The sequence below is a fragment of the Eubalaena glacialis genome, chromosome 16 (assembly GCF_028564815.1).
Source record: "Eubalaena glacialis isolate mEubGla1 chromosome 16, mEubGla1.1.hap2.+ XY, whole genome shotgun sequence".
Classification (NCBI taxonomy): Eukaryota; Metazoa; Chordata; class Mammalia; order Artiodactyla; family Balaenidae; genus Eubalaena; species Eubalaena glacialis.
In genome coordinates this window covers 73420571-73527076 of record NC_083731.1, presented here as the reverse complement: position 1 = coordinate 73527076, position 106506 = coordinate 73420571, and the positions used below count along the sequence as shown (strand labels likewise).

General features: G+C 40.6%; 1 protein-coding gene across 7 annotated transcripts; it reads right to left on the bottom strand.

The window, feature by feature from the left end:
- Positions 1-18339: 18339 nt before the first annotated feature.
- Positions 18340-101717, bottom strand: RNASEH2B (ribonuclease H2 subunit B). Of its 7 annotated transcripts, XM_061170661.1 has the most exons (13): positions 101529-101617; positions 98649-98775; positions 88147-88194; positions 76876-76947; positions 74522-74629; positions 72160-72236; positions 68298-68412; positions 57709-57773; positions 55986-56091; positions 53493-53574; positions 52101-52143; positions 33013-33093; positions 30175-30568 (listed from the first exon to the last, which is right to left on the bottom strand). In XM_061170661.1, exons 4-13 carry the CDS (start codon positions 76919-76921, stop codon positions 30452-30454), a joined length of 840 nt encoding a protein of 279 aa, XP_061026644.1. In that variant the 5' UTR covers positions 76922-76947; positions 88147-88194; positions 98649-98775; positions 101529-101617; the 3' UTR covers positions 30175-30451. The 7 variants fall into 7 exon arrangements, with proteins under 7 accessions (XP_061026647.1, XP_061026643.1, XP_061026641.1 ...); XM_061170658.1 differs by lacking the exon at positions 98649-98775 and having other exon boundaries at positions 30174-30568; positions 101529-101717; XM_061170662.1 differs by lacking the exon at positions 88147-88194.
- Between the last annotated feature and the right edge of the window lie 4789 nt (positions 101718-106506).

Below are 106506 nucleotides of genomic sequence, written 5' to 3'. Positions count from 1 at the left end.
TTTGTGCTGTGTGGAGGGCATTGTGTACTCACTTTATAGAAGGCATCTAATTTAATTATCACCATAACCCTGGGAGGAGGGTATAATCGTTATTTCCCCACTTTTCAGATGAGGACAAACGAGGCCCAGAGAGGTTAGTGATGAACCATGGCAGCACTGGGTCTGAACCCTGTGTGTACGGATGCTCAGACCTTGTAGACGGTCACAGGGCAGCAGGTATGGAGGCTCAATGCTGCTATGTGAGTTATGCACGAGTAAAGATTTGGCAAGTGACCGACAAGATGACACAGCCTTAGACAAAAGATGTAACAAGGCAGATGTCTGAATGGACCTTTGTGGCCTCAGCTGTGAAGATGTTCTCTTGCTCAGGAGGTAGCAAAGTAAGCCCATGGTGTCCACTGTGCTCCCTGGGGCTGGGCTCAGACAGAACCCCTGGCCCGGGACCAGTCTGAGGCCTGACTGTTCGGCTCACCCCTCTGTCTTGTTTCAGCTTCTGACCAGTTGGCACCCGGAGGGAGTCCAGTGGAGGGACAGGAATCCGTGGAGGCAGCTGACGGACAGTGGTCTTCAGCTCAAAGGCACATCGCTTTCCTAATGACACGCTGCCCGTCTGGTTTCTGTGCTTTGTTGTGACGGGGAAACACGAACCCCTCGGGTTAATTTCTCCCCTGCTGAGTTTAATGGCGGCAAAGAAAAGTAACTTCATTTCTCAGCTCAAGACTTCTTAAGCTGCGTCTCTTCCTCATTGTCCCTTTGAGAATAAAGGTCTAGAAATGAAACGCAATCCTGACAAGTTTGGAAGATGTGCTTTCACAGTCTCAGTTCAAAGCCAACCCCGATACTTGGAGACGTTGGGTCTTGTTTGTTCTCGTGGATGAGAAGTTGGGCTGTAGGACCTCCTTCTGTTTTCTTCTAACGGGAATGAACGGCTCTCCTGCTCTCCTCACTGTGGTTCCACTGAGTCTTTGCCTTGGAGCAGAAGCCCCAGTGGCTGACTTCAGAGGACACCCTGACCTCAGAGCTGGCCGTGGGCAATGTCTTACTCTAAATGATGATGGGAGGGAGGAGGAGGAAAGAGCCCCAGACCCCGCAGTTTATAAATCACCCCAGAACACAGCCGGGATGTGAAAGGCACTCAGCCAGGGATTGTGAAAGGAAATCATTTTCATTCCCAGCCCTGGGAATTATGTGAAGCGATAGAACAAAAGCCGCATTCCCCAGAGATTTTCTGAAAGTAAAATGGAGGAGAAAATGTGAAAATCGCCGGAAGGGCAGAGTTAGGAAAGATTGGGAAATTAGGCAGAGTGCCGCCAGCCACCAGGTCCCTTGGCCGGCTGCCTTCAGACTCAGAAGGCCCCTCTACTGCTTCTTGCTGCGGCATGGGGACATCTGGGCAGTGGCGAGTGGCGAGTGCTGGAAATGCTCTCAGAGGCCTGGGGTCAGGGGCGAGGGGCGGCAGAGAAGTGGTCTGGTGGTCTAGCATCTGCACTTGGTGATGGTGAAAAAACAAGTATTTGTTTAACCTACGTAAGAAAGAAAATCTGAAGGGCACACGTAATTTTGTGATTCATTCTTGCTGGGACCTTACTTGTCCCAAGAGGCGTTAACTGTCTTCAGCAGTTCCCAGGAGGGCAGATTTGACTGTCGGCTGCCAATCTCAGGAGCAGGAGGGGAAGGGAAGGCGGAAAGAGCTGAATTCCTTGCTCTGCTGTCCTTCCAGACAACAACTGTGTCTTGTGTCTAGAAATAGGTGGTGTGGCCCATAGTTCAGAAGGGCCAGAGCAAGCCAGGATTAGACTGAATTCAATCTCCAGAGATGTAGGTTCTTGGCCAGACTCTGCTGCTTGATGTCTTGGTGTCTCAATTTTACCACCTGTAAAATGGGGTTAGTGACAGCTGCCCCACCTACCTCACAGTGAAATACAAGAGCACAAAGATGCCCTTGATATTTACAACAATAGTAACTACTAACATTTATAGATAACCAAATTCTAGGCACTGGCCTTGCATGTATGTGACACGTTACCTCTGCTCTTGGCAACAACCCCATGATAAGACAATGTTTCCAGTCCCTAACTGACAGATGAGGAAACAAACTCAGGGAGATTTAGTAGCCCAAGATCACACCACTGGCGCTGGCAAATAGCCTAAGCAGAAGACGTGCTGTTCAACGTTACGACAACATCAAAAAAGGCAGGGTAGCCTGGACATGTGAACCCTGGAGCCAGGTAGAGCCCGGTTTGAATCCTGGCTCTACCACTTGGCAGCTGTGTGTGTTGGGGAAAGTTGCTTATCATCTCTGTGTCTGAGTGTTCCTTCTGTAAAATGGGGATAATCAGAGGACCTGCCTGGTAGGGGTGTCATGAGGATTACGTGACATATACACAAAGCACTTAGAATAGTTACGGACACTTAGTAATCCCTCTGTGAATGTGATTTTTTTTTAATGCTCCAGTTAAGTGGTCTTCCTGCTAAAGTGGGGCTAAGGAAAGATGATCCAGCTCGCGATTCCTGTTACTTTCCCTGTATGCTTTCTTTTCAAAATCCTTTAGCTCAGCGGTGAGGGAGGAAAGCCAACCCAGACAGAACTAGGAACACTGTTAGGTGGTGGCACTGTCTGAGAGATGAAGAGCAAAACGGTTGCCTGGTGGAGTAGTGGCTTTTTGTTTTGATTTTGGAAGGAGAAAAGCAGGAGCCTGTGGCCCCAGCTCCCCGCTGGCAGCTTCCTTGGCCCTGACAGAATATGCCAGCTTAATGCTCAGCTCTACCGAAGACGCCAGAAATGGCGAGGCAGGTGCCCCAGCCCTGGTTGAAAATGGAGAGGATTTTGTTCCATGTTTATTAGGATCAAAATAATCTTTTCCAGCTGTAATTGAATGACTACATCGTGCATTTGGCATCCCCCTGGAGCCTACTATTTATTCTTTGGAGTAAACACTGGTGGAGACAAACTTCAGGTGCCCAGGGAGACCTAGCCAGGCTGACGACGTGCTCCGTGAGCCCCCGGCACTCCCGAGGGAGCATTCGTTCTGGGATGCACCTCTCTGGGTGGGAGCCCTCGGGAGCCTCAGTGCCAAGCTGGGGTGTGTACACACTCACTCAGAGGGCGGATTAGCTCATGGGACTCCTGCACACTGCCGGCCTCCACGAGTGCTGTGCGCTGACACCGACATCTGGTGGTCCGCCCCAGGTGCATCAGTCCAAGGTCTGGCTGTCACTCCAGATCACCGACTTTTGTTTATGAGCAGTGAATGCTCTGCTCAGCAGGGAAGGCGGAGTGACGCCGGGATGAGCCTCCTCTCAGCCTTAGGTCCTCGGAGGTCCCCTCCCACACCTACAACCTGTTAGGTTCGTTTTACCCAGGAACTCTGTCTGGCTCCAGTGCCTTCCCCAGGGCACAGGCCAGGGGCACAGCAGACTGGGATCCAAGCAGATGGTTGGTCCGGCTTCCGACCTGGTCCAGCAGGCCAAGGACTATTACAAACACCCTGGCCTCCAGCCCACGGAGAGAGGCGGATATTTTCATTAGTAAGAATTTGAAAACACCATCCACCGTCCTTCCCCAAGGGAGCGCAGAGCTTAATCCCATGGCTTCTTAACCCCTCTCCCAGCCTCTTATACACTAAGCCTCTGTGGACAAGTTGGTGGACATGGGCGGAGGGGCTAACAACGTGCCGGGGTCCCTCCCACCTCCCGGTCCTCCCTCGGCATGGCTCTCCCCTTCGTGGGGATCTGAGCCTGGCTGTCCGATGCCTCGCCTGGCCAGGGGCTTGCATCTCACCCTCCTTTGGGCTCTGACCAGCTTAATTCTTAATGACAACCTGACTTTCCCCGCCCTTTCTTTTTCACCCCTTTTTCTTTTCCAACTTTCCTTCAGCTCAAGTTGTGTGTGAGAGAAAGAAGGAGAATCATGTGCCTGGCTGAGGCATGAGATCATTTTTCTCCCCTCTTAGCATGCTCGCTGTCTGCTGGTCGGGGTTACTGGAAGAAAGCGGGAAAGCTCCGTTTCCACAGAGAGCCATCTGGCTCCACCAGACTCACGCTGATGCTAATCTGTTGGTTTCTTTTTCTTTAGTCTTTTCTTTTTCTTTCTTTCTTTCTTTCTTTTTTTTTTTGTTCCCAAGGAACACTTCATCTGCAGCTGTAAACTCAGACCTGGTCCATCTGAAGGCAAGCATTCATCTGGTGCACATTTATTATGGCATCAGGCACCCCTCCCCCCCCATCCCCTTGTAGGTGTCAGGACATCATTGTGATCATTGGTGGGTCTATGTAGTTGTAATGTCAGGGCTGTACTTTCAAATGGAAATCAGGCAATTATGTTCCACATGGAGAAATCTGACAGATGCAGAGGTTTTACACCACTGGCTGTGTCACGGGGACAAAGGCAGCCAGCGCTCCCAGGGGATGGTTAAATAAATAGAATATGTTTCAAGAGCACAGAGAAATCCAGGAATAATTAACTGCGTGACGAGAGTTCATAGATCCTGTGGCTGTTTAACTTCAAAACGTGATAATGATATGTCAGCGAACTGCTTCACTCATCCTTGTAAAGGTGGCATCAGAAAACCTGTCACAGTGCAATTCAAACAGAGGTGGGCGCTGCTCTGCGCATCTGTTTTCTGGTTTCCAAATGCGAAGCCTCAGACTATTTTCTCTTGTTTCGCTTCCCCCGCGTGGAGGGCTCCAGTTTGCTTAAGCAGAAGAGGGGCTGGTCATAGCCTGGTGTCTACCTGATAGAGCAGTTTCCAGTCAACAGGCAGTGTTAGATACATAGGCGCTCATGTGGGAAACTATGGTGGTGATACTGTCGTGACTGCTATTGGTCCAGTACTTGTTATATGCCAGGCATCAGCCACGTGCTCTAGTCCTGCAAGTGTGAGGTAAGTGCCATGATTATCCACATTTTACAGACGGGGAAACAGGTGCAGAGGTAAGAACTGGGCCCTGCCCAACTCTGGTCTAAGCTCTTGGCCACTGGGTTGCACCCCCCTAATGTTCAACTGATACATACTAGCTCATGCACCCTTATAAAGCACCTACATCAGATGCATATAGTTGGAGTGAACTAAACAGGAGAGATGTAAAAAAACGTTAAAACTGAATTTTTCACCTAAAATATCCAGCTGTTTAAACAAATGGTTAGTTTGGAGCCTGAAACATGCAGTAAGGTTCACTCAATGTGTCCCAAACTGGATTGGAATGAACCCATATTACCAAAAAGTAAAGCGCCCCCAAATCCTGGCCATTGCTCTTTTCTGTCCTGGAGGAGAAAACTCAGAGTAGGCTTTGGTCCGTGGCTGTGGACTTTGCAGCCCCTGAATTTTCCTACGATGTCACGGCCTTGGATTAGGCTAGGCTGATGCCAGTTGGAACTGAGAAAAAGGAAAGACATCTTTTATATAAGACATTTTTTAAACTAAGCATATGATAAAATAAACAAAATAGATTTATGTAGGAACCTCTAATGTTTTCTCAGATCAACAAATGCCAATGAGGCCCCACTGTAGAGAGAATACATTAATCAAACAAAGCAGGGGGTGTCAGGAACCGTCAACTAATTTGCCAGCGACTAATAAACACCAGTCTGAACATGACTTGTTTTATCTTATTCAAGGGCGGAAAAACTTTTAAGGAGATTCAAAATCATATAGAGCATCAGCTTTGTCTTATGTTAGGAAAAAATTAAGTTTCTGCTTACGGAAAAATCAGTTTGACTTTTTTCATCTCTATTGAACACATTTGTTTGGAAATACTGTTAAAAACTTGCATTGCAGGAATGAAAAACATCATTAAAGTATCTTCTTCAATAAAGACCTGAATTAAAAAGGATTGAAAACACTAGTGACAAGCACAAAGGAGACCGAAGTCACAAATCGCTCAAGAACGGATCACTCAGGCACTCAACAAAGCAACAAGATCACCCCGTGGGCGGGACCAGCCAGACTGAATCACACCCCATCACAGCAAGGCCTTGTTCCATAGAGACTGAGCACTAACGAACTAAGAGGAAAAAATCAGAGTGAAGAAAATGGGAAAACCAACAATTAAAAATCAGGAATTTAAAAAACTTTAAATCAAGGAGAACTAAAATGGAGGTTAACAGCCTCGAAATGTATGTCATAGCTAATGTCATTCAGCTGGTTAATGCCCATGATCAGTTAAAGTTATTGGCATATAATATCTTTCCACAAAAATTTGTCTTCATTGTAAGTTCTTCACACATCAAAAAGTTTTTTTAAAATTAAACATTTGACCAAAAGAAAAATCAGTTTACAGAGAAGACTCTCACACTTTTCCCAGATTCAACAAGTGCCATTGTGAAAGTTCAAGATGCCCAAATTTGCAGGGATAATTTATTAATTGAACCTGAGCTGTCTACTAATTTGACTGTGATTAATGAGCATCAGAAATACACACTCAACGCATATAATCATTAGTCATTTTAGCTTCCCAAATATTGAAATACATTTAGAAAACCATTCAAAAATCTTTGTGGCCATCAACTTATGATAGAAAAAAAATTTTTAAACCCTCTGATTAAAAAGGAATTGGTTTTGCCTTTCTCTTCTCTTTAACACATTTGAAAGCCTCTGATCTAGATCAAAATGTTAATAGTGGTCATCTTCAGGAACTAGAATTATGGGTGACTTTATTTTTCTCCTTCATGTGTTTGAGTTTTTCAAATAATAATGTAATGGGCTTCCAGCAAGATGTTTAAATGAGTGGGCACTGGAGCCAAGCCACCAGATTTGGAGTCTGGCTCTGCTGCTTATTGGCTTGTGCAAATCACTTTCCACCTTTGGACTCTCAATTTTCTCTCTGTAGAATGGCAACCATCACAGTGCCTACCTCAAAAAGTTGTTATGATGGTTAGCAAGATAATGCTTGCAAAGCACATAGTGCCTTGCACACGTACTGTGCAATAAATGTTAACTATTTTTTTAAAAAAAAATCCTTATACAACCCATGTCTGTATGGTTTCTTACAAAAACAGAAAAAGGGTGGAAATCCTGTCTCACTGATGACATCTATTATTTTCACGTGCCACATTGCTTGATGGCCTGGTATAAGTGAGTACTCTCTCCAGTTCCTTCTGTGCAGCACCTTCCCTGTGTTTTTCATTCGTAACACTCATTGCAACCTGAAATTGATTTGTTTATATACTGAAATCAGCAGTCCTGTTGATTTTAAGCTACCAATAGTTTAACAAATGGCTTGCAAAACTCCTGAATATTTAAACAGTTGGCTTTCATGAACCAGCACACCCCTGGTTATCTTCGACTTTGACAATTTCAACATTTTAAATTGCATTTTAAATGGTAGTTTGGGTTTAACAATGAAGGACAATAAACCCCCTGTCCATACCCTCAGGCCAGCACAAATATGACAATTTGTAGGCAATATTACCAGCTGTAACTAACCATAAAACTGATGGACCATTTTTCTGGGTTGATTTTAACTATTGTGGAGGTAAAACAGAAGATTCCTTGGAAACCTATAGGATTGTAAAAATAGGACCCCTTATTCCTTCCCCAAGTAGCTCCAACGCTCTGAGAAAAGGAGCAAAGTTGAGCACCTTTGGATTTTTTTTTTTAAGATCCAAGTATTTTCTTTGTCAATTTACTTCAAAAGTCAAAATAATATAGAAAGGCATACATTAAGATATCTTTCTCGTATCTCTATACCTGTGCACCCGTTGTTCTCATTGACAAAATCGTTTGTTTTGTTTATATTTTTATTAAAATAGAAGTAAACACACATGGGTGTTTGTATTCCCCACTCCTTCCTGTGTTACTCAAAAGAAACTTTTTACAGTGTTCTCCACCTAGCTTTTTTCACTCAATAAAACCGGGAGTTTTTCTGTGTCAGTGTGGAGACCATCCTCATTCTTTTTTATAACTGCATATGCTTTCATTATGTGGCAAGTCAAAGATGGCCCCAAATTCTTTGCTTCTCTTCTCATTGAGAGATGGATTCTTGAATACGTGGTGGCCTTAGTGACTTGTTTGGCCAACAGAATATAGTGCAAGTGAGGCTGTGTTTGTAGGTCAGGCATGAAGCTGTCTGTTCCCACCTCCTGCCACTGGGGACACACCCCCTGGGGGGCCAGGTGCTTGGGGAGAAGTCTGATGCCCCTCAGACCTCCATGCTGTAAGGTAGCCCAAGCTAGCCACATGGAGACACCTTGCATAGAGAGATGCTCGGCTGGTCCCCAGCTATTTCTGCCATGCTGGCCCACACCCCAGACAGGGCAAGGAAAACAGTGGAGACCTCAGGTGATTCCAGCCCAACTACCATCTGACTGCAACTCCACGAGAATTCCTAAGTGAGAAGCACCCAGCTGAGCCCCATCAACCCACGGAACAGTGAGAGATAATAATACATTGTTGTTCTGACTTCTATTATTTTGAGGTCCTATAGCAACTGATAACCTGAACACATTATGCAGGTACACATGATTTATTTAATTAGCCCCACATAGATGAGCATTCAGGTTGTTACCAATCTTGTGTTATTTCAACCAAAGATGTAATGAATAATTTTGCCTGTATATCTTTTTTATACTGTTTCAAGTATTAGTTCCCAGAACTAAAATTAGTGAGTCAAAGGAAAAATGCATTTGCAATCTGGTTTATTTCCATTCATTTAAAGTGCCCATTTTCTCACCCATTTTTCTATTGGCTTGTCCTTTTACTTCTCAGTTTCTAGAAAATTAGTTCTTTGTGATGAGGTGCAAATATTTTTTTCCCCACTTGTCTTTGAACTTCGCTTATGTTGATTTTTGCTATAAAGAATTTTAAGTCTCCCAAATTTCTTCTATTACTTTTAGCATTTAAGTTTTGATCCACTTGGAATTTGTTCTGATGCATACATATAGTTACTAGTTACAAAATTATCTTGGTAGTATTTAAACACAGGGATATTTAATTCAGGGAGATTTGACATCTTTTTAAAATTCACTCCTTTTATTCAAGAATATTTGCATTTGTTTAAGACTGCTCTTGTGTCTTTTAGGATCAATTTAAAGTTTTTTTCACATAGATCTGGAACATTTCTTAGGTTTATTCTTGGTTACCTTGGCTTTTTTTTGTTGTTACTGTAAGTGTAAAAAGGTCTTTTTTTGCATTGCATCTTCTAACAAGTTGTTTAAATGCATGAAAGCTTTTGAAAATGTTGATTTTATATTAAGCCACCTTACTGAAATCTTTTCATAATCTTCAGATGATCCTTTTGGGTTATCCAAGTATACAGATTATGATAACTTTACTCTTCAATTTTTGTATATCTAATTTCTCTTTTCTAACTGTTTATAACATTTAAATCTTATTCCTGCCTTTAATAGGAATGCTATTGGTATTTCTCCTTTAAACATAATGTTGACTTTCAGTTTGGTTTGTTAGGGAAGTACACATCTGTTCCTAATTCACTGAATTTCTTACATCAGTAATGGACATTGAATTTTACTTTTAAGCATCTAAAGAGATAAATACATATTTTTCTTTGATCATTAATGTGGTGAATTCACATAACTAGACTTCCTAATATTGAACTGAAATGAAGCAGTACCCTATGGTCCTTCCCTATGTCCTCAGCCTGCCTTTTGTCTGTAGAAAAACTTTAGCCAAAGAATAAGCTTAATCAGAGAAGTGAGAAAATGCAGAAACAAAGAAAATCGGTCAAACAGGACAAAACAATAATAGTTCAGTCATGGAGCAAAGTCAAGGACCTTTAGTTCCTTCTCAAGGGCTATAGATAATATTCTGAGCCCTACCCTGTGAGCTGGCTTGTAGATACTGTAACCCCACCAGGTGGAAGAAGTTAACTACATGATGACCAGACTGCAGCCATGACATAAGCTGCTGCGATTCCGAGAACTGGCCTCAAGGAAATGGGAACAAACTGACCCTGGAACTGAAGACTAACTCTACTTAAAACAATCAAGAGGATGCTGATCAGATCACTGCAGGACCAATTTCAAGATGATCGTCAGAGCTGACCGTGCTGTTTCTATCACTATAGGTAGCCCCCTCCCTCCGTTCCGTCTATAAAAGCTCTTGCCCACTGGTCGTCAGTGGAGGTGGGGGGAGTCGGCCTTTGGCCCAGAATTCCCCCCCACCAGCCGCCGGCCTCTGAAATAAAGCAAACTTTCCTTTCCACGAACCTTGCCTCTTTATTGGCTTCTGAGCAGCGAGCAGCCGGACGCCCACTTTCGGTAACGGGACCACCTTTGCATTGAGTAAACCCCGCTTTGTCACATTGTATTATTCTTTTGAGTTCCTTGAGTCTATTGTAAGATTTTGTTTTCCATTTTTTGCATCAGTAGTTTTTTCAGTTGTACAATTACTACCAGGTTTTTGCATCAGTATTATGCTCACTGTGTCCTGTTTAATAAATCCTTTTTATACCCATATCCATTCAATTTTGCTTGGTTTTTCTCATTTTGATCCAAGCTCCTCACTTAAGCTTTTATTGTTGTCTCTTTTTCCTTCCAATTCATCCCTGTTTCTTTGGTTTCTTTCTTTTCCTCCTATTTGTACCCTGGACCCTGTCAGCTCACATGTCTCTTGTTGTCCTGTTATCACTGCCAAATAGATTCCTGCGTCTCTGCTTTGTGCCCAGGCTTTGTAGAGGTAACTGCTTCATTAAATATTTTACACTGGTAGTAAAAATACTTTTTCTTACTGTTTTTGTCTGCTCTCTGGCAGCATTTTATGTTTATTTTTCCTGATCTTTTTTGGTTTTGTATCTTTGAAATAACTTGGGTTTGTTCTTTTTGATGCCTCACCTTTGAGGCAGGTGAGTTTTTCTTGGACCAGATACTTGCAGGGCCACATCCCAGCCTAGCAGGAATTTTCATTATGAACCAGGCTCTGGTGCTGGTTATAGATATATTCCCCCCAACCAATAATGACAAGCAGCTGTGGGGTTTTTCAAAAAGCATCTTTTTCCCTGCTACTTGTAGGTAGGGCGTTCCCTGCAAGTGTGCGATTTTTTAAAACCCCATCACCTCTACTTTCCACAACCAAACTGGGTCCAGGAGAGTTTTTGCTGCCCTGTTTGCACATCGTCTCTGTTGTAAACATGAGGCTTAGATTCTGGTCCATCACCTGATCTCTTTTACAAATACATTTTGCTGACTCATCCTGATTTCTGAAGTCAAGTACTGGCCTCTCCTCTCCCTCCTATATGCTCCCCTGCTTTTTCCAGCCCATCCACCTGTTTAGTTTTCAGCTTTAACTCCCTTTTTGCTGAAAATGGAAATTAAATCTTCATTTCTTATTTCCCTTTTGCTTTCTACAACTTCAAAGAAGACAGACCTCCCACCTTCACCTTAAACCAGAAAGCTACGCAGACGTTAGTATTTCAAATTTCGACATGAAAAGCCTAAATGATTGAAGCAGCTAATTTTGAAAATCCTTTAAAGAAAAATAATAGGATAGGGGATTTCACTTTCCAGAGCGTATAGATATCTTGAAGACTCAGGTAGATTTGTTGCCAAATCAGACTCATTTCCCTGATGCTCAGCAAGCCAAAACGCTGAGACACCGAGGCCTGCAGCAAAGAGAAGCATCCGAGCAAAGAGGTCTCAGATTCACCTCCCCGAAGGCAAGGGGCGCAGGTATTTATAGGATAAAGCATAAAGCAGCAGGGCGGTCTGGGGCGTGGGGAGCTCGCAGATAGGTTACTGGGAAAAGGTGGGTAATTGTCATTCTGTGCAGGTGTAACTAAGCTACAGGCCTCTGCACATTCAAAAACGGAGGCACCTGGCCTGATCTGAGGATGGAGTTCTCGGCCCTCTGACATCAAAAGGTCACCTAGAGGACGCTCGCGCATGCCCGGTTGGAGGGTCAGTGGTCCTTTCCAGCCTTAACTTGCTCAGCTCCAAATAGACACAGGTGATGCCAAGTTTCTGGAAAACACCTCGGGCAAACATCTTGTTTAGGCTCCCTGCTTCTTGGATGAGGTGCAGGTCTTTTGCAGCAACAATTAAAACAACCTTGATGTGTAAAGACAGGTTACAGGTGAAATGGATTTAACTGGTGATTACCCCCGGTTATAGATTTAAAGTATTCAGGGTATTTTCTTAGTTTATCATTTGGGCAAGACGTCTTATCTTTCTGGACCTCATTTCTCCAATGAGGGGAAAGGCTCTCTAAAGCCTTAAGGCAGGGTGGACAACCCAAGGTTTAAGTCCAAGAAACGAATCACGGGTAGTGGAAGCTAGGCTCAAGGCTGCTTGGATGGGGGAGCAGCTTGGGCCTCTGAAGTGTCAAGCGAAGAACTAACTTCTAGAGAAAAATTACTAGGGCCTGGCTCTGGGCTAGGAACTTTACATATGTTAATACTCCTGGGAGCACGTATTATTACCTGCTCCATTTTAGAGGCATGGTAATAGGGGGTTCAAGGGGTTAGATAACTTATTCAGGATGGCAGAGCCAGGACTGAAATCCTGGCCTTCCTGGTTTTGGGGCCAAATGTTCTTCCCGGAGCAACTCTCGCAGGTGTGAAGGCCTGTCCTGCCTGACATGCATGGGCTGCGGTAACATCTCCAGTCTCCAGGGCCCTTGCCTCCTGCCTTCCTTCCCATCTCCATGGCAATTTTTTAAAACGCAGGCCTTTTAATACTTTTAATATGTACTGATTTAGTCTCTAATCCTGAATGCAACCGAAATAACTGGATCCCCCTCTGCTCTCAGTTCCCTGATGACCGAATTCAGGCTGTTACGTGTTACGGTAACCACGTTCTGCCTGGCCAGGCCAGTGCTCTGGAAACTACACTGTAAATGACAGGATATTTACTAACTTTAACAAAATTATTTAGACAAATCATCCATTTAAAAAACAGACCAAATAAATATCTTTGAAGACCCAAGGAATCTTTTACCCAGATCGTTTCTTAAAAACAAGACAAACAAAAAGCCATTGGTGCTTTTGTTCACATTTAAAAAAATAAGATATACTGCATTTTGACCACTTTTCATTGTTCACTAATGAAATCAATGCAAATAACCTTGGTATATGTTTTTTTTTAAAAAAAGAGGTCACAAATTCATTTCCGAAAAATTCATTTGCTTGGAAATTCATTTTACCTTATGAACTTCCTTGGCCTTATAAACCTGTCAGCAGAGCAAACTGGGAGCCAGTTTCCTGCAGCCATAAATTCCACCAGCCTTTTTACAAGTCTTTATTCTTTGGAAATGTAAATGCTTGTGTTGAAAAGTATTCACTGGGAAGATAAATGAGCCACAAAATGATTAGTGCCCATTAACTGATTTGTCACCTCTGCCCGGGCGTAAAACCGACTTGAGGGCTTTGAAAGTTGACGCCATTCTTAGCACCTGAGTAAATGAGGTCTCCTGACTTCACTCCTGCCTGGGCCTGCCCAACCCCAGGGCCCCTGGACAGGCCACGTCCAGCCAGGCCTGTTAGCCAGCCTTTGTGGACTCTCCCAGGGGCAGAGGTTCTAACCACAACCTGTCTTGGCATTTCCACTGCCACCTTTAGGCCACAGCACCAAGCAGAGGAAGAGTGTAATTATACCCTAAAGGGATTCTCCAGAGCTGAGACTGCCTCAGGAATTCTCCACTTTTCCTTCTGAGCAAAGGGCAGGTGGGCGCACAGTAGGTGCATGCACTCCCAAAGGAGCTCTTTGCTCCTTTGGGCCTGGCTTCGGGCCACACCTGCCTAAATCCAATCATTCCAGCCCAGGCCCACCTTCTCCACAGAGCCCTCCCTCTTTTCATGGCTCCTCTCTTCTGTTTGAGAACCTACACTTCCATCCACTTCAAAGTCAAACTCCTCTGCTGACTTTCAAGACCTAGATAACCCTCCTCACCCAGTTTATCACCCACTGGATTCCCTGAGCAGCCCTGCTGGGTGCTACAAAGAAGAGAGAAATCACAGCTCTGCCAGTTAACGCTGATGCATCTCAGAGTCGCTGATGCATCTCAGAGTCGGCTGTCTTCCCCAGAGAAGAGTGGAAAACTGGCAACGGATGAGTTTACGTTTCCTGGAGTAGAGTGCTTCCCAAAGGCAGTAAATGACATGTGCTCCCTCATCAAGGATAAGGAGCTCTTACCAAATATTCAAAATAAAATTAATTAACTTCATTTTATAGGTCAGTGAAGCATGCATGGGGGAGACGGGGCAGCCGAGTGGTGGTGTAGATGGCTGATCATTGTTAAAAACAACATTCTCAGGAATGACTTTGCACCATCGGGATGTTCTTAGTCGTGACCCTCTCTGAAATGGCTCTGATTTTTACGGTTTTGAGTTCCGCCTGCTTGTCCTAGCGGCTCCCCTCTGGTACTGTTGAGATAAAAGGTGTTATTTCTTCCTCTGATCAGTGTGCCTGCCTATTGGCAGAAAACAGAAATTTTAAGAAGTCTTCCAAAAAATAAGAAGAGATTGGCCTTGAGTGGGAGCCTGGATCTTGGGAAATACAATTGTCAAGGTGGAGATGGGGCGAGGGAGGAAAAGAAGGGGAGTGAGGGTATCAGGAGGGGCTGCACATGGAAGTCCTGGTGCCCAGACCACACAGCACACCAATTATATCAGAATCTCTAGGGGTGGGGTCCCAGCATGTCTTTTTTAAGGCTTCCAGACGATTCCAAATTTGCGCTGCTCCCAATCCTGAGTGTCACTCCGCTTGATCCAATTGGCTGACAGTGTACAGACGTGGAGAAAGAGGGAGGGGACAGGAAAGCTGGAAACCGCCTGGGGGGCCCGTGTGCAGGTCCTGGCCCGTGGCTCCCCAGCCCTGTCACAGATCCAGAACATTCGTCTTTGTGAGAAAGAAATTCTGACAGGCTCTGACATTGCTAACTTTCCTGAATCAATTTCATTCTGCCTTTTTAAGAAGTATGTACATTCTTCGGGTTATTAGAATGTAGTTGATAAGTTCTATTTCTTAGTTCCTTTGAGAATTTCCACAGGATAGCTTTAGCCCTAGTACTCTGAGGTCATTTTCATTTTCCTTTCAAAAAATAGGTAGTAAATCATTTACGAAATGTCAAATACTGTGCAGGGTTCTGGGGATACAATGGTGTGTTGACCATACTGCTCTCCCATTCAAATATTTGCTGTGAGGACTCACAGGAGTTGTATGCAGTTGTATTCATGGCCAAGATTTATTACAGCTGTGTGATAAGGACGCAGGCGGAGTGGGAGGAATCAGGTGCAGGCTTCCTCAGGCTCGTTCCCCCCACGCCCCGCGAGAGGGGTCACGCAGAGTGCACCCCCCAGCCAAGTGCGGCCACAGGCAGGTAGTGACTGCCTGGGAGACCATTGGAGACTTTGGCTTGAGGTCTTTATTGGGGGCTGGTCACGTGAGCACCCCCTGGCCAGCACATTCCCAAATTCCAGAGCCCCAGTAGAAAAGCAGGTGTTCAGCATACACCACATTGTTTGTGCCATCTGGGGGCACAGTGGGCCACTCGGAGGATCTCAGTGTGAGAAGCCAAGGTTCTAGACATCAACCAAGGGCCAACCCTGCAAGCAGGCAAGGATGGTGGTCTCAGCCCTGCTATGTGACCTCTTTTCTGCAGAAATGCTAAGCTGAAATGGTCTCTGCCTTCCTGAAGCTTTGTGTAGTTGGAGAGAGAAACATTTGTCTAATCATTTATGTGTACAAATATCACCACGTCTCTGTGAAAGTTGCAGGAACGAGATGTACCGGCTGCCAGGAGAGCTGCTGCAGGGAGTCTGACCTGGCCTGGAAGGCCAGCCGAGCCTCCCTAAGGCTTCCCATGGCCAACTCAGGAAGATCAGAACTTAGTTAATTCGCAAGGGCTTGCAGAACCTTCTAGGTGAGAAACAGCAGGTCTAACAGCCGTGGAGCCAGAGTAAGCATCTAAAAAGTAGTGTGTCTGTAACCGAGATGGAAGGGTTGGAGCTCTGGCAGGCAAGGCCTTGCAGGCCACGGGGAGGATGGGGGGCTTCACTCTAAAAGCAGTGAGAAAGCACCGAGAGGTCAGAAGTGAAGCAGGGGGTATGTGTATGGGGTGGTGGGATAGAGACTTCAGTTCTTACTTCGAAGTTGAGTAATTTGGTTACTATGTGCTAGGGAAGAAAACCAGAAAAGGGCGAGTAGCAACAAATGTCAGGTTATTTTCTGTGTTTTCTTTAATCAGTCATGTTTTTTTGCTTCACCTCAGTTTTGTAGACAGATACAGTAATTCTCAGTCTGGTTGTGAAATACCCCAGTGTATCTGCAATGATTTCTGGGGCTCTTAGTAAACCTTCAAAGCAAAATTAATTAATTTCACCATCCGTGTACATGTCAAATGCATATAATTTAAAGCAAAACATAGTTTTGACTGGGTAAGTGAAGCCAAGGAAGCAATAGCAGGGATCTGAAACTGTCAAAGGTTTGAGGAAAGAAGAGCAATTATGTGATTACTTATAGATTTGCTAAGAATACACTTGAATACTAAACACACAATAGTGAAACATCAATTCTTTCTCCAAGAAACTTAATTTTAAAAACTAAAAAAAATAATCTTGAAAGAAAAACTTTAAGGAACTCATGGTATAAATAAACCAAGTATTTTTAAGGTTATTATTTTTGTATTAATGTAATAGTAATACATGTTTGTCATAAAAATTTCTAACATAAGGAGACAAACAAGAAGAAAGAAAAAAAGAAGACAAAAGAGAGAGAAATTACTTATACTTTGAACACCAATTTTAAAAGCTAATTTCCCTCAGCTCTCCAATTTAGTTTTTTTCCCAATTATTCACTATTTTTACAGTCTCACAACGAATACTCTTATAGCTAATGCTTTGCACACATTCATGATTATTTCCTAAGCCTGTATTTCTAACAGTGGGTATTGCTGAAGCAAAGGCAGTGCAAACATTTAAAGCTTCTGACATTTGTTTCCAACCCGGCCTCCCCAGAAGTTGTACCTTTTTATATTCCCCTTAGCAGTGCCCGTTTCCCACAACTGCCCCAGCTCTGAGCACTCCTGACAATTTGACAGAGAAGGAGCGTCTCGTTTTATTTGTGCATCAATGACTCACGTGCTTTCGTGGAACACACGAAACACACTCAGCTCTGTGACGAGACCTGGGCCACGTGGTCTCTGCCCTCAAGACAGCTGACAATCAGGTGGGAAACCTGATGCTTGGTGGCAGCCGGCTGCAGAGGGGAGGGGGCTTATGTGAGAGTGCCGGGAAGCATTTCTGTCCTGGGGGGTATTTCTGAAGGAGGAATCAATAGGATTTGATTCTTAGATAAAACAATGAAGTTGGTTGTATGAAAAGTGACTATAGGGCTGCCAGCTAGAAGAAGGATAGAGGAAACTGGATATTGGAAATTGGGTAACTAAAAGGACCTTATTCAGGGCCAAGGAGACAGTTCCTAGAGGAGCCTCGGTGGGGGTGAGGCTGGTAACAGCTCTTGCTTTCTCTTTTTAACTTTTGGAGGAAGCATCTTTACTTGTGTAAAGAAAAAACAATAATGAATTTTCGTAATCTTAGGTGTGCTGCATTTGAAATGTTAGTAGTTCTTCAAAGTTCAGAGGCCAGTGGAATATGAGGTTGGGGCGCAGGTAAGAGAGTAGGGCTTCCAGTGACGACCTGGGTGTCCTCGGTATCCAGTGGTTTTGGCCACCAAGGGCTGGACGAAATCGGAGGCAGTGAGTACGCGTGTGCGTGTGAGCGCGTGTGTGCCGAGAGGGTGGCGGAGGGGAGGCAGAGGGCCGAGACACAGCCGAGAAGTGGAGCCAGGAGAAGACACAGAACTGTCCCACCAAGTCTTTCTCAAATCGGGGGAGCCTCACACAAGTGGGAGCACAGTGCCCACACAGATTTCCCAGGGGTGAGTCTTCCAGGAGGAGGGGAGATGAGGGCCAGCATCAAGCCAGTTGTCTCTCCCACCCTGAGATGTGGTCCTGAAAGGAGAACCGATTTGCTCAAAGACACAACACACCCCGAAGTTGCTATGGGCCAAAATATACGTCCACTGACCTCCAAGGACAGTATTTGGGATCGTGCAAGGAGAAGGCAGAAAAAGCCCAATTTTAACACCACAGTGTTATGCCCGCCTATGTGTCAGGCTCTCGATTCCTACCCACGTGGCCTGGCGATCAAACAGGTAATTTCTTCGGAGCGCTCGCTCTTGGAAGCCTGTGCTACATCCCAAATTCCACAACTGACTCCTAGAATTGAGTTTTTGGAGACGAGGATTCACTGCAACTACACCACACGATCAGCTACGGAAGCGCGGGAGTGTTAAAGGTCCTACAGATGAACGAAAATTTCCCTGTGTGAAAGGAGGTGTGTAAAAAATTACAGAGTACTTTCCAGAACCTACTTACCTGATGGAGTTAGAGACTCAGAAACAAAATTATTTCCCAAAGAGAAGGTTTGGGGTCCTGTAGGAGGCACGAAGATCACCCGAGCGGCTTCCACCCGAATCCTCTTGCGGGTCAAGCTGGTGAGTCAGCACCAACTCCTGGCCATGTCTGCACAAAACCTCGCACCGCCCCCTACACGTCTTCACTATGCATCAGAATTCCCCGCTAAATTACTTTTTGGCATCTACTTCTAACTTTCCCCCATATCTTATGCCCTCACTCTAAATAATTATAATAATGCACACATTGGACAAATCTTTTAAAAATGAAGCAATGTTTACAACTCCGGCAGACCATAAAATGCACATGTTCAGGTATTGTTATGAAGTAGAAGCTGCCAAAGTGATAAGGAGTAAAGAAAGGTCAGGCTTTCTTTTTTCTTTTTTTGGGGGGGCTGCAGCACGCAGCTTGTGGATCCTGTTTCCCTGACCAGGGATTGAACCCCTGCCACGGCAGTGAACGTGCTGAGTCCTCCCCCTGGACCTCCCGGGAATTCCCCGTTTTTCTTTTTTTTAATAAGGGTAGAAACTCGGTCTGTCAAAGCTTCTGGTGTGGAATCTAGTACTTATAGTCACCACGTGCAAACCTAAAAGTGCTGTCCTAGCCCCAGGAAAACAGCAGGCCAACAGGGTCCAGCTTAAGAAATGACCCAGTTTTCACAATGAGCCTTCTCCTCCCAATGTTTTGAAATCCGAAGCACTAGACTGTTAAAAACCCATACCTTTATGGTGGGTAGGCTGGGGCAGAGGGGTGACATGGCTTGAATTCCTCAGGGCAGAGTCACACTAGGGGTGCTTTCTAGTTCCATGCCAGTCGCCTCCAGGGGGAGTTCCTGCTGCCTGAAGGGACTAGAGGTATTGATCACAGACATAAAACATTCCTGGTTAGTCCTTTAAAATACATCTTTTGGCATTCGGGGATTTTCTAGGAAGCGCAGAAGAAAAAGTTTTAGCCCTTTGGGAGTGTCTTAAATCACATGAGAAGCAGCCAAGCCTTGCGTGGATCTGTTGTCACTTGTCCCTTTTCTGTCTTTGTGCTGCCACCTAGGGAGAGAAGGAGAATACATGTTGTATCCTGGTGAGGAGAAGCAGTCACCTGCAATCCCGAGGACCATCTGCACCTTCCAGAACAGAAAAGCAAGGCTGGTTGGGTTAGCCCTGAGATCAGCAGCTGTGCATTTGTGCTTCAAAGAAAAGCCTTTGGGGCTTCCCTGGTGGCACAGTGGTTAAGAATCCGCCTGCCAATGCAGGGGACAAGGGTTCGAGCCCTGGTCCGGGAAGATCCCACATGCTGTGGAGCAACTAACACGCCACAACTACTGAGCCCACTGAAGCCTGAAGCCTGTCCACAACAAGAGAAGCCACTGCAGTGAGAAGCCCGCACACCACATCGAAGAGTGGCCCCCGCTCGCTGCAACTACAGAAAGCCCGTGCGCAGCAACGAAGACCCAACGCAGCCAAAAATCAATAAATAAAATAAATAAATAAAATAAATAAGAGAAGCCCTCAGGCAAAGGAAGCGGTTTCCGTTGGGGCGACCTCATTCTAGGGCTAATGTTAGGCTCCTGGAGGTGGGTGAGATGCACATTTTCCTTCCAGTGTTCAAAGGGAGTGAAATACAAAATAATGTTAAGGTTGCCCAAACTCAGGGAATAGACACCCTCATTTTAGAAAAAAAATGATAATACAAGAAACAGATGAAAAAAAGTTCTAAGGTGAATAATTCTTAAACCATGTTTTCTTCTCTTTTCCTATGCAGATCCAATGTATAAAAAATAAGTATAGACTTGCTGGTGGAAGTAGTCGTCCTTAATATCCTCCTGAAAAATGCCATGGAACAAGTGTAATTATTGAAAGCTGGTTTCTTACTGAGCACAAAGTCAAACAATTTACTCTGGAGCTACTAGTTATCAAAAAAAAAGTTGATGGAAATCAGATTTCTATGCCATAAGTGGATAAGATGTGACAGAGGTTAGACCTTCCCTGACCACCTGCCTCACCAGAACTCTGTCCACTTCCCTGCTCAGCTTCTTCCACAGCCCCCGGCAATAGCTGACACCCCATCTAGCCGCCCTGCTAGAGCAGAAACTTCTCGAAGGCAGGTATTTTTGTTTGCCATGTGGACAGCTGCATTCCTAGTGCCTAGAACAGCATTTGGCACAAAGCAGGTGCTCAGTATATGCTCTTAAAAGAATAAATGAATCTAAGCTTATTCCTTGGCTACTTTTTTCTTTTGAAAGAACTTATAACTTGACTAACTTTAATTTTACACATTCTGATTAAAGCACATGTGTAAGGTAACAATTCTCTTAACATCCATGAAGAAGCTCTGATTCTTCTGTAAATCACATTCGGTGCTTCCCTCCGCCCCACCCTGTCTCAAATAGGCGTGATTAGTGTGAGACCATCAAAATAACATTTATTAACAAAAGTGCAGTAAATGCTAAAAAGCTGACAGCTGAATTAAAGACTTGGCATGCAAATGCAATAGCTCAGTAGAAGCTTTGCTTTAATTCTGGCTCAGCACTGCTGAGGATAAATTGACCTGCAGAATTCATTATGAATAGAGCAAGAAGATGAAACAGAATAAATCTGATTTTTCCTTTCTTAGGATAAAATTCACAATTAAAACAGACTACTGAAGGATAAATGGCCATAAAGCTACGTACACAATGAAAAGAACCTTGGGGAGGCAAAAAAGAGAGAGGGCTGGGCTTGAGGGTGGAAGGGCAGCCTCGGGCTTGGCCACTCATGGTCTGGGTCACCTCACTTGGACCATCTATGAAACAGGGATACGCCCCCCTTCCAGTCTACCTTAGAAAGTTGTTGTAAAGATTAATTTAACTACTGATACAGGATTGCTGTAAAAACTGTAAAGTACTATTAAACATAAGGTACTTTTCATCAGTCTAATGACCCTGAGAAGTATATAAACTGGAGGAGTGTATAAATCTGTGTATCAAAAGGTATACGAATCTAATCATTTCTTCCTTATTCAGATGAGGTCAAAGCCTGTGGACATCTTCCAAGGACACTAAAAAATAGCCTTTCACTTGCCTTCCTAGACTCAGAGCTCCTTGCCTTCCACCAAGAGGTTCAACTGTATAATGCAGCGAACTCTGGAGATCTCCAAATTTTGGATTAGTCCTGGAGAAAGGGCTGTTTGGGGAAAAAATACGTGATACAAGGCAGCTAGTTAAGTTAGATCAACTTTAAGAACAGAGAAAGTCAATCTTAACCTATGTGAAGAGGCTGTCTTTCAAATCTGGTGAAGGGGTGACTTCCCAGGATGCAATGCAAGTCGAAGTTAGGGCCTCTGGGGAAGGGAGTTAATTTGGTGTGGAGAGCCCGGCAGTCGGAAATCCTGAGTTTAGGTTCTGGCTCAGTTATTTGCTAGCTGTGTGACCTTGGGCAAATGAAATGACCTTCCCTTTCTCAACTGTAAAATGGAGGAAATAATACCAATTGTGCCACATGGTTTCTGGAAGGATTTTAAACACATAAATTCATGGGAAAAGTGCTTAAAACTTGCAAGGCACTTTGCCAGTCTTTGTTATTACTTTCTAAGAATTATGCTCTTTGCAGTTCTTTCCACTGCAAAGTAATGTAATCTATGGAAAATGAAGAAAAGAGACAAATATATAACATGAACACAATAGCCAGAGTGAACATGTTGCTGTATTTGCTCCCGGTGAAACAGATGAGATAATCCACCCAAGGAGCTCAGACGAGCGCCTGATGCGGGGTGAGCACAGGACAGATGCTAATCAAGGGCATAGCCTCACAGGGGTGGAGGAGATGAGGCTCCCCAAGCAGCAGTGACCGCAGGGCAGGACATCAAACAACCCAATGATCTAGTCTCATCTCACACGGAAGATACCACTGTGGGTCAGCCATGCTAGTGGTTTGTCCATGGGTCAGAGTTCAGGCAGGATTAGGACTCCAACCCAGTATAAATCCAGCTCCTTTAAATTAATTGGCCTTTTTAGACCAATTATTTTACTTTTTAAAAGTAAACTTTTTAGTTTAGTTTGAAACATGGTTGGTCATTTTCACTTCATTTTCATCTGTTTACTGTTATTGTCATAAGTTTGCATGCAGTATAAACACTGTACATTTAGTAAATGTAAATGGGTACATTTCAGCTTCTCACTTCCAAATTGCCTTTGTGTCTGGCTAAAGCCCCGAGTAAGAGAAATGGGAGCGTGGGAATGGACGGCGGCACACTAAAAATAGACCTGAACGGATGAGAACACAATCTCACTTGACATCCACATTAAACCTGACGGAGGGGAATCTCTTTGGGAGCCGGAACCCGAGAAGCACAAACCTGGAAGATGAAAGAGCCTGAGAGCCAGAGTACAAGGAAAATTTAAATCGAAGATAAACCAGGCACAAAAAAGGAAAGAATGTTGGTAATCTGAGATCAGTTTCAGAAATACGAATGGTTTGATGAAAATGATGGAGGCTCTTGTGTGTGTACACAAGTGGTTTTAGAGTTTGCACAAATCTTTTGAAGCTTTCCCCAAACTCAGCACATTAATCAAAAAGATAAATGATGTAAGAAAGAGAAGCAAAGTGCCAAAGGATTTGAGTAAGGTACAGTACCCCAATGTTTGGTGTAATAAAGTCTAAAAAGTCTCTAGTTTGAAATTCTTTAAATTTGAAGGATAGGATATATACGTGTATGTGTATATATACGTAGATATGTCTGTGGGTGCGTATGTGTATATGTTCATCTATTTGTATATAAGTGTGTGTGTATATACATGTGTGTCTATTTGTGTATATTGTACATGTATATATATAAAGCCCACATTGATTTGTTCCTAATAGTATTCCCCAAAATAGCACTTGGCATGTGTAACACCTTTAGTTTTTCATTCTTCAATTACTATTCAACTCCTAGTTAACACTGCACATTGCAAGTAGGATTACTATCTTCATCTTGACATCAAAGGTAAACTCAAATATGGAAGAAAACAAAATTGATGATTTCACAAATTCCCATTTAATCTATAGCAAAGTCATGATGTGAGCTCCTATTTAAACCTCCTGAAATCTAATGTACAGTATAGTGACTATAGTTAATAATACTGTATTGTATACTTGAAATTTGCTGAGAGAATAGATCTTCAGTGTTCTCATCACACACACACACACACACACACACACACACACACGGTAAACATGTGAGGTGACAAATATGTTAATGAGCTTGGTTATGGTAATCATTTCACAATCTTTGTGTATCAAAACACCACATTGTACGCTTTAAATATATACAATTTAATTTGTCAATTATACCTCTATAAAGCTGGAAAAAAATAAAAGCTTCTGTGAAGACAAGGAGTATATAGACCACATATACTCTCAAACTTCAATAATTTAGGTTATGGGCTTTATATGAATAATCTTTAAATGCCATATAAAAGCAAATTATTAACAGCACAGATGTAAACAATGTATTCTAACTTGAGACGTTCTGACACAGATAAAATGACCACAGTAAGTGAAGTTTAATCAACTGATAGAAGAAAATTCACAGCCCTTTATCCAGAGATTAAAGATTATATCTATTTATTTCTATTAAGCCTATACAAGGAGTTTATGAGTGAGTTTATGAATATGTTCTTAAACTTCAAATTTAAGAGCACCACAGAAAACCACTCAGAATGAAATTTGAATTCCAAAGTTCAGCCATAAAATGTCAAGGAACCCCATTTTGTACTGCAGAACACTTTTCTGAGGTGTCCGGTACAGACTAACTGACTGAGCGATTGATTACCTCATACCTTTATAGAAGGCCTACTCTGTGCTGCCCCATGTTAGGTGCTGTGGACATAACTGTGACCTAGTCAGGGAAGGTTCTGTGAAGAGGGTGAGGCAGGAAGATGGAGGAGGATTGGAGGCAAGTGAGGAATTAGGAATTGCATCTCTGAAAAAATGATGCTTGAGATGCTTGAAATGACATGATGGAACAAATCATGTGAAGATCTGGAGGAAGGATATAAAAGATAAACAAGTCACGCAAAGGCACTGATATGGGAACAGTGTGGCATATTCAAGGACCAACAAGAAGGTCATGTAATAGCTTAGACAATTTGAAAGACCAAGATAGATCAAGATCATGACTTTGACCCTTGGGAAAAAAAAGTCAAGTCTCAATTAGTGAGGACACTGGTTAGAATACTCAACCTATCCAACATTTTTACCCAACCTATCCAGTGTGTACCAACATCTACCAACTGCATACTCTGTGCAAGACACAAAGGTGAATAGTACAGAGTTTCTGCTGTTAAGTAGCTTACCTTCAACAGGGGTGATAATTCAAGAGTTTAAGTAGCCTTTCTCTCATCCTTTTGCCCTTTGGGTTGGGTGTCACTCTCCTGGCTCCTATGGCACCCTGCCTTACAACTACAGCTGCTGTGGGGATTAAATGAATTATTATATGTAAAGTGCTCAGAACAGTGCCAAGCACATAAATGCTAGACAGTATTTGTTGTTATTAGTATCGTTAGTTATTAGTATTATGAAATGATCACTTGAGAAACAGGATATTAGCACAATTTCAAGGTCTCTCAAAAATGGAGGGTCATTTCACAAAATAACTGACCAGTACTCTCAAAGTGTCAAGGTCACTGAAAGATAAAGAAAGACTGAGAGACACATTACAAAAAAGAGGAGATATGCTTAACTAAATGCAATGTGGAAGGATGGACTAGACCCTGGAATAGAAAAACAACATTAGTGTAAAAATAGGTGAAACTCAAACAAGGGGGTAGATTAGTTAATAATATTGTATTATTGTAAAGCCCCTGGTTTTGATAATTGTACTGGTTATATAAGGTGTTAAGGTTAGAGGAAGCTGAGTGAAGGGTATATGTATACTCTCTACTGTCTTTGCAACTTTTCTATAAGTCTAAAGTTATTTCAAAATAAAAAAGTAAAGACAAAAGAAAAGAAATTGGCACAGAAATGTCAGAGATGTTGGAACTAGCAGACAAGAACATTTAAGCAGCTATTGTTAACTACAACGAACTATTTGAAGGAAAACACAATGAGGAGAGAAATGCAAAGATATAAAAAAGAGCCAAATGGAACATCTAGAGCTGAAAATTCCAATATATGAATAAAAATTCACTAACTGAGGTTATAGAAAATGAAACACTACAAGACAAAGTAAAATTGAAAATAAAGAAGAAGAACAGAAATTAAAGGACCTGTGGGACATCAAGTACTCTAGCATACATGTAACTGGAGTCCCAGAAGCCAAGAGGGTGAAGAGAAAAGGGGGTGGGTGGGTGAAGAACAGAAAATTTATAGAAATACTGGCCAGAAATTTTCCAAATTTGATGAAAATAATCAAGAAAACAAAGAAGAGACACAAATAACCAAATCAGGTATGAAAGAAGGAATATCACTACAGATTCACAGACATAAAAAGGATAATAAAAATATAAGAAACAGGGCTTCCCTGGTGGCACAGTGGTTGAGAATCTGCCTGCTAATGCAGGGGACACGGGTTCGAGCCCTGGTCTGGGAAGATCCCACATGCCGCGGAGCAAACTGGGCCCGTGAGCCACAACTACTGAGACTGCGTGTCTGGAGCTTGTGCCCCGCAACAAAAGAGGCTGTGACAGTGAGAGGCCCGCGCACCACGATGAAGAGTGGCCCCCGCTCACCGCAACTGGAGAAAGCCCTCGCACAGAAACGAAGACCCAACACAGCCAAAAATAAATAAATAAATAAATAAATAAATAAATAAATAAATAAATTAAAAAATATATATATATAAGAAACAAGTTATACCAATAAATTTGACAACTAGATGAAATAGATACATTTCTTGAAAGACATAAATTACTAAAACTGGCACAAGAAAAAGAAGAAAATTAGAATAGCTCTACATCTATTATAGAAATTGAACTAGTAACTAAAAAATTTCCCAGAAAAAAAAAAAATTCCAGGCCCAAATGGCTTCACTAGTGAATTCTGTCCAACATAAAAAGAAAAAACAATACTAATCTCACTAAAACGCTTTCAGAAAATGGGTGATGAGAGACTATTTCCCAACTCATTTAATAAAGCCTGCTTTACTCTGATACCAGAACTAGACAAAATCACTACATATAAGGAAAACTACAGACCAATATCCTTCATGAACAGAGATTAAAAAAATCGTTAATAAAATATTAGGAAATAAAACACAATACTATATATGCAAAGACCAAGTGAGTTTATCCCAGGAATGTGAAGTTCAACATTCAAAAATCGATCATTATACTTCACATATTAAAATATATTCCTTTACTAAAGGAAAACTGCATGATCATCTCAATAGATGAAGAAAAATTATTTGACAAAATTCAATATCCATTCATGAATAAAACTCTCACTGAAAAGAAGAGAACTTCCTCAGTTCGATAAAGGAAATCTACAAAAACCACACACATAGATCGATAGTAGCAGCAAGCACACCTCTTGCCTGGATCTTGGTTTCTAAATACCATTCTCCTCTAAAAGAAACCCTGGCTCCTTGGGAAAAAGGCTGATTTCAGGGCTTGGACAGGGAAAATACATGAAGAGCCTGGAATACCCTCTTGCAGAAGTAATGAAGTATTTAAAAATTAATGAAACATAACAAAAGGATACAGTAGCCAGCCTGAAGGGACTCCTACTGGCCCTTCTCGGACAATGTGAGGAACAGGATAATGTAATTTAACTCACTGGATAAAATAACCTTCAAGTGCATGATGATATAAGCTCATAAATGAATAAATAAGTAGAGAAGGGAAAGCCCTTCCTTCTAGAAAAATGCCAAAATAAATAAATATAAATGTAAAATAAATAAATATAAAAGAAATGATGGAGTTGGGAAAAACATCAGTTTTATTTTAAAACTTGTGAGTGAATGTTGAATGAGGAATAGGATACTTAAAAGTGCCAGAGTATTTGCCCACAAATCACTTATTAATTACAAAGAGAAAAATAATAACTCTACAGTGGATAAACCTGGTGGACACCACCTTAATCAAGCAATCAAAGTTAACATCCCTAGTATTGGGTCATGTGACTCTTGACATGGTGCACTAAGAAAGACACAGCATTACTTCTGTGGGTGCCCAAAAGGTAAAACTTGGATCTAATCAAGAGGATACATTAGGCAAACTCACAGTGAGGAACATTCGACTAAACAACCAGCCTGTGCTCTTCCAAAATGTCAAGGTCAAATAAGACAAGGAATAGGTGAGAAATTTTTCCAGATTAAAGAAGACAACAAAAGAAGGCTCAGTGCTAGACAGTTTTACCACGGATGTTCTTTAAAATTTTCCAGAAATACAATGTTCTTATGCAAAATTATTCCTTCCAGAATATTGGGAAAGATTGAAAGCCAGCTGAATTCTAACACTAAGACCTAACAGCAATATTGCTTTTGAATATAGATGCAAACATTCTAAATAAAAGCCTAGAAAACCTAATTGAGAACTAGATTTGACAATGGTTAAACCAGATAGGGAGCATCCACGATGCTATCCTTTATCTACTGCCAGGTACAGTTTAGTGTAGGAACTCAAGCACAGTTTAATTGTGATAAAAACTCTACAACCAGCACAAGAGATGCCAAAAAGATATTTGATAACAACCAATACCAATTACTAATTAAAACTTTAAGGAAACTATGTATAAAAGCAAATACCAAAGATATTCTTTATCACATTAACAATAGCTAGTGTCAGAACTGATGGTAACGCACATTAATAAAATCACAAATTAGGCAAAGATAACTACTATTACATATTATTCTTCAATACTGTTCTATCTTACCCATGTAATATGATATAAAATATATAAAAGAGCTATAACAGAAAGAATTGCACGCAAATTTTTCGAAGTAAGATTATGTACCTTATTATGCGTTGAAAACCCAATATGAATAAAATAAAAAAATTTAGATTAATAGTTTAGTAAATTAGTTATTTAAAGGATAAATATATAAAAATGTAAAACTTTACCACAAAATAGTCAGTTAGGAGATATTACTGAAAAAAAAAAAAAGGTTTCATTAATAGCAACAAGAATACCTAGAGATACTCCTAAAAAGAAGTGTCTAGAACCTACATGAAGATGAAGAACAAAATGTTAGCGAAAGGTATGATTAGGATTTTAGTACATATAGACAAATACCATATTCCTGAATAAGGACACTCACTTTTGTAAAGATGTGTTTTTCTCAAAATAATTTATGGGTCTAACAAAATCTCAGTAAAACCCATTAGAATTTACTCTTAGAACCTGTAAAAATGATCCTACAAATCTAATGGAAAAAATAAATAGGTGAGAAAATAATTACAAACCAAGGGAAAAAAATTACAATGAACACAGTGGACAAAAATGAATGTCTTTAAGTTATAAAATACTTTTTAGAATCAATAAGAAAAATACTGATACTCCAATAATTTAACAAAGGGCATAAACAGATAATTCTCTATAGGATGGCAAATGATAGGTAAATGTGAAAAAATGAACAATATTATTACTGTGGACAAAAAAACGTTGCCTGACATTTCAGAAAACAACAAATGTTGCCCACCATCAAGCCATCAGCCTCTGCAGAGCTCCCCCTCACCCGCCCCCCCACCTCGGTGCGCCCTGAGGGGAATTCAGGATGGAGAAAAACAGAATACTGGCCCTAGACAGTTCAGATGCATATCAAAGGAGTAATTTCAATGAGCCCAGACTCTTGCATCTTCCCATACCCAGAAAAGCACTAAACTCATTAACTTGAGATGTCTGGGGTTTTTTTTTGTGTGTGTATGATTAGCAGTAATCTTTTGATGTTTGACTACATGTTTTTTTTTCAACAAAAATTCCTACATATCCTGGCTCCTCTCTTACCTCTTTGGAACAGTTCCTCAGAGCTATCTGAGAGGCTGCCTCCCAGGCTATAGTCCTCTGTAAGTTCCCCGAATAAAACATAACTCTCAACTTTCAGGTTGTGTGGGGTTTTTTTTCAGTCGACATTATTAATCAGGAAAATGTGAATTAAAACCACACTAACATGCCTTTTTTCCACTTATTTGCAAAGATACTATTCAAAGCTAATAAGATAAGGACTCATACCATCATTTGTTAGAGTACAAGATACTATAACCTTTCTGTGAAATATATTCCCAAAAGTATATATTTGAAAAACTTAGTTATGAATCAGTAAGCCCACATCTAAAACTCCATTCTAAGAAAACAATAAAAGATATGGACAAATATTTACATAGAATCTGATTCTTCCAATAGCAAATGTTTAAAAATAATGCAAATGTTTAAAAATAATACAAATGTCCAAAATAGGGCTATGATCATTAAACAATCAAATACTCAAATAATTAAAAATTACTGTCATTAAAAAAGTATATTTATGAAGAATAGCAGACTGGGAAAATGCTCACAAAATGATGTCAAGAAAAAAGGTTATAAAATTACTATTATAATTCCTTTAAAAATTATTATAGAAGAAAATACATCATATTATCTCCAGTTAATGAAACGTCGGGAGATTATAATTTTTGTTTTATACTTTTCTCTATTTTCTGCAAAGAACATGTATTCATAAAACAGAAAATACATTAAACAAAAGATTTACCAAAAACTAAAGGCTTTTAAAAAGTAGTAGTTTATCTGATAGTTGTGTTATATTTCTCTCAGTATATTGAAAACCATATTGCTATAGCTACCATGTGCAAAGTTGCATAAAATAACAGGCATACACTCAAATATTGTCACACATCAGTTTATTGAGGAAATTGTGATGCTAGAGGTTAATTCTATTCACTTGATTACTTTTCATGATGTCAAACAAAACTCTAAAGGCCACAAGCCATGAAGTTACACAATTACTTTCCCATATTTTGTTCAGGAAACACAAAAATCAAACACAAAGAAATGTTCAAGTGAATCTGAAAATTGCCCCCTTCCTACTTTTTTTCAAAAGGTGGTAATTAAGAGTTAGGAAGTACAGTGGAATGGAGGAAGGATGAAAATGGGACATGTAGAAGGCAAATATTTTTGCTCGATTTAATTTTTAAAGTTTCAAATCTTTCCAATTTTTTTAACATGTTTTGCACCAAAAAAGGAATCAATACTTTTCATTCCACTCTTGTCAACTTTAGCCAAAGCCTTCTGAGCTGCAGTCATTTTGCTATTTTTCTGTTAATGAAAATAAGAGAGAAAAATTGTTACGAATGTAACATTTATAAATCATACATGCAAATCAAACAAGACCATGCATGTCTCAAGGTTCGTTAAGGGAGGTAAGCATTTGCTGCTGACATGCTTCATAAGGGAGTGATTCTTTTTAAAAGTTCTGATTTCTATTCAGAATTCAGATCTAAGAGACAAAATATGTTAAAAGAGGCAGGAGACAAAACTGCCGCCTTCTAAGGAGTGGAATGTTACAACCAACGGTTTACTTTAGGGGAAATAATTCTGGAGGGTGTATTAAGTGAAATAACACAAACAATGGAACTGACACAGGCAGCAATTGTCAGAGGGAGGAATTACAGCCTTGTATTACCAAATGATGAATAATTCACAACAATCTACCATCTGATTTTATTCATAGGCTCTATGGGAAACCAAGGACAAAGCTATTATATTCAAAAGATAACCTGTATTGCAAAGCATCCAGGACCAGCAGGATAGCTGTCCCATTTTTCCTCCAACAAAAAAATACTTTCTAAAAAGCTGACTCCAAATAACTCTGTCTTTTAAAATTCTATCTCTTCCTGGTCACTGTTTTTGTTTTGTTTTGTTTTGCCACGTCCGATAACAAGCACTGGCAGAAGGGAAATAGCAGCTGATTTTACTTCAGTGTTCAGCAAAAGCATAAATGATGGGAATCAGCAAAGAAAAAATCATCTGTCTCCCTGGGAACTGTGAGACAGAGCCATTGCCAAGGTATCTTTTAAGGGCACAGTCAATATATGATCCCTAAAAACTTGCTTTTTACATTCTGTCACTTATAATTTAGTAGGCTTCTATTTTGGCTGGATGGGGAAAAGTGACAGCCTCTGAGACAAGTTATCCTCTATCCCCTGCAATTAACTGACATTCTGGTCCAACCTCTTATCTCACTGGTGCGGTGCCCAAGTGGATACAATGGGAAGCAGCACTTAGAAGGGTGGGGCAGAAATACTGCTCACAGAGAAACTCAAAAATGTCCCTGCTTACAGAAAGCACTGAGATAACCAGCTATTTTAGCCAAATCTCAAGTTGGATTATCCCCTGATAGCCCATGCCCTGATAAATTACATGTAGATTAAAGAATACAATTTTTAGAAAACACTAAATCTAAGGAGAGTAAGTGTTCTTAAAATCTAGGTGGAAGTTAATCTATCTTGGGGCAGGCAAGGTCTTTCTAAGCATAAAAATAATGAGAAAATCATAAAAAACTTCCATATTTAATCCTCAGAGAAACTTAAAATAGCTCAAAAGTCAAATGAAAAGCCTAAACAAATTGGAAAATTATCTGTACCCTATATGTCATAAAAAGTGTTAATAGCCTTAATTTAGAATGAGCTCTTACAAATCAACAAGAAAAACATTACTATCCCAATATAAAAACAGGCAAGAAACATGAACTGACAATTTGCAAAAATGCAGATAGGCAATAAGCATTTGGAAAAACAACCTTTCTACCTAAAGTAGCCTACTTAGGCAAATTTTTCAAGAATAAAAATAATACTTGATGTTGTCAAGAATGTGAGATGAACACTCATCAGCAATAACGGCTGGGAGTACAAATTTCTGCTACATTTTTGGAAGGCATTTTAGCTATATATATGTATATCAGTAATCATGGAAAGAGTTCACATTTTCTAAGCCTTTACTCAGTTTTAAATTGTGTCTAATGAAACAGTCAGAGATGCAGACTATAAATAAGAATGTTTATCACTTCATTAAAACAAAAACAAAAAAGCAGAAGTAACCTATGTGTCCAAAAATAGGAGGATGATTAAATAGACTATATTCCCTGTGGTGAAATAAAATAACACAAGACTGAATATCACGAAACCGTTAATAATTTTTCAAAGAAAGCTTAATGACATGAAAATTTTCACAATATAGAGCTAAATGAAAAAGGCAGAACCCCAAACCATATATATATATCTATATATATGCCAAATTTAAAAGCTATGTATGTATAATATTTATGATGATGTATAGGATAAATCAGTAAGAAATGTTATGAAAATATTTGCTGGGGTGGTTGCTGAATTATGGAGTTGTTAATAATTGTTGTCATTATCATAATTTCTGGGAAGCTACTGGGCAGTAGAGTCGACAAAAGATTACCTTTGGAGCCCCTTCCTCTGCCCCATCCTATCACTCTGAATATATTGCAAAGTTTAGGCACACTCTTGCTAATAAGTATACTGCCTTTCTTTATCTGTAAAAAGTCTTCTTTGCTTGACACTTTCATCATCATTCACAATTTTGAATTAATTCTTAAGTCACAGAAATGCAAGTTAATAATTCTTCATGGTTAAAATGATAAAATCACAATCAAGCATGCAATCGTTCCTCGAAGTCCCCATGATGCAGCATCAGCCACAGAATTCAAGAGTACGCTGCTGCACCCAGACACATACCTTTACAGTCTTCAAATCTTTAGTGTTAAACTTAGTGTAATCTTCTTTTGCTTCTACGGGCTCATCTGATAACTTTACTTTCTGCAATGTTAGAGCAGTGAAGTGTCAAACGTCACCTTGACACTTACATCAGTCCATTAAAAAAAAAAACCCAACATGTGCAATTTGGACCAATAGCGAGGCCAAACGGAGGAGCAGACCCTGCAGAGGGCTTCCTTTTTACAAGTCGCTTCACTTTTCGCCAATTATCTAGGAACTAAGCCAGACGTCCCTTCTGAGAAGCAGCCTTGGTGATGGGGAGATGTGAGCAGGCAAGCCTATGACCCAGCCTTTAGGCCGTCTAGCAATATGATCACATAATGTATGTACCAGGGACAGGGGGCATCGAGGTGACTGCTGACTTCCAGGACAGTCTAAGGGGGGGTGAATGCAGGCACAGAAGGCAAAGAAGAGAATTTCCTTTAAGAGGGCCAGGGGTCCAGCCAGAACCCCGACTTCATTCACCTGCAGGGCTGGTGTAATGTCCATTTAGGAATACAGGAACAGCATTCTGACTGCCACCATCTTTGTCTAGCTTTATGTTCTTACCTCTTTTCAATTCAATTATCTTATTTTATCCACATAAGAACAGCCTTGCAAAGCAAGCAGCCAGCAGAAGGAAGCACAGAGGTTAAGTGAACAGCTTAAGGTCACCTCGCAGAGGACTTGAGGTGAGATCTCAACTATGGTACAAGTGCTCTTTCCATTGGACCCAATGCAATTAAGTCAACCTTTACTTCATGATTTCACCTTTCACATGAGCATTTTGCACCAATCAATGAATATGAGAATCTTGTCAAGAGCTAGACTGTGGCCATATGTTCATATTACAGTAGGAATCATGACACATTTATTATGTAAAAGGCACATAGCAGGGCAGGTAAGTCTTGATGTTTAACATGGAGAACTGACTGCACAGGGGTCACAGCTTGGACTTTTACAGATTTTCAAGCTCTCTGTGGAGACGCTGGGTTGACAAGACCCAACATGGACCCACTCTAGGAAATGCAGATTTGTTCCCAGCTTCACTCTTCACACCCAGCTTTCACTACACAAAGAACTGTGGAGTCGGTACTAAAAGATGCCACAGCCCATGTACAATACAAGTGGGTAAAATGACATGTCTTGAAATCCTTCACCAGCACACTGTTGAATACGTTGGGAAAAAAATATTAACTGTAACATCTACTTAAATTTCTGTTATTTAAAAGACTGAATCACTACAGATTTGGGGGAATGTTTCAGAAGAAATAGAAAAGTGGCTCAGAAAGACAGTAACAAAGGGTCTGACTAAATGGGTACAGTTCTGGAAAAAAAGGCAGACAGAAAAGTACAGAGGAATTAATGCTAAGAATGGTCTTATTCTTACAAATGATTTGCAAAGAAGGCACTTAGGAACTTCTCCAAATCCACTGATTGCATTCAGCTCTGCTAGCTGACAGTGATAAATTCAAAAGATGGAAGGGGGTGAGAATTGGAAGCCGGGCCTCAACATAGTCAAACATGATAGTAATAAAATAATGCAAAACATATTAATGATGAGAGGCTCCATGCTACGGATTACAACACAGATGCAAAGATACCTAACAGTCACTGGAACGTTATTTCCTGCAAACAATCAACTATATTTCTGTAAAAATCAATCAAATCCTAGACACAGATGGGAAACCTAGCAGCAGACATTATCCTACACTTGTTTAAACTATGGTACATCATCCAGTGCAGTTTGCAATGTACACACCAGAGCCCCAGGAAGACACAATAGAGCAGGAAACCTCAGAAAGCAACTAAAATAATCTAGGAGGTGAAGTTGATATGTAGGAGAAATGAGATGCCAAGATCTAAATCTGGGCTTAGCCAAGTACCGCTCAGGGGCCAAGTCCAGCTGGCTGTCTGTTTTTATAAATGAAGTTTTACTGGAATACAGCCGTACTGATTGGCTTATGAATTGTCTGTGGCCGTCTTTGTGCGGCCAGAGGGTAGGTTCTTGTTTTTTTGTAGAAATAATTCAGAGCTGAGACTGAGAGGCCAAGTAAGCAAAGGATTTATTGAGTGACAGTACACTCTCAGGAGGGAGTGCAGGCAGGCTCAGGTGAGCAACAGTGAGTCCTTTCGGCAAGCTGGTTATACGGGGTGTGAAAATGATTGGGTGGAATATACATCCAGGAGGGAGGGATTTGGGGGGTAGTTTCCTGGTTTTCATCCCAGGTCCACCTTCCCGAGAGGAGGGGGAGTTTCTGTCCTTATTTGGTTTTGCTCGGATCTGTCAAGGTGCCGGTGCATGATGGGTACTGCTCTGGTTGCAATGCTAATTCTACTGTAACGAGGGCATAATGAGCAAAAGGTTACACTCCGACCAGGAGGTTCCTGCCTTTCTTTGTTTGCCTCTAGGACCCTTGTCTTCACAAGATATATGGTCTCCTGTCAGCCTGGAGGTTCCCGCTTTTCTGTGTTTGCCCCTAGAACCCTTGTCATTGCAAGATGTATTATGGTCTCCTGTCACATGACCTGTGCCTCCCTCCTCTGCTCATGTCTGGCTAACTGCCTGCTCTAACGTTTCCCCCCTCGAGGAGTCTGGACCCTTAGAATCTTTTAAGGGTCAAAGGGTCGATGGTGCGTCTTCTGTGGCTGCTTCAAGCTGAGCAGGGCCATTGTCCCTACCAGTGGGGTCCAGATCACCTTGCTCTCTGTCAGAGACAGGAGGTCTCAGGGTCATCTACAGTGGCAGAGATAGAGGTGGGGAGTAGAAGGAGGCTGCAGCCCTGTCCAGTGGATGTTGATGGTCCCCATCTTCATGCAGGATGGGTTGAAATCCCTGGCATACCATCATCTGTAGGTGACACTGTTGTAACCTGAAGAAACAGACTTAACAAACTGGAGATTAAAAAGGCAGGGGCCCAAAATCAGCAACAATATTATTGCAATCAGAGGTCCACGCAGGGGTAGGAACCAGGTCATGTTTGGTAACACCCCTCTGACTGCAGTCCATGCGGAGCTGGCACTGGGGTTACCCTTTCCAAAAGCGTGTGGCCATTGGGCCTGTTCATCTATCTTTTGGATATCTTCTTCCACCTGGCCAGTGGTGTTGATGTAGGTGCAGCACATTTTTTTGATTACTGCACATACCCCTCCCCGTTCAGCTAGCAGATAGTCCAGGGCCAGTCTATTATCCATCACTACACTTGCTAGGAAATAAAGGGGGGATCCCCCATGGTCCTGGCCAGAGGAGACAGAATATCTGGCAGGTTACAAAGCATTGCCTCAAGGTAGGCAAAGCCACCCATGGGGCCACCAAACAACAGCTGCTCCAGTTCCTGCCAGGATGAGGCCCATCAGCCTCTTATTTCAGGAGTGGCGGATACTATGGATGGTTACACCTAGGTTCATCTGATTACTTAGTTGGCCTAGCGTGCCCTGTCCCGCAAGCAGGGCATTATCTATCCAAGGAAAGGCCACAGCCTATCCTGGGGAGGGGAAGGAGAGCTGGGGTTGTTCTGAGAAGGCAGCTGGTTTATGTTCAGGCCGCAGAGAGACAGGCGTCTGGGGGAGTGCATGCCTGGCGCACTTCTGAGGAGCTGAGCCATTCCTGTAAGTGGTTTGCCCAAGAGGGTGTACCCACGCGGCTTGAGGAGAGAGGCCACCGTTACAAGAGGGGTTGTGAGGTGTGGGGACTGTTCCGTAGGCCTTAGGAGGGCCATATTGTAAACGCCGGACAACTGGCGTTTTCCCTCCCTCTTCCACTGGTCACTAGGGGCAGGGGCAGCAAGACAGGCTAGTTTCATTGCACTTGAGAATGAGTTAGAAATATTAATGTGAAGGGTGAGATCCAAGCATGCAAGCTGCGTTAGGGACGGGATATGAACTTCAAGAGAGATGGGATCAGTTTCTTGGCTAGGGCTGGCAAAACCTGATTTCCAGACTCTGAAATCACTTTTAGGACTTATCCTGATTAATTAGGTACTTAGTGAGCTCACTGGTTTTGGTGTCCACCAAAATATCTGAAGATAAAAAGGGCCTACCATTAGTCATTTCAAAGGGGCTGAGCCTTAGCTTGCCTGAGCCTGCCCGTGTTCCCTCCTGAGAGTTTACTCTCTCTCAATAAATCCTCGCTTTGCTTACTTGGCCTCTTGTGACTCGTCTCTGAATTCTTTCTGTGAGGAAACAAGAACCTACCCTCTGGCAACATCTGTGGTAAGCCAGCCAGGAGAATTATTTGGAGGTCAAATATCCCTCCTCCTTTCCCTGGCAAGTCTTAGCCTCTCATCTCACTTGTGCTTGAGAGCCACTGCCTGACTTCTTGTCATTACTCTCCCTTTTGCTCCCTTTGCCTGTCACCTTTCGGACCTGCTTGCTGCAACATACGTGGGCATGGGTCAAGCATATATAAGACACCAGGGTGCTTGCCACCACAAGACTCCTGCCGTGCAAGGATATGTGGGTCATGGAAGGGACTAGAGAGAAGATAGGTCTGTCCACCCACCTTAAAACAACTTCCATGCAACGTTTTTAGGCACACAAGCTTAAAACATAACATCCTCCCTTTCCTGTGGCTATCCCCACAGGATTATTTTAGGTCCACTTATGTCTGACTATCTTTGTCTCTGTGTCTCTATCTTGCTCTTATTTTTGTGTCTTACTTCCTTGGAAATGGGGGGAAGAAATTTGTCAGGCGTTTTCCAACCTAGCTGCTAGGTCCTGCACATTTCACTATTGCATATGCATAGGGCATGTCAAGAAAAGTTTCCAGCCATTTTCACAGGCAGCCAGGGACACGGACCATTTGATTAACTGTGATGAGGTTCAACTTTGTGTATATATAAAATGCAGCCTTACTTGGACTGTAAATGAAAGGAAATTAAGACCTTCCTAGATAATAGAAAGGAGGCTTGTACACAGTCCTACATACCACCTCCCTTAGTGGCCAGTGCCTGTTTTCAGATCCTGACCACCCTTTTAGAGAAAGGGGACTGGGACCTAAATAGCTCCTGGAACTATGAAGACGTCTGTTCCAGGGGAATTCACCCTGGAACACATGGATTACTCAATGGTCAGAGTATCTATAGAGGAACCTTCAGGAAGGTCGTTCATCCTGGGTACCACAGATGTCAGGATAGGACACAGGCCCCAGGACTCTGGGGCTGGCAGAGTGGCCATGTGGCAGGGCCGCTACCCTGACATTGGCCAAAGTTGACAGGACGAGGTGAACAGGGATGCCTGTAGCCAGTCCTGACAGAGGGAACCCCTAAAGGGACATCCTAATTGTAGTGCTCCTCTCTTTTACAGGAGCCCTCTCTCCCTGAAGGATCGATGGGAATCATCTCCTCCACCCCCAAGGATTCACCCCTCGGGTGCATTCTAAGTCACTGGGACAAGTTTTCTCTAGATTTTTTTAAATAGGAAAAGCTCATCTTCTTTTGTAATACAGCCTGGCCCCAGTATAAACTTGAGGATGATGAGGTCTGGCCAGAAAATGGAAGCCTCAACTATAATACCATCCTACAGTTAGAAGTTTTTTGCGAAAGGCATGGAAAATGGACAGAGATTCCTTATGTTCAGGCCTTTGTGGCCCTAAGAGAGAACCCGGAGCTATGCAAGTCCTGTGTTAGGGAACCTTGCTGGTTGGGACCTGTTCAGACTATTCAAAAACCCCCTCTGGTAGCATCGCTGCAGGAAAATAAGTCTCAGACAGAAGAACCAAGTCCTCTTTCACCATCTTCAGCCCCTCCAGTGCCATATAAGCCTCTTTATCCTTCCATACCAGAAGTGCAGCCAGAGCTCCTTTGCCCCCGCTAAGAAGTAGTAGGCAGACCTCAGGGAATGACCAGAGTCTGCACCCCTTCTCTTTGTCTGACCTCAACCAGTGCTGCACTCACTTAGGCCGATTCTCAGAGGATCCTAGCCAGTTCACTGAAGAATTCCAGGGACTAATGCTTTCCTTCGACCTTACTTGGAAGGACCTGAATGTTGCCATTTCCCACTGCTGCACCCGTGAGGAAAAGACCCGTATGTGGGTGCATGCTCGAGCATATGCTGATGGATTATACATCGTCCGACCCAATTATTACCCTGTGGGCATGACAGCAGTGTCACTGATTGATCCCAATTGGGACTATGAACCAGGCCAACCTAGTATCCCTAGAAGAGACCACATGATCCTTTGCCTCACTGAAGGGATGAGACGGTGCATAATAAAACCTGTCAACTATGATGAGGTTAAAGAGATCGCCCAAGGTCAGGACACAAATCCAGCCCTATTTCGGGCCTGGTTGGTAGATTCCCTCAGAAAGTATACAAATGTGGACCCAGATGCTTTCGAGGGATGCATTGTGCTTGCAACTTACTTCATTTACCATTCGGCCCCCGACATCCATAGAAAGCTGCAAAAGTTTGCCTTGGGTCCCCAAACCCCTTTCAACCTTCTTATGGATACGGCCTTCAGTGTCTTTAACAATACAGACCAGAGATAGCCTCATCCACCAGAGGGCAGACAGCAGAAGCAAGAAGAACTACAGTCCTGCAGCCTGTGGAACAAAAACCACATTCACAGAAAGATAGACAAGATGAAAAGGCAGAGGGCTATGTACCAGATGAAGGAACAAGATAAAACCCCAGAAAAACAACTAAATGAAGTGGAGATAGGCAACCTTCCAGAAAAAGAATTCAGAATAATGATAGTGAAGATGATCCAGGACCTCGGAATAAGAATGGAGGCAAAGATTGAGAAGATGCAAGAAATGTTTAACAAAGACCTAGAAGAATTAAAAAACAAACAGAGATGAACAATACAATAACTGAAATGAAAACTACACTAGAAGGAATCAATAGCAGAATAACTGAGGCAGAAGAACGGATAAGTGACCTGGAAGACAGAATGGTGGAATTCACTGCTGTGGAACAGAATAAAGAAAAAAGAATGAAAAGAAATGGAGACAGCCTAAGAGACCTCTGGGACAACATTAAATGCAACAACATTCGCATTACAGGGGTCCCAGAAGGAGAAGAGAGAGAGAAAGGACCAGAGAAAATATTTGAAGAGATTATAGTCGAAAACTTCCCTAACATGGGAAAGGAAATAGCTACCCAAGTCCAGGAAGTGCAGCAGGTCGCATACAGGATAAACCCAAGGAGAAACATGCCGAGACACATAGTAATCAAATTGGCAAAAATTAAAGACAAAGAAAATTTATTGAAAGCAGCAAGGGAAAAAACAACAAATAACATACAAGGGAACTCCCATAAGGTCAACAGCTGATTTCTCAGCAGAAACTCTACAAGCCAGAAGGGAGTGGCATGATACACTTAAAGTGATGAAAGGGAAGAACCTACAACCAAGATTACTCTACCCAGCAAGGATGTCATTCAGATTCGAAGGAGAAATCAAAAGCTTTACAGACAAGCAAAAGCTAAGAGAATTCAGCACCACCAAACCAGCTCTACAACAAATGCTAAAGGAACTTCTCTAAGTGGGAAACACAAGAGAAGAAAAGGACCTACAAAAACAAACCCAAAACAATTAAGAAAATGGTCATAGGAACATACATATCGATAATCAACTTAAACGTGAATGGATTAAATGCTCCAACCAGAAGACACAGGCTTGCTGAATGGATACAAAAACAAGACCTATATATATGCTGTCTACAAGAGACCCACTTCAGACCTAGGGACACATACAGACTGAAAGTGAGGGGATGGAAAAAGATATTCCATGCAAATGGAAATCAAAAGAAAGCTGAAGTAGCTATACTCATATCAGATAAAATAGACTTTAAAATAAAGAATGTTACAAGAGACAAGGAAGAACACTACATAATGATCAAGGGATCAATCCAAGAAGAAGATATAACAATTATAAATATATATGCACCCAACATAGGAGCACCTCAATACATAAGGCAACTGCTAACAGCTATGAAAGAGGAAATCGACAGTAACACAATAATAGTGGGGGACTTTAACACCTCACTTACACCAATGGACAGATCATCCAAAATGAAAATAAATAAGGAAACAGAAGCTTTAAATGACACAATAGACCAGATAGATTTAATTGATATTTATAGGACATTCCATCCAAAAACAGCAGATTACACTTTCTTCTCAAGTGTGCACGGAACATTCTCCAGGATCGATCACATCTTGGGTCACAAATCAAGCCTCAGTAAATTTAAGAAAATTGAAATCATATCAAGCATCTTTTCTGACCACAACGCTATGAGATTAGAAATGAATTACAGGTAAAAAAATGTAAAAAACACAAACACATGGAGGCTAAACAATACATTACTAAATAACCAAGAGATCACTGAAGAAATCAAAGAGGAGATCAAAAAATACCTAGAGACAAGTGACAATGAAAACACGATGATCCAAAACCTATGGGATGCAGCAAAAGCAGTGCTAAGAGGGAAGTTTATAGCTATACAAGCCTACCTCAAGAAACAAGAAAAATCTCAAACAATCTAACCTTACACTTAAAGGAACTAGAGAAAGAAGAAAAAACAAAACCCAAAGTTAGCAGAAGGAAAGAAATCATAAAGATCAGAGCAGAAATAAATGAAATAGAAACAAAGAAAACAATAGCAAACATCAATAAAACTAAAAGCTGGTTCTTTGAGAAGATAAACAAAATTGATAAACCATTAGCCAGACTCATCAAGAAAAAGAGGGAGAGGACTCAAATCAATAAAATTAGAAATGAAAAAGGAGAAGTTACAACAGACACCGCAGAAATACAAAGCATCCTAAAAGACTACTACAAGCAACTCTACGCCAATAAAATGGACAACATGGAACAAATGGACAAATTCTTAGAAAGGTATAACCTTCCAAGACTGAACCAGGATGAAATAGAAAATATGAACAGACCAATCACAAGTAATTAAATTGAAACTGTGATTAAAAATCTTCCAACAAACAAAAGTCCAGGACCAGATGGCTTCACAGGAGAATTCTATCAAACATTTAGAGAAGAGCTAACACCCATCCTTCTCAAACTCTTCCAAAAAATTGCAGAGGAAGGAACACTCCCAAACTCATTCTATGAGGCCACCATCACCCTGATACCAAAACCAGACAAAGATACTACAAAAAAAGAAAATTACATATCAATATCACTGATGAATATAGATGCAGAAATCCTCAACAAAATACTAGCAAACAGAATCCAACAACACATTAAAAGGATCATACACCATGATCAAGTGGGATTTATCCCACAGATGCAAGGATTCTTCAATATATGCAAATCAATCAATGTGATACACCATATTAACAAACTGAAGAATAAAAACCATATGATCTCAAAAGATGCAGAAAAAGCTTTTGACAAAATTCAACACCCATTTATGATAAAAACTCTCCAGAAAGTGGGCATAGCGGGAACCTACCTCAACATAATAAAGGCCACATATGACAAACCCACAGCAAACATCATTCTCAATGGTGAAAAACTGAAAGCATTTCCTCTAAGATCAGGAACAAGACAAGGATGTCCACTCTCACCACTATTATTCAACATAGTTTTGGAAGTCCTAGCCATGGCAATCAGAGAAGAAAAAGAAATAAAAGGAATACAGATTGGAAAAGAAGAAGTAAAACTGTTACTGTTTGCAGATGACATGATACTATACATAGAGAATCCTAAAAATGCCACCAGAAAACTACTAGAGCTAATTGATGAATTTGGTAAAGTTGCAGGATACAAAATTAATGCACAAAAATCTCTTGCATTCCTATACACCAATGATGAAAAATCTGAAAGAGAAATTAAGGAAACACTCCCATTTACCATTGCAACAGAAATAATAAAATACCTAGGAATAAACCTACCTAAGCAGACAAAAGACCTGTATGCAGAAAACTATAAGACACTGATGAAAGAAATTAAAGATGATACCAACAGATGGAGAGATATACCATGTTCTTGGATTGGAAGAATCAACATTGTGAAAATGACTATACTACCCAAAGCAATCTACAGATTCAATGCAATCCCTATCAAATTACCAATGGCATTTTTTATGGAAGTAGAACAAAAAATCTTAAAATTTGTATGGCGACACAAAAGACCCTGAATAGCCAAAGCAGTCTTGAGGGAAAAAAACGGAGCTGGAGGAATCAGACTCCCTGACTTCAGACTATACTACAAAGCTACAGTAATCAAGACAATATGGTACTGGCACAAAAACAGAAATATAGATCAATGGAACAAGATAGAAAGCCCAGAGATAAACCCACGCACCTATGGTCAATTAATCTATGACAAAGGAGGCAAGGATATACAATGGAGAAAAGACAGTCTCTTCAATAAGTGGTGCTGGGAAAACTGGACAGCTACATGTAAAAGAATGAAATTAGAACACTCTCTAACACCATACATAAAAATAAACTCAAAATGGATTAAACACCTAAATGTAAGACTGGACACTATAAAACTCTTAGAGGAAAACACAGGAAGAACACTCTTTGACATAAATCACAGCAAGATCTTTTTTGACCTAACTCCTAATGGAAATAAAAACAAAAATAAACAAATGGGACCTAATGAAACTTCAAAGCTTTTGCACAGCAAAGGAAACCATAAACAAGACGAAAAGACAACCCTCAGAATAGGAGAAAATATTTGCAAATGAATCAACGGACAAAGGATTAATCTCCAAAATACATAAACAGCTCATGCAGCTCAATATTAAAGAAACAAACAACCCAATCCAAAAATGGGCAGAAGACCTAGATAGACATTTCTCCAAAGAAGACATACAGATGGCCAAGAAGCACAAGAAAAGCTGCTCAACATCACTAATTATTAGAGAAATGCAAATCAAAAGTACAATGAGGTATCACCTCACACCAGTTAGAATGGGCATCATCAGAAAATCTACAACAAAAGCTGGAGAGGGTGTGGAGAAAAGGGAACCCTCTTGCACTGTTGGTGGGAATGTAAATTGATACAGCCACTATGGAGAATAGTATGGAGGTTCCTTAAAAAACTAAAAATAGAATTACCATATGATCCAGCAATCCCACTATTGGGCATATACCCAGAGAAAACCATAATTCAAAAAGACACATACACCCCAATGTTCATTGCAGCACTATTTACAATAGCCAGGTCATGGAAGTAATCTAAATGCTCATTGACAGACGAATGGATAAAGAAGTTGTGGTACATATATTCAATGGAATATTACTCAGCCATAAAAAGGAACGAAATTGAGTCATTTGTTGAGACGTGGGTGGATCTAGAGACTGTCATACAGAGTGAAGTAAGTCAGACAGAGAAAAACAAATATCGTATATTAACGCATGTATGTGGAAGCTAGAAAAATGGTACAGATGAACCAGTTTGCAGGGCAGAAGTTGAGACACAGATGTAGAGAACAAACGTATGGACACCAAGGGGGGAAAACTGCGGGGTGGGTGGGGATGGTGGTGTGCTGAATTGGGTGATTGGGATTGACATGTATACACTGATGTGTATAAAATTGATGACTAATAAGAACCTGCTGTATAAAAAAATAAATAAAATAAAATTCAAAAATTAAAAATAAATAAATAATAGAGACCAGGCTGAGGAAGAAAGCAAGAAACAGCGTGAATTGAGAAGGGCTCATCGGCAAGCCAAGATTCTGGCAGCCATTATGGCAGGACCTAACCCACCTCCTGGTCACCCCAAAGGTACTTCCAGAAGGCTCCACCAGGTAAAGGAGCCTGTTTTAGCTGTGGAAGCCCCAAAGACTGGAGCAAGGAATGCCCAGGAAATAGGTCCCAGCCTCTACCCAAGACGCCATGCCCACTCTGTTAGAAGATGAGTCACTGGAGCAGGGAAGGGCCCTCAGCTCCAAAGGGAGCAGGGAAATTCCCCCTTGCCAGTCATGTCAGTGGTTGATTGATGAGACCTGGGACCTCCCAAGGCTCCTGAGAAGACAGTCATCATCACAAGGGAGGAACCATGGGTGACCACTGACGTGGCAGGTAAGCTTGTCCAGTTTCCAGTGGACAGAGAAGCCACTTACTCTGTCCTGACTTCTCACGCTGGGCCTCTTGCCCCTGAAACTTGCTGTATCATTGGGGTAGAAGGCAGGCCAAAGTTGAAACTTTTCACCACCCCTCTACTTTGCACCTGGGGAAAGACCCTTATAACTTACAAGTTTCTTGTCATGCTTGAATGCCCTAGCCCATTATTGGGAAGAGACTTTCCTTCAGCCTTGGGGGCAACTTTTACTCTCCCTGAAAACCAAAACCAAGGCCTATTTTTGGCTGGACTATGCATTATACCAGACATGGACAGTCCGGCCCATAATATTTTCCCAGAAATGGAAAAACTTACAGATCCACAGGTCTGGGAATCAGGGAATCCCAGGATGGGCAAAATTTGCCACTCCTTAAAAATCACCTTTCAAAGGAGGCTAATATCTTCCCTTCCAGGTGTCGGTACCTCATAAAACCAGAGGCTCGACAAGGACTCAAACCCCAGATCTCAAAATTCGTCAAATGTGGGCCTTTGGTATCATGCCCGTCTCCTTGTAATGCTCCAATCCTACCTATCCTCAAACCAAATGAGGACTATAGCGTGGTCCAAGATCTTCAAATCATAAATGAAGCTATGATTCCTCTCCATCTGACTGTTCCCAATCCATACGCGATCCTTACTCAGACCCCGGAGGACACAGCATGGTTTATAGTCCTTGATCTTAAAGATGCCTTCTTCTGTATACCTGTTCACTCTGATTCCCAATACCTTTTTACCTTTGAATGGACTGATCCAGACACCAATATGACCCAACAATATACCTGGACTGTCCTTCCTGAGGGATTCTGGGACAGACCACACCTGTTTGGCGACGCCCTAGCAAAGGAACTTAAGGAACTTACATTAGAGATGGGGGCATTATTACACTATGTAAATGACCTCCTTATTTTCAGCCCCTCGGAGGAAGCCTCAGACCAAAACACTGTACAGGCCCTCAGTTTCCTGGGCTCGGGGTAAAAGGTACCCCGAGCCCAAATCTCCTCCCACAGAGTCACCTACGCGGGACGTGTTGTGTTCTAAGCCCGGGAAAGCGCCCCCTTACGACCCGGCGTGAGGAGGCAGTCCTCCACTGACAGCCACCACACACAAAGAGACAGCTCAGAACCTTCTTAGGGATGGCTGGATTTTGAAGGATTTGGATCCCTGGGTTTGGTCTCATGGCAAAGCCATTATACGAGGCCTTGAAGGGACTAGACACAGAACCTGTAGATTGGATGGGCAATTTACAAAGAGCATTTGATCAGATGAAGACCGTCGTGACTAGTGCCCCAGCCCTAGGGATCCCAGATCTAAACGAACCCTTTACTCTGTTTACCTCAGAAAAACAGGGAATAGCCCTGCGAATTCTCACCCAAAAGGTGGGACCAATCCCATGGTCGGTGGCATATCTCTCCAAGCAATTGGACCCAGTGGCCTCGGGATGTGTCTGAGAGCTGTAGTGGCCACAGCCCTGCTAACTGAAGAGGCCACAAAACTCACCATGGGTCAACCCCCTAGAGGTACTGACACCACACTCAATACAGGGAATACCAGAAATTAAGGGACACCAATGGCTGACTGGAGGTCCTGTCACAAAATATGATGCCCTCCTTCTTAACTCTCCTGAAGTGACCTTTAAGGTATGTCAGACCCTAAATCCAGCCACCCTTATACCAATAGAAAGCCCAGAGGAATTACCTCATTCTTGCACTGAGACCATCAAACAGGTGTACTCTAGTAGACCTGACCTTAGGGACCAGCCTCTCGATGACCCTGAAGCTGTCTGGTTTACTGATGGAAGTAGCTATATATAAGACAGTGTCCAGAAGGCAGTGTATGCCATAGTAGATCTATGTAAGATCATAGAAGCTGGTGTCCTGCCACCTCAAATCTCAGCACAAAAAGCCGAGCTTATAGTTCTAGCTCAAGCTCTCAGGCTAGGAAGAGACAAGAGGATCAATATCTACAGCGATTCTAAGTATGTATTTTTTGGTGTTACATGCATATGCTGCCATTTGGAAGCACAGAGGACCCCTAACTGCATGGGATTCCCCAATCCAGCATTGCCAGGAGCTCTTAGAACTCCCGGAGGTAATACGAGACCCTAAGGAGGTGGCAGTTATTCACGGCAAGGGACCTCAGAAAGGAAACTCAGACATAAGAAAAGGAAACAACCTGGCAAAGAGTGTAGTTCTTGTAAAACCCCTTTTACTTGGGCTGCCTTGCTCCCCCAGGTACCAACCCGCAACCCGCTTTCGTCACCTCAGTACACAATCAAGGAAATACAGTGGGCTAGAACTAGGGGATATCAAAAAGGCCCTGATGGCCGGTGGATTAAGGAAAAACAATACTACTGCCCAGAGCATTACAGTGGAAATTTTTTTAATCACTCCATGACTCCTCTCATTTGGGAAGGGATGCTTTGATGAACCTGGTAGAGAAAGTCTTCTCTGGAATGGGCCTTTCTAGACTATCCTAGAGGTCATAGGGCCTGTAATATATGACACCATAGTAAGCCGGGGGGAAACTAAGGCTTCCACTTCTCCAGCCCATCCAAAGAAGAGGAATCTATCCAGGTAGGACTGGCAAACAGTCTTTACCCAGATGCCATCCTCCCAGGGGTATAAAAACCTTCTGGTCTTTATTGACACTTATACTAGATAGGTGGAAGCCTTTCCAACAAGGAAGGACCAAGACAGCTCAGGAAGTACTAAAGGCATTATTAAAGGAAATAATTCCTTGGTTCAGACTTGCATGGTTTTTACAAAGTGATAACAGTCCCTCTTTTATGGCTAGGGTTACCCAACAAATCTCTAGTGCCCCAGGCGTCTGCTACCACCTCCATGCTGCCCGGAGGCCTCAGTCATCGGGGAAGGTGTAAAGGGCAAATCACACTTTAAAAAGAACCCTGGCTAAACTTTGTCAAGAGACATCGGAACCTTGGACAAAACTTTTACCATAGCCCTCCTGAGAATCAGGGTGGCGCCTAAGACGGGGCTCAGGCTCAGGCCCCTTTGAAATGACTGATGGAAGCCCTTTTTACCTTCAGATATTTTGGTGGACACTGACACCAACAAGCTCACTAAGTAACTGATTAATCTGGGACAAGTCCAAAGGGCAATTTCAGAATCTGGAAATCAGACTTTACCAGCCCCAGCCAAGAACCTGACCCCATTCAGGTTCAGCCAGGAGATTTTGCCTCCTAAATACATGGAGAGAAGGGTCCCCCTCTGAACAATTACTACCCAAGTGGAAGGGGCCTTACCAGGTCCTTCTTAGCACTCCTATTGCAGTGAAGGCATGGGGAATCACTAGTTGGGTGCACCTTTCTAGAATCAAACCTCCCCCTCCCCCTGAGTCTTCAGAGGACACAGAGGCTTTTGGACGGCCAGAAGAGTCCGATGGTTGAGTGAACCTCTTCAAGACCTGAAATTGTGATTTAAGAAGGACAAAGAAACGTCATAAATTCAAGGCTGAGAACCCACAGTCGCTGTTTCCCTTTTGCCTCCTGTTACCCCAGGCCACCCACAAATGAACTGACACGCTCTGGTGCATATGGACGCTTATTACCCTCCTCTCATTCCTTCTCACTCTCATTAGCCTTTGTGAGTGCCGCCCTGCTTCAGCACCTACACCCGAGGGGGCTCTGTTCAGTCCATGCTGGGTTCAAAAAGGATTGTTCACTTTTAGCTCACCTCCGCCATCATGAAGTCATTATTCACCCTAACCTTTCTCTCCCTCTTTTGGGTGTCCACACTAGGGAAATGGGAATTTAATGCAATAGTAAATCTCTCAAGAATTGCAGCCCATGGAGAAAATCTATCCCGGCGCTGGATCTGTCATCCCCACCCTCAGAGTGACACGTACGGATTAAAGGTATTACATTTGATGCCTAAGAATGACAACCTCACTCTCACCCTAGTCAACGGTTCTGCTAAACCTATCCCTCTTGAAGTTCGTATTCCATCCCTAACGCAGCTTCCATGCTTGGATCTCACCCCTCACATTAATATTTCTAACCAATACCAAGTACTCATTCTCAAGTGCAATGAGACTAGCCAGTCTTGCTGCCCCTGCCCCTAGTGACCAGTAGAAGAGGGAGGGAAAACGCCAGTTGTCCGGCGTTTACAATATGGCCCTCCTAAGGCCTACGGAACAGTCCCCACACCTCACGACCCCTCTTGTAACGGTGGCCTCTCTCCTCAAGCCGCGTGGGTACACCCTCTTGGGCAAACCACTTACAGGAATGGCTCAGCTCCTCAGAAGTGCGCCAGGCATGCACTCCCCCAGACGCCTGTCTCTCTGCGGCCTGAACATAAACCAGCTGCCGTCTCAGAACAACCCCAGCTCTCCTTCCCCTCTCCAGGATTGGCTGTGGCCTTTCCTTGGATAGACAATGCCCTGCTTGCGGGACAGGGCATGCTAGGCCAACTAAGTAATCAGATGAACCTAGGTGTAACCATCCATAATATCCGCCACTCCTGAAATAAGAGGCTGATGGGCCTCATCCTGGCAGGAACTGGAGCAGCTGTTGTTTGGTGGCCCCATGGGTGGCTTTGCCTACCTTGAGGCAATGCTTTGTAACCTGCCAGATATTCTGTCTCCTCTGGCCAGGACCATGGGGGATCCCCCCTTTATTTCCTAGCAAGTGTAGTGATGGATAATAGACTGGCCCTGGACTATCTGCTAGCTGAACGGGGAGGGGTATGTGCAGTAATCAAAAAAATGTGCTGCACCTACATCAACACCACTGGCCAGGTGGAAGAAGATATCCAAAAGATAGATGAACAGGCCCAATGGCTACACGCTTTTGGAAAGGGTAACCCCAGTGCCAGCTCCGCATGGACTGCAGTCAGAGGGGTGTTACCAAACATGACCTGGTTCCTACCCCTGCGTGGACCTCTGATTGCAATAATATTGTTGCTGATTTTGGGCCCCTGCCTTTTTAATCTCCTGTTTGTTAAGTCTGTTTCTTCAGGTTACAACAGTGTCACTTACAGATGATGGTATGCCAGGGATTTCAACCCATCCTGCATGAAGATGGGGACCATCAACATCCACTGGACAGGGCTGCAGCCTCCTTCTACTCCCCACCTCTATCTCTGCCACTGTAGATGACCCTGAGACCTCCTGTCTCTGACAGAGAGCAAGGTGATCTGGACCCCACTGGTAGGGACAATGGCCCTGCTCAGCTTGAAGCAGCCACAGAAGACGCACCATCGACCCTTTGACCCTTAAAAGATTCTAAGGGTCCAGACTCCTCGAGGGGGGAAACGTTAGAGCAGGCAGTTAGCCAGACATGAGCAGAGGAGGGAGGCGCAGGTCATGTGACAGGAGACCATAATACATCTTGCAATGACAAGGGTTCTAGGGGCAAACACAGAAAAGCGGGAACCTCCGGGCTGACAGGAGACCATATATCTTGTGAAGACAAGGGTCCTAGAGGCAAACAAAGAAAGGCAGGAACCTCCTGGTCGGAGTGTAACCTTTTGCTCATTATACCCTCGTTACAGTAGAATTAGCATTGCAACCAGAGCAGTACCCATCATGCACCGGCACCTTGACAGATCCGAGCAAAACCAAGTAAGGACAGAAACTCCCCCTCCTCTCGGGAAGGTGGACCTGGGATGAAAACCAGGAAATTATCCCCCAAACCCCTCCCTTCTTGATGAGTATCACGCCCAATCATTTTCACACCCCGTATAACCAGCTTGCCGAAAGGACTCACTGTTGCTCACCTGAGCCTGCCTGCACTCCCTCCTGAGAGTGTACTGTCACTCAATAAATCCTTTGCTTACTTGGCCTCTCAGTCTCAGCTCTGAATTCGTACTGTGACAAAACAAGAACCTACCCTCCAGCAACAGTATCAAATGCGAAAACCTTCAAGTATAGGTTTCGATCCATTCATGAATGATCTCTATGTTACTAAGGAAGACAGATATTTGGGAGAAAGAAATATGCTTAGCTTGTGGAGGGAGAGAAATAAGAAAGAAACAAATACACCTGTCCTCTTAGTTAGAGCAAGACAACTATATCTATGTCCCCTGGTGCTGTTGTCAGAGGTTCACTACTGGACGGGAAGAAATGTGGGTCTGACCTAGAATAACTTCACATCTTACACCAGCTGACTTCCTCCAGTACTATTCCTCCAGAGAGGAAAAGATGAACCTCCTCGGGCAATTTGCTGAAAAAGACCCACAACTAACACTGATGCACTTTAAATTTTATGTCCTTCTCTAAAAGTCAAAGTAATGAATGTTTTTAGAGCCATGACCACCTTCAAACAGGAATGATTACAAAAAAAATATCCTGAGCATGTTGGTCACCTCGAAGGCAGGGAAAAAGGAAAGTTGTTTAACACCCACTTTACATTCATTTGCAAGGCACTCATTACTCTTCTGGCAGGAGAATGACCTCACTGACAAGCTGTTGCGTGTGTTTACTTCCCTGTGTCTGAGCAGCGCTCACTGGTCTGCGATCACGCCTGGACTTTGGGATGCCACTCTTTGCTCTCAGGTGTGGTTTATAGCTGGCTTCTCTACTCCCTGTATCTGGGAGACAAACCTAGGCCATAGCCCACGGTGCAGAGGAGCTGTGGGTGGCAGTTTGAGAACACCTGGAAGGGGAAAGGTTTTCCACTGATAGCTTCTCTGTGTTGCAGAAATCATGCTCTATGTGCCTTTGTGCCCATGACAGTTATATTTGGCAAAATGAGTTTTAGTTATAGAGTATTCCTGGTGATTAATAAAGTTAATTACAGGATCTAGCTCACTCAAGAAGACTTAATTTTAATTATACTTCTTTAATATTTTGACATAGGTATCCAGCTAAAATCAACTCTTTGATTTTCACAGCACTTTATTTATCATTCACGTAAAAGCCACAGAAATAAAAATACTGATGGAGAGCCCAGGATAATCTTTATTCTGCATAAGGTGAATGAAGTATGTTTTAAAATATACTAAACTAAATTTATGTGGCAAAAGTATAATATTTTTCTAAGCCCTCCAAAGATAGCTTAGTCACAGCTTCTTACCTTTGAGGGAGGGTTTGGCACTGAAGCTGGAGGTTCTGGAAGCCTGAGGAGTAAAAAATAAAAATCATAGTCATGGTTTTTCATAGACAAGCAAACAGAAAAACTGGGCCAACTTCAGACTTAGTAAGTCCTACTTTCATCTAGTAGTTTCACCTCCATATATCTTAATGTTCAATCACCTCAGTGGAAAGAGTGAAATTTCTCTAAGTGAATAAATGTTCATTTGCCTCCTTAATTCTAAGTATTGGACTTGTCTGAGCTAAAAAACAAAATGAGAAGTCATTTGCTGAAATGGAATTGCTTTTCTTTAGCCTCTAAAAATTTGCATTTTGGTACTGTATTTTTTCATCATAAATGCTGAATCTAGAATATATATAAAAGTGAAAATTATTTTAACTGTTGACAAAAAGTCATACAAACTTTACTTTTCTTCTCTTAAAGTTTAATTGACATATCTTTCTCCTCAAGTCTTTAACCAAAACTTAAAAATTTCAGCAGTAAAGAATATAAAAAAATAATGGAATACAAAGACATAAGGTCTCTAACAAGATAAGCAGGTACAAAGAAATCCAGGAAAATATTAAACAGAAGGATATGTTTATCAATTCAAAGCAGGCTTTCAACATACTATATTACTATACTACAGAAACCAGTATCTACTAATTGTTTTTTTAAAGTAGGACCTAAAATGCAATTTGCTAAAAACAGCAACTGTATCTATTAAAAAGTCATCTTATATTCATGTATCAGAGGAAAATTATAAGAATCAGGAAAGGCTATTAAATCATCACACACATGAAATCTGAACAACAGTTGCTAAAATACAGAAAATAAACATTTTTTTCAGCCTAAGATAAAGTCTTTATATTTTATTAAAGATCATTATGAAGGAAGGAACACAAATCAAGTCATTCTCAAACCCTTCTTCCCCCTCAAAGACACAGATTGTGTTTCATTCTTCATTGAGTTCCAAGTGTTGGGCATAATAAAAAATACTTAATGAACATCTAATGATAATAAAAATGGTACAAAACCTTTAAATATAACTTTCAAAAATATTCTTTTCTGCCATCTACTCTTTCCTTCCCACGAACCAAATTAGTTAAGGCTGGCTGGGGATAAAATTTTAACACAGTTTACCCTCTAATATCAAAACAACCGATAAGTCCAATCCTAACACTCAGGGGTTCCTACAACTAGTATCCATTAAATCAGTTTGTTCCAATCAAAAAACTATCCATTAAAAATCACCTCCAAATCATACAGTCTATGATATAACTCAAGAATAATCTCTTATCAGAAAAAGTGATATAAGCCATAAAGAAACCCTATTTCTTGGAAACCAAGAAGCACAATTATGCTTAATTATGACTAAAGCTGAACCATACTTACTTTAAATATTTAGATAAGTCATCACTTAATTCTTTAGGGATGTAATCAGATATCAGACCATGGGCATAACGAACATAATCCTCTGAAAGAAACAGAATGGAGAATGAAAAAAAAAATTAGTAATAATTATGGTAGTTTTACAGTCAAATTGACCAGAGTTCAAATTCTGGCACTGTCTGGTCTTAGAGAGTCACTTAAGCTTTTTTTGTGAAACGGGGATGCTCATATCTATCTGTCACAGTAGTGGGGTAATCTGATGGATGGATATGTGGGATGATATCAAAGATATGATGAGATAATCAAGCACAATACAGTAGATGCCCACAAAATAACAGGTAAAAACTCAGGGTTCTTTTCTTAGCTGAGGCCCTTGAATACAAATAAAGTTCAAAAATCAGATGTAACAATATGAAATATTCATGTTTTTTTAAAAGACTAATCTTTTCTAGGTCTGTTTCAATATAAAATAAGTCTAAGTATTGAACAGTAAATGAGTATGCTCATTTAAGAGAAATAATACATGATATGTCTCTATTAAGTACTTGCTTTATAAGAGTCCTGAATGTTATATATACCCCCAAACTAATAAAATGCCTTAAAAAATAGAAAAAACAAAACTCAGCAGAAAGTATAATCATTACTTCTAAAGCATTTGGATTCTCAGTACTAAAATGAAACTCTGGTATCAATTAAATACAGAACATAAGAGAAAATCTGTTTTAAAGCTCTGTTCCTTAATTCAGTACTTTTTGTAGAATACTAGGGGATAATCAAACTTAATAGATGGGATAATCACAAGGGGATATAAACTACCAAAAGCAATATCCCAGGTTTGTTGCTGGGATATTCATTTTCTTCTTTTTTTCCTTTCTCTTCTACCTTCAACGTTAGGATAACAATTTGCCTCAGTATTACTTAGAAAGTGACTGTTGCCTGGTCCACCCGATCTCAAAAAGTCTTCAGTAAGAGATTTTCACTGCCAGCACAGAACTGAAAGTTATCACTGGACCCTTCTTAAAATATGCTCATGGTTCTGAGTTAGTAATTATCTAATGAGTCATGAATAGACAAAGAAAGTTATTTTAAGAAACCCAATATATCATCTGTTTGCTCCTTCTGGTAGCATATCAAGCTAAAGATCTAAAAAAGGAAAGAATGTAAAGAGTATAAAGCTTACTTTATGGCTGGGAACCTAAATGGTCATATAGCCAAGCCCAGACTCATATTTAGAGATTGGTACAAACACTGGCCTCAGAGCAGAAGACCTGGCCTGCTAGCTAGGATGGGTGACCTTGAATAAGTCATCTACTTCTCTAAGACCACAGTTTTTCATTTTTAAAATGAGAAGATCTGTCTAAATAACCTCTAACACCCCTTCTCCTACTTTAACAAAAATCTATGGTTTTATCCATCCATCCATCCATCCATCCATCCATCCATCAATCCATGCATCTATCTATCTGTCCAGCCATTTGACTCAGTCCCTTCTCTTCTTTTGTTAAAGCCAATCAAGGACACTGATAGCTGGTAAACTCAGATGTCAAGGGCAAGTCTACCACTCCCAGAATGGCAGGAGCCAGCTATTATCCATATGTACAACGTACTGTAAGGTGGATTTCTGCGAATCAAAGAGTGCCTGAATTACCAACAGGCCACCGTTCCTAGTTTGTTTTTTTTTTTTTATAATGATGAAACTCTGATGCTTTGGAGTTGTACACTAGAACAGGGGAACACTGAATTGGAGCTTAAAGTCAGAATAATGTCTGTCCTACCATTTCAGAAAGTTAATTGTATTAGATAGCTGTTTTTATTCAACTACACATATAAAAATAAGAGGCCACTACACTGTAAAAAAGCAAAAAATTTACCTTAATAACCTAAAAGAAAAAATTGCCAATTGAATACAGTTTCATCTAAAATCAAAATATTGAGACCTACAGTAGGACCTATGCTTCTTGAGAGTAAGATGCAAACGGATACAGCTCATTGGAAATCCTTGTGCCACACGAACAGTACAACAAAAAGGTTATGAGTGTGGGCTTAAGAGTCAGGCAAGCTCCATTTGTGGCTCAGCTCTACCATTTACTAGCTGTGCGACTTTGGACACAGCCTCAGGACGCTCACTGTAAAATGAGACTTGGAGGATCAGATGGGCTAATGTGTGCACACTGGCAACTTAGTAAAAGGCTTGGCACACAACACACCCTCAGTAAATGACAGCCAGGGTTGTTAGGGCTGTTATTACTGTTAGCGCAAAATATATATTTCTTGAATGAATGATTTAAGTATCAATTAGTGAAAGAAGTGAACTACGGCAGAAATACTACTTGGTTCTGAAATAAAATGCACACCTGCCACAAGATCTATGAGAACACACTGGCAAGAATGTGAAGCTTCTGAGACATTAAGATTTTAAAATCATAAGACTCGCATTTACTCTGGTCAGCAACTTACTCCAGACAAAAATAATTTCTGATGAAATGATTTACTTACCTTCCTTGTCATTGGAAACCGGGTCACCAGAGAAAAATGCAGTAGACTGTACCCGGGCACCGACATTTACATGATTGGTTTTTAATGCTGCCATAGTCTGATTAACCTATGAAATAACCAAAAGGGGAATATCAGGGTATTTTCAACTAACTTTAGAAACCCTATGACTTTCCAGACAGTCCTCAATCCAGTTAAGATCCAGGAAGACGTAGTTGAGGACCTAGAAATACCTTCACCAGATATCACAAGATGAGAGACAGCTGCACATTTGAAGAAAGGTGAAGGGTAGTGACGGCACTACGGGATGGGACTTCCTAAGGCCTACACAATATGAGAGCACTGACTCTGGAGGCAGGCTGCTTGGGTTTGCTCTGTGACCATGGGCTAGTTACTTAACCTCTCTGTGCCTCTATCTATGAGACGGGGATAAAGATAGTACCTATCTCATAGTACTGTTGTGAGGATTAAATGAGTTAATGTATGTTAAGCTCTTAGTACAGAACATGGCACAAAGCTTATATGTAATGATTTTCTAAATAGAATAAATAATATAAATTTCTCACTTCCTAGGAATTTAAGAAAGGAAACACAATCAATAAACATAAACCTCACTTTGCTATTTCGTGTTATTATCATTTGTTAAGAGCAAAAACAAAATGCCAAGTTTCTGCTCAGTACTTCTCATTCTTCACCTACACAGAATTCTACTAATGCAAATACTACTTACCATTAAAGCAAATGAAAAGTGAAACATGGGTACTTTTCAAATCTTTTCACCACTTTGTACATAAGAACCTGATTAATTCTGCAAGGTTCATTTCCATGTTCCCAAGTTCCCAATGTGCTCAGTAACATGATATACAAACATGTTTTTCACACACAAGATAGAAGAGAATCTTAGGAATCAGTACTAGAACTGGTATCCACTGAACTTACAAAAACTTTGTCATCCATAGATCTGGTCTGGCGAGATTCTTTATCACGGTGAAAGTATGCAATATCCTTAGACCAGTAGCTTTTTTTGTTTTTTCCTTTACTATACCCATAATAAGAAATACACAGCAACCCAACACCCCAAAACATATATAAATATGTTTCATACAGTCATACTTAATACTTGCCCATACTCTGTGCTATCTTTTAATACATCCTATCCTATTCTATTCCATTCCATTCCAAGAGAAATACTGATTGTGATCCATTAAATCGATTTGAAAAACACTGCCCAAGACCTTATATTAGGTCTAATTCTTAGGATCACTAAGATACAGGGTTTGCCTGGAAGATGACCCCTCTTCAGCATCCAGACACTAAGCCTGAATCCCATCTGCCTGGTCCCCTGTGGGTCATGGGTGAGCAACATCGACCTCTGAGACGCCTGTAGGACTGACAGCATCAAGTGCACGTAGCCCTGGTATTACCTGGCTTGAAAGACTCAAGTCTACACCAACAAATAGCAAGAACTTCTTCATTCACTGGTGAGGACCACAGGGAAATGGGGATGCAGGTCAAAGGAACACATCAAGCTAAGTCCCAAAATACATGAATTAGGGAGAATGAGAAGCCAAAGATTCTTCTCCCACTTGGAGGTCTTTGTACAGCTTCTCTCTTATAGTTGGATGTTCAAGATGGTCTTTGGGGTCAGGCTTACTACCTTCTCTAAATATGTTTAAAAAGGAGCATTAAACTCTTTCTGCCACAAGGCATTGGAGAGGTACTGTACCTTTTTTTCCAGCCATTTTAATGTCTTCTCTTTGCTATACTTGTAATATTTCTTCTTGTCTATTTCTGGATTAAATTAAAAGAAAAAAAAAAAAAGACAGTGCAGAGGATTAAACAAAAAATAACTCGAAAGTTTGTATCGTATACAAGATAAGAGTTTTAAAATATTTCAGGGAATTCCCTGGCAGTCCAGTGGTTAGGACTCTGCTTTACTGCGAGGGCCTGGGTTCAATCTCCCATAAGGTCCCATAAGCCATGAGGCGTGGTCAAAAAAAATAAAATAAAATATTTCCTAATATTTTACACTTTTGAAAAACTCAATTTATAACCCTGGGAGCACACTTGAGACTTTAAAAAAAATCCCTAAACAGAACTAGGATACCTCAGATCTCCACCAACTATTAAATGAGTGGGAATTTAAGAAAATGATCAAATTATACAAACTGTTCTTATCACAAGGAGAAATTTTTTTTCTCCTCTTTTTATTGTATCTATACGAGATGGTGGATGTTAACTAAATCTACTGATAGTCATTTCAAAATATATGTAAATCAAACTATCATTTTGTACAACTTAAACCTACACAGTGATATATGTCAATTATTTCTCAATAAAACTGAAAACAATTCTACAAATAAATCTGGAGGAAAGGTAATTTTTTAATTGAAGTATAACTGACATACAATATCATATTAAGTTTCAGGTGTAGTGATTTGATATTTATACACATTCTGAAATGGTCACCACAATAAATCTAGTCATCGTCTCAAAAGGTAATTTTTAAAACTCAGCAAATTAACATACCAAGCAATCTTAATTTTTCTGAATAATTTTAAGCTCACCTCAATGTTTTCAATGAAAGACTCCTTTTCTAAAATAAAATGGAAATCCCAAGAAAGAAAACTGAAGCTAAATGCAGGTGCCTATGAAGTTCATTGCATACATTCAGGAAAAGAATCTTGTTAACTATTTAGTGCTGTTCTGGTGGCATTAGTGGAGAAAGAAGAAAAGATATATCTACCTTTTAATGTATTACTAATATAGCCATAGTTATTTCAGGGGAATTTAGATTTATGATAGGCTCAATCTGGCCCTTTATGGGGATAAAAGTTTCATCTCATATAAATTATACTTCCTCTCCTCACAATCCAGCTAGCTTTATGTAATCTAATGGCTTAATGTCATACATGGTATATGATATTAAGCCATTATTTCCTTGGTAATACTTCATTCACAGGGTTTCTTGCTTTCTGTGCAGTCAGCAGACGCAGCTCTTCCACTCCGGCCTCCAGCCTCCATGCAGGAGTTACCTTCGTGACCACTGGAATTCCCACGGCCAGATGCAAACTCGCCACATGTGACTCTGCTAGAATTACATAGAATGACACTTTCTCTTTCCTCATGATCATGGTGGGAAACGGAAACTGCTTGTTCAGGGGTGGTTTTCAGCATAAACTACTTGAAGTTTCACTGAACGGTTGGTATGGGGAGGGGCTGGCCTGAGCTCTTGCACATTTCCTCCCCATTTCAGCCTGTGGTCCTCAACACTGTGGGCAATAGGAGGTGGACGCACCCATCCTTTGCACCCATCTCCTCAGGACGCGTCACTGGAATAATGAAAATGAGGGACCATTGCAAACGGCATTGCCAGAAGTTTGAGAATTCCAAGGCGCAATGCCTGCTCTCCTGGAGCCAGGACTGCTTGGCAAACAGCGTGCTGTGGAACCAAGGCAGATGAGGCTAGACTCAGCCTCCCTGGAGGTGATTTAATATTTCTTGGTACAAAAATAGGGGGAATTCTAAGAGCATACAGCAATCACTTAGTACATGTACGCTGCTGAATGAGTCTCAGACGTCTGATCATTGCCTGAGACAATCTCCATAGAGGCTCAGTGGTCAGGTCTCCCCCAGGAATCCCACCTTGACTCTGCCACTCACTTGTCTCTTGCCTCTACCTCCAAATTTCCTGAAAGGACATTCTACAGTCTGCCATAGCTTTCCTCCCTCTCGTTCACTCTCTGAGCCCCTTGCAGGCCCCTCCTTTCCCTCTGGAAATGCTGGTTCAGAAGAAGTGGAGACCAGGCTATGAGCCGTACTGCTGGGGCTACTACACCCCCAGCGCACGATGTCACCTCGGGACGTCACCTATTGAATGAGGTGATGGCACAACATCTGGCACACAGCAAATACTTAGTATTAGTTACGAAAAAATTAAATTATAACTTGTTAATGATAATAACATCAGAATCTAATGTATAGTCAGGCCTGTGCTAAGTTCTTCATACACATTTTCTCATTGAATGCTCAGAATGAATCTCAGGTAAAAACTACTATTTGTCCCCGTCTTAAAAAATTAGGTTTGAGTGAAGTTAAATAAATTGTCCAAAGTCACTGAGCTGGTAAACAGGAGCACTGGATTCCTTCCCAACCTGACTTCAAAGCCATGCATCTGGTGTTCATTTTACTGAGATCAATTAGTCCTCACCCACCTCAGTACTTCCGACCCTATTCCTTATGGGAAAAGACTCTCCACCATGGTCCTATACAACCTTTCTCTTGGTCTTTCTGCATCTCTAATGGCTTTTCCTCTGACTCTTTTCCGGCTCCACTGCCTCCTCCTTGGACGCCAACTTGTATCTCTCTCTGGGCGTGACTTCATCCTGTCTTAGCAAGACTAAACCCATCCAGGAAGCCCAGAGGTCCGAGCTGAGGCTCTGTGTGTCATCCTCCTCCCAAATCACCCTCCTGGTCGCCCAGGCTCGAGTCACTCCTGCCTTGCTTCCCACTGGATTCCGTGGGAGACAGGAACATTATCTTGTAGAGAACAACGAGGGAGGAAAAAGCAAAACAAACAAACAAAAAAAAACCCAAAACAAACTGTGTCTGAAATCAGGAGGCTTAGCTTCTTGTGCTGGATCAGTTCTACTTCATTTTTTTAAAAAAACAACTGTATTTAGGAATAATGTTCGTATGATTAACACACCCATTTTCGGTGTACAATTTGAGGAGTATGGCCAAATGTCTACATACAGTCATGTAACCACCAGCCCAAAAAGTTCCCCTGAGCTTACAGTCAATTCTCTCATCCCTATCCAGACCTCAGGTAACCACTGATCTGCCATGATTACAGAATTGTTTTTGCTTTATTCTAGAACATCATAGGAATGTAATCATACAGTTAAGTACCTTTTTGTGACCCTCTTCTTTTGCTCAACATAATTTCTGTGAGATTCTTCCATTTTGCTGCAGCTAGCAATAGCTCTTTCCTTTGTATTATGGAGTAGTATCCTGTGTATGGATATCGCATGTTTTGTATACCCACTCACCTACTGAAGGGCATTTAGGTTGTTTCCAGTTTTGGGCTATTTTGAAAAAGTTGCTCTGAACATTCTTGCACAAATCTTTGTATGGACATATGTCTTCATAAGTCTTGGGCAAATACCTAGGAGTAGAATTACTGAGTCGTAAGAAATTGTCAAGTGGTTCGACCATTTTATGCTTCCACTAGCCAGGCAGGTGAGTTCCCGTTGTTCCATAACTTACTGGTAGTGTCTGTCTGTTTTATTTTAGCAACTCTGGTGGATATCAGTGATATTTCCCTGTGGTTTTAATTTACATTTTTCTAGTGACTAATGATATTGAACATCTATTCATGTGCCTTATTCATAAATCTTCTTTTGTGAAGTCTGTTCAAACCTTTTGCTGATTTTTCTACAGGGCCGGATATCATCTTATTATTGTGTTAAAAGAGTTCTTTATACATTTATATATATCTTTTATCAGATATATGTCATATAAATATTTTCTTCCAACTGTGGCTTGTCTTTTTTTTTTCTTAATGGTATCTTTCAAAGACCAGAAGATATTAATTTTAATGATATGTAATTTATAATTTTTTTGTATGGTTAGTAGTTTTTGTGTCCAATGAAATCTTTGCCAATCCTCAAGGTCACAAAGGTTTTCTTCTATGGCTTCTTCCAGAAATTCAATAGTTTTCATTTTTGCATTTAAATTATTGATCCACTTCAAGTTAATTTTTCTGTATGACTCTGAGGTGAGAGTTAATGTTAATTGTTTTTCATATGGATATCCAATTTTTCCAGGTTATTTGTTGAAAAGATTACCCTTTCTCCCATTAAATTATCTTGACACCGTTGGAAAAAAAAAAGATTGGCTACATAAATGTGGGTCCACTTCTGTTCTATTTGGTTCCATTTATCTATCTATTTAACCTTACACCAATGCCATAATTTCTTTATCATTGTAGCTTTACAGTAAGTCTTGAAATCAGGTTGTGTAAGTTCTCCAACTTTGTTCTTCTTTTTCAAAATTGTTTTGGCTACTGTAGATCTTTTGAACAGTCATATAAATTCTAGAATCAGCTTCTCAATTTCTACCAAAAAAAAAAAAAGCCTGATAGACGTTCCATTAACTCTATAGATTACTCTGGAGAGAATGGACATCTTAACAATATTAAGTCTTCTAATTCATGAACATAGTATATCTCTCTACTTATTTAATTCTTTAATTTCTCTGCAATGTTTTGTAATGTTCAGTGTACTGGTCTTGCATATTTTACGTTTCATTTATCCTTAAAACTTCATGATTTTTTATATTATAAATGGTGTGCTTTTATTACACTGTCCAATTGTTCACTGCTAATATACAGAAATAGAATTAATTTTTCTATATTGACCTTATATCCTGAGAACTTATTAGTTCTAGTGATTTTTTTTTTTTTTTTGGTAAATTCTTTTGAGCTTTTTACATACATGACCATACTGTTTATGAAAAAAAGATAGTTTCACTATTTACTTTCTAATCTGCATAGCTTTTATTTATTTATTTATTGGCATGTGGGATCTTAGTTCCCTGACTAGGGATTGAACCCATGCCCCTGCAGTGGAAGCATGGAGTCTTAACCACTGGACTGCCAGGGAAGTCCCAATTTTTTTCTTATCTTATTGCAACTGCTAGGATTTCCACTAGCAAGATAAGGAGTTGACATCCTTATCTTGTACCAATCTTAGGGGAAAAGTGTGTTCAGTCTTTTACAATGAAGTATGATATTAGCTTAGGTTTGTCATGGATGTCCTTTACCAGAAGGAGGAAGCTCCTTCCTATCTCTAATTTGCTGAGAATTTATATTATGACTGAATTTTGTCAAATGTTTTTTTCTGCATCTATTGAGATGATCATAGTTTTTCTTTTGTAATGTATAAATATGGTGAATCATACTGATTGATTTTCTAATGTTCAACCAACTGCATTCTTATGATAAACCTCACTTGGTTATAATGTACTATCCTTTTTACATAGTTAATTTGCAAATATTTTTAAAGGATTTTTCCATCTAAGATCATAAGGGATACTAGATTAGTTTTCTTTTTGTAATAACTTTGATTTTGGTACTGGGGCCATTCCAATTTCATAAAATTAGTTGGGAAATATGTCTTCTTCATTTAATTTCTAAAAGAATTTGACTAAGTATCATTATTTCTTTGAGTATTATTTTTTTCTTAAAGTATGGTAGAATTCACCAGTGAAGCCAGCTGGGCCTGGAGTTTTTTTCCTAGGAAGTTTTTAAATTACAAATTTATTTCTAAGTAAACATTCCCCTGGACAAGGTGATCACTAAGAAGTATCAAGCTTGAATATCCCAAAATACTATACAAGGATGAAGTGCATAAACTACTGTTTAATTTTAAAATTTACACATTTTGATAAGCAAGGTGGTTTAAAATATTCACGAAGGCCACAGATTACCCACAATTATGAAAAATACCATAACGTGTTCTATTGTGTCCTAAATTTAATATTTGCAAGTTTGTGAGTTAGAGGACATGTGCACATGCTGGAAAGGTTTCTTTCCCTAATGTGTCTGGTGCCTATAAAACTGGTCTCAAACATCTGGAAAGATTGGGTTTACAAAATAAAGATGGAATAAAAAGGAGTCCACAATTAAATAACATGTTCAGCAATTGGGTAATCAGTTCACAAACTTGAATTTCCCTGATGTATTGTTGAACAAACTGCCTGGAGCAGATTTTCACATCTACTTTCTGAATGTTTTCCATAACTGAGAAACTCATATGGTCTCTTTTTTTTTTCCTGCCTCCTGGGGATAGAAACTTGGCAACTGTGCTTGGGGTATTTTAATCAGGTAAGTTTTCCTGACTCTTCTTGTTAATCACAATGGACAGCGCAGCACAGCTTTTGCTTGCAATATGAAACAGAGTGTTATACTCAAGATGAAGTTCATAACCCTTTATTAGTCCTTTCCCTTGTCATCTCTCCACTGAATGGGAGCTTTTTTGGCAAGAAGCATGCTGAGCCCCAGAGCTAGCAAACTGAGACGCATCGTTTCCTTCACTAATAAAGCAGGCAGTGCTAACTAACTAAGGTCACCGCCATCATCATTCAGGATGCAAACCACTGTGGCTGGGTTTATTCGGCAGGGAGAAGGAAAGGTTCTCATAAACCTAGCAGGCTTAACGAGATCTTTAATGCCACAGACTTTTGAGACAGCATCTGGAGTCCAATATCAAAATAGCTGGCTGGGGAATTTGAGCATTTCAGGTTTTTACTCTCTCTGCACAGTGCCTGTGGGGAGGATGGAATTGAAAAAACATCAACTTTCCTCTTTATCTCTGCTCCCTGTCAGCGGTAGTACCTGACCACTCTTTAGCAGTCTTCTTTGTTTCTTATTTAAAAACCCTAGCAATAAAATACAGAGAATGGAACCAAATACTAACTTAAAAATAGACAAAAATCTAAATTCAAACAAGCAGCCAGGACCCAAGGCAATCGCTAAAAGAGGTTGCCTGGAAAACAGAACGCTCACTGCCAGGATGAGAATTGTCTTTTCCTTAAGCTGTAGAAGTTCCCGCTGTCTCCTTTCCTGTCTCTCTCTTTGTCTCACGAAGAGAAATTGTTAATGGGATATACAAGACTAACAAAAAATTAAGTTTCTATTTTTACATGAGACAACACTTAAAAACTCTAACAGAGTCTCCTGCAAGTGTTACACAGTTGTAAGAAGGAAGAGAAAGAGTTGCCGTCAGACAGACATGGGTTCAAATCTTGATTTTACCACTTCAAGTTCTATGATGTTAGTCAACGTGCTTAAACTCTTTGAGCTTCAATTTCCTCATTTGTAAAAATTCAGGTTCTACTAACAATGAAAGGGAATTACTGCAAGAATTCAATAATATATGTAAAACAACAAGCAAAGAGATGATATATAATAATTTGTTAATATATGGTAGACATTTTTATTATTATCTGATTATCCCCATTCTCCCACTTAAACCACTTGACTCTGTATTAATCAATGGACCATCAAACAAATGTGCATTGGTCACTTACTGTATACCTAGTACTTAAACATCAGCAAAGAATTTAAAATTTCTAGTTCACAAGCCTTAATGGTACAAACATTTATTGAGCACTTACTCTACACCCAGCACTTTCTGGGCACTGATTTACTTGTATTATTTCATTTAATTCCTGAAGCATCTCTTTGTGGTAGATAGTAGATACTATTAACTGCAATTCTTAAATAATGTTCATATGCTGGTAATTTAGAGATCTCAACACTCTAAAGGTAAGAGAAGGAAAGCTTTATTTTATGATTTAGAACAACTTTGCAGAGTACTAATTATAACATATGGCAGAATATGAGGGATACTCTTAACCCTTCAAACTCTTCATCTTACAGATCAAGGATGCTGAAAAGTTTGAATGATTTGCTCAAAACTATGTAGCAAATATTCTTAATTTTTCTTGTAGGCTATCAAATCCTGTGATCAGATTACCAGATTGTTCCTAAAGAAATTCTTTCCCTGAAAGAGATATGAAGCAAAAATAACAAAACATTAACACTGGTTGATTATTGCGGTTGGAGACAAATATTTGTAGTTTTTTTCCTCTGAGTTTTTCTGTACCTTTAAATTTTTTGATTAAAAAAACTGCCTCCCCTGCCCATGTACTTTCATTTTCAAAGCAGTTATATCATCAACCTTTATACATGCCAGGTTTCTAAAAACCCTAGGCCTCAAATTTTTCTTTCTTTCTTTTTTAATGACAGTAAGGCAAAAAAAGTAATTTAGGTTAAATTTCACAGAGTAAAAGATGTATGCAATTCTCTAGAAGTCTTGGCAGTTCCTTCATAATTTAATTCTTCCCCTAATGAACTACATTCTGTAAATATTAAAATAATGGAAGGTTCAAAAACAAAACAAAACAAAACAAATTTTTTTCTGGCCGTGCTGCGCAGCTTCCAGGATCTTAGTTCCCCGACCAGGGATTGAACCTGCACCCTCGGCAGTGAAAGCACGGAATCCTAACCACTGGACTGGCAGGGAATTCTCCCCAAATTTTTTAAAAACAAGAAATAATAAGATCTCTAATGCCTCAACCTTCAAAAAGGCCTCTTCATCAAAACAGAAGCAATTCCACATCGCTTGCTTCACCCCTTGACGCAGAACACAAATATGTGAAATATTTTTCTTCATGCCATTTCTGTATACAAGGACAGCATACTAAGACAGACATCATTTTCCACAAAGATCCAAAGAGAAACACACAGTAGCCTGAAGTTTACAATTGGTTATTTAGAGCTGGTCAAACAAGACAAGTATAGGGCATTCACTTTCTATTACAGCAGAACTTCCAAAAGTTAGGCGATGTTGAGAAGTGAAAGAGATTAGGACAGGAGTTCAGATAATGATTCAACAGACGGTCAGGGGGTCAGTGAGCAAGAAGGAAGGAATGGAAGTGAGGGAAGCTCCTGCTTTGGAACACAGGCTGTACACTAACAAATGACAATGCTTTAATACTATTTCTGAATTTGGGCTGCTGAGTTTTGGTTTCAGGTAACTGTTCTTATACAGCTATTGGAAGATTTTTGGATAATGAGTTAATCGTGTTGTCAGCTTCCATTAACTTGGCAAAATGAAAATGACTTGTAATTATTCCTCACTGCTTTAGCTTTCAGAAATGGCTATGAGCTACTTCATTTGTCACCCACAAAAAGATTACTGTCTCCTGCCAAGATCAGCACCAGGGAGTGTCATTAATAGGGCTGCTTTGATAAAAACCTGGGCACCACATACCCCTCAGGCTCAAAACAGAGCTCTGTGTCTGGCCAAGTGTGAATTTAGTAGACCCTTCGAATGTGAAATGCAATGAATGAGGTTTTGCCTTTTTCCACCGTAAGCTTACACTTCTTGGAGTCACCACTTTCTTGGTCCTAGAAGAACTACCATAGCTGGCCAAACCATCTAGAACCCCCAAATAACCATAACTTATCAGCCCACTGTTTCGGTTCTCACACTGTGTTTCCGTATTAACTCTAAAACTACTTGGATGATTTTTGGAGACACTGATTCTAAGTCTGAATGCTATTACAAACCTGTCAAAACACATTCACACACTGCCTCACTTCCTCCTCTCAAAATTCAGATGAATGCCTACAACTCATCTCTCTGTCACCCCCAGCCTGCTCCTCCCACCCATGTCCCCTGTCTCCAGGGGGCCACCTCTACCCATCCTGTGGGCCAAGGCACAAGCCCAGAAGTCATCCTTGATTCCTCCTTCTCTTGACCATCATCCAGTCAACACACGAGGTTGCTACTTCCTTCTGGTTCCACCTCCTAAGCTCAGGCGACCATCACCTCCCGCCTGGACCACAGCAGCAGCCTCTGGGGACCGGACCTTAGCTTCTCCACACAATAGCACTGCCCTACTTAAAACTTTGCGGACACTCCACTACCATTAGGTCAAGTCCAGACACATATAAGGCCCTTCACCACCTGAACCCTTGCCCAGCACTCTCCCCTGTTCTTTCCTTACTAACCTAAACGTATCACTGAACTTCTTGGATCTTGCTAGGCATGACAAACTTTTCCATACATCCATGCTGCTACTCTGACTCAGCCTCCACTTAGAGGTTATTTCCCACAGGAAAGCAACACAATACGCCCCTACCCGCACTTCCCACCCTACCTAGGCCAGGTTATAAACCTGTCCTGTGCATCCCCACAAAACCCAGAGTTCACTTCCCTTATTCCCTACTGTCATTGCCCTACTTGTCATTTGTCTCCATCAGAGTAGAAGCAAAGTGAGGCAAAGGATAATATTTTATTTATAACTATCCCTAGAGCCTGGCTCTAGTGCTTAACATATGCTTTTTAGTAGGTGCTCAATACATGTTTCTTGAATCAATAAAGGCATAGATTTTCTTCAATTTTACATATGAGAAACCCGAGGCAGAAAGCAGTTGAGGCACTTACCTAAAGTCACAGCCTAGTTGAAAGAGGAGCTGAGACTAAAGCCTGAGGCTCGTGAATCCTGGCCCTGCAGGAGACAGGCCCTAATATTTCACTGGTTCAAGTTTCGCAGACTGAACAAGCCAGTGCAATAGAGGATGAATATTGACAAGTGGAAGCGAATCTGAATGACAGCTTCCCCTATGACCCACACAGAATACGCATCACATTCCACAGGCCTTCAAGCCACTGCATTCTCAGACAGATGCCCAGCTTTTCTGGCAGCCATAAGCCTGATTTCAAAGGCCGTAGGCCATACCTTTCTCCTCTGTCACATGTCGAAGTAACTTCTCAAGCTCAGGAAGTTTCAGCAGCAAGATGCAATTCGGAAACATGTCATCCATCACAACTTGATCCAGGGGCTGAAACTTTCCCTGAAAAAAAGACTTTAGTCAGTCAGGATGCAAGTACTCCAGTCAACAAACTCATACATTAAAAAAAAGAGACAAAGATATATAACCTCATAGCTGGACCTTTAAACTAAGTTCAAAGTCACTTGTTCCACCTAAGGATTCCCTTAACGGGACAGGCTCCAGAACTGACTCTCAGCTCCCTTTAGGAAGCTCTCGAAAGCACCTGGGTTCCATCAAGTGGCAAGAAATGTTTTAATTGAAATGTTCTCTTTTTCCTTCAGATAGTAAGAATAATTCACAGGTTTCCCAAGTTACTGTCTTTAGATTCCTACCTTAATCTATATTCTTCCATGATCACCCAATGTGTTAAATATTTAACTACTTTAAAACAATATTTTACTAATATGTAATGGACTACCACACAGTCTTGACATAATCATTTCATAATACACTAATGTTTCATTCTTGTTTTCTTTACCATATATACATAAAAACGTTTTGCAATAAGAAATTTGTTTGAATATAAAGTTAGTAACAGTTGGGAGAGCTAGACAGAAGAATTATTTTTACTGACGTTAAAATAAATCATGTTTAACAAAGAATGGGTCAACATTTCGAAAGTACATACTAATATTTTTTTAATTAAATAGGAACAGATCACATCTAAAATGTAGGGGAGGAAATATCTGAATGCCTCATAGGCTATTTTAAGGGGCACTTTAAGTATCTGAGAAGAGAGAGCAAGATGGTTTACAGTGAAAGCCAACTACCACCATGAGCTTCATTCCGCATCTGCCTCCCTGGACCAGCCACAGCACCCCCAGAGCCTCCCAGAGGGCCGGGGTGAGGATTAATTCACCAGAGTCAGGGTCTTAATGGGAAATAGGCAAACAGTTCCCCCAAATGGGGGGAGGGCCTTTAAAGGTGCATCAACACAGGTATTGATACTAAGGCTGGTTGGTGGCTTCCTCCCGCTAATGTATCCTAGAAACACCAGGAATGGGAGCCACCTGAAGTTTCCATCTTCTTCCCTGAATACTTCTAGGGCCTTCCTGGTGGTGACTAGAACCATTTCTGCTCCTTAGAGATACACGGCTCACCAGCCTCACTGCTCGCCGTGCCCTAATTATAGCGGCTACCGCAGTAGCTTCCAGATAAGGGGAAACATGATTGAACTAAGGAATAAAACTTCACTAATCCACAATAAAGAACACAGAATGTAGGAGAGGAGGAGAATAAGAGATGACAAGGTGCATCAGGAGAAAGCACAACTTAAAGTTTTAAGTCAGTTTTATTACTCTCAGTATTTATCACAAATTAAATCGATATAAATACAATTTACGAGTTTTGGAAAATGGATCTAAGTACTCAGTGAGAACCCATAAGCACTTAAACTATTCGCAGACATGAGAGTGCAAAAATAAGATTCCTCTAAGTGTTTAAATAACACTATTCCTTAAAGTTGTCATTTGGAAGGTTTTCAAGCTGTGGTTGGTGGATCCCTGGGAGATCCAGTACCCCTGCAGGGGGTCCACAAGCTCCAAACTATTTTCAAACTAAGGTTACGATGCTATTTGCATTTTCACTGTGTCAACATTTGCACTGATGATTTCAATGCAAAGGTGGGTAAAACCCCTGGCTCCTCAGCACCAGTCAGGATGGTGCCAGCAAACCGTCCAGCAGCCGCTGCATTCTTCACTGCCATGGACAAGCAGGTAAAAAAAATCCCAGTTGCACTTAAGGATTTCCTTGATCAAGGAGCGAAAGCAATTTCTTTTATTTAAATCTTGACCTTCGAGTGCAAGTAGGTTAAATGCTCTGTGTGATGAAAGTCAAGTGTGGCTGAAGTACTTCAGCTGCCGCCGAGGCTCAGGGATCATCTCAAGGAAAAGCGCTGTGTGACTGTCTGAGTTGCGAGCAGAACTAGCTGCCTTTTTCTCAATTTTTTACCTGAAAGAACCACTATGAACTATGGTTATTCAGACTTGAGTACTGACAGAACGTAAATGAAGTGAACCTGTCACTTCAAGGGAAAGATTGACAGTACTTGTAGCCAACGATAAAATTTGAACTTTAAAGCAAAAATTAGAATTGTAGACAATTTGTCTGCCACTTTGACAAGCTTCCCAACACTCAGAGTTTTCTAAAGAGATCACTGGTAATATTAAATTAACAAAGGTGTGTGTGTGTGTGTGTGTGTGTGTGTGTGTGTGTAATGAGTTGTGTAGACATTTGGAAGACCTGCATAATTCAGTGAGACAATATTTTCCAAATGACCAATGCATGATATTGCAAAGTAATATGCGTGAAAGATCCAATAGATTTTAATGTAAGAGAGTGTTAAAAAACCAGACAGCAGGCCCAAAATGGAGTCGTTTGTGCTAAGCCCAAACAGAGACTTAATTAGTTTCAGCTCACCCAGAAGTGGAATCTTAAACCAGTCAATCAGTAATCTCCTAATCAGCACTAGCTAGGTCATTTGCCTGATAGACGCCAGGCATCCCCTAAAGAAACGTGACCTTGCCATAACCAATCCCGCTTTAGTCTAGTTTAACTTTCTTGTTCTTATTCCCTTCTGGCTGTAAACGTTTTTCATTTTGTACAGTTCCTTGGAGCTTCTTTCTGTCTGCTAGAATAGATGCTGCCCAATTCGTGAATCATTCAAGAAAGCCAATAAGATCTTTAAAATTTACTCATTTGAATTTTGTTTTTTAACAAGAACATGGAAAATTCATTGACAGGGTTTCAGATTCCACATTGCAACTAACTTTTAAGAAACCACCACTTGTTGGTTTTTGGAGTAGTATCAAAGCAGAGTATCCACAACTATCTAAAAGGCTAATATACAATTCCTTCCTTTTCTGACCTCATATATGAAAGGCTGCATATTCTTTACACACTTCCACTCAAACAGCGTATGGAAACAGAGTGAATGCAGAACAAGATGTGAAAATCCAGTTGTCGTCTCTCAAGCCAGACATCAAAGAGATTCGCAAAAATGTAAGACAGTACCATACTCCTCACTGACTTGTACTGTTTGTTTCATTAGAAACATGTCATATGTTAATATATAATGGGCTTATTATTTTTATTTTAAAAATAAATTAATAAAATTATTTTAAAATTTCTCAGTTTTAATTTCTAATGTCAATATTGATAGATAAAACACACAGGAACAAAAAGGTCTTTGGGATCCTTAATAATTGTCAACTGTAAAGGTATCCTGGGACCTCTGGCTGGAACTATTACTATTAATAAACTCTGTCTTTACATCACAAAGGTAAATTTTACTCCATCTGGGATTCCTCAACTACAGCTTCCCCATTAAGGAGCTTTTGCTGGACACACCCCCAGAGTACCTATTTCACAGTGTCTCACAGAGAAGAAAATGAAAGACGATAAATCTTCTTTATTCTCTTAAGGCTTGAGGTCTTAACATTTGTACTATATTTCAAAACGAATGAGTACGTAATGAGAATTTCATTGTTAGGCTTTGTCAAACAAGTAAGGCAGGTAACACAAAGGGTTGGGCAGTTCTCAGGACTCACTGGTGAGCTAGTCCAAGATCACGACGCTGGATCTCAGGTCTGCCCATCAGTGCTCTGATCTGTACCAGCGCACGTGATACAGGTGTTCTATACCAACCAAGTTAAATCTGAACTGTGGGGAGTCTACATTTGGACCATTATAATGAGAGAGAGGAGATCATGTTAAAAAAACAGTCTATTCTGTTTCCCCACTGTTAGTATCCCAAACTGGGAAACTCACCTCTCTATCAGCCTTTATAAGGTAGTGGAGAAGTAGAAACAGAGGGTCCACGGGTGTGGCAAAGTGAAGAAGACCTCCTACAGATTAAAAAGAGAATTCAACAACATGGAAAGACAACTTAGTTGTTTCACCTTAATCCCAATGTGGGAACCATTCATTGAAAAATATATGTGAAATTCCAAATTCAGAAGCTCCTCCTACACAGGCCCAAGATTATGTGATTCCCTCAAAAGGCAGAACATGGTCCATGGGATTTCACTCCAAACAGCTTCAGATCCCTGGTGTGGCGAGGACAGCCAAGACACTGAACTTGATCTTTAACTTTCCATTTCTTCTTTAGAAATCCTTTTTCATAGAGGCCCTCCTCTCCCCACCTCCCAGCCCCTGCCAAAAAAAATAGCAGGGTTCGGGCGAATACAGACAGAATGTGAATCAGGCAAACATTAGGAAACCTGTATAAGTCTATCTACAAAGCTGCAGTGAAATGTAATTTCCTGTGCTTTTGAGGACGAAGCCATGGGAAAGCAATATTATTCCCTCTGTACGTGGCTTCTCCTATGGGCTCTGGGCTCACAGCTCTGAACTGTCAATGACTCAAAGCTCAGAGGTCGTTACCCACTCCAGAACCTACCCCATCCCTCCTCCCAAAGAAAAATGCAAGAGGGCAGGAGTCTAAGAAGACTGAGCATAAGAAACTGGAATCTCTGCAGTAAGATGAGTGGTGCTCTCCAGGCTGAAAGGAAAAGAGGCAAATCAAACCAACGAGGCTGCCTGCGCCCCACTTTTCTCTACCGCACTCCCCTCCGAGCATCCCAGAGTCCTTCTTCCATGGAAGTGAACCAGAAGAGGTATTTCATCAAAAAGAACAATAAACAATTCATTTATCTCCATACTTATTAATTTGGCTTCAGGAAACATGTACTGACTTTTATTCTCTTAACAGAGCAACCTACCTATACAGCCAAGAAATTCTAACCGTAAATTATATACATGAATCCACTTCATAGTATGTTAAAAAAAAATTAAGGACATAATTTTACATGATGACATTATTTTTTTAAAAGTAGAAGAGAAGTTTATGAAAACAACCTATCAGAAGCTCTAAGCTCAGTTTATATGAGGCATCCATTATATTCAGAAATTAGAAACAGGTTTCTTGTTCTGAAAACAATATCCTGGTAGCCATTCTTAAAAACAGCTCTTTCTTTAAGGTTACGTTTAAAAAGAAGACAATGATGAAAAAAAGCAGGTACCTTTGCTGTGAACCAAAAACTATAAAAAAAAAAAAAAAGGTCTATAAAAAAAAAAAAAGCAGGTACCAAGTCAGACAGTCCAGGAGAGCTAATCAATCACTGCCTCTGAATATTTTCCAGTTTCATCTGGATATTACTGTGTCTATCCAGCCAAACTCAAAGGCAAGTATATTACATTAGAAGTGGGAACTCTCATATATTGCCAAACGAAAAATAAGAAAAGAGAACAATAAAAAGGAATGTATACTTGGCCCCTACCAGGCTAAATACACAGTCTACCATTGCATTTCGGCAACTGAAAACCACTTCAAATCTTCTCATGCACACAGGTATGTGAAATTCAACACCAGCAATAAACCCTTCTTCTGGATGCCTTACAAGAAAGTCAAAGTGGCCTTTCTACCTTAGCACTAAGCGGTGACTTAGACGGTCAACAGAAAGCAGAGGGCTTAGAAAGCAATGGAAAGCACTCTCTACACACAATGAGAGACAGAGGGACAGAGGGAACTGAGATTGCCTCAACCACCCCATGACGCACCCTCCCACTCTCACCCAGAACTGTCAGGGCTACGTGTGGTATCCTTTTTCCTTCCGAGTCAACACTGAGCCCCATATCAAAGGAACGCTCTTAAGAGAAATAGAAATTGGGTGTTGGGTGTGTGTGTTGGGGGCAGGTGGGGTGGCCATAGTAATTTATATGAGAAAGCATTCTCTTCTCTTCTCTTCTCTTCTAGAAGCTATATCAGCATCCATTTGCAAGGAAATAAGATGTTAAAAACTTGAAGATCCTCAAAAATGGCTAAGAGAAGAGCAAAGAGTTTCCAGTGAACACAATGTGCACTCCATAGTACAAAAGTCATCTGACTCGGGGTGTGTCAGCGTTTTAGGAGAAAAATCAGAATTGTTAGTTAAAAATTTCCTACCATCTAAGACACACAGTTATTGATCTAAACTTGTTTAAATCTTTCCTTTCTCCTTGATTAAACCCTGTTCTGACGCCAACAAAGAAAAAACCATGGACCAGACTCCAAACTGGGCAGATAGATGTGAAGGATGGCAAAGTCAGGGTATGTGTTTAGTTAATGTAAATATATACACTAGTCACTTACCTGATTGAACTGATTCATTTATAAACCAAGAATGGTTTTTCTCCTTGAAAACTTTTATTTCAAACAGCTGCGGTAGACACATATTGAACAAGTAAATGGCTCCTTCCCCTGTTAAAACAAATCTGTTTTTTATTTGTAAGTTTTCACACACACACACACAAAAATCAAAAGACTATCTAATAGTTCTGAGGAATGTTCCTAATATGAACATAAACATACATAGATATAGTCTATACAAAGTGACTCCAAGGAAAGCTTGTAGCTATTACATACAGATGCTTGTTTTCCAACTGTATAATCCTCACTGAACTTAGACCAATAAACACAAAAGCACAAATCATTTATCTTAACTGCTACAGAGCCTCTCATTGAGTCCTCCATCAGATCAGGAAGGAAAACCCATTTTTAAACTACCCAAACCTAATGGCTCAGCCAGATGAACTGAGGTGGCCTGTGGGCCCTGTCTCCAAAGCCGTGTACAGCCTCCCATACAGAGGGCCGGAGACAGGGCCTGCACACCCCTGAGGCGAGCTCCACATGAGAAAGGCCAGGGCCCTACAACAGCAACGTGCTTTACGCCATGAGGAGTGAGGAAAGCCACACCCAATTGGATGAAAATTTCCCTTTCTTAAAACACCAAAAAAAAAAGGAAGTTAGAAGGTGGTGAGGACTGCGTGAATCTGAATGAATCCCTGCAATGCACGAATATTTTTTCTAAGCACAGCAAAATCCAGGGCCCTGAGTTTGAGTCTATCTCAACTACATGCAGGGCGTGAGCCCTTGGGGAAGCTATATAATCCTTTCTGTACCTCTCTTTCCATGTCTGTAAAATGGGAGCAATACTGAACCTACCTCAGTATTTTTTTTTTTTTTATAAATTTATTTATTTTATTTATTTATTTTTGGCTGCTTTGGGTCTTCGTTGCTGCTCTTGTGAGCTTTCTCTAGTTGCAGCATGCAGGCTCGGTAGTTGTGGCGCGTGGGCTCTGTCGCTCCGCAGCATGTGGGACCCCCCAGGACCAGGGATCGAACCCGTGTCCCCTGCATTTGCAGGCGGACTCTCAACCACTGCGCCACCAGGGAAGCCCCAGTATTTTTTTTATAAGGATTGAAAAGATAGAATACGTACACGTAAAGCTCCTAACACAGCACGTTAGTAAGTGCTCAGCAAGAGTTAGCCTTTATTTCTCCATAGTCAGTATAGCAAAACGTTGTCCATGGACATTTAGATGAAATGAATTTTACAAGAAGCCTGACTTTTTTTGTACCTTCCTTTTGTTAAATGCTTTACTGCTAACTATAACTTCTCTTGAAAAAACATTTCTCACCTCATCTTAGTCTTACATATACCTAGGAGTTCCAAATAATATAACTGACCAATTACATCCAATTTCATTTTGAGGAAAAGAAAACTGGAGGAAGCCGGAATTTTTGCCTCTCTTGTTGTTTCTATTTATGTGTCTTTCCAACAACAATAACAACACGGCACTGCCCACTGGATTTCTCTTGCTTTCACTATTCAGTATGACAGTCACCAAGAGGTGACTTTAGTAATTTGCTAAATATCAGGTATCTACTCAAAGCCTTATAAAATTAATAATGACCTTGTAAATCTTATAAATAAACTAATGGAGAAAAATTTCACACAGAGATAAATAGTATCACCAATATTACTATATACTTACAGTGTATTTTAATATTTTTGCCTAAAAATTATAAGACAAAGCAAAATACACTGAATATAAAGGTAAAATTATTCCTGATAAAACATGTATCTCCTCAAAATACAATGCTTTTAATGCAAAAAAATCACCCCTTGACAGGAAAAAATATATATACTACTTTTTGGTCTGAACAAAATAAGGAAAGTACAGCTAAAAATGAAACTATTCAAAATCTTGGCATGTCCAGTAAAAGCCTTCCTTTTTTTTTTTTTTAAACTCTGGTTATTTATTTTACTTTATAACATAAAATGAGTATAAATGGAGGCTAATATTGGATAACTACTTTAGGAAAAGTGGGCTTAAAAAGGCCAAGGAAAATGAATCTGTTTTCAGAGAGAAATCAAACACGCTACATTTTTTTTTGTTTTGCCATCATTTCTGATGAATACAGTTCTATGGATTAAAATTAAGAAGAAATAAAAAAAACGTTTAAGTCAAGTGAATTATCTTAAAAGACTGGTTATGTCATTAGCTTGCTTTTGTCACCATGTAATGCTATCCTACCTTTAAAAGCTATTCAGGAAGAACAAACATACAAAGACACATAAATATACACACTTTTCAGCTACAACGTTTTAAAAATGTTCAAGTTACCATTATCAGAGGAGAGGGGAGGGGAGGAGCACTTACCTGAACATGGGTTAACCAGTTTTACAAACATAAGCCCACTTTTCATCTTCTCTGAAGCATCTTTTAAATACTCTGAAAAGAAATGGTGAGTTTGTAAAATTAAAAGACATCTGTTTCGTTGCTCACTTTACTTACTTTACTCTTTTTCTTTCTTCTGTTTTTACGATTTTTCTTCCTAAAAATTTTAGCTCTCTTCTATCGCTTATAAATTGTGTGATCTTATGCAAATTATCAACTTATCTGTAAAGTGCAGTGGAATTTAAGGTAGTTTTAATTTACTTCTTTGAGAAGTGATGAGGAGCAGGACTCAGATGGCTTGGGTTAAACCTTGACTCAACCACCTGATAGCTTTGTCACCTCAGGCAAGGTTCCTCATGTCCTGTCTCAGCTGTCACATTTATAAAATGATGATGATAATATGTACACTTGCCTTTCAAAGGATTAAACTAGCTAATTTGTTTAAAGTTCTTATATTCAGACAAACAGAAATAATAATAAATAATAAGTGATAGCTCTTATTATTATTATTATTTTTATTGTTACTATTATTACTAAATAGAACATTTAAAAAATAAATATGTACTGGACATTCATGTTTTTTGGCCCTAATTATGATTATCTACTCATGTCCTCTGCCCATTTTTCTAGTAGGGCATTCATCTTTTTTTTACTACTGTATTAGGAGTCTTTATACAGTAAGGATATCAAATCTGCTTTTAATGATTTTTTTTTTGGGGGGGGTTGGCGCACCATGCGGCTTGTGGGATCTCAGTTCCCAGACCAGGGATTGAACCCAGGCCATGGCAGTGAAAGCCCCGAATCCTAACCACTAGGCCATCAGGGAACTCCCTGTTTTTAATGATTATTTCACCACTTAGGAGATATAAAATCTTTGTGTAATCTCATCAATAATTTCCTTCATGGTTGTATCTTTTGTGTCATACTTAGAAAGGCCTTCTCTCCCTCAAGATTATGTGCATTGCCCATATTTTCTTCTAGTACTTTTAGATTATAGTTAACCTATTTGGAATACATCTCTGTATAAGATATGGGGAGGAGATATCCAACTTTAATTTTTTGCAGTGAGTTGTTCAGTTGTCTCCATGCCATCTAACTGAATAACCTATGCTAAGTATTTCAAACACATTTATGAGTCTGTTTATGGACACTGTATTTTGACCCATGAATCTGTGGCTATATTAGCATTAGTACTTCAATATTTTAATTATTGTAGCTTTAAAATACATTTTAATATCTGGTGAGTTAAGTCCTCTCATTATGTTTCCTCCATGATATTTTAATGCCAAAGTTTAAATCATATAGAATAAAACATAAAGACCATGACAATTTTATTTATAACATCCTCATACATTTTGAGTGGCATATTTAAACCCATTTAAAGAATCTCTCTCCAAAAGGAACCAAGGGACTTTGATTAATAAGGAAGCAGAGCAACAATCTACCAAAGAGTAAATCAGAAAGCGTTGAGGAAGGAAGGGAACTTGCAGTCACTTTTATTTTCTACAGCCCCACTCCCTTTACCCCACTTCAGATCTTCATAAACTTAAATACAGCAAGCATGTTTAGAAACTGGCTTACTCATCAATGGTGTAAGTACAACTTTTTTCCCAATAGTGACATTAAATATATAAAGAAAAAAACCCCTAATTTTGAGATTTTCACTTGCAACCAAATGGAATAACAGAAACCCAATTTAACAGCCAAAAAACAAAAATAAAAAGGACAAAATATGCAAAACAACTATTTTCAACACACTGAGGTTGAGCCAGGCAGGACAGTTATCTGAGAGATGGGAAACAAATGAGGTGAGCCCTGTGATCGCCCCAGCTTACTGCCTGGAGACAGTTTCCGGGCCACGGTGCAGAATGGGAGAACCCAGGTGAAGCCTGGCCGACTCCCTGAGTTGAAGAGATGGAGCGGAGAGTTCTCAAGACACCATGGCTAGAGTTCACAGGTCAGCATACAGGAACTGAGCTACAAAGAGAGAAAACCCCAGGGATCTGCAAAGAGTACTGCTTGAGTAGAGTATTCAACAGAGTACTGATCGGTGCATGCACGTGATGAAACTACCTAAGGGCAGGAGAAAAACCAGCTGAACAGATTAGAGGGAACAGTACCCCACATGCACTCGGGGCCCTGCACTCGGCCTATTCCCAGGCAGACTGGAAAACCTCATAATTCAGAGGACACTGGGTACAGTACCCCAAAGGGTCTTGCCTCAGTGGTAGGGGACAGACTAAACGTTGCTCCAGTCCCACCGAACTAATTTTAAAAGCAAGACCTGAAAGAATCAAACTGTTTCCAAGTACCTCCACTGTGTCCCAGAGTGAAGCTCAAGATTATTGATAGGAATACAAAAATATTCATCTGCCAAAAAGGTAAAATTCACAATGTCTAATCAAATATTACTAGGCATTCAAAGAAGCAAAAAAATATGACCCATAATGAGAAAAATAAAGAAATCAATTATTGAGAGGGGGTACTGATGTTAGACACAGATGTTAGAATGAAGAGACAAAAGGATTAAACACAGTATTCCTCATGTACAAAAAGTTAAGTAGAGACACAGAAGATTTTTTAAAAAGACCCTAGTTGAGATAAAAAATACACCAGATGCGATTAATGGTGGAAGAAAAGATTAATGAACTTGAAGACATAGCAACAGAAACTATCTAAAATGAAAACACAGAGAAAAAAGAATTAAAAATAAAGTATCAGCAAATTGTGGGACAACTTCAAGCATCCTAATAATTTATGTGTGATTGGAGCTCCTGAAAGAGAACAGGGGGGAAGCAGAAGAAATATTTGAAGTATGGCAGAACAGTTTTGAATTTGATGAAAACTATAAACCCACACATCCAAGAAGTTCAATAAGCCCAAAGCACATAGAAACAGGAATAAAATTATGCATCAGAATCAATAGTTCAAAACCAGTAATAAAGAAAACATCTTAAAAGCAGAGAGAAAAAAATGACATCAGGTACTGAAGCACAAAGCTAAAAATGATAGCAAATTTCTTATTAGAAACAACGCAAGCCAGAAGACAATGGAGAAACATCTTGAAAATACTAAAAGAACACATGATGAACCCAGAGAAAATACCCTTGAAAAGTGAAGGCGGTCAATAGATTCTTTCAGAAATACAAGGGCTGAAAGAAATAATCACCAATGGACCCACATGACAAGGAATGCTAAGGGAAGTTCTTCTGCTAGACGGAATATGAAACCCCATGAAAATATGAATCTACACAAAGGAATGAGGAACACTGGCAATGGTGACTGCAGGGGTAAAGAATTTTTCTTACTATTTAAATCTCTTTAAAGATCATTGACTAAACAAAAATAACAATTTAGTGCAGGGTTTATAACATATGCATAAATAAAATATATGACAATAATAGCATAAAGGCCAGGAAGGGAGAAATGAAAATATACCACTGAGAGTTTCCTACACTATATGTGGAGTGGTGTTATATCACTTGAAGGTAGACGTAATCATTTAAATATGTGTACAGCAAACCCTAAAGCAGCCAGTTAAATTACAAAACAAAGCAAAACAAAATGCTGTTACTAATAAGACAACAAAGGAGATGAAATAGAATCATAAAAAGCACTCAATTCAAAAGAAGGCAGAAAGGGAGTAAAAGAAGTACAAAGAACAGATGAGATAATTGAAAACAAATAGCAGAATGAGAGACTCAAATCTAACCATATCAATAATCACATTCAATGTAAATGGACTGAACATCCCAATTAAAAGAAATTGTCAGACTAGATAAACAAGTAAGATAAAATTATATGCTTCCTATAAGAAACACAATTTATATATAAAGATACAAGTAGATTAAAAGTAAAATGAAGAAGATAGAGTGTGCTTATCATGCTAACACTAATTAAAGGAAAGATGCAATGGCTCTGTTAATAACAGACAAAGAATATTGCCAGGGATGAAGAAGGTCATTTCATAAAGATAGAAGGGTCAGGAGGAAATAATCCTAAATGTTTACAATCACACACACAGAGCTTCAAGATACACAAAGCAAAAACTGATAGAAACTTCTGCCCCATCTCTAACCCCTGGCAACCACTAATCTGTTCTCCATCTCTAAAATGCTGTCATTTTGAAAATGTTATATAAATGGAACCATACAGATTCAATTTTAAGAAATCTTTTAAGACTTTCCTTTCTGCAACTTATAAAAATGTAAAGGATAAAGTTTAGCACTGTTAAAAAATTTTCCACAAACTAAAACAGGTTGTGGTCTTCTCTCCTTTCCCTGCCAGCTGTTTCTCACTTCCCAGCATCACATTTCTTCATTATGTCTCAAGGCAAAGAAAAGGTGACCTCTCTTTTTCAGCAATACAGCCTTTATTTTATTTCAGTATGACAGTAAATCTTTCAGCTGTAACTTGGCAAATTATTATTGATTTTTGTTTTTCTTTTTTTTAATAGAAAACTTTGGTTCTAGTGATCCTTGCCAGTTCTCCTCCAGCTTTCCCATTCCTCCAGAGCTTAAAATAATCAAACTTTACAAATATCTAAAATCTAAAAAAGATATTTTTAATAACTATTCAAGGGAAGCAGTGTTTCCATTTTTCCCAGGAAGAGCAGTAAGTCCAGAGGATTAGCTACAGCCTAAGATGTCAAACTATAAGAACTTTGGAATTACTAAGTACAAATAAATACTGACATTAATGTGTTCTGCTGCAAATGCCAGTGTTCTCTGAAATATGCTTTAAGATATATTAGTGTAGATAACACTGAAATGTCTATGTAACAGGCAAAAAAAGTCATGTTTTCTCATATAGAGCCTACAAAACAACTAGCTGTTGGACTCAACCTTTCAACACAGAATTCCAAGTGAGATGCTATACTCTTTAACACAGAATGCATTTCAAAATTCATCTCTCCTGCCCAATTCATTCATTCATTTGTTAATTACTGATTAGTAAAAACAGACCCAGCCTCTACGCATGGGGAGCTTTCAGATGTCCCATGGAAGAGACATATCTTGAACCAAATAATCACACAAATGTAGACTGCAAATGTAACAACTGCTGAGAAGAAATCCATGGACTATGGGACCTTATGAAAGAGGATGTAACACAGATAAGGAGGTCTGGGAAGGCTTCCTGTGTGTAGCACTGGTTGAGTTCTTTGCTTTGATGCCTAAGGAGTCAAAGGAAGTATGCATTCACTTTACCAGCTAGATATTCAGTTGGCTTCTGGGCCAAGTCCAGTACACAGGTAGGTTTTGTTTGCTATGCACATTTTAAAAAATTTGAATTAGGTGCCAATATTTGGAAATCAGGTAATCTTACATGAGATATATTTTCCCTAAATATGAAAAAAAAATCGTTAGGCAAAGATTTGCCTTGCACTATCAAAACACCTGGCAACAACGAACATTTTGTTAAACGGCAGCTACCACTGTCTAGTTCCCTTTAGTCTTCCAAGGCATCTGTACACTCACCTCATGGTTGGATGATTATCAAATGCCACGTCTGTGCTCACTAAACTGCATTCTCATTTTCTAGATTCTAGGTACCTACAGCAAATATCAGATGTGAATAAGTAACCATTTAGTAATAAACACTATCCTCTTATTGAAACTGATTCTATTACCAATTCTACTATTCTAGGCACTGAGAATATAGCTGTGAATAAAACAAAGCCCCTATGCTCACAGAAAGACTGCATCTAATACACCCCTTCATCTTCCCGTCTGCTTCTTCTCCACCCCAGTCCCTCAATCCTCTGCCCTCGCGCCTCGACTATCCAGTCCTACAGGGCAGGGAGTAAGACTCAGATCTGCCAGAACCTAGAGACCCCGTGTCCAGAACTGCATTGTCAAATAGAAATAAAATGCATCCCATAAATAGGAGTCACATTTGTAATTAAAACTTTTCTAGAAGCCATATTAAAAATATATAAAAATTTTCAACGATATATTTTATTTAACCCAATGTATATATCTAAAATATTTTTATTTCAATACATTAAAAAATATGAAATATGTTAGCATGATGTTAGCTATGGGTTTTTTATAGATGCCCTTTAACAGATTGAGAAAGTTTCCTATTCCTAATTTTTTGAGTGTTGTTCTCATGAAAGAGTATTTTCTCGAATGCTTTTCTGTGGCTGTTGAGATGATTATGTGGTTTGGGGCCTTTATTTTATTGAAATAGTACAATATATTACATTGATTGATTTTGGTATGTTGAATCAACTTTGTATTCCTAGGACAAATCCCACTTGGTCATGGTGTATAATCCTTTTTACATACTCCTGGATTTGGTTTGTTACTTTTTGAGGATTTTTGCCTCTATGTTCATAAGGGATATATTCTGTAATTTTATTTTCTTATGACATCTTTATCTGGTTTTGGTATGAGGGTAATACTGGCCTCACAGAATGAGTTGGGAGGTAGTCTCTCTTCTTCCATTTTTTGGGAAAAACTTGTAAAGAATTGGTATTGATTTGTTCATTATTTAGAAGATTTTGCCAGTGAAGCTATCTGGGACTGGGCTTTTTTCTATGGAATGGTTTTAATTTACTAATCTAATCTACCTGCTATAGGTCTGTTCAGATTGTCTATTTCTTCTTGAGTCCATTTTTGTAGTTTATGCCTTTCTAGGGATTTGTCCATTTCATCTAAATTATCTACTTTGTTGGCATGCAGTTGTTCATAGTATTCCCTTATGTTCCTTTTTTATTGAATATTTCTATAAGATCGGCAATGATGTACTCTCTCATTCCTGATTTTAGTAATTTGAATTTTCCTTTTCTTGGTCAGTCTAGCTAAAGATTTGCCAATTTTGTTAATCTTTTCAAAATGGCCTCCTTTGATTTCATTGATTTTTCTCTGTGTTGTTTTTCTGTAATCTTTATTTCTTCCCCTAGTTTGCTTTGGGTTCAGTTTGTTCTTCTTTTTCTAGTTTCTTAAGATGAAAGATAAGGTTATTGATTTGAGATCTTTCTTCTTTTTTAATATAGGCATGTACAGCTATATATTTCACTCTGAACGCTGCTTTACTTCCATTCCTTACATTACTGTGCTTCATTTTCTTTCTTTTCAAAGTACTTTCTAGTTTCCTTTGTAATTTCTCCCTTGATCCATTGATTATTTAGGAGTATGCTGCTTACAATTTCCACATGTTTGTGAATTCCCCAAATTTTCTTCTATTAATTGCTTATTTTCATTTCACTATTTTTAGAAACCATATGTTGTATGATTTCAGTCCTTTTAAATTTATTGGGGTTTGTTTTATGGCCTAGAATATGGTCTGGTCTGGAGAATGTGTTGTTGAGTGCAACGTTCTATAGATGTCTCTTAGGTCTTGTTGGTTTACAGAGTTGGTCAAGTCTCCTATTTCCTTGATGATCTTCCTCCTAGTTGTTTTATCCATATTGAAATGAGTTATTGAAATCTCCCACTATTATTGCTCAGTTTTCCACATTACCCTTCAATTCAGTCAGTTTTTGGTTCATGCATTTTGGGGCTCTGTCATTAGGCGCATATGTTTATAATTATTATAGCTTCCTAATTATCATTATAATGTATCCCTTTTTCTGTCCAGTAACAACTTTTAACACATTTACATTTCATGTAATTACTGATAAGGTAAGATTTACATCTGTCATTTAACTCTTTGTTTTCTATATGTCATGAAGTTTTTGTTCCTCTTTTCCCCTATTACTGACTTCTTTCCTGTTAAATAGATATTTTCTAGCACACAATTTTAATTCCCTTGTCATTTCTTTCACTATATTTTAGGGGGAGTTATTTTCTTAGTGGGTGTCCTGGGAATTACGATCAGCATCTTAACTTGCAAGAACGTAGTTCAGATTAATGCTAACTTGAAAATTTCAATATCATAAAGAAATTTCCCTGCAATGTATTACCCCCTCATTTGTACTATTATTATCATACAAATTACATCTTTATATAAGCCCATCAACAGTTTTATAATTATTGCCGCATGAGGTTGTATTTTAAATCAGAGAGAGAAAAGAGTTACAAACAAAAATACATCTGTACTATCTTTTATATTTTTATCTATGTATTTATCTCTACCAGTGATCTATAGTCTTCATGCAGATTCAAGTTACCATCCAGTGTCTTTTCCTTTTAATCTGAAGGACCCCATTGTGATTTTCAGGTCTTAGTTTTTCTTTATCTAGGAATGCTTTAGTTTCTCCCTCAGTTTTGAAGGATAGTTTTACCAGACAGAGAACCCTTGGTTGAGAGTTTTTCTTTCAGCATCTTGAATATGTCATCCCACTAACTTCCGGTCTCTATGGTTTCTACTGAGAAGTCAGCTGTTGATCTTATTGAGGCTCCCTGTATTTGATAAGTCATTTTTCTCTTGATGCTTTCAAGATTCTCTCTTCGTGTCTGTCTTTTGATGGTTTGACTATGATGTGAGTAGGTGTGGATCCCCTTTAGTTTATCCCCTTGGAGTTTACTGAGCTTCTTAAATCTGTATATTATTTGTCATCAAACTTGAGAAATGTTTCACTATTAATTGTTTAAATATTCTTTTTCCCCCTTTCTTTTTCTCTCCTCCTCTGGGACCCATTATAAATATTCTGATATGCTTGATGGTGTACTACAGGTCTCTGAGACTGTTCAGTTTTCTCAATTCTTTTTTCTTTCTGTTCCTCAGGCTGGATAATATCAATTGATCAATCTTCAAGTTTGCTGTTTCCTTCCTCTTCTAGGTTAAATCTGCTGTTAAGCCTGCTAATGAAATTTTCTTTTCAGTCATTGTACTTTTCAACTCCAGAATTTATACATTCTTTTGTAATTTCTATCTCTCTTTATTGATATACTCTATTTTGTGAGGTTTCATTATCATACTTTCTTTTAATTCTTTAGACATAGTTTACTTTAGTTCTTTGAGTATATTTATAATAGCTGATTAAAATCTTTGTAGAATAAGTCCAACATCTTGGCCCCCTCAGAAGCAGTTTCTATTGATTACTTTTTTCCCCCTGTGTATGAGGCATACTTTCTTATATCTTCATGTGTCTCATATCTTTTTATTGAAAACTGGACATTTTAGATAATATAACAATAAATGTGACAATTCTGGAAATCAGAGTCCCTTTTCCTAACTCTCTAAGACTTATTGTTGTTGCTGCTTTTGGTCATCATTGCAATTGTTACAATTTGTTTGTTTAGTGACTTTTCTGGACAAATCCTGTAGTCTCTATTCCCTGTAGTGTGCAACCACTGATGTCTCAGTTAGCTTAGTGTTAGCTAATGACTGGTCTGAGATATCCTGAAAAGTTTTGAACCAAAAAGTCTCCCAACATTTGCTGAGCAGATCTTCATGTGTGTTGGGGCATGCCTTCAACACTCAGGCAATTTAAACTTCTGCCTTAGCTTTTATTTACTGCTTCCCTTGGGCCTCAAGGTCAGTCAGAGGTGAGAGAATCGGGCTTCTCAGGTCCTTCCTAGGTATGCACACAGCCTTGCATGTGTGCACAGCGCTCTAATTCCCTAGGAATATGTCAGAGCTTTTCAAAGCCTTTTATGGAGATTTTATTCCCATATCTTCCTTTTAAGTTTTTGGCCAGGTTCTTATTTTCGCAACTGGTATTGCCCCCTCAGCAGCTGAGTATCAATTGCCACTGACTGTTTTTGACAAAGGTCCTGGGGATAGGGTTTTCCTGCAGAGTGAGTTCTGAGCTCCCATCAGGTCAAATGACAACAATGCCCTGTGAACAGGGCTTTTCCAGGGAGCTGGAAGATAGGTCAAATAGGGACAATGCTCTGGGAATGGGACTTTTTTTTGAGGAGCCCCAAACAAGGCCTGCCCATCCAGTGGTTGCAAGCCTGCTGGTTTTCAAGGTTACTGTAGACCTGAGCAAAGGGAGATGGGAGCAGTTCAAGTTGCAATGCTACAAACCTTGCTCAATGAGATTCAGCAGTTTTTCTTGAATAAACACTCCTCAGATTGTTGGAAGCCTTTGGCTAATTTCAAGAGTTCTGAAAAAGTTGATTTTGGACATCTTTGTCAATGTTTTCACTGCTTTTATGGAGGAGTGGATCTACCGCCACCAGATTTTGAAGACTTAGTATGAAAAAATAACTCATATTGTTATAATACTTCTAATATATCCCTTAGTTGATAGTTTTGTGTGTGTGTCCCTTAAGCATACAAAATTACTTTTGACTATAAGCTAAAGGCTCTGTCAAAGATAGAGAGTTTAAAATTTTTCATGTAAATTTGGAAAATCCTGGGTTATCCCATGGGCTAGCTCCTCACCCACTAAGCTTGGAAGCTCCATCGTTTTTCTAACTTCTACCTGCATCATCAGCACAGCTGAAGGATAGCTAAATTAATTAGGGAAGCCAAAAAAATCTGCTTTTAGAATAATGGGAAAGAATCAGAAAAGTAGGATTAGGACTGTAAAGAAGGGTTTTCTTCTATAAACCTATTTTTAACTGATACCTATTTCTTTGATCATGTCAGCATAGAAAGAACACAAGATCTGAAGTCAGACAGATCCATAATCCATTCACAGCTCCTCTTCTTACTCAGTAGTGTGACCTTGGGCAAGATATTCAACCTCTCATGCCTCACTTATTTCATTTACAAAACGGGCATAATAATTATTTTACAGGTTTTTGTTAGGCTTAAATAAGTGTGAAAGTGGCTAGAACATGCAATAAGCAGTCAATTAAGAACCAGTGTCCTTGCTCTTAACTATGTGGAAACATTAAGAATATGTTGGGAATATTAAGATCAAAATATAAAAGTCAAGAATTCCAAGCACAGAACTACCAAAGGGCCTAACAATTAGCTTTCCAGGAGCAGACTAAATTAGGACCAGTATGGGAATACCTCGGAGATATTGTGGGTTCAGTTCTAGACCACTGCAATAAAGTGAATATCACAATAAAGCTAATACCACAATAAAGCGAGTCACAAGAATTTTTTGGTTTCCCAGTGCACATAAAAGTTATGTTTATACTATACTGTAGTCTGTTAAGTGTGTAATAGCATTATGCCTAAAAAAAAGTACATCTTAATTTAAAAATTTTGCTAAAAAATGCTATCATTTGATCTTTCAGTGAGTTGTAATCTTGCAATAGTAACAACATCAAAGATCACTGATCAACATATAACAAATACAGTCATAATGAAAAAGTTTGAAATATTCTAAGAATTACCAAATGTGACACAGAGACATGAAGTGAACAAATGCTGTTGGAAAAATGTCGCCAGTAGACTTACCCAATGCAGAGTTGCCACAATCTGTCAATTTGTAAAAACATGCAGTATCTGTGAAGTGCAATAAAGCAAAGCGCAATAAAATTATGCTTGTATATTCTTTTCAAGAAGCCAGAACACAATGCATTTTACGTGCAAAAATTAAGATAACATATAGTAAAGTACCCAGCAGTTTCTGGCACATGGAATATGCTCGATAAATGTTACATGAATGTGTTGTTTGATTTTTAGAACAAGCTCAGTAAGAAATGATAAAAGCAAGTTTTTATATTTAATGAGCCAAACTTCATTTATATGGAAAATTTACTCATGTGAAACACCTTCTTTTAAAACCATGCTGAATAAAATAAGACTTCACATTTTATTTTTTAAAGAGTAAGATTTACACTTTCTTTTTTTGACTGTTTTCTCTTACATAAGAGATGACATAAGCCATGCTGGCTAAAAGAGTATTTTACAAAAACAGAAAAAATTCCGACAAATCAGAAGCAGGTACTCAGTCTCTTTGGGCATTTCAGATTCAATAATATCTTAAACTTCCAATTATCTCAAGTCCTGCCTCTTGAGTTTATGTCTAACCAATTCCACACAGTTTTCTTATGGTCTCTGCCTTCTCTATAAAGATCCAATTTTATGTCCCACTGGTCACCATGAACTCTAGCAGCAAATCTTCCATCTGTTTACCATCCCGATCTAAATACCTCAACAAAAAGGAAACTGTGATTGCTACTTTCCTGACATTTGAACTTTAAAGAAAATATACCAATGACAAAGAGACAACTGTGTCCAGTGAATGTAAAATAACAAATAAAAGCTAATATGTATGCAGCATTTACTGTATACCAGACATTATATATATATGAGGTGTATATATATATATATATATATATATTCATCAGATCATATGTATATATAATCCTCGTATAATCCTTGTAATAGCTCTATGAGGTAGGTACCATTTTAACTCCCAGTTTTGTAGATGATAAATTTGCCGAAAGTTAGGAAAGCTGTCCAAGGTCACAGAGCTATTCAGCTATACACAGAGCCAAGATTTAAATCAGGCAACAAACATTTTAAACTATGACACTTTAGAGAATCTCTTAATCTGAAGTCCCATCCTTCCTTCTTAACTCAGGAAACAAAACTGTGGCTGTAAAGCACAATCATTATCTTGGTATAACTGTTCTCCTGTGACACAAACATCTCAAACTCCTCTGTCTCCCTCCTGTCCTGTCCCCCTCAGAGACTTCTTTCTAATCAGTTGCCCCACTCCAATCCAGCCAGTACCCCCCACTGTCAGGGGTGCAGCAGAAGGAAGAGAAGGAGGGGGAGCTAAGGAAAGTGAGAAAGAGAAAAAGACAGGATCAAAAAATAGATAAAAGAAGGATGAGAGAAATTTGTTGTGGGATACAAGAAACATCTGGTGATAAAAACAGATAAAGTCAAGTTTGACCAATGGAAAAAAAAGGAAACTGATCTTATTAGCGATTACAATACCCTATGCACAGCTGCATATATCCTCTGCCCCCAATTATCTATGACATCTTAATGCTCAAAAATTAGAGTGCACAGCACATTATCAATGCATAGACTTAAACATTCAGTATGTTTGAAAAGTTATTCGTGAAGTATTGTACAAGCCAAAATGGAACATTATTTTTCATCTGCAGAGTATACAGTATGGGGTGTTGTACACTTGATATGAAGTTATTTATCAACTAGTTTTTAGATTTGGCAGCTCGTTCTTATCCCTCTCTTGGTTAAGACAAGTTTCTTCATATCGTTCAAAGTTCAAAGACATGAGACAGGAGAAAGAGAGAGCCACCTTTTTGCCAAGTGTTCTTATGACTTGGAAGCAATGGGCATTTGTTCATGACCCTGTCTGATTTTTGGCACATAGCAGATAAACTCTAAGAAACACACACCCCCTGTTACACGGAGAAGAGAGAACAGACATCAAAGCACCACTCATTTTATTTTTAGATACCTTATCAAGGCTATTCAGGTTTCTTATGAAGACCCAATAGAAAAAAAAAAAAAAGAGAGAGATTATCACCCTCATGCTCGTGCAATATGCCCTAAACAGGTCCCATTTCATTTTCTTTAGACTTCAGCCATTAGAATATATTCAGACCCACTGGTTCCCTTCTGCCTGATTGCCAGAGATACCTCCTTGGGAACGCTTTGCTAGGACACAAATACGATGCATGCAAGACAAATCAGCATAATTTCCAAGTTACTTGCCGCTTCCAGGAATGCTAATTTCAGTAATAACTATATGCCTTCCTTTCCCAAGATGTTAGTACTGCCATCAAAGAGATCTGGGTCATTTTCCTGGCTTTGAAGCTCTCAGCTTCCTCAAACACTACAGGAGGCAAACCAAGAAAAGCTAGAGAGTGACATGCAATAGAAAAAGAATTTCCAAGTACCGGGTTCCTCTAAGAATATCTTTTCATTTTGAAGTTTTGAAGAAAATGGCCTTTGCCAAGACCAGAGAAGATAAAATCTCCATTCTTTTAGGGCTGACCTATCAATGGCCACATTTCTAGGAAAGGCTTGTGCACTGAAGAAGAAACTGATGCAGAACTTCAAGTTTGTAGCCAACTCAAAGCCACAAAGAACAGCAACGTATAGAGATGGAGCCAAGTCCTTGAAATATCCGGGAAGCAGGAAAATTCTGGTGCGGTAGAAAGGATAGACCTGACTGGGATGTCCAATAACAATAGCACTGGCTCATGGAGACGAGGTGTGCCTGGTTCCTGGTCATCAAACTGACAACAGGGGACACCCAGCCTTCCTGGTCCTCCCACCTCTCCCACAGTGGCGAGGACCATCATCAGCCAGCAGAGTGGCCTTGCGCACACAGCAGGGGCCCTGGAGGACTCAGGAGAGCTGACAGTCTTTGCCACTTAATTCCTGTTGAGTGTTGGGCAGATTATTTGACTTCTCTGAGTCTTGTAAAATGGTGATAATAAAGCTTGTGTTGACTACTTCCCATGGTCACTGTGAGGGTCAAATACAATAACACACAATATCATCAGAGTGTATTACAATGGTATAAGAGATGGAAGATATGGGCCTAGGAGACGGGTTTCCTAAAAATTATATAAACCTTGGCAAAGGAAGGAGAGTATAAGTTATCAAACCCAATTCTCCATACAATAAACCTCTACCATATCTCTATGCCATTCAAAGACCACCAACTAACAGGAAACTCAGAATGCTTGACTGAGACAGGCTGGGTGGCATGTGGCTGCAGCTCCTGGCCGGAGCAGGTCTCACTGGCGAGGGAGGGCAGTGGTCGGCTCTTGTGCTGTCCATCCTGCGCCTTTTCCTTCCTCCGGACAAAGCACTCCCTACTCTCAGCGCCCTCTGCCGTCGCTCTCTCCCACCTGTAATGGGAGGGGAGCTCACCCCTCCCTGGCTACAGCTCATAGCGGGTAGAGGCTAGGGTTACAAGTGATCTCAGGGGCCGGTCAGAAGCCTGTCTTGAAAACCATAAACAAAGAACTAAGAGAAGAGGGGTAGCTTCTCCCAGCAGACACGAGGAGGCTTGGGGCTTGGGTGCAGGGTGTATGCAGCCTGTTTTATAGGAATCGGAAGAAGCTGATTTGAGACAAGGAAGTTAACACTGAGAGAGGCAGAAACCCTGGACCTCCTGGTGCTGCAATGCCCTATTCCAGAGGTCCCTGAGCTCTCCACCACCCCGCCACCCTGCCCCCAACACAGCCGGCCCTTCTTAGGAACACATGGCCCTGCTAAGGAAGTCCTGAAAAAGCATCAGTCACGTTTTCTAATACACAATCAGGATGCATTGGCCCCACACTAAAGAAAGAGTAATTACCATACTAAGGTAGACTCATGGTCCGTTCAAACTGGCATCCTATTTATGGCAAACACACCAAGGTCGTTTGCAGAAAACCATGCTTGTCTTCAAAAATTCAAGCTCAGGGCTTCCCTGGTGGCGTAGTGGTTGAGAATCTGCCTGCCAATGCAGGGGACACGGGTTCGAGCCCTGGTCTGGGAAGATCCCACATGCCGCGGAGCAACTGGGCCTGTGAGCCACAACTACTGAGCCTGCACGTCTGGAGCCTGTGCTCCGCAACAAGAGAGGCGGCGATAGTGAGAGGCCCGCGCATCGCGATAAAGAGTGGCCCCACTCGCCGCAACTAGAGAAAGCCCTCACACAGAAACGAAGACCCAATACAGCCAAAAATAAATAAATAAATAAAATAAAATAAAAAAAATTCAAGCTCAAATGGCTTTCAAAACATCCTAGCCAGGCCGTATGTTCACTATGGTTCTGTGAATTTATCTTCACCCCTCCTGCACCTGCTTGTATTTTCAGTCTTTATCCACTCTTCAAGAAAATCCAAGGCCAATATCACTGATGAACATAGATGCAAAAATCCTCAATAAAATACTAGGAAACATATCCAACAGCATATTAAAAGGATCATACACTATGATCAAGTGGGCTTTACCCCAGGAATGCAAGGAGTCTTCAATATACGCAAATCAATCAATGTGATACACCATATTAACAAACTGAAGGATAAAAACCATATGATAATCTCAACAGATGCAGAAAAAGCTTTCAACAAAATTCAACACCCATTTATGATAAAAAACTCTCTAGAAAGTGGCCAGAGAGGGAACCTACCTCAACATAATAAAGGTCACATATGACAAACCCGCAGCCAACTACATCGTTCTCAATGGTGAAAAACTGAAACCATTTCCTCTAATATCAGGAAGAATACATGGTTGCCCACTCTCACCACTATTATTCAACATAGTTTTGGAAGTTTTAGTCACGACAATCAGAGAAGAAAAAGAAACAAAAGGAATCCAAATCAGAAAAGAAGAAGTAAAACTGTCACTGTTTGCAGATGACATGATACTATACATAGAGAATCCTAAAGATGCCACCAGAAAACTACTAGAACTAATCAATGAATTTGGTAACGTAGCAGAATACAAAATTAATGCACAGAAATCTCTTGCATTCCTATACACTAACAACGAAAAACCTGAAAGAGAAATTAAGGAAACACTCTCATTTACCACTGAACAAAAAGAATAAAATACCTAGGAATAAACCTACCTAAGGAGACAAAAGACCTGTATGCAGAACACTATAAGACACTGATGAAAGAAATTAAATATGATACAAACAGATGGATACCATGTTCTTGGATTGGAAGAAAATGACTATACTACCCAAAGCAATCTACAGATTCAGTGCAATCCCTATCAAACTACCAATGGCATTTTTCACAGAACTAGAACAAAAAATTTCACAATTTGTATGGAAACACAAAAGACCCCAAATAGCCAAAGCAATCCTGAGAAAGAAAAACGGAGCTGGAGGAATCAGGCTCCCTGACTTCAGACTACACTACAAAGCTACAGTTATCAAGACAGTATGGTACTGGAACAAAAACAGAAATATAGATCAATGGAACAGGATAGAAAGCCCAGAGATAAACCCACACACATATGGTCACCTTATCTTTGATAAAGGAGGCAAGAATATAAAATGGAGAAAAGACACCCTCTTCAGTAAGTGGTGCTGGGAAAGCTGGACAGCTACATGTAAAAGAATGAAATCAGAACACTCCCTAACACCCTACACAAAAATAAACTCAAAATGGATTAAAGACCTAAATGTAAGACCAGACACTATAAAACTCTTGGAGGAAAACATAGGCAGGACACTCTATGACATAAATCACAGCAAGATCCTTTTTGACCCACCTCCTAGAGAAATGGAAATAAAGACAAAAATAAACAAATGGGACCTAATGAAACTTAAAAGCTTTTGCACAGCAAAGGAAACCATAATCAAGACAAAAAGACAACTATCAGAATGGGAGAAAATATTTGCAAATGAAGCAACTGACAATGGATTAATCTCCAAAATATACAAGGAGCTCATGCAGCTCAATATCAAAAAAACAAACAATGCAGTGCAAAAATGGGCGGAAGACCTAAATAGACATTTTTCCAAAGAAGATATACAGATTGCCAACAAACACATGAAAGGATGCTCAACATCACTAATCATTACAGAAATGCAAATCAAAACTACAATGAGGTATCACCTCACACCAGTCAGAATGGCCATCATCAAAAAATCTACAAACAATAAATGCTGGAGAGGGTGTGGAGAAAAGGGAACGCTCTTGCACTGTTGGTGGGAATGTAAATTGGTACAGCCACTATGGAGAGCAGTATGGAGGTTCCTTAAAAAGCTAAAAATAGAACTACCATATGACCCAGCAATCCCACTACTGGGCATATACCCTGAGAAAACATAATTGAAAAAGAGACATGTACTGCTATGTTCATTGCAGCACTATTTACAATAGCCAGGACATGGAAGCAACCTAAGTGTCCATCGACAGATGAATGGTTAAAGAAGATGTGGCACATATATACAACGGAATATTACTCAGCCATAAAACGAGATGAAATTGAGTTATTCACAGTGAGGTGGATGGACCTAGAGTCTGTCATAGAGTGAAGTAAGTCAGAAAGAGAGAAACAAATACCATATGCTAACACATATATATGGAATCTAAAAAAAATATGGTTCTGATGAACGTAGAGGCAGGCCAGGAATAAAGACGCAGACGTATGGAATGGACTTGAGGACACGGCGAGGGGGAAGGGTAAGCTGGGACGAAGTGAGAGAGTAGCACTGACATATATACACTACCAAACGTAAAACAGATAGCTAGTGGGAAGCAGCCGCATAGCACAAGGAGATCAGTTCAGTGCTTTGTCACCACCTAGAGGGGTGGGATAGGGAGGATGGGAGGGAGACGCAAGAGGGAAGGGATATGGGGATATATGTATATGTATAGCTGATTCACTTTGTTATACAGCAGAAACTAACACAACATTGTAAAGCAATTATACTCCAATAAAGATGTTAAAAAAAAAAAAGATAATCCATTCCAAGTATGTACTGCCTACTCTGTGAAGCAATACTTCTTATTTGGTATATTTGTTATAAGTAAACTCATAACAAGGCTATTCAGTGCTCAAAGTATGACCTACAGATTCTTTGTCAGCTTTATTCATGTCACTCACTGTCTGAGTTTCTGTCTTTATCAAAATTTAAAGAAAAAAGTTTCAGCCCCCTAGCTCCCCATTAAATCAGTCTAACCATCTTTCTCTAATTCTATGTAGAACTATAGTAAACAGAACCAGATAGTACTCTTGTGTAACCTCAGTGTCCCTGAGTGTTTTAGTCAGTGTTCCCGCAAATAAGAAGTAAGAGTAAATAGTGAAATAAAGGCAGAAATAGAAAAATGAGAAAAAATTTAAGAACACGGGAATTCATTCTATGATACATACAACACAAAAAGCCTGGAAAAAATATTTCCAAAATCGTTATTTTTCAGTGCCAGGATGATGGACAAATTCTTTTCTTCTGTATATTTTTCTGCATTACTAAAATTTCTACACTGGGTACGTACTACTGCTCTAATAAAAAAAGTTACTGAAAAAAAAAAACACTGGGAGAAAAATGTGTAAGTGAAGAGTTAGATGGTCAGAACTGAAGTTAAAAGAGCAACTGACGATGGAAGAGAGTCTTGCCAAATGTTGTGAGGACTTCAGGCCCTCGCAGGGAAATCAGCTCTGGCTGGGGAGCCCTCAGCCAGCCTGGATTCTAGCAGTTCCAGAGGCAGGTAAGGAAATAGGCTCAGAGCAGATCGGACCCTTTCACCAGCGAGCTCACTCCACTTTAGCGAACAGTCATACCTAGAACAGAAAGGCACTTTCAAAGATATTTTAAAAACAAATATAAAGGACCTCTGAACGAAAAGGCTGGAAGGCCTAGGTGCCATGCTTGCTTTCAGAGGCACCAGGCAAGGTTGGGTTCTAAAGCTTAAGGCCAACGAGCCCACCAATGAGGAGCTAACGGGGGCCACCCGGGGAGAACGTGCCTGGATCCTCCCCAGCTACTGGCATGTACTGGGTGTCCAATACATACTCACATAAAAATGACAATGAACTGAATAACCATGATGAAATGTGTAGGTGGTCAAAGAGGTACCACTAACTTGCACACTAACAGGGGGAGAGGCCCAGAAGGAAGGCTTCCTGGAGGAGGTGACACTTGTACTGGGTTTAAAAGATAAGTAGGCATTTGCCAAGCAGAGAACGTGGGAAAGAGTGGGTAGGGGTCCAGGCAGACACAAAGTTATGCGCACTCAAAGAAAGAGAAGTTGTGCAACCTCAATATCGCTAAGTATTTTAGTGGGTGTTCCAATAAATCCGTAGTAAGAGTAAATAGTAAAATAAAGGCAGAAATAGAAAAAAGAACACTGGAATTCACTTTGTGATACATACAAATGGCTTAGCTTCATGGAAACTAAAGTTGATGGAAATGGAAAGGGAAGAAAAAGGACAGCGTGAGCAAAGACAAAGGCTGCAGGGAGAAACAGAATGTGAGCCATTTATTCTTTTAGCAAATGTTTACTGAATGCCTGCTCTGTCCCAGGCCAGGGGGGCTAAGAGCTTGGGGTGCAAGAGAGAGCGTATGTGTAATTCAAACCAACAGACAACAACCCCGTAAGACCGGTACTGTTCTCCCCATTGCAGAGATGAGGAAATTGAGGCTTTACAATGAGCATGCAATTTGTCCAAGGACACAGAGCTCATAAATAGCATAAATCTAGTTTTAGGTGTGTTTTATTCTAGCCAGGCTTTCAAGAACATTGATGTTTGTTTGTTTCTTAAGATCATGGTTAAAGCTCAGAGGATACGGGGGAAACCCATGCAGCCCCTATTCCGCAACTGAAGTGGAAAAAAACATGAACATTTCTTACTTTCCTTTTATGAATTTTTTTCTGCCCTGGAGGATAAATATGTGGGAGTCATGAGTTCTGACTTATAAACGTCCAGGGGCCTTTTGGAACAACTACTAGCATGACAAGATCAGGCTCTGGAAACAGCCCAGTTATACCAATTGGCAACTGATTAAGTCCATCCACTTCAGAATGTGCTCAGATAGCAAGGGGAGCAGATCCAGTGAGTGGCCATCTGAGAAAGGTCAGTCGGGTTCCCTCCAAAAACGTTTCATAAAGACAAAGCCAGATTCAGGATTTGTGTGGAAAATGTTAAATACACTCTGTGCTGGAAAACTCAGAGACTCCCTAACGGCTGACAGCCTGCAGGAGACTACTCAGTAAATGACAAATCTTCCAAGAAGTTGAGCTGAATGATTCAGAAGTTGTCTAAAGTCAGCACTTGAATCCTCCAGGTTCCCTATGTCTGGCCAAGTTAATGCAGGTTCCTCCCTGGTGAAAAAGCTCTTCTGAAAGTAGGGAAGCTTTCAGCCCACGAGGTATATTTCTAAACACAAACATACATACAAGCAAACAGTGTTGACAAAGAACAAAACACTTGCTTACATTCTTCTTCTGAGACTAACCGCATGCCCTCAGGTAAAAGAGGAAAAAAGTTTTATTTTTTTTTAGGGTCATTGAAAAGTCATTTGGGTCTATAGTAATTCTTCCTTTGCCACATACTTTAAACTTCTACTTTTCAAACAAGAGGTGTTTCTTGTGGGCTTATGAAAAAGCTACAAGTCTCTAATCAGAAATAACATAAATTTTCTCCATTATTAAATAGGAAATTAGTTTTTCCTTTTAAATTTGATTTCTTTTTTAATCCTTTAATTAGAATATAGTTCTAAAGCTTGCAGTTATACAAATCTATTTTTGTGTTCCTTTTGGAGAGACAAACATGACATTTTATGTGTGATTATCATGGCACCTCACACAAAAGGGTCATTACTGTATTTGGAATATCTAAGGTAGGCCTGGGATTATCTCCCAGAGGGTACCCCTTCCTCTACCCCCCAAAAACTGGCATTACTTATGCTATCTTGGGGGGAAAAAATAACAAATAGAAATACTCTTCCTAAAATACTTTTAAATGTGTATTTTCATAAAATAAAGGGGAATAACTTTATTGCAAAACTTGTCTACAGTTGAAGATGTGATCTGAATTCCAGTTTGACCTGGAGGCTCTTTAATCAGGGGGCTGACTGGGGGATGATTTCAGCCTAAGTGGATCCTGAGATCATTTCTGTCCTTCCCTTTTTCCTCACGTAACATTAGGGTTTCCCGATGCTTTAACATTTCCTTGGAGATGGCTAAGTAACAGAGTTCAGCCACAGCAGCATGTAACACCGTCTTCTCTCCTACATTCAGTGAATCTGTTCCCGCTGGCCTCTCACGTCGGCATCCACTCCAACTTATTAGGACTGACAAGCGTACAAAACTTGGACTAGAGAAAAATATTAAAAATATAACTTAAACATTTACTTTTAAGGCAGTAAAGAGAGATGGAAACTTCTACCTTATTCCAAAAAGTTGAGATGTTCACGGTCTCTTACAGTAACCAAAGCTGCAAACAGGCTAGTATTCCAGGGCGTGTGGGAGAAATGTTTGAGACCATCCCAAAGTGCAAGGAATGCTTACCCTGCTGAAACGGAAGGCAGTTCTATCTCCACTGGCCTATGAAAATCAAGGCTACGTCCGACCACCTCCAAGTATCCCTTCCAAGTTTCAGCTTTTGTTTTTGAGATATTCGACTTTTCCAGACAAACTGAAAACGAGTGGCAGAGAGACCTCTGTTACTATATAATACGGCCCTATGGTAGGGTACAGTCTCCGTCTCTTAAATGCGTAACTTACTGGGGATGACTTCCCATATGCTGGAAAAAACAACAAATACATCTGTGAAGATGGGCCTCATACCCTGTACTTACATGCACTCCCCTGACCATGGAAATTCTGACTCGCCATAAAGACAGTTACATCTGAGGCTGGCTGTTCCTATCTCCCAATCCAGCTCCCTAGGGCTGGTCCTACTTCAGTGGTTCCTAGTGGTGTCCTCTGACCAGCAGTACCAGCATCACTGGGCGGGGGGGACTTGTTAGAAATGCACATTCTCAGGCCCCCCCCAGACCTACTGAATCAGAGACTCTGGGGATGGGGCCCAGCTCCCCAGATGACTGATGCCCTCAAGATTGAGAAGCACAGTTGCACAGCAGTTAGCTATCAGACCACCAGCGTTTCTACACCCAGGGCCTGCAGATGGCAGTAAAGTCCAGCTAGAAGAATTACAGGCACTAGAAGCTCAAGTTCTAAGTCCTACAGAACCAGCCTGCCTGACCACACTGTTCTTTTTTAATAGTTCCTTAACAGCTGGCTTAGCCTCCTCCAATGAGTTGGAAGGTCACAATACAACTCAGCTTCGAACAGGAACTAGACTGAAATTCTTCTCGCCGCCTGACAGTAGACATATTAAACCAACAGTTTCCAGGGATGCAATCAATATTAAATGATCTTAAAGGTTTTTGTGTTTAATACGGTGAGGATACAAACATACTTTAAGAATGAAAATTTCAATACTGATTAAATAGAACAAGATAAGAAATTCAAATTATTCTCAGCCATTGTGTGTATCTGAATAAAAATAATGCGCTTGATTCTGAATGATCAGAGTTCCAACCGTTAAAATCTCATTGAATTAATGTGACAACAGTGAGAAGAGAATTTTTCTACTGTAAAGCATGTATCAGGTAGCCCTTTACTAGATTCTGTGAAAACCCTGAATTTTGCATTAACTTTTCCTATACAAACTACAAACATCTCTAGTGAGGATGTGGAGCAACGGGAACTCACACACAGCTGGGAGTATATATCAGTACAAGCACTTTGGAAAACTGTTGAGCAGAGTCTACCAAAGCTGAACATACAATATCCAGGACCAGCAATTCCACTCCTGGGTCTACACTGCAGAGAAGTGAGCACTTCCATCTACCAAAAGCCTCATAAAAGACTGTTCTTAGAAGTGTAACTCCTAATAGTTACAAACGGGAAATAATCCAAATATCCACCCACAGTAGTGGAGATAAATATTATGAATATGCATACAATAAAATATACCCAGCAAAGCAAACACAAACCAACCAACAAACCAGACTACTGTTGCACAGAATATGGGTGGACCTCAGCTGAGTAAAAGGTGCCAGGTACAAAGTTAACACACACTTATCCAAACAGGCAGAACAAATTTCTGGTGACAGAGGTCAGCACAGAGGTTACTGAGGCTATCTACCAACAGGCAAGAGGAGCTCACTGGAAAAGTTCTAGGTCTTGACCTGCGGAATGGTTACAGGGGTGTATACATATGAAAAGTTCATTGAGTTGCACACTTAAACTGGTACACGTTATGTATGTTATACTTCTTTATAAAGGGAGAAAAAGTTAAACATACACAAAACATTCTTGACAGGTGGTCATGTAACTATTTTCAATATCCATCATAAAAATCTAGACTACTGGGCGACTATATAGTTATCAGAGTATCATTTACTGCAAAAATACTGTATTTGCTAAGCTAAATCTCAAAATTACATAAAGAAAACAATGGGTTTTCCTTACAGCCAATGTTACGCCGTCAAATCAATGCATCATCCTATGAAAAGGCGAAACCTTTCTGGCTTGCACTCCCTGGTCCCAAACTCCATTTACTCTGCCACTTCATGCCATCATAGGTGGCAAGTGATGTCCATCATCCCAAGCCCCAGCAGACCCTGGATGTGGTCATCATCTCGGGGGAGGCTGAAAATGCTGGCTCCAGCATTCCTGTCATTAGCTACTTGCCTGAATCTCTTTGAACCACCCCTGTCCTAACCCCTGCCACCATCCAGCTCCCCTCCTGCCTCACAAACCAAGGCCTGTCCCAGGGCTGGGATCGTGTTAAGACAGCGCAGCCTCCAGGCCAATGTGGACCTACTGGATCCTAGGTTCCGATCCAGTAGGACTCAGACGCCAAGCCAGCTGTCGAGTGGGGGATTCCTAATTACACCCCAAGAGCAGACACCTCCAGGCCTCGAGGCCCTGAACCCGCACTGCTCTCCCCAGGCCTGGGCCGCTCCCTCCAGCCCACCCGATGGATCCACAAAGAACCCGAACGGGGAAAATCCGCTCTGTTTCTGCGCTTCCGGCTGAGGTTTTGAAAAGCGGAGCAGCGGGCACTTGTAACCAAGATGAGGAACCACGTGTTCTGCTAGACACTCGGGTCCCGCCCGCGCGGCCCAAGGCCGCGCAGGGCCTGTTCCGGCTGCGCCTCGGCTCTGCGCTGACCCGGGAACACGCTGGGGTGCGCGCGCGGGGGCCGCGGGCCAGAGGGGGCGCGCCCCGCCGCCGCCGCCGCCGCCGCCGCCGCCGCCGAGAACCCGCCCGGGCGCCGCCCCAGCCGCCGCTTGGCGCGCTCTCGGGCCGGGCCGCCTGGGGCAGGAGGCCCGGACGCGGCCGGGCGCGCCGCCGTCCCGGGGCGGGCGTGTTTACCTGGGACTAGGAACACGTGCTGCCGGGCGCTAGTCCCTTCTCCGCAGTCCACGCCTGCCGCCATGCCGCCCGTTTGGTCCCGGCGGCCGCAGGCCTCTGAGCCCTGGGAGGGCGGGCTCGGCGAGAGCCCGGTGGCAAATGGCGGGAGAAGGGTCGATTCCGGGGAGCGCGGCGCGCGGAGGGACTGGCGGGGCCCGGAGGGCGGCCCGCGGGGCGAATTTCGTTTCGTTTACGGAGCCCGTCAGCGGCCCGGGTTAAGTTTTTAAATTGAGCGCCAGGCCCAGGCCGCCGGCCCACTGACGCGTCGCCCGCCGGTGGGGAAGGGTCGCGGCCTCTCCCCTCCGCGGCTCGGCCAATGGTAGGTGCTCACCCGCGGCACCCAGTGACGCGGCGCGGGGGGCGGCGACCCAGGTTGGCGGCGGGCGGGGTGGCCTCGGTCTCGGGGTGGCCTCGGTCTCGGGGCGCCCGGTCACCGCGCCCAGCGGCTCTCCGCCCAGGGACTCCCCACCCTGCGGAGAGCGGGCCGAGGCCGGGTCTCTGCGGAGTGGGGCTCCCGGAGGGATGACGCCTGCCATCTCCGAGGGCTGGCGGACTCGCGCACACCTAGCGGGAGGAAAAGCCTGGAGCAAATGCGCGTTAAGGACAACAGCTATCACATCGGAATCCTCATGCCACCGTTCCTTGTCAACGTTTCTTTATATCATTTGCGTTCTGCGTTGGAATTAATGTCAGAATCTGGTGTCCTTCGTGATTCATAACAAAATGCATGTAAAGCGGTCCTCAAATTGGGGTTAGTCCTCATTACTAAAAAGAGGGGCACAGTTCGAGGCTCAAAACGTGCATTTGTTGTTTTGGAAGACATTGATTTGTAATGAGTTAATAATTAAGACTTTTAAAAGCGATGTTAAAAAGTTAAGAGTCATGAAATTTCGGGATTTAAACTTTTAAAAATAAAATTTTAATAGTACATGGTTTTAGAAAAGAAGGTAATAAATATTTGTCTCATACTTAAGAATAGTATGACTCCCTGCTACCGCAGATCCCGAATCCCCCTCCCCAGGGGCAATCACTGTTAACAGTTTCGTGTCTGTTCTTCAGAATTTTTCCATTCAAAAACAAGTTTATGTGTCTTATTATTTTTTTTTTGCACAAATGGAAGAGTAATATACATAACTCTTAATGCACTTAACTTTTTTTGCTTAATCTTGAAGAGAGTTAAATTCTGCAGCACTAGATCTATCTCAGCCTTCTGAAAAGATTTTTTATTTCAGTCCTGTTTCCCATGAGGGGAGACAAATGCAGCTCAAGTTGACTGCAGGACACACCTGGCAGAGAGGAAGCCTTTCTGGTTGAGGAGGGGTACCCAGGTGCTAACTCTGGGGCAGGCAGCAGATTGGTATTGCTCTAGAGCTGTTTTCATCGTTCTCTGATCCTTTCCAGCCGTTTGCTGTTTGAACATCTGTTTTTATGTGGTTGTTTTCACAATGCAAAGACACTTTTATCTGCTTTTGTACCTTAACATTGCCATGAACACGTTTCCCATGGCATCCAGAACTGTCATCGGAGACATGCTATTTCACACTGCTAATGTACCAAGGTTACTTGACCATTCCTTAGTGTACAATATTTAGATTATTTCAAAATGTTATTCTAAAAAATGCTACAATGTATACTATATATGGACTATGCAGCAGTTTGAAGCAATGAACTAGATGTACACGTAGCAGCATGGATGCTTTATATCAAGAGGGAAAAAAAGTAGGAAGAGATTTATGGCAGAAAACCATGTAGGTAAATTAAAAACACATAAAACAACATTATATCTTTTAGAAGGCTATATGCACATTTAAGGCCATGTATCCCATAAGAAATGGGTGTCTTTAAAAGGGAGGGGAATGGGATTGGGGATGGATAAGGAATGAGAAGGCAAGCAAAAGCAAAAGAGGGGCCAGGGTGCACGTGGATGACTGTCACTATGTCCTATGAATGAGAGTATAATTCATTCTCTGACATTTAGGTCCAAGGATGAAAACTTTTTTAAAAAAATGTGCTGCAACAAACATCTCTAAGCAATTTCATTTATCCACTTAAAAAAATTATTTAAGTACCTTCTTGGAAGGGGGACCAGTGGTGATGTTGGAGACTGGCTCCAGATTCCTATTGTCCTCAGGGTAAAGTCCAAGGTACTAAGCTTGAAACACATGGCCCGTGAGATCTGGTCCCCACTTGCCCCTCCAGCCACAGTTCCTACCGCCTCCCTCCCTCCCCACCTTGACCACAGTCTGGCCGTGAAGAACTGCCCTCTGTCACATCCAGCACTTGACACTGTGTTCCTAATGTCGGAACCACGCTACTCTCAACTAGCCTCATTCCTCTGCCTTTTCTCTCACCCTCCACTTCGCCTAGACAACTTTTCATCATGTATCAGGCTCACTGAGACAAAACCTTCTCATTGCACCCCTCTTCCTGTCTCCAAACATCCTCCGCATGAATGAGATGCCTCCAGTCTTCTCGGTTACCTCACTAAGGAGTGAGCCGGATTTTCAGTCAGTTCCTTGAGGAAGGACAGCATCTAATAATTCACCAGTGTATCCTCAAAAAATAATGATGCCTTTCACTGCATACCAACTGTGACAAGTACTGCGCTGAACATGTAACTCTGACTCTTTCAGTCCTCCCAACAGTCTTAAGGGGGAGTATCAGTATGATCCCCATGTTTTACAGAGGAAGAATGTAAAGTTTAGAGAGATCAACTAATTACCCAACACACACAACCAGCAAGTGGCAGAGCAGGAATTCCAACCCAGAAATTGGGCTCTTAACCTTCCCTCCCTCCTTCCCTAATGTCCCAATGCCTAGGACAAAGCTGTATGGGCACATGGCATATGCTCCACAAATATTTTTGAATAAACATGTATGTGGATAGATAGGCAGTTATGGTAACAGTCAGTGTGGCTTGTGGCATTCCTAAGTTTTATAAACAAGAACAAAGTGATTACATCTAGTATATCATAAAATATTCCATAAATTAATTTTTATACTAGTTATACTAACACGCAAAGAGACAAGCAGGTCGTTCTTCAAGGAATAAGAAGGGAACAGCGACATTAATACCTCTGAGTAGAGAAACATAGAAACTCTTCTAAATGCCAGAAATAAGAAATGTTCATTTTCTAGTGGAAAAAAAAAAAGGAACTGGGGAAAAATTTAAAAAACAGTTCAGAGTCCAGTGACCTCTACCCGTGCTTAGTGGTGACCAGAACAGAGAGAGCTTGAACTAAGGGTAGTGATTTTTTTTTCTCTCATAGATTATTAAACACTTATGAGAATTCTTATTTCAAAACAAAATAAGAATGAAAATCCATGTTTATCATCACTTTCATCCTAAGAAAGAATTGTTGTCTTGTTGCCAAATGCTCATCTAGGGACAACAGGGAAGGCAACACGGTACTGGGAGAATAATATGGGGAGGAGAAAGGCATCAGCTCTCAAAAGGGCCAACTATTTAGAAAAGAGACCAAGGAGTAGTACTGAACCATTCTTTCTGGGGAGAATATTTCCTTTATATTCACTCTCTTATCCAACCCAACCCAAAACAGGATCCTACTTGTTGCAAAAGGTTGCCTATTGTATATGCAAATACCCACATATAAAATTGTGAGATCTGCCAGTTATAGAACACCAAGAATGACTGAAGCTATTGAGAAAGAAAGAAGAGCAGCCCCAGACATTCAGAAGCTGGCCCGGGGCTCCCAGCTGGATCACGGTGACTCTCCCAGTATCTTAAACAAATCTCCCAGAACACCTGCCTCAGACAAGGCTGTCCTGAGACCGCAATAAGATGAAGACAGAGCAAGGCCACTTCATGATTTGGGCAAAGCACACAGACAAAAACAGGTCACTCTGCCACCCACAAAATGCTGAACGCCTCCTCTGTTAGCTGAAATGAGGGACTGCTACTTCTTTACTAATTCCAGTTTCATCCTCAGCCCAGCTCCCCCCTCCCTGTAGAGGAGATTGATTGGGACACCACTGTCTAACAGCACCCAAACTAGAGTGGATCCCTGCATCCTTAGACCCTCCCCAAGTCACCCAACCAGAGCCCAGCCCTCCAAAGCTTCCTCCCAACATCCTCCATCTAGTAAGACGCCCCTGACTTCCCATGGCCTGTGTTCTCCCGTTCAACAGCAGGGGTGTTCCTGGTGGTCTTGGGCTAAACTTGGGGTTGACACTGTGTTTACTCATTTCCCTGTGTGTATGTGTGTGTGTGTGTACAGTTATAAACCTTACATACATTCACATAAAATTAAGGTAGTAAGAAAATTCAGGCAATACAAGCTCCAAAATGTACTTTTGCAACTGAACTACCTATAGGGCTAGGCCACCATGGTCAAGTGAATCAGATAGTCAGATAATTACATATTTTGCTGCATGATGGCCTAAGCAATCACCATACACTTCAGAAAATTTCAATAACTTGATGTCCTAGTTATTCTCACTTTGCTTTTATATGAAGCTTTTAATATTTTCTGCAGCGCAGAGTTTTTGAGATGTGTTTTTTAAGCTATGAGTTACCTAACAAGTTAATAAATGGAGAAATGCCAAAATGCTGGCTATTTTTCATTTATTTTATTTATTTATTTTTTAAAAACATACTGACTTCTTTTTTTTTCCTGTTTACAAAATCCATCATAGTTTTTATTTTTTTAATTAAAAATTTTTTCATTTAAATATTAATTTTCAAAAGCAGGGTACAAACTTGTATAGAGAGTATGATTACAACTAAGAAGAATAATAAAAATAAAAGATTGGTGACTAACATCTAACCATAGTTGTCCTTTAATCATTTCTTTCTACTTTGATATATTCTCCAAAATTGTTCAGTTAATATTTTTAATTTGATAATAGCACTATTATTAATTTCTAGGTTGTTTTTGTTTTTTACTCTGTGCTTCCTCCTAGGTGCTAAAACAATAAT

What these genes read in the sequence shown, in the direction of transcription:
- RNASEH2B (XM_061170658.1), bottom strand. Translation starts at nt 101,592, where the DNA reads ATGGCGGCAGGCGTGGACTGCGGAGAAGGGACTAGCGCCCGGCAGCAC. An exon ending in TTGTGGCAACTCTGCATTGG is followed by an intron (nt 76,948 to 88,146) that starts GTAAGTCTACTG and finishes ATTTCTTTTCAG; the next exon opens with AGTATTTAAAAGATGCTTCA. An exon ending in GACTTATCTAAATATTTAAA is followed by an intron (nt 52,144 to 53,492) that starts GTAAGTATGGTT and finishes TTTACTCCTCAG; the next exon opens with GCTTCCAGAACCTCCAGCTT.